Genomic DNA, 114,227 nt, shown 5'->3' with positions numbered 1-114,227 from the left:
CAGCACCGTCCACTCCCGCCACGCCCCAGAATGCCACACCACACCCCTTCCATGGCCCAGCCCCACCCCCTCTGCTGCTCCTCCCGGGGCATAGTGCCCCACCTGGCCCCATTGGCACTACGCCAATGGTCTCCTGTCCTCTAATACCAGCACTGGGGGGCATTTAATGCTTCAGATGGAGGGGGAAGCAACAAAGTTATACACCATGAGCAGAAATCTTTCCATCCAAGGAAATGCTTTAGTGTATCCAAGCCAGAATGTAGTGAAAATCAGTATTTAATGAAGTGGGCTTGAAAAGGATCATAGAATCATAGAGTCCCTGAGGGTCATCAAGTCCAACCCCCTGCAATGCAGGAACAAGCAATCAAAGCACTCCTGACAGATCGCCATCAAACCTCTCTTTAAAAACATCCAAAGAAGGAGACTCCACCACACTCCGAGGTACGGCATTCCACTTTGGAACAATCCTTACTGTCAAGAAGTTTTTCAGATGTTTAGGTGGAATCTCTTTTCCTTCACCTTGAACCCATGACTCCTGATCCTAGTGTTTGGAGCTGCAGAAAACAAGCTTGCTGCCTCACCAACATGACATCCCTTCAAATATCTAAACATGGCTACCATGTCACTTCTTAACCTTCTCTAGCTACAGAATATACGTAGGGCATGGATTCCAGACCTTTTACCCTTTTGGTAATCCTTCTCAATATCCTTCTTGAATTGTGATGCCCCCTGAACTGTATGCAATATTCCAGGAGAGAAGAAACATTCATGTGGGAAATGTCTATCATGGGCTTTATGCTTTAAATGGGTCATCTGTGTTCAGGGACATCACACATACCTCTAAATACAAAATACTGAGGCCCCACAACCACTGTCTTACTTGCAGTCTTCCCAGCTGCATATGCTTGACCGTAGTGGAAAACAAAATGCTGGGTCTAGATAGGCATTGGTGTGATCCAACGGGGTTCTTTCTAGGGTCTTATTAATAGAATCCCTAATCTTCTTATTGAGGATAGACTTAAAAGAAGCGATTGGGAGGATTGTAGAGATGGCAGAACTAGGGTATGGCAGAACTATTCCAGATTAATTAAACCAGAAGTTTTTTTTTTTAAGTATGTGGTTGTGACTGCACACTTTGCGTAAGAGCATTAAGATAAGGATTATTTCTACAGCTGGAGATCATGAACAGCCTCCTTTTTTGGTACATGGTGATTCCCACTGTTTAAAGAAATTGGCTCCTGTGCTTTTATCAACTTGCTCTGATGACACCAGCAGGTGACAAAAACTTTCTGGGACTTCTCCGTGTAGGAGGAAGTTTCACTTGCCACCTTTATAGCCTCCTGTTAAAAGCTCAGGAGCTGGCCAAGCAGGCATTTTTTATGATCAGCTGGCAATCCAATACTGAACTTGTTTTTGCACAGGACATTTTGAAGTGTTTTGAGCCTGACTATGGCTGTTTTGGTGACATGTCAAAGCAACAATCTTCGTGTGGGATGGAAACCAATTGTACGTTCTAAGTGAGCAACCGTGGCGTGTTAAAGGTTAAGAGCACAATTATTATCTAATCTGGAGGGCAGGTTTGGGATTCCATACACTCTGCCGCCATTTGAGCTGTGGAGGCTTATCTGGGGAAGTCGCGGGTAGCCTGTGTATGCTCCACACACACACACACCAGCTGGGTGACCTTGGCTGAAGCCGTCGCTCTCGGAGCTCTCTAGCCCCACTCTACCACTCACAGGGGGTAATTTGTTGTGAGGGGGGAAGGGCAAAGGAGATTGTAAGCCCCTTTGGAGTCTTCTGCAGGAGGAGAAAGGGGACATAAATCCAAACTCTTCTTCTTCTTCTTCTAAGCAAAGAAGCTTTTGTTATTGCACTGCACAAGGTAGGTGCATAAAAAGCACTTTAGTCTCTGATATGAAAACAGCAACGTTGGATCCCCAACAGCAATTTCCACAGGAGGAGAAAGCAGGTCAATCCTTTTGGGTAGTTTTGCTTAATAACTTCGTTCCGCAGTTAGAGTATTGAGCTTAGACCAGAAGCTGGTCTATGAAGATCAGTATTGCCTACTCTGACTGGCAGCAGCTAGCCTTAAGCAGAGGTCTTTCCCATCATTTATCGTTTGATTAATTGGAGATGCCAGGGATTGAACCAGTCACCTTCTGCATGCAAAGCAAATGATCTATCACTTTGCCATGGTCTCCATATGTTGTCAGGAAGCTTTGTCATTATTTTCCATCAGCTATACTAAAATGGGCAAAATTCAGCCTGCGACCAGGACTCATTAGCTGTTGATCTAGATCAGTGATGGCGAACCTATGGCATGGGTGCCAGAGGTGGCACTCAGAGCCCTCTCTGTGGGCACGTGCAAATAGAGTGCCTCCTCCACACATCCAGCGATGGCGAACCTTTTCAAGACCGAGTGCCCAAATTGCAACCCAAAACCCACTTATTTATCGCAAAGTGCCAACATGGTAATTTAACCTGAATATTGAGGTTTTTGTTTAGAAAAAACGGTTGGCTCCGAGGCGTGCATTACTCAGGAGTAAGAGTGGTAGTTGGTGGCTTTGCTTTGAAGCAACTGTGCAACTCTTCCAACAGGTGAATCACGACCCTAGGAGGGTTTACTCAGAAGCAAGCCCCATTGCCAGCAACCGAGCTTACTCCCAAGTAAAGGATTACGCTTTAGTTTAACATCGCTTAACAGGGTTACCTACACTACTTCCCCAAAAACAGGTCTTAGGTTTAATGCTAATAATCGAGCCCAGTGGCCCAGGCCAGCCTAGATGTGTGGAGGAGGCACTCTATTTGCACGTGCCCATAGAGAGGGCTCTGAGTGCCACCTCTGGCACCCGTGCCATAGGTTCGCCATCACTGATCTAGTCTTTCTAAAATAGATGGTATTTTTCGCTAGAAACAGAATTCCTACTTATGATTACTTGACAGAGCAAAAGTTTAGCACCATCTGCTGGATATTTCTTATAGTTTCAGCAAAAAAAAGGTCACTATTTTCAGTAGTATTTTACAGAATTCTCTGAAGCAATTCTGTCATTGTCCTAGTGGACACAAAGGATTAGAATTGCATACCAATGAAACAAAAATTCTACAATATATGACCAGCCAAGCAATGTCTTATACTACGGATCCTCCTACTTGTTGCAATGCTAGGAAAAAATTAAGGCAACAGGAAAAGAGGAAGACCCAACATACGATAGATTGACTCCATTAAAAAAGGCACAGACCTCAATTTACAAGATCTGAGGAAGGCTTTTAATGATAGGACATTTTGGAGATCATTAAGAACATAAGAACAAGCCAGCTGGATCAGACCAAAGTCCATCTAGTCCAGCTCTCTGCTACTCACAGTGGCCCACCAGGTGCCTTTGGGAGCTCGCATGTAGGATGTGAACGCAATGGCCTTCTGCTGCTGTTGCTCCCAAGCACCTGGTCTGTTAAGGCATTTGCAATCTCAGATCAAAGAGGATCAAGATTGGTAGCCATAAATCGACTTCTCCTCCATAAATCTGTCCAAGCCCCTTTTAAAGCTATCCAGGTTAGTGGCCATCACCATCTCCTGTGGCAGCATATTCCAAACACCAATCACATTAAAATGTGAGGCTGCCATAAACTGTACAGCATGTAGCATACACAATGGATGTCACCACTAAATCACTTCTACGAGAAGCAGAACCCAAATGACTGGTGGGGGCAATTGTAAAGTGTTGGGAAATTCCAAGTCAAGCATCCTCATATGATAGGGGCAGCTATTTACATGAAGGTGCTCCCAATAGACCCAGTAGTGATCTTTCCTGGGGTCTTCTGAAGTACCTCCTGGGCCAGTGAGGTGAAGGATAGTCTTTGCTTTGGGGAATATGGGTATTTTGGGAAGAAGCAAGTGGGTGTCAGGAAACCACTGATTATGGGAACCATGTGTTGGGAACCACTACTTCTATGAGTGGCCCCTTCCATGTATACGAATAACGCGACTTTCAAAATCCATTTGCAATAATTGTTTGCAAGTGGTTTTTGCTGTTCGAACAGTAAAACCAAGCTGCAAAGTGCATTGAAAGTGGATTGAAAAGTGCATTATTCTGCCATGTCGCGGAAGGAACCATATCCTTGCTATTGACCCCATTTATGGAAACTTTTTCCCCTTTTGACACTCAGAGCACTCAAACAGCTTTCACAGTAGCATAAAGGCAGGATAAAAAACTGCCGGAGTGCACTCCAATATCACTCTTCCATGACTGGGCAAGCTTTGCTATTTAACCATTACACTCTAACAGGGTCATGTGGTGCCCCAGAGTGAATTTTAAAAGTTAAAATGGATTTTTTTTCTATTTGTTTCCACCTTTTTTCTCTTACTTGAGTAGCTTCGAATGGGCTTTGCAGCCCGCTGCTAGCAAGGAAAAGGTGAGAGGGCATCTGCCTAACACCTACTATTTCCAAGCTCTAGGTGCAGAGAGTCCCTCCCCTTCCATATTTTGGGATGCAAGTATGGCATAGAGAAAGGAAAAGCCATCCATGAGGAAGTGTCTAAAGCTTGGCGATAATTTTAATCATGCGGCTTTTGGAACTGAGCCTCAGCTGAAAGAGGAAAGAGCTAATGTTTCCTCATTGCTCCGTGACCTTTGTGGTCCAGAAAATATCATGAGAAGGAAATGCAAATGGGAAAGCACAAAATTTAATTATTGGTGCACTGGCTAATTCCCAATTGGTCTATATAAAAGGAAAAAAGAAGCCGGTGAAAGGGGTGATTATTAATGCCCTATGCAAAAGTATTTGGTGAAGAAAGATTGCCTTGGCAGGGTCATTAACAATGTTTAGAGAACTTTTTCTCCATCGGGCTTCAGGGAAATAGCAATACAGAAGCCCATGTAGAAAACTTGTTAAATTTAATTGACAAGTTTGCAATTGCCTGGTAAAGTGCTAGAGGAAGATATAAGAACTGGACTGTTTTTTAGCTCTCTACCTGAACTTTACTTTGCATTCATGCCACACTTAATGGAAAAGATTCTGGGTTGGAGAAATTTTAGAACTCATTAGGAGCAGAGTACTGTAAATGAAAGAAGCTTGCTAATGAGCAGAACAAAAGCAAGAATGACTCAAGTTACATGATCTGAGAGGCCAGGTCAAAGAGTGAGGAACTAATGCAATTGACCACAGAAAGCTAGCCAACCCCAAAGACAAAAGGAATGTCCTTCTTTGTTTCAATTGGTAACAAGCCAGGTCGCACCACAAGTTAAGTTGTGGGTTTTCCAGGCTGTGTGGTGCAGCGGCTGGTGCAGGGAGAGTGCATCCTGTAAGAACTGAGAACAGATTGGGATCAGGGGGCCAGGGTTGGGAGAGGTTAGTGTGGCAGAAATGGCTGTATCCAAAAGATGCATGGGGGACATTAAAGCTTTGTAATATGCAAATTAGACCTCAGGCTAGATTAGTGTTAGTTAGTTTGAAATTGGCACAGATGGGGGCCGGGGGATTCCCCTTGATTTTAGGTTGAGCCTCTTTATTTTGCATGTTTTGGTGCTGCTTTCTAGGGTTGGTCAATACCAGCCAGATTAGTTCAATTCAGGATTCGGCCCAGATTCAGGATCATTGGTTCGGATGCGTTGAATTCCGAACTCCGCAGAGTTCGGACTGGAGGAGGCGTCACAGCTGGGAGAAAATCTGCCAGAATTTAGGGGTGTTTTATTATTTTGGGGTGTTTTTCCACGTTTCCATACCTGCAGGGGCGCATTTTTAGACATATTGGCACCAAAGCTTAAAATTTCCGGGGTATCATCAGGGAGACTGGCCTTATGCTACCCCCAGAAGTTTGATGCAGTTTGGATAAGGGGGCCAAAGTTATGGACCCCTCAAAGGGGTGCTCCATCCCCATTGCTCTAATGGGAGTTAATATAGAATGTGGGAGGGTCCATAACTTTGGCCCCTGAACCAAACTTCACTAAACTTGGGGTACCATAAGGGCTGTCTTGGATGACACTGTTGAAACTCTATTAATATTTCTAATATGTCACCTATTGGCAGGCACCCCCCAGAAAAGTGACCAAGATTAACTTTGTTCTTTAGTGACTTCTGTATTGCTGTCAATGAGGAGAATTTCTGGGGAGTGCCTGCAGAGAGCTTTTTATTTTTTAGAACATATCGAGCGCGCAACAGTCTTCAGGAACTATCATCAGGGGACTGTCCTGATAACACCCCCCCTAGTTTAGTACAGTTTGAAAGGATCCATCGAGGCCATGTGGACTTTCAAAGTGGTAGCGAAAACATATACTTAGCACCCGGTAGAACAATAATGGAATGGGCCAACCCCTTTTAGGGTCCATAACTTTAACTCCCCTGAATCAAACTGCACCGAAAACGCTTGGTGGGTATCATCGCCTGGATGACGTTCCTGAAATTTAGTGCCGCTAACTAGTTTAAAAGTCGTGTTTTATCGGGTGACAGCTGCTAGACATGAAGCTTGGTGGAATGAGTAAACAGCAAAGCACAAGCATTTTTTGAAGCTAATGGCGCCAGGCACAGAATTTCAGGGTATCAACAAAAGAATTGTCCTACGGCCAGTACCCCAAGTCTGATGCAATTTGGATCATCGGGGCCGAAGCTATGGACTTCGAAAGGGGTGTGGCCCACATCCTCCAGTACGTTTTACAATGGGAGCTTAAATGAAGTGGCTACCGCATCATCGGGGACAGTCTCCTGATGACACACCTGAAGTTTTGGTGCCGAGTATACACCTAAAAAAATGCACCCCCTGCAGGAACCCTCAGAAATTCCTCATTGGCAGCAATGGAGTGTGCAAAATGTAGAGGCAAAGAATCTCGCAGGCACAGCACACAGGCCAGAACACACACAACACTTGCAGGAGGCAGGCTTTCCTGGAGATGACACCACCAAGCACCTCTGAGGGTGCCATCCCAGCTATTGAGAGACAGACCCAAACAAGGGGAACAGCACGCACCAGACCCCGCAGACACACGGCCCAGAACAGCGCAAGGCAGTAAAGTGACAGTTACTTGCTGGCCCACACAGGAGCAGCAGGAAGGTGAGTGGCTAAGAGCAGGTGCACTCTGACCGTGGAGGGCTGGGTTTGATTCCCGCTCTGCCGGCCCTGAGGCTGTGGGAAGCTTATCTGGGGGGAATTCGAGGTTAGGCTTGCAGCTGCTCCAACACTGCGCCAGCTGGTGACCTTGGGCTGAAGGTCACGAGGTGCTTCTGAGGTTCTCCTGAGGCCTCGCCCACCTCACAGGGTGTTTAGTTGTGAGGGGAAGGCAAGGAGATTGCAAGCCTCCCTTGAGTCTCCTGCAAAAGGCTTGGGAAAGGGGATATAAATCCAAACCCTGCTCTCTCCTGCCTCCTCCTCCTCCTCCCTCTTCTTCTTCCTTTGCTTCTGCTTCCAGAAGTAGCAGTGGGGGGTCACCGCATATTGCCTTGGATTAAACTAACTATGGTTAATGTTACCACCATCTGAGCACTTAGGGATCCCATCATTGTTTATTATTTGTTTGTCGGGAGGCCCCTGGAGCGGCCTGCTGGGATAATCGGCTCAGGGAAACTGCATTAACCTTCCCGTGCCTTTTCACCTTTCCTCTCCTGAAGTGATCCCTGGCCCCATAGGCATGTATTTGTGTCTGCCTGTGAGAAAAGAAAGCTGCAAATACAAGGCTCTAGTCCAGAAAGTGAACCCCTATGTAGTTAACCCACCACAGGGGTGGCTGCTAAGGGAATAGGAAGATGCTGGGAGGAAGGAATTTCCTCTGGCGGGGCGTAAGCAGCAGGGATTTCGTAGATCTGGGGGATCCTGACAGCTCTCCCCTGTGTTGGTCCATTTCGACCTTTTGTTAGGGTTTCCTGTGGACTGCCGGGGAGGGAGGCGGGGCGGGAGATGAGCCAGGGAGACAGGGAACCTGGAGGCAAGCGGGTGGCGAATGATCTCACCTGGCTGCTACTCCCGTGGAGAGGAGCATAAAATGCCTGGGTCTGAACTCATTCATACCTGGGCAGGGGCCCATTGTCCCTGTGTCTGAGGCACCTAGTGACTGTGAAACCCAGATAGTTCATGACCATTGTTGACTCATATAGGGGATGAGAATTTGAGAGTGCAGTGCGACCAGAAGGCCGGCGGATAAAGTAGGTATTTGGCGGCAACGTTTCTACTACTGGAATGGCAGTCAACAGGGTCAGCGATTTGCGTACCTATCTCATCCTTACGCTTTAGAAGGAAGGCCGAAAATGCTAGGGGGGTGATTTAAGGGCGGCAATCCCCTCCGCTTGGTCAAACTGACCGAGAACTGCTTGTGCAACGATAGAACAGTTCGCTACAGGTAAGGAAAGTAGAGGGCTGCTTACATAGGTGCACAGGCAATATTAGATATGCATTGAACGCGAAACAAAGATCCTAGGGATAATGAGGTATACAATTAGAAGCCGTACAGAGCTGTACAATGGCATCTCTAACCATTACTCCCGACAGTAGCTCCAGGAGGGCTGGACCACCGGTGGGGCAAACTTGAAACATCATGGCATACAACTTCCGGGTGCAATACGGCATTGGCCTCTTCACTTATGAATCAATCTGGGAATTATCAGGAGAGGTTATTAAAGCAACACATATTAATACGTGCCGTTTCACAACCTTGGTGATGCAACAACAGCAAATCACGATATGCCCTTCTAAAGTGGGCGTAAATTTCAATAATCAATTAGTCCTTAGTACTCCAACAATGAATTCCATACAGGTGGTCGGCTCAGCCGGACTTGAGAACGAAGGAGCGTGAACGTACGTTGTACGGCAATATATACAAGACATGCATGTGAATGAAAGGCATGCTATAAATGAAAATAATAAACATAGCTAAAACGTTACTTCCTGGAATATTATGGAGTGAAGGCAACCGATGGTTGCATAATTGTCAATGCCGTATCTCTTGCGTTTGACTACCAAAGCTACTGAAGCGATGGCGTTAGAGTCCATGGGTTTCACCCTCAAAGGCGTGGGAGAGCTACTGATAGTCTTTAGCATTGCAGGTTCAGTGATATCCGACATGGAGTTGGCAGAGAAGGCGTGTTTGCTCATTATGCGGAAGTTCAAGGTTAACCTATCGAGGGTGTTCCGGCGCATTTGAAGTTTCCGTAAGAGGCGAAGAGGAGAATAAGCGGGTGAGGGTAGCGACACACGAAAGCGTCAACCTTTAGACGCAGCTGGTGGCTGCCATTCCCCTGGATTTCCGGAACCATTGGAAGAGGCCGGGTGCTACGGTTCCAGGGTCCGCCATCAGCTGGCTGGGGAATTGATGGACTCTCGGCAACAGAGCTGACGGTCCGGATCCTCAGGAGGCCCAGCTCCATCTCCGGATAAGGGCTGGCGCGGCGGCGAGCTTCTGGACTCCTGTAGCTAGCGGAGAAAAAACCAAGCGGCAGCGCTTTTCCCAGGGGTTTTCGTGCTGGCTGAGTTAGTTCTGCACCAAAGATGACCGTGGAAAGCCAGGCTTCAGGTGGGCGAACGGGCGCATTGAAGGCGAAAGAGTACTTTGGATATGGTCTGCTGGATGAGACAGTTGAGTTAAATAGAACTATACGCTGCGTTTGTTTTATTGAAGCTTTCCTTGGTGCCGAGTTGGCCCGTTCGATAACGATCGCACGGCTCGCAAAGTACGAGCAGCCCAGTGCCGAGCTTAAGGAGGGTCAGGTCGGCAGCAAGCAATTCGCAGTACCAGTCACATGCTCGTGAAACCGCGGCAGGAAAGATTTAGAAAGATGCAAAAGCAACGAAAGTTCCTGGAAAACTGAAGGTTTGATCACGACGACAGAGGGTTTGCAAAGAAAAACCTTTTGTCCAGATCGAATCTACCGCAGAGGGTGGGGCAAAAGTAAGCCCATGAGAAAGGAGATTACCCGAAGAAAGAAAAAGAAGAGCGGGGAAGGGTTTGATCAGCTACCTTCCTCCTGTAAAGGAGACTTTGGCGGTGAGCTGGCTACAGTAAGATAGGTGAAGAGACCCCCTTGGCACTGTGACCCAGCTAGCCAGGGCTCAGCAGAGAATGTCAGGAGCATGAAAATGATTTTGGCTTCATATGTAACTGCATGCGCCAATGTGGCAGTGTAGACGCCGAATGGATGAAAAAAGAGGTTTGCAAAAGGAAAGGTTTGAAGAAAAGTTTGAGGGTTTAAACTAAAGGGAATGGAGGCGGCTGACGGTTATCGGCCTCTATAGAACGCGATAAATTACTGTTTAAAGGTTGATACAGCAATGGGTGCCCGAAGCCTTTCAAGGCATTGGCACACATAATCAAAAGGAGAGAAACTTTAATTTAGGCAGGCAGCTTTGGAAACGTGGTTGATCACTACGATGAAGGAAAATTTTAGGGGTCTCTTGAAGGGGTAAGACATACAAATATATATAGGCGGTAAGTAATAGGGAGGATTGCGCTCCTCTGATTTGAGGTCTTTCTCCTGGATCTTTTAGAGGCGATTCCTTTGCAGGCTGTGATCCTGCTTTCCCTGAAGTACTGGCAGGCACCACTGGGAAGCGAGCTTAGGGCTTGCACAGGCTCAGAGAGCTCTGAGATCTGATTTGATCCTTACAGCTGCGCGTTCAGTGATTATTGGCTGCAGAATTTGAAATGCCCTCTGTGGCACTGGCGGGCATGAGCTTTGGAAATAGAAGGGTTAGAGCGAAGGCAGGCGGGGGGGGAACCGAAGCAGCGAGATTTAGATTAGCTGGGCGATAAGACTCGAGTGAAAGCATAGGGAACGCGGATGATCGGATGAACTTGGATTCCTGCGGGATGTTTGTCCCACACCACCTGGATGTGGATATGGCTCCCTGAAGATGCGTGGAGTCGATGACCCCTGGATGATGAACAATCCCTGTTACGGCAGAAGCTTTTGGCAGACCTAATGGCGATTTTCCGTGGGGATGGATCTTATACTGAGCTGGAGCAGCGAAGATCGTCAGAGACTCCGGAAAGAGGTTTGAGATCACGAAGACCTTGGTTCCGGGCTGGGGGAGATCACCGGGTCGCGGGCCTTCCCAGCAGGCTTTTAGGAACACGGTCTTGGAGACCTCCCTGAAGTCTTAAGCCGCCCTCTGGGGACCCCCCCTCCTTTCTGAGCTGTAAGGCCCCGCCCGAGGCAGTCGAGAGTCCCTTCCCGGAGATACCTGGCATTTACGAATTGAAACACTTCGTCTGGCGGGCTGTCTCAGAACTGTGGCGAGGAGCTGTAGCTAGAGAGCTGGCTTGATGGGCGAAAGAACCCGATGTCCCGGCAAGCTTTGAGCTTTATGTCGGCCAGTTCAGGGGTTCCACCTAAGCCTGTTGACACTTTCGCGGCGGCACTCAGCGGAGAGCCCGTTCTCTTTAGCGGGAGGAAGGTTCGCCCTGGGCCTCCCTCGTTGTCAACCACCTGCCTTTGAGAACTTCCTGGAGCCTGTTCACCAAGCCTTCGGCATAGGAGCTCGCAGGGTTTTGCGGGAGGATGGTGGAGAAACTCAGGGTTGGCTGGCCGGCATTAGAACCTTGTCGCGCCAGCAAGCGCCTCCAGAAGCGACCGTGGGGGGTGGCCTCAAGGCGAGAAGGTTTCATATCTGATCGTTAGGGTTGGTGAGGCATGAAGCCATTAAACTGCATGGCCCGGTGTAGAAGCTTCGCGCAGAGGTGGCACTGCCCTGTTGAAGCACTGCTTTGGCGGAACTTCGCTTTCCCAGAATACAAATTGTGCAGGGCTCCAGGAGCATCACGGAAGGTGAAGTTTTCAGTCGTCCGGAACCATTAGAAAGTGATTCACAGCGGTGCCTCCAGCATGCCTCTGGCGTGGGAGCTAGTGATTCCCTCGTCCCTTGTGGCACAGACTCAGTGAGGGATATTTATAGCTTAAGAGGCGGTGCCTGACAACCCGCCCGAACAATGCCATCCTCCCCTCACCGGTATCTGTGAAATGAAATGGGCCGGGGCACAATCGCGAGAAACTATGCGGCATGCGTCTTCCGTCCAGGGTTTCTTTCTTTGCAGATGTCGTGGCTAATCACGGCTCTGAGCGGTTTTGAAAACCAGCGCCATTACGATGGCGTAGCTGGAGGAGTCGCGATGACGCCCGGAAAAATGAAATGCCGGAACAAAAAGAGAGGCGGCTGAGCAGCGGAGGTGAAATAGGCGAGGAGGAGCAAGGGGGGCAGAAGGAGGGACGAAGGCGTCCAATTTAGTGGATAGAGAAAATTCCGGGGTTGAAATTGAAGATTGAAAGATGTCTGAAGGAGGGCTGGCCTACAGCAAAGGAGCCGTGGAGTCTGCAGGCTGATGGCGACATAACATTGTCTCCAAGTCCCAGTAGCAGTGACAGGCTGTAGCTCTCTGTGCTCACAATAGAAGTCGCCGAAAGGGGTCGCCCGATGTTTTCCAGTCGCTTAAGATTCCAATGTGTCCCCCTTCACTGGGTACCATGGACGGTGAGCTTCAAATCTCCTCAACCAATTTAGCGAAGCTCCCCTCTCTTCTGAGGAGACCCTGCAGCGTTTCGCTAGCAGCTTTCGAGTTGGATTAATGTGCTTGTCACTTAAGCCCTGCTTTTGCAAGCTCCCATACTCACCCGGTGTTCCGTCCGGACTGGCGAAGGGGTGTCCTAGGGCCTTCGAGTCTCTAGATCTGGTTAGCGATCCAGAAGGGACAGAAGCTGATACACGAAATGAAGTAGGTCCCCTGGATGCTCGCCGATCCAGCGGGACTTGGACATCGCTGACCCTGCTTTCCAAGCGACGGTGAGCAGGGTGGAAGGATTCGAGGATTCCGGGTTTCGAGCACCAGCTTGTAGTTATTACCCTGCAGGGTAGATGGAAATGTCGCTAAGAATAGGCGAGGCGAGGGCAGCGGAGGGAGGGTTTTCATCTGGCGAGCGTCAACCTTAACAGGCAATACACCGAGTTTAGGTGATCCCTGACAACTCTCTCTCCTGTTAATGCTGGTCTCTCGCGCACCTTTTATTAGAAGGTTTTCCTTGTGGGCGTGTAAAAGGAGGTGGGTAGGGGAGATGGCGGGGAGACCGGGGAGACCTGGAGATCATCACTGGCTGATGCATGATCTCACCTGGCTTTATAACTCGTCTGAGGAGAGGAGCATCAGCGTCTGGAGTCCCTGAAAATAATCCTCCACCACCTGGGGAGCAGGGGCCCCATTGTCGCCTTTGTCCTGAGACACCTAGTGACTGTGGGCAGAATGATTTCGCGACCATTGACTGACTCATAGGGGATGAGGAGTGGGTGGGGGAGTCGCGATGCGACCAGAAGGCCGTGAGTCCGCTGAATTATTACCAACGATTCTACCACGCGGTGCTGCTGGGTCCAGCAGTGCATTACCACACCCTAGAACCTACGAAATGCTTTGCGGTGTTGATGAAAGGAACTACGCGGGAAATGTGGCTGGAGAAGTCAGGCTTGGAGGGTTATAGCTGAGAAAACAAAAATCCCTTGTCGCGAAAAGGTGTGAGGCAGAAAAAATGGAGAAGGTGGAGTGTAACGAGATCAAAACATTGTGGTTCACTATGAAAGGTCTCATACTTTCAGATGAATAGCGCTCAGGAGAAAAATTACACAGATCTTTTAGAAGCTTTCCCCTGTGAGAAGCTGCTAGAGACTACAACATATGGCGGGTGATTAAGAGGGGTTGTAGAAGAAATTGTTGGGGAGAATTTGACCTTGTTTTTATCACTTTTCTGATAAGGGGAGATAATTATTAGGACCACTGTATTTTTTAAGCATTTTTTAGGTAAGTTGTCAGTCTAGGGAGGGAAGTGATTGTTTTGTTTATTTTGCGCTTGGACGTGGAGGAGGAATTTCTTGCCGGCACCCGAAGTGCTGCTTTGCTGGTTCCTTCAAGAAAAAACTGCAGAAGTGAGGAAGGAGGGTAATCATATAAATTCCTTACTCCGGTTTTCTTGAGCAACGGCTTCAGCATTCTGGCTTCGCCGAAATTCATAAAAGTTAGGCAGGAGGGCTAATCTCCGGGGAATTGCGGGGAGGGCGATTGTTTTATTTACTTTAGAATGGAAGGGAAGGAAGCCTTTTTTCCCGCACGCCGAGCACTGCTTTTGCTGGTTCGCTTCAAGAAAAATCCGCTTCTTTTACTTTTAAAAAAGGTTTTCTTGAACTAGGAACTATGAAAGCAGTGCTGGGAATTATCGGGCAGAGCTTCCCTTTCCCTTTCCATTCTAAAATTAAATAAAACAATAAAACTTCCCGCGCCCCTAGCCGCTAACGCCCCATGCCCTTGCGCCCCATGAGACAGCCCTTCTCCCTTGCTTTTTTATGAGATGATGGAAGGGAAGGGAGGAGACCTCTGTACCGGCACCCAAGCCAGCGTGCTTCGCTGTAGACTAGTTCCTTTTGCGAAAAACTTTTAAGGGTGAGGAAAGGAACACAAATTCCGGTGAGGACGCGGGTGGCAGCGACGTAACTTTGGAGGCTGGGAAACTGGGTCAGGTGTGGTTACGAGGCATGGGGGGAGGGGGGGGGGAGGGAGGGAGAAGTGGCATTATTATTAACTAGATGTGCGTCTCGAGGACGCTTCGGGGAGTGGCGTAGTGAATGGGGTTAGCGATTTTTTGCCAGCGAACTGTAGGTGGGAAGAGCCTGGGGGGGGACGGAGGGGAAGGTTTTGGTAGGAGCGAGGAGGACTCCTGACTTGGGAGGGCGGCAAGGTGAAGTGGGGAGCGTTTTGGGAGGGGCATGAGTTGAAGCAATGTGATCGCTTCTCACCGGTTGCTGTAAGGAGGAAAAACTCAGCTTCCAGCAACCCGAGAGAAGCTTGGCGGCTTGGCCAGGGGAGAAATCACGCGAGTTGAGCAATGTGATCCCTTCGGCTGCTGTAGGGGGGCTTTCCTTCCAGCGAGAAAGAAAACAGCGGCGGGGAAAATGCGAGATTGAAACAATGTGATCCTTCGGCTGCTGTAGGGGAAAAAGCCGAGAGAAGAGCGGCGGCATGGCGGGGAAGAAATGCTTTGAAGTTGGAACAATGTGATCGCTTCTCGGCTGCTGTAAGAAAAACTCCCTCCAGCAGCGAGAAGGAAGAAACTTGGCTGACATGTGGCAGGGAAGAAATACGAGTTGAGCAATGTGATCCCTTCACAAGCTGCTGTAAGGGGGAAAAACTCCTTCCAGCAGCCGGAAGGCGTGACGTGGGAGAATGCGGGTTGAGCAATGTGATCTTCTGGAAACGTTTAGGGGAAAAAACTCCTTCCAGCAGCCGAAGAGGCGGGTGGCGTTGCTCGGCTTGAGCAATGTGGATACTTCTCTCTGGAAGCTGTAAGGGAAAAACAGCCGAGAAGGGGTGACGTTCCTCCTTCCCTTCCCCGCTTTTTTTTTCCGGCTCGGAGGCGGAGCAGCAGCACCTCCGAAACCATGGGTTTCGGAGAGAGCGAGTTTCGGGAATCCTGGGGTCGGGAAAGCATGCCCGAAAATTTCCCGAAACTCGCTGAGCTCGGCAGGAACAAGGTTCCGGCGGCTCCGGATCTCCAAGCCTACTGCTTTCCCCCCATAATGAGCCAAAGTTGATTCCCAGTAACGTGTTTACATACACATAGCAACTGAACCCATAAAAACAATACAACAATTCCAGTGGAGAAAAACCAGTTCAGAATCTGCATTCATATTCCATACAAGGCAGCTATAAAATCTACTACAATTCTGTCTGAAGGCTTTTGGAATCCTGGCATGTTCTTACATGCTTTTTTGAATGCAAATTGTAACATAATTACCGCTGCCTGTAGCCTAATGTAGAGCATCAGTTACAGAAGAGAATGCTCCAAAAAGGGTCCCTGCAAAAATATCCAGAAAGAAGGCAGGAGCCAAAGGAGTGGAGTTTACACAGGCACATGGAGTTCATCCAGGTCATCAGGACAAGCTGCTGATTTCCTAAGTGACATATCTTTATTGTTGTTCTGAATGATATAGGATTTCCACTGTATGCTTTCGTTGCATATACTGGTTAAAATAGCATCCACTCAAATGTTGGCATAGCTCCTCAGTGGCACCCACTTCTGGGTTTGGCCAGCACAGAGCTCAGCGGTGGCCACATGCCTGCAGTTTTACTTTCCCTACTGGCATAGGTGCCTTTTATGCGGGGGGGGGGGGGATCTGCTAGCACAGGCCTCTGCTGCTCCCACCTACCATTTTGCACCCACCCCAATCTGTATTGGCCCGTTACTGTGATAGGTAGCAGTACTGTGATGTGGGTCACAATCCCTTTATCAATGCAACTTTCTGACCATTTCATTAAAGTACAGTTCTATTTATCTGTGCAAAGAATCCTTATAAATAATTCTGTTTTGCATAAGTTGCAGAGAGGCCATTCCATAAAGTGTGAACCACAACAGAGAATGCATGAGTATGAGTGGTGATCTTTTTTGCCCATTTGCAGGATGGTGCTGCAGAAGGCCCTTCTGGGGTGTGCAAAGTTGTTGCAGAGCATAGAGAGAAAGTTAATCCAGCTGATAAGAGGGACCAAGGCCATGAAGGGCTTTGTATGTGATAGACATGCATGGGGGAGAAGACTGAAGCATCTTTATAACATACCATGGCGTTGATCTAAATTAAGTCTTTGCATGTCTAGGAACAGAATTTCAGCATAGAATCCCCAGACCATGCCTAGGTAAAGGACTTAAGCAGACATATAGACTTGTCAGTCACAAGCCTTTATTGGCATAAAATAAACATACAAAATCAGCATACAAAATTTGCCCATTATTGCTCACAATTATAGACACTGGTACTAAAATACTAAATACTAAAATATATACATGGTCCTTCTGTAACTATAGGACATTCCTTCAGCTAAGTTAACTCACTTAAACGTCATCGGATACTGACAGAAGCTAGCAAAATTACTGCTGGCTATATGTGGTCATAATACATAGACATTGGTTGGTATTCATCTAGACTTACGTCTATTATTGTTAGCAGAAATTTTGCTACATTCTCACACACTGTGGGATCCATGTTGTTCAAAAGCATAGGTATCTTAAGAGCATCAGTTAGATTGTTATACAGAAATGGGATAAGTGCAGATTGTGACATTCTGATTTTTGCAAACCTTACACAATGAAAGAGGGTATGATCGAGTGTCTCCACCTGACCCATATTGCATGGACATAGCCTCCTCTGTTTATCAATTTGTTGATATCTGCCATAGAGCAGCATAGAAGGCATTAGTTGACATATAGACTTTGTAATTTATGAATTGGCCCTCAAGTCAACCCCATGTTCATTCTGTCCAGCAGAAATGGAATTCTTTCTTCTTATTCAGTAGTCCTGTCTCTGGTGTGATTATTAGGGTTACGAACGGTGGTGGGGTTCAAATAATTTAACAACCGGTTCCGGTGGTGGGATTCAAATAATTTAACAACTGGTTGTTTACAAGCACCAATTTAACAACCGGTTCTGCGTACCTGCTGAATCCCTCCACTGGTTACAAACCTCTAGGTCAATGGTTCTCAACCTGTGGGTCAGGACCCCTTTGGGGGTCGAACGACCCTTTCACAGGGGTCGCCTAAGACTCTCTGCATCAGTGTTCTCCATCTGTAAAATGGTTAAATGTTAGGATTGGGGGTCACCACAACATGAGGAACTGTATTAAAGGGTCGTGGCTTTAGGAAGGTTAAGAACCACTGCTCTAGGTGGTACCTGGAGATCTCCCGCTATTATAATTTATCTCCAGGTGACCGAGATCTATTCCCTGGGGCAAATGGCTGCTTTGGAGGGTGGACTTTATGGCGTTATACCCTCTGAGGTCCCTCCTCTTTCCAAACCCCACCCGCACCAAGGTCCATCCCTAAATCTCCAAGTATTTCCCAACCCAGAGCTGGCAATCCTAAGCATATTCTGCAATGCTTAACTTGGAGACAGGGCAACTGTTGTATGGCTTCGGAGGATATCCATCACAAACTTCCAAAGAAGCCAAAGAATGATATGGGGAAATATAGCCAAAAGCCAATCAATACCCATTTCAACTTGTCATTATTGTTGGATGCACGACAGCAATACTTAGTTGGTAATTCACTGCTTTCAAGAAAGCAATTCCAAGTGACAAGGATATTAACTTATTTGTGACTGAGAAGAGGCAATGAAGAATATCAGTATCGGGTGAAATAAAAATAACTAGCAAGCCAGTCGTTTTTACAGCAGGCAAAGCAATATAACATTTTTTTTAAATTCCAAAATGTTTGCAGCAGCTTAACATTTTCCCACTTGCTACAACATTATTTGCATAACTGAACATATATTATCTGACACTATAAAAAAAAAGATGGATTTTTAAAACTGCGTAGGCATTTTATTTGAAAGCCTGTGTAATGATATAATAATGCCATAAATTGAAAAGGTCTATTGCTTTTTCAGTCCTGGGCCAGTGGAATTTCATAACTTGGTAAATGTTAAGAATTCATCAGAAAAACTGAGTCAGCCTTTTCCCCATCCACCTCATACAAATCATGCATTACTACAAGAGCTTAGGATATGCCTTTTGGATGGATTAGCTAACAGTGGCCCTGCAGGCATCTTCAGGGTCAGCAGCCTTACCAGGTTCAATCCTCGCATGAAGTCAGATCCACCATTGTTCTACCCATTGGTGGGATTCAAGTAACTTAACAACCAGTTCTGGTTGAGCCGGCTGCTGCACCCCCCCCACCCAACCTTCATTGGAGGCAGCAGGGCCACTATTGATGGAGGTTGAGGAGGGGGTGGAAGCAGTCAGCGGTTTTGCCCCATGCCATGTGCCATTTCCTCCCCCATCCCATGCTTCTGGATCTCCCCCTCCGCAGGAGGGCCAACAGAGGTGGGGGGCTACCTGCTCGGCAAGGCATCTGCCCCAGCCCAGGAGCTTTCCCTCCCTCTCTGTGCTGGGCTGCTGCCTCCCTCAGTTTCTGCTGGCTGGCCTAGTGCCAGTCAGCCGATCCCCGACGGCTGGCCAGGCAAAGCTGCACCAGTGGCCCCTCCTTCTCCGAGCCAAAGGAGGGCTCGTCCAGCTGCAAAGTGCCAAGGAGGAGAGAGCCCTCCGCAATCAGCAGGCACATGGCTTGCCACCAACTGCTTCTGCTCCCCCCCCCCCCCACCTCCATCAGCGGTGGCAATGGAGATTGAGAGCCTGATGGAGGTTGAGGAGGGGGAGGAAGCAGTCGGCGGCAAGCTGCATGCCCAACTGGCTGTGAAGGGCTCCCTGCTCCTTGGCACTTTGCAGTCAGATGAGCCCTTCTTCAGGAGGAGGGGCTGCCCAGCAGCCAGGGCACGAGAGAAACTCCCGCCCCTGCTGCTGAGCACGTAAGAGGGGCTGCCCTCAGCTCCTCTTCCCACCCAGCAGCTGGGGCTGGAGCCTGACTCACGAGTAAGTGGGCTTTGTGCAAAGAAGCACCTGGAGGGGGTTTTGCCTACTGGCACCATTTGGCCCCCCTACGCCTCTGGGGCTGGGTGGTGTCAGCAGCCAGGCCATTCGGGGGAAGAAGGAAATGGCTTACCAACTGGTTTGGCAAACTAAAGGAATAATTTGGAAAGGGTTCTGGCGAACTGGTCTGAACCGGCTGAATCCTACCTCTGGTTCTATCAAAATAATTAATGTCTACCCATTAAGGAAAATTGGGAGATGTTTAAGGAACCCAGGATACCTGTCTAAAGAACTTTCAGCTGAGCTAAGATTTTTAAAAGGACATGTACAAGAAATGGAAAGGGGGGTGGGGGGTGGAATCACCAAACAGGAGTTCAAACAGATAACCAGGATGTGTAGGGAGTAAGTCAGAAAAGCTAAAGCTCACAACGAGCTGAGGCTTGCCATAGAGATTGAAAACAGCAAAAAAGATTTTTTTGGTTATATCCATAGCAAAAGGAAGAAAAGTGATAGGTACTGATGCCAGGCTGACAGTATGGTAATTATTAGGGTCTTCCTTTCCCCCCTTTTTGAAGATAGGGATAACATTAGCCCTCCTCCGGTCCACTGGGACTTCTCCTGTTCTCCAGGAGTTCTCAAAGATTATAGCAAGTGGTTCTGAGATTACTTCTGCCAGTTCTTTTAATATCTTGGTATGTAGTTCATCAGGGCCTGTAGATTTGAATTCATTTAGCCAGGAGTCCCTGCACTACCTCTTTATTTATTCTGTGCTGAATTTCTCCTACTGTATCTTCTGTTTCATTGTCTCCTGGATGAGCACCATTTCCTTTTTGGAAAAAGACTCAGGCAAAGAAGGTGGTGAGTAGTTCTGCATTTTCTCCATCCCCTGTTAGCATTTTGCCATCTTCTCCATGCAGTGATTTTGTCTCAGCCTAACCTATCTTATAAGGCAGGGATCAGCAACCTTTACCACCCAAAGAGCCATTTGGACCCACTTTCCATGGCTCCGAAGATATGCGGAGCTGCCTCCGATTCGGCCCTTCCACTCACCTTTCCTTCCAGCGCTGCTCTGGAGGGACATGCCCACACTACCCTCCGACCTCCAGGCCACGTGGAGCTGCAGTATAAGGCTGAAAGAGCTGCATGTGACTCTGGAGCCTCGGGTTGCCGAGGATAAAATGGATAAAATGGAGGAATAGAGAACAATATTGCCAGTTGTTTGGGGCATCCATTGAGGAGAATATAGGGGTATTGCTATCTCAATAAATTATGTTTTGGACCCAGATTTTGTTTTTGTATTTGCAGGTTTATTTCGAATTAAAATGCAGTTTTGATTGACATTCCATCTACAGCACTCTTTTGGCACAGCTTCCCTCATTTTGACATCAAACGCCAGGGTTGGCATTTGTCATCTGCCTTTTTTAAAATCTTAATTTCTTAACCCCCTTTCTATGTGAAAATAGAAGAATTGCAGAGACACAACAACGACAGGGAGAAGATCAGGAGACGGGATATGAAAGCATATCTAGATGTGTTTGGGAAGAGAGTGTTGAAAGCCAACTCAAAGTAAAGTTGAGATGAGATCTTCAAGAGGCGATTGAAAAGAAAATGTGGCAACAGAATTTGAGAGGGAACTTGATGCAAGAGAAGGGAGAAGGGAAGATTCAGCAGATAGTTTCCCTATTGTATTGTAGAGCATGGCACATTGTCATAGTCAGAAAAGTTTTATAACGCCAAAAAGTTACATTCTGCTCTCAGGCCCCTTCTGCACATGCAGAATAATGCACTTTCAATCCACTTTGCAGCTAAATTTTACTGTGCGGAATAGCAAAATCCACTTGCAAAAAATTGTGAAAGGGGATTAAAAGTGCATTATTCTGCATGTGTCCAAAGCTCACTTAATTGAAACTGTGCCATAATCAGCATATCCTGTGCTTTTGTTCTGAAACAAGAAGTGTAGAATTAAGAATGTTCCTATCCTTGAATCTCCTGGGAAGAATAAAATGTTAATGGATACAACACAGGATGGGCACAGAGGTGAAAAAGAGCGTTACACTGACACCAGACTTTAGGTTGACTTCTGATTAAATTTCTTCTGCCTCTCAAATATTCAGATAACCAGTGTTCTCCTGTCTGGGTGCCAGTAACAAAATAACCAGGCTTTTATGTAAGTGGAAACAGGCATGACTGCTTTACATGTATGAAACTTAGTGATGTCATAATTTAGGGAGAATACAAGGTGGGTTTGCAGGCAACTATAATATCACGTGATCGATTAGGGGTTCTTTTTCCCCAAATAACAGTGATAATAGTATTAAAAGATCTTCTTTTTGTGACTTAATGAGGATACGCTTCTTTGATTTATTCTGAGAGTCTGTAAAACATTTTCCTTTAGATTTACAGCGTAGAACAAATGTTGCTATTCAGATACAAATGTAATGTGTATTTAAGAACTCACCAGAAGTCTTCTCTGGAACATTACTATGCTCATTGGAACCACACCAGAAATTAATTTGTCCAGCTACAGTTCTAGTTTTAACTAGCTTGAAAATAGTCTCTGTCAGTAGTTTTAATGTTTTAATGAAGATCAAAGGCAATTCCTTTCTTCCAAAGTAGTAACCATGGGCAACTGTTCCAACAGGGCCTCCAGAAACCACACTCCTGTGTTTCTATGTGAGAAGAGGGAAACAGTCAATCTGTAATGTTCATGTTTGCAAAATAAACTAATCTCTCTGCCCACCATCTCCACCTCCATCAGTACACATGCTTTCTTGCAACCCACAGACAAGACAAAGATGCTCAATGTTCCATTTAATAAAGGAATATGAGTCAGTGTGATACTTAATAGATCTAGGTCTTCAAGTTTTTTCTCAATACCAGAACATCTGAAATGAAGAAAAGGGACACAGCAAGCATCATTCCGGTTTCTTAAGAGGTGACACTACAACAAGCAAGGAATCTCTAGTGCAGGAGAGTTTTTTAAAAGTGTTGTTACTATTATGTCTGCTTAACAGTGCAATGGGCTTGGCCTGGAGTCAAGGGGCTTAGACTGCAGTAAGTCGCCATAGGGTTGCACTGTAACCAGTGGTGTAGCTTCCATGGGGAGGGATGGGGATAGGTGCCCCGGGCAGCTGCCATTGGGGTAACATGGGGGATGGAAAATCTCCCCCCACCCCTCCTCCTGCCCCCCTCAACTTGCCCCACCAGGCCCAGTGGAGGCCATTGCCCCTCCAGGCCCCGCCATCAGCTAAAGTAAGTGGGGTGCGGGGGCGCTGTGCATGGGGGGGGGGTGCACAGGGGCCCATGGGGGGCAGAAAACTCAGAGTCTGCCCTGGGCTCTATTTTCCCTAGCTACGCCCTGACTGTAACAGATCTATAGTGCTATCTTAAGTAGGTCTACTCAGAGTCCTGTTCAGGTGTATTCAATAAAACTTCCACCCCAGCCAGAGTCTACTAAATTACTATATTCCCCACTCCTACCACAGCAAGCCTTTTTAGTCCAGCTTTTGCATGAAAAGGAGAGTAATATGTACAACTAAGATGCAGGTGAGGCCCAGATGGGCTGGGCTTGCAAGAAGCCATGTTCCTGCTGCCAGTTTGCTTGAGGAGCTGCCAGTGTGCTCTGAAGCAGCGTCACACCCTTCTAAGCCCATTCACTTCAGCACATTTAGAAGGGTGTCCATCTGCTTAGATGTTGCACTGTGTATACGAGGCATGAGAACAGTACACAAGGAGACACCCAATGGTTTGCTGCTTGCCTGGCCTTGGTTAACAGAACCCATGCTGAATTCCCTCAATTCCCACCCACACAGGTTTGAGCTGCAGTCCAGACATTTTGAGGACTGCAACAGATATACAGATTTCACTGTGGTTGGGAGACATTCTTACACCGCACTCCAGCTATGGTTTTGTGTTTAGGATACAACTGGTGTCAGTGACTCCATCCATCCAGGAGTAACCAGTCCCCTCCCCCCTCCCCAATTTCACTCCATCTCAGGCAACAATAACCGAGTTAGGAAATTTGGATGCTCACAGAATATGAGTTCTAGCATCTTGAGTAACGAAAGGTAACAACGTTATCCAGCGATTCGTAGCACGATCGGGTGCAGCGAGGTTTGACCCATCGCAAGGCCGATGGTCTGCAGAGCGTCTTCGGTGCAGGCATGTGAAGCCGCTGAGGCAGACCTTTCAAGCGGAGTGCCTGAGAGAGATCCAAAGACTGGGGCTCTGCAGGTGTCTCTGATGAAGGACCAGCCTCACTCCTCTGATCGACAGCATTCTCACCAGGCTCCGCAACAGGCCCATCAACCACTTCTGCATTAGGCATTAGAGGGCCCTCAGAGGTGATATTAGTCCTATCCCATTGAACAGGATGGAAGCATTAGTATGCCTTAGCCTTATGTTCGCCATATCTTATCACCATATGTAATGAAGCCACTAAATTCTAATCTCCTGAAATTGCCCATAGAAACAGAAGACGAAGGCGTGCTGTTCAGGTGAAACTGTCTCATGACAGCCTCAGCCATGGATGTTTTGGCAAGAGATGAGCAGAGATGGTTTGCCATTGCCTTCCTATGCATAGCAGCCCCAGTCTTCTTTGGTGGTTGCCCATCTACACATTCACCGGGCAACCCTACTAAGTTCCCAATAAGCTCGGGCCAAACTGGGCTATTCAGGCTGTCCCATTGCTCATTGCAAAACAGAAGCTGAGCAAAGCGCAAAGGTGAATATGAAAGCCCTATGAGGAATCCATTACTGGAGAGGGTTTTGCTCTGACAAAGCTATTCAGAGCAAAGTAGCTGTGTTCTAGCAAACTCCATTGTGTAAAGTGCAGACATATGTGGGTGACTTGCCGCCAGAGGCAGCTGTTACGTTAAACCACCTTATTGGTTTGGTAGGTGAAATAAAATAACCAACTTTCCTAGTGGGATGCCCACCAAAATAGTGAACATATTAGAAATCTGCAGCATAGCTCAGCTTGCCATTGTGAGGTCAGAATTTTAAACATGCAAATAGGGGAGGAGACAAAAGGTGTGGATTGGTCTAGGCAGTGCTGATGTCACAGCAACCCTTAACTCCCTTTCATTACTGCTGCTGTATGGGAAGGGATATTGGGAGGGTAGTCTCTTTCCCAGTGGAAAGATCACAGGTTTCCTATCTGTAAGCAGTTACCCTTCCATCTCTTTTTTCAGATAGTACCTTTCCTGCCTGCAAACAGGCATAATAAAAGCACCTTACCATTGACTACTCCTGTTCACACCCAGGCTTGAAAATAGCCACTTACTTAATCACCTATGGAGACTAAAGTTCACTTCCAGGCAACCAAGCAACTCCAGTGAACTGAAAGAATGGAGGTTCTTCTTTTCTTTTAGGCCACTGATATGGCATTGCCAGCCAGAACTTAAAGGAAATGTGTTGTTCGGCCTCATGTGTATACAGAAAAATAGGGTCTCTCTTCATAGTCATGTCTATGCCTTGAGAGAGCCCAGTTTACATTCTAATGCCCACCAAGAAATGGATTCCCATATATGGCAACTCACCCTGACACTGATGGGGCAGCCAAGCAGTCCAGAGGATCCCTGGATGAGAGTGTCTTCTGATATTTGTAGGCTAATGCATAAAGCAACTGGATTCTGCGATTGGGGCCCTTGAGCAGCTTGAGAATAACCAGCTGTTTGAGTATCTGCCCAAGCACAGAAAAAGAGAGTTAATCCATGGTCATACCCACACAAATATTCACACACAACATTCTGTTACTTATCACGAGTCAAGCCATTTGCTGGAATGTTGCTTTGGATCTGCAGTTATACATTGAAAAGGAATTTACATCTCCCAAAATTAGTTCTACCTAATTTAAGAATTGTGAGTGATTTTAAAGCACTTTGGGGGATAAGAAAAAAAACCGGTGCCTTACTCTGTTCAGGTGGCTTTTGACATGTATCATCGTGCTGGTCTGAGATTCTCCTCTATTCACAGTTATGACCTGAGAAAGATGCAGATGGAAAGCATTTTAAAATATTTAATCACTGGGAGGGGGGCATGTAGAGTGGAAGGTCCTACGTTCAATTGCTGGCCCGCCCAGTTAAAAGGATTAGACGTGAAATGATGTGAAAGATCTCTGAGACCCTGGAGAACTGGTGCCAAAGTCAACCATGATCCTGATTCAAAGGTCAGATTCAGCATAAGGGAGATGCATGAGTTCGATGTATTTCATTAACATTAGTGCAATTCTCGTCAGTGTGTCCAGACTCATCGTTGAATCTGATATACTTGGCCCACTGGGATGACCCCAAACCAATTAAAAAAGCAGAGGAGCTGAATATAAATTGTTGCTGCACTGCCTCTTTCTAATTAAGTCTAATCAATATGAAATTGTGCTGAGCAACACCTTAAAAACGCATTGCACTATGATAGAAAGCAGTCACCTGGTTCATCAGCCAGATGATATGTAACAGGCCTTTTCTTGCCTCACCTGTTTGTGATTCGGTTGGTCCACAACATCCTAGTTACAAGCAGAGCCCACTGACTGAACAGCCCAAGTTTGCAGCCAAAGGGTTGAAACCGCCCCAGGAAGCCTCCTCAGGTCATGAGCATCACAGTTTAACCCAATGCAAGATGAGAGGTTCCCCCCCCCCCCCCCCAGGCTTGCCATCAGAACAAGAGGGATCATCTTACATTCACATAAAAGTTACAGTTATATCCAGTAAAAAGAAAGGGAGAAGGTATATAGCTTCTTTTTAGGAAGGTTATGTGGCATTTAGGATCACCTATTTTTGAGTAAATACAGTATTTAGATGACAGGAGAAACAGCATTCTGTGCATCTGGCTGCTCAAACCTATACCTCATTATAGGATGGGCTATAAATAAAAGTACATGTGACAAAACCACATTTGTTTTTCTTATAGGATATCAAAAAGAATCTTCACATTTCCCTGGGTTTGTTGAATACTCTAAAGTCACAATCCTATAAACAATACTTTGGGACAAAGTCCCCTGGAACTCACATAAGGTCAGACTATACATTTCCTTATAAAGCATTTCCAGGGAAATAAAAACCTAAGAAAACAAAGGTACGCACAATCACTTGGATTTCTTTACTTATTTAGGAAACAGATCGGCCATTCCTCCACAGACTTGCTCAGAATGGCTTGCAAATTTAAAACAAAGCATTAAAATCATTAGAACAACATCAGAATTGTCAATATTTTTTAAAGCCAAGAAAACAAACCTACAGCATGATGCAGCATAAAACAACACTCAGCAGTTTCAAACAAAACCCATAAATGTATTGTCGAAGGTTTTCACGGCCGGAATCACTTGGGTGCTATGTGGTTTCCGGGCTGTATGGCCGTGTTCTAGCAGCATTCTCTCCTGACTCATTCTCTCAGATGCAGGCGAAACGTCAGGAGAGAATGCTGCTAGAACACGGCCATACAGTCCGGAACCCAAAACCCATAAAATAATCATCAAGCTAGAAGACCATTTTTTTTAAAAAAAAGCTTGGGTTAAAAATTATTTTTGTCTGACAGCTCAAAAACACAAGCTGTGGAGTCCAAAATAGGGTGGCCAAAACCACTGTGGATGCAGCATGACCCTGGTGCCTGTGTATGTTCCTTGTGCTGGCATATATGCTGGTGGTGGGGAGCAGTATGGGCACCAGTATAGCCACGGTGCAGCAGTGTACTCTGGCACAGGTGCTCGTGGTGGCACAAAGGCAGGAGTTCCTGGAGCAGGCTAGCATTAGTCAGTTCCCTGAGCCCTTTCACCAGAATGAAAAGCCAGAAAAAAGGAGTTTGGATTTATATCCCCCCTCTCCTGTAAGGAGACTCAAAAAGGGTTACAAACTCCTTTCCCTTCCTCTCCCCACAACAAACACCTTGTGAGGTAGGCAAGGCTGAGAGAGTTCCAAAGAACTGTGGCTAGTTCAAGGTCTCCCAGCAGGAATGTAGGAGTGGGGAAACAAAATCTACTTCACCAGATAAGACTCTGCCACTCATGTGGAGGAGTTGGGAACCAAACCCAGTTCTCCAGATTAGAATCCATCTGCTCTTAACCACTACACCATGCTGAAGTAACATCTCTGTCGACTTGCTGGCCATGGTGCAGAAAGCCACTTACGAGACAATTCAGCTGTGCCACAGCTTGGAAAGGTCTGAAGAAAGCTCTTGGTTCTCCCCATAAGCCTCCTCAGGCAACCCATCTTCCAATACAAGAAGTATCGCTTTAAACAATATTGCACACGCAACATTACTCCGTGAGATCCATGACTAGTGATCGAGCTGTATGAATACCAAACACAAATTATTTGGTGAGGGAAAGATGGAGAACTCATTACAATTTTTGGTCCTGTGCAGCTCTGTAAATATCCCTAAGCATCCTTCTGAGAATTTCAGTTGAGAGACAAATTCTCAATATTATGCTTTCCACCAATAATCCAGAGCAGACATGAGCATCTTAAAACTATGAAATACCATGAGGAGGTTTTTCTTTTTCTCTAAGGCCTTCATATGCACGCAGGTGGTTCTACAAGAGCTTCAACAGAAAAGTCTGTAGCACACAGGTGAGGCAACTGAGAGACGGGTGGCTTTCTCCCTTGGGCTCTGAAATGCTACTGGCCCTTTCAGGTTTTGGGAAAACATGTATGATGGTAAGACACATGGGAGCTATGACATCATATTTTTGTGACATCAAAAGCAAACCAAAACTCTGTCCAGACCAGTCCAGACTGACTATGTATTGACAGTTTCAAGCTACTCTTATTGAATCAGGTAAAATGTCTGGATGTGCCCCATGTCACAGAGTGGTAAGCAGCAGTAATGCAGTCAACGCCCTACTCACAACATGAGTTCAATCCTGGAGGAAGTCAGTTTCAGGTAGCTGGCTCAAGATTGACTCAACCTTCCATCCTTCCTTGCTGGGAGTAACGTGTAGACGGCTGGGAAAGGCAATGGCAAAATACACAAACAGGGAGTAGGACAATAGTGTAGGATTTTTTTTGAAAATCCATCCTAATGAAATAATTGATTCTATCCTGGCTATGAAAACTCTGTTGCATGGCACCTCAAAGGCACCACATGGTAACCACAAAATCATCAAGATGTCAGTAATCAAGAGGTCAGTGGGGTAAGTTGCCATCTGTATCAGAAGCCAAGGAAAAATGGAGAGAGTGAATAAGGGATAGCTATGCAACGAAGTGCAAATGAGAAACAAAAAGCAACCAGTCTCTAGACTGCTATGGATACTGGATTTCAAAAAGATCCAGCCATATAATGAAATCTAATTGTTGTGAAAGTTCAGGATAATTTTGATCCCACTCACTCTGAAAATCTGTGTCCTATATGTTTACAAAATAATACTCAGAATTTTAGATTGAGCAAAACGCATGGATCAGTTTGCAACAGGAAGACATGGGTTGACATTCATTATTTATTTATTTTTATCATGAGGTACCTTTTTAGATAGCAGACATTATGTTGCCGTTCAATACATATCTGGGATAAACTAAGCTGCATCTTATGGACATTATGTCAGCAGAAGCAGCTCTTTCCCTGTTATCTCTTTCCTTTAAGCACTGGGAACCCTCACAGTCAAAAAGCCATGCAGGCCAGAATGCTGCAGTGAGGAGAGGACTCAGGGATGATTGCCCCTCTTCTTTGTTTTATCATTGCACTATCGAAAGGATAGCAACTCAATCCACTGTGTCCCTAAGGAGAAACTGTTTGTATTCAAGGTTTAACTTGAGCAAGAGTTCAGCTCTGGTGCATTAGCACCTCTTTCCACGAACTCAGCAAGCAACTCCAACTCAAAATAAACACCAACACATTTCCCAGCCACATATATGGGAAGTTTGCTTCTGCTGAAGTGCCTAGAGGGAGTATCGCAATACAGCAGTCATATTATGAGGTGACTCATACCATTATTTGAGGGCCTACACACCAGAACTTGCTGGTAGGCCTGGGCAAATATTTCTAGACTCTTCGTCGCACAGCCTACATTACCCATACTGGCTGCAGGCAGCCACCTTGGTCCTAAGCAGAAGTTCAAAACAAAAACTTCATATAACTTTTTATTAGGACCAATCAAAATGACACAAAACACAGCAGAGCCTTCTCCAGGTAGTCTTTATCAAGCTGGAAGTTAAGGGAGAGCCAGAGAAAGATAATGTTCCAAGCCATAGCATTTAGGCCTCTTTATCAGCATCCTAAAAGTCATCTGTAGGATACTTAGCCAACTTCAGTGGGTAACAGGGTATGGCTACCTCATGTTAGATTGTCCCTCAGCACACTGGGAAGAACAAACAACAAATAGAAGCCTCCCACGGAAAATGCAAAAACCAGCCATGTCTCAAATGTCTTTGTAACACCAGATAAGATACATGGATCTCAGATCATTTCTGATGAATAGCTGTGTTGGTTTTGCAGTGGAAAGGTAAGACAATCTAGTAGAACCTTAGTGATCAATACAACTTCCAGCATTTAAGCTTTCATCAGTCAAAACTCCATTTTATCAGACACAGTCATCATATCTGAGGAAGGAAGCTTTGATTCTCAAAAGTCCTAGAACCCTGGAAATTTTGTTGACCTTTAAAGTAGTGGATTTGAATGAATCATAAAATACTGATAACAGAGGAAGAATGTGACCATTGGGGATCAATTTCAGTGGTTTTTCAGTATTTGTGGAAGTAGCACTCATACTATTCTATCCTACATAACAAGCCAACAGTGTGGATCTTTGGGGGGAAAGCACACCAAAGATGTTGAGGCTCATGCAGTGTGACCTCCACTATATGGTCCTCAATCTGCACCTCCCCTTCTTCCCCGCAACAGCTGCCAGTAAGTTGCTCCATTACTGCAAGCCGGCTGCAAAGCCAAGAAGGTGTTCACCCTGGAGTATAGGAGAATCCGCTGCCACCATATGACGACTGAGGCTGAGATTAAGCTTGGGAGAGCCACTCTTATCCCACCTCCGTCTCGGGTCCTTTTCCCTCCTAATGACTCCAGACCAGCTGATTGTTCAAGGATTTATTGTAAAAGTTCAAAACAAAGAAATAAAACATAAATGCAGTAAGAGATTGCTCAACTGGTTACATTCCTTTTGGTTCTTGGTCCCCATTCCGGGAACCCATGGCCCAGAGATGCTTCTCTGACCACGTCTCAAGATGGAATTCAAAAACCTTTGTTTTCCCCTTCTCAGGAAAACTCTGTTCAGGCCACGAGGTAACTTAGGCCTTTGAAGTTTCATCCTGGCACCTCTGCATAGTTTCCTGTCCTCCCTCCAGGAGATCAAAAGGCAAAGATGCTTTTCACAGTCATATGTGACTTCCCTTTACTGTAGCGATAGCATCTTCCATGACAGATGTTATAGTCCTGTGAGTTATATTTACCTATATTACATGAGGAAATTTGTCCCACTGTACTACTCACTGGTGAGAACTTTGTGGTATATGGTATTCAGTACTAGTTGCCACACTCCAAGGAAGACATAGAGGTGATGGAAGTACTCAGATGTGGAAGAGTGGCTGCACCATGACTGGCTGCACCAATTGGGCTCGGCTACAAGCACAGCACCTTTATTTGGGACAGAGTTGAACCTTCTTTTATGCTGTGTAGGAGCAACAATTCACCAGATTGGGTATTTTGCTGATTAAGTGACTTGTGCCAGTGGATTCCGAAGAAGTTTTAAGGTGGGGGTTATAAATTTCATTTAACGGAATGTTCTTGGATTAATCCTATTTCTATAGCAGCTTTAATGTATAGAATGCATTAGCATGGCTTTAATCAAGCTCTGCGTCACAAGTTTTTCCAGCCAGTCTAAGTCGCTGGAATACGAAGAGGTAGCTGAGAAATGCTTATGCGACTATTTTCCATGCAGGATATTTTAGTGGTGAGAAATTGGGAGAAGGGGCTTAATGAGGTTAGGAGGATTTATTTTGATCTATGCTCCTGTTGGCCTGTCCAAGGAGAGAAGCTGGTCAACATGAGACACAATTAAGAACACAGTATTAATCAGTGATTTTCTATATAGTTCTCAGTTTCAGCTTCAATCACTTACTTGTCTACCCCTCCTTTCCTGTTATTTTTCCTACTTTATTTTTCCTGTTGTCAATTTTAGACTGCATGTTCCTTGGAGGCAAGGTCCTCTCTGTATTTACCCATTCAGATCTCTAAAATACCACATACACATGTTGCTTTATGAATTACAGATAACATGGGTAGTGAGGGAAACACTTTGGACCGGCTCGGAGACACTTTTATCATTGCTGTTTCCTGTGTCTTAGGAGTTAATGCTGGTGTTCAAAACAAGATTTTAAGGATAAACCCGAGTTGTCTCAAATTATGGGCTATATATGAAGAACATTTTAAGTTGTGGTCATTTTAAAGAATCGGCTTTTACTGAGTTTCATTTCATTTTACTGCTTTTTGCTTTTGCCTCTTCTCAGGGCTTTGCCTGGATCACTTCCTAACACATTTAATGTTCACGGAAGGGGGGAGAAATAATTCAACTGAATGAGAAGTCTACAAAGATCAAGTCCGTCAGATCACATTTCATTCTCAGGATCAGAGCAAGAGGCAGCCGGCTACCATTGGGCTATTTATGCATCTAAGAGAAGCTCTGTGCTGATGAACAATATTTCCTCAGATTACAATAAAATTCTTCTGCATATCTAATACCACTCACTCCAATTGTTCCACCTAAATAAGGACAATTCAGAATGAAGGAGGGATTGGCTGTTGCACAGAAAAATGGAAAGGGACCAGACCAGACAAGGCCTTGTTATATAAATTGGTTGCGATGACTGACAGTGTTATTAAAATAGAAGTCTGAGGCCCTCAGCTACACCAGAAAATACTGCCCTATGTTTTGTCAGCAGGGGGCAGTGTTGTTCAGTTCTGCTCCAGACTAAAATCACCATGGAAACAAGGGATCCATGGTTGCTTTTAACAGTACTGTCTACCCTTGAAAAATTCTCAGCCCCATCAACTGTCTAGCTTTCAACTGATTAATTAATTCACTAATCAGTTAAAATAAATGCTGCAGTTTCAGCTCCTGTTTGGAAGCCATTTAAGGACATAGGAAGAACTCAGATGGATTGGACCAAGGGTCCGGCTCTTCTTGTAGCATTTTGTTTTTATCTGTAGTCAGACAGATGCTTCTACGAAGCACATAAGCAGGACATAAAGACATCCACTCTTGCCTGTTCATATTAGGGAGTATACTTCCTCTGCACATGGAGGTTTCATTTTAGCTATCATAACTGAATTTTCTACGAACTTCTCTTTTTAAAGTCATCCAAGCCAAGGTGGAGACCAATCCATCATCAAATGTTGTAGGACTAAATTCCAGATGCTATTGCATGACAAACATTTTCTCTCTATCATTGGAGAATCTCAGTAATAGTATTATGACAGAGGATGAAAAGTCTATACCATTCTCATAACTGTATAAACTTCTATCATGGACTGTCTTATTTTTCAAAACATGAATGATCCAAAAATTCTTTAGCCTTTCCCCATAAGGATACTCCCAATCCTCTGATCATTTTGATTGGCTTTTCCCTGGCTACAATAAACACTGGCAACCAGAACAGTACGTGATATTCCAAATATGGCCACATTTCAACACAGATGTTATGATGAGGATTGTTTTATTGTCATTCTTCGAAATCCCTAATATGAAACAGTATTTTGCATTGCTCTTATACACCACATTAACACTTTAGTTGAGCTAATGTTCCCAAAGAAGAGATCCTTAGAGGTTTCAGATAGTTTTTAGATTAAACTGAATTTAATAGCAATAACATGTAATGAAAATAATATCTCCTTCATTAATTAAAAAAAGCATATAGAGACACAGGGAGACTTGGTGTATGTCTTCTAGAAGCATCATCATACCACATGATGTTCTGTGCACTATCACCCCAAAATCAGTGCTCTGTGTCTGAGCCAAGCCATTAATTATGCTTCCCCCTCAAACTCAGCTGTTTCATCCTTCAGTCTATGGGAGCACTGGTCCAGCATCCAGACAGCTTAGGGAAGGGGGATGGAGGGTTGGAAGGGAACACTGCAGGAGTCAGTTCAGGTCTACCTCAGGGAAAGTGCAGTGATAGTTTGGGTCTGCCTCAGCAAGACAGCAGTTTGAAGGGTGGCTTTTTTCTGGTAGGATGGCAGAGTGATTTAACTCTACCTCTGGGAGAGGATGGAGTACCCAGTTGTTAGACCTGTTTCTGGTAATAAGCAGAGCTTGTACCATTTAGTCTGATTCTTGGGGAAGGGCAGGCTGGTGTGGGTGGAATCCTGTGTGGGTAAAAAGATCCACTGTAGTGGCTAGTCAGGGAAAACCTGTTTGCACCTGTAAGAATTCAAGAGAATTCAGACTACACCCTGAAGCCATAACTAGCCTCAGTCAGGTCTGTGACCACCTGGAGACCTTTGCAGCTGATCTGTTCTGTAAAACCAATCTGTCAATAAATAGATCTTTTATTTACATACTTCTGCCTCAGTGACCTGTGTTCTGCTTGTTAGTCACAAAACCTCATGCCAATAAACTCAAAACCTTTGCACTTGCTATCCTAAGAACATCATGTAACCAAAGGGAAGCTTTATAGTTCTAATCACAAGAGGCTGTCTAGGTCCCCTATCATAAGGAAATTATTATCACCATCTTCAGAGTATTTTTCAGCCATTCATCGTCATGTAGTCTGAACATTCTGTTAGTAAAATCAGTTTGTGCCAGGAATATAACATTTCACATGAAGAATCTGGGAAGGGATATGATCTGGCCAGACTTCAAAACAATTGCTTAAGGATTACTGAGTTGTCTGAAATTTCTGTTTTGCAGTCTACTCCTATATTGTTGACTGAATTTTTTTCCTCACCCAAAGCATTTCTACTGGGTTAAGATTCAGTCAAATCTTCAACAATATTCCAGGGTGGGTGCTCATGCTCATGTGCTTGGTGAACATCTTTTGTGCATTCTCAAAGTCGTGAGGTTTTGTACTACCCAGTTCAGTCAGTGGAGTGAAAACAAAAGTAATGTCAAGCTGTTCCACATAAATTGCCTTTCTGACAGCAGAATATGAGAGGGAGGAGCTGGAAACCACAGGAACAGCATCAGGCTAGTGGAGGAGGCTCCTTCAGCACATAGGCCCACTCTTTCCTATGACGCCATTGAACAAAAGTGTGCAAATCTTACCTTAGCAAGTTAGCAGTAAACAAAGTCTAGTCCTATTCATGTGGGTGTTTTGCTTTTTGGTGGTTCTTTCCTATAACTGTGGGTGGGATTATTTTGAATGCATAACAAACCTAACAATAATGACAAAGGTGCAATATGTGTATTAACATATGTGTTAATCCAAAATTTTATTCAGTATAGGTAAGGGATCTCTCACCACACACATACCGCCCCCATTTTTAAGAGGTTTAAATTGATCCAGTTGCTAAAGAGGACCACACTAAAGATGGAGCCAAAGAACAAAATAAATAAATAAAAATGGTGTAGTGAGGCAAATAATAGTTTTATTCCATACACCCTGAAGTAAGGCTGACTGCACTACTACCTGCAGATCAAGCCTTAGACAGCCAGGGTTGCTTTCTTGGACAATTCTTCCTTGCACCAATCATAGCAAACTTATGGAATAAAAACGTGTGTTCTGCAGATTATACATTGGCTTGGATCTCTCAGCAATTTCTATGGATGGAAGAGATTTCCATCTGTACAGCAAGACTTTCTCACTATCTCTTGCAGATGCAGCCCAAAAATACCCATAGGACAGAAAATAGGAACAGCTTAAGGGGGGAGGTCTGCAGCAACGTGTATATATGTGCGTGTGTGAATTGCATCCCCTTCTACCCATGGAAATCATCCATGAGATCCAAGCAATGGCCTCAATAAAAAGATGCAAATAGGTTTCTTACAAAAATGCTTATTTCAGCATGAAACTTTCTTTTATAGCTACATTTAAAACCCATCTTAAATCTGCTTTTCAAACATGCAGTGAATCATTTACTGCTGATTATCACTTTTTATATTGTAGGCAGGATTTCCAAAGAGGTCATTAGTCAGTAATGCAAGCAGATTCAATAAGAATGGAGTAGGCCCAGATTGGACATTTTCCTCCCATCCCTGCCTTTCTCTAAATCCTGCCTCCCCCCCCCACCCCCCCGGAGTTTTGGCTACCTTTACTGAAGGCATCTTCTTACAAAAAGCTTTCAGTTTATAAAGAGAATATAGTTGCAGTTTAATTGCTCATGAAAATTTTAGGCTATTTCTTCCCCTCTTTCTTCATATTGCATTGTTAATTGCATGTGCTATACTGGCTCTATCTCATTATTCTCAAATTGTGGAATCCATTTAGTTAGATTTTATTACACTGTGTGAAAGGCAGGCCAGTGAGGGGACCCACTTACCTGAGATACACTGTATGACGAAAGCCCTGAGGTGTTGCTTGAAGCGAAAGAGGAGACAAACCTCCTCTAGAAAGGCAAGGAAAGCCCCAGGCATGCTAAGGTAAGTCATAAAAGCCACGGCCAGAAGCTTGGCGGTTGAAGGAGTAGTGGGGGGAATTTGTGAGTCATACAGCAGGAAGGGTGCTGTTAACCACTTCTGTTTCTGTGCCCTCACCTTGAAAGGATGAGAGCCAGTGTGTTGTAGATGATTAAGGTGTCAGACCAAGACCTGAGAAGCCCAGATTTGAATCCACACATGTGCCATAGACACCTCCTGGGGGACCCTGAGATAGTCACACATTGACCTTAGATAGTATTTGGATGTGAGCCCTCCACAGAATACCAGGGTTATGATGCAGAGAGGCAGGCAATAGCAGACCACCTCCGAATGTCTCTTGCCTTATGGTGCCCTATGGTGGCTGACTAGATAGCAAAACAAAAACTTTGACAGGTGAGGCAAGTGGCATTTAGAGCACCTAGTTTCTCTTTTAGGTGCCAGACTAAAGCACATCTTAAATTATTTTATCTCATCAACTTTTAAATGGCATTATTCTGCTTTATGGATACTTTCCTATGCTGCTTTATGACCAGTGGCTTGTGTGTTTTTTAATGGCTTGTGTTTTATATTGTGGTTTTGAATTGTAAGGCACTGTGAGCAGAACTCTGAAGAGGCAGCATAGAAATGGGGCAAATAAATAAATACAAGAAAAAGCAAGGGGTGCAAGAAAACAGGCAGAGAAGCAGAAGAGCTTGTATGTTTTCTTTTAAAAATATGTTTATTGAAGATTGTTTAATGGTGCTGCTTCCATATTTTGTTAAGTTCCAGTGGGTGGGGCACTTCCACTCCCTGATACTTAGATAGGTGCAAATTTTCTCTACAGTATCTCATTTATATATAGTACTACAGACAAGCACAAAGCCACTTGGGCAGGTAAGGGGTGGGGTTGTTGGTCGTGGTGGGAGGAAACGCAGCTGCCATTCCATATGGTCTTCCAAACACACACAGAGAAACCAATTTTAATAACTGATGGAGATGGACTGTGTTTTGGAATGAGGAGGGGCCCACGCCCCCTGGCCTTCAGGTGCCTTCTCTCCTTGACGCCTTGGCCGGGAGAAGAGTCCTGCTTGGAGTGGTCCCATGGCTGGAATGGAGGTGATTTCACAGGGGCAAAGGAGACATAGCCAAGGATTGGGGCCCGGAGGACTGTCACTTGGCCTGGAGGAAATGTGAGAGAAAGTTTTAGGTGGTTTGGCACGTTTCAACGGCAGCTTCAAGGTTGGGGGACGACTGCTTTTTCAGGAGGAGAGCACCAGATGAAAAGGCAGAGAACTGGGACGTAAGAGAACAAGCCCGCCCCACATCCCACCCACCAGCCCAAAAACAGGGCCATTAACCTGGAAGGTCCACACTTGCCCTTGCTCACAAGGACTTGCCCTTCAAGCTGATGACGGCACTGATGCCCAATTTCTCCCCCAGGGTGCAGCGGTCCTTCACTTCATCAGAGCAATTTGCTTGCACCTGCGACCTGGTGCTTGATCCCTGAAAGTTTCTTCTTGATGGCATCCTTCAAACTGGCATAAATCATCTTGCTCTTGAGGGGGGCACACTCAGGCACCCAGAAGATGAAGACAAGGTCTTCTTTTTTACTTTCCTTGGTCTCATAGGTGGCATCATAGAGGATATAGTGGCAGTCCTGGCCAGGCAGCATTTGGACAAAATGCAGATACAGATCATCAATGGTGTCCCCAATATCCCCCACCAGAATCTCCTTTCCCACTTCTAGGAGTATGGTCATCTTGTCTTAATTCAGGCAGAACAGCACAGCCTTCTTGCACTTTTTGACCTCATCTAGGGTGGAATCCTTATGTACCCTCATGATGTCACTGAAGGTCTTGATGACACCATCAGAAACAGCTATGACAGATGCCATGGTGTTATGGGTGAGGGTGGGAAGGAGGAAGGGTGAGCAGGTGGTACTTCTAGAGCTGTTTCTTGTACTGGCGGCTTTCTCAGTGGAGACTTCAACTCAGTCTGCACATCAAGGGAGGCCTGAAAGAACTGCTGCCATGTTTGTTTTCTTGATATGTCAACTTTCCTCAAACCCAGAACTCAGCCTGCATTTGCAGGAGTTCTCCTGTCGAAGCAGTTTCCAGACTCAATCCCACTCAGCTTCCATAAGGTGGTTGTTGGATCCTAGAGGTGGTATCCCAAAGCTATTCATCTGTCCTGTCCAGGGCTTTATCAGCTACTCTGTCATAAAATTATGGGGAGGTAGCAATTGGGCAACATGGTATGAAAAGTCTGCCAAAGCCATTTACCCTCCACTACCAGAAGATAAATGGGATAGCTTTTCAGGCAAGCGGAGAGCATTAGCGGCTCCCAAAGGACACCACATTTTGTGGTCACCTTAGATATTAAATGCAGCCATGCATATCATTTTTCATTCCAGTTAACTGTTGCTAGAATGGATTCTTCATCTTGTCAAAGGGGAAGCACCGCCATGGGTGTGGGGAAAACATCAGCTTCTCTTTCTTTCCGTCTCTCCTCTTCCCAGATCATACACTACAGGCACTTTTGGAGGTCAGAAAGAAGATGGACAGAAGCACCAGCGATCACTTGGTGTTGGTGACTTTCACCCCCCACTTCACCAGCAAAGGGTAGCAAACTACTGACATGAACAGCAGAAGTGGAAGTGATACAGATGGGCTTTTACTGTAGGAGAAGTGATTCTGTTTATACTGGGGAACTGCATCAGGGTAGCAAGGACCTTCAGAAGCTCCTACCTCTCTAATCCCGGGATATGGAAGTGACAGAGGTGGTAAACAGAATAGCATTTTCCGTACCAGTTGCACAGGGGCTTAGCTACAGAAAATGGTGCCCAGGAGTCCATTGCCCCAGCACTGCCTCTGTGATGGATTCAGCTGATGCACACAGAACCTTCAGCATAGTAAAGGTTAAGTCTTCTGACAGCTGATTGGAATGCAGAGGAGGGAAAAGGAGTTGTGTGTTAGAAGGGAGTTGGCCGCCACAGGGCTGGGTTGTAAGGAGGAATTTAGTTGTGACAAAAGGGAACATATTAGAGTGTTTTAGACATCAGTTATGGGAAGAAAATACTGAAAAGGAGCCAGGGTCCAGGAGGGCAGAGGGTAGAGAAGAGGGTTTTGATCAGGAGTAGGACATCAAAATGTCTCAGTGAAAGCCCATGATTTGAGGTACTTCCAAGGGGAAGCTATTCTCTAGGAACCGGGGTTTCAGAATTGCCTTTTTGAACTGTTCTCTCAGAAGTACAGATTTTAGCAGGAATGAAAACCCTCCATACCTAAGGGGTCAGGCAGAGAGTCTCAGACACTCCTGTCCTCTGCTGAACCCCTTGCTAACATAAACAAGATAAAACAAGCTGCAATGAATCTGTAAACAGTTACTTGTGTTATACATTCCCTAAATGTTAAATGTAACTAAAAGAAAAAACACACTACTAAGTATAATGTCTGTAGAATAAACTTCTAAGTTTTAATTAGTTTATGTTTGTCTCTGAATCCTCCAAGAAGGAAATCAGGAGACTTTAATACTCCTCTCCTACTCATAGGAGGGAGAAGGGGAACTTGTTACAGCCACCAACCTAGTTGTGTTAGCGGAAGGAAGGAAGGAAGGAAGGAAGGAAGGAAGGAAGGAAGGAAGGAAGGAAGGAAGGAAGGAAGGAAGGAAGGAAGGAAGGAAGGAAGGAAGGAAGGAAGGAAGGAAGGAAGGAAGGAAGGAAGGAAGGAAGGAAGAGAAAGAAGTAAAATAAAAATTGGCTGCTGCAATGGTAACATAGCACAGCCAATTCTGTTGTCTTAAAAGGCACTAAAAATTAATGTCCACCCTCTCCTGTACCCTCCCTCCATTACATTAAAAAATATCAACTGACAATTAGCCAAAAAGGGGGCAATCTGGTCAAGCCACTGGAAAACCAGCCAGCTGGTAACTCTCATGAAGCAGAACTCTCAACCCTTGGCCTTTCAAGCTAGATTCATTTTCCTGGCCACATTCATGAGGCCAAGTGCCAGCACAAACCAGCAGGGAAAAACTGAAATGAAATCTCTGCTCAGCATCTCCCACTGCACATGGATGGCCTCACCCAGCCCTGTTCCTAAACAAGCTGAGCGGTATCTTGGCCTACCTGTTGCACTAATGGCTTCTGCTTGCTGTTGGGGCAGAGGACACTGTTACCCTAGTGGGGGCAGCCCCAACTCCTTGCCTTGCTCCTGGTGTGCCCCCCATCTGGGTCCAATGCTGAACTCCTGCACAGTGGACCAGAGGGCAGGTAGCTGGCAGTGGGGGCACCATAGGTGGACAGATAGGTACCGTGGGAGGAAGCCTGCATGTAAGGCCGGCACGTACTCGTCTCCCCAGCCTCTGCTGTGCCCTCTGCCCTCACCAATGATAGCAACCCGCACAATATTGACATAAGAAATGTCAATATTACATATAAGGGTTCAAAAAAACCCCTGTCAATCTTCAATCTTGCATTGGACAGGAGAGCGAGTAAGAAGGAGCAAAACTTCAAAGCAAAGGGGAAGCATCAGTGGTTCCCCACTCTCGCTAACTGTGGGGCATCTGGGATCTCGGGGGCCACAAGTGGGATCACATCAGTACAGAAATCTCTACCCTGGAGGAAACTTGCCCTCACGGCAAGGGAGAGCACCAGTGAATAATTGTCCAGTGCTCCCATGACAGAGACATGATTTGAACCAAATGAGGCAGAGCCAAACAGAATTCTTCCCTCCTCACACCTCCAGAGATGAAGAAAAGCCTGAAAGGGGTATGGAGCCACACATTGATTAAGGAAAGTCAAGGTGCTTACCAGTCCTTTCCAATCCTCCAGTGAATAAAAATTTGTTTGAATGAGGGCAGCCAACAAGCCCCGCTTGACAATAGTCTCATCCACTTTCCAAAAAGCTCGGCAAGAAGAAGAAGAAGAGTTTGGATTTATATCCCCCCTTTCTCTCCTGTAGGAGACTCAAAGGGGCTTACAATCTCCTTGCCCTTCCCCCCTCACAACAAACACCCTGTGAGGTAGGTGGGGCTGAGAGAGCTCCGAGAAACTGTGATTAATAAGGTCACCCAGCTGGCATGTGTGGGAGTGTACAGGCTAATCTGAATTCCCCAGATCAGCCTCCACAGCTCAGGCGGCAGAGTGGAGAATCAAACCTGGTTCCTCCAGATTAGATACATGAGCTCTTAACCTCCTACACCACTGCAACACCAAGGGAAGGACTGGCAGACCCCACAGGGCCCACGGTCACCATGTTGGAGAACCCCTTGCTAACCGCTACACTGGCTCACTGTCATTCTCAAACAGTAGAACCCAGAAAAGCTAGGAGAGCAGCAGAGTTTGCCTCATTGTGTCCGAAGAGTACCACTGAAATGCAAAGAGATCTGTGCTCGGCTAGGAATGGCAGTCTGTGAGATGGAAGCATGGGTGGGGCAGTGGGTGCGTACGTGAAAGTCCAGTTCGGCCTGCCTGACTAGGGGGAAACAGTAGCGAATAATAGGGAGAGGCAAACTCTTCTCTTGCCCTACCCCCTTTCCCCTAATGTGGTTGTGATGGAGGCTGATTCCAGAGACCTGGAAGTTGGTCACCTAGAAAGTTGCACCAAGTAAATGAGAAAGGAGAGGGGGCTTTGTCACATTGCAAGTCCTGGTGTCATTTATCTGTCATACATTTGTATTTAATTCGTTCTCCAAGGAACTCAGGGTACTGTGCCAGGTGTTATCTGATTTCATCTTCAGGACAGCCTGAAGGGATAGGTTAGGTGGACCTGACAAAAAGCTGACTGATAACACTCCTCTAAGGCTGCCTCTTGTGTGTTCATGTTCTTTGGGGATGGGGCGTTTAATAAGCAGAGCCCACCTTGAACGTCCTATGGAGAAATCAGATTTGTTAGTGGAGAAAGCACAGGATTTCTAGCATAAGCCGTCAGGTTAGGCGCAATGTACTCAGAAACTTCCACTCCACCTTTTGACTATTAACTGCTTAGAATCAATAATCTTAAAAAGATCTACAACCGTGTCTTCAGGCCTTCTAAGAACCACCGGGCATTGATCATCAAAATCATCCTCATGGAGGCATGGAGACCTTGATTTCCCATACATAATACTGACACACATGCCCTACACACCTGAATGCCATCTGCAGTGAGGTATGAAGAGGAACCGTCCCCCTATAAATAAAGGCAAGACAACCACAAAAGACCAGGAGTATAGCTTTTCTCCATTTGGTGCACCCTCTCACCAGAAACAGGTGAGAGAAAGCAGGTGAAAAGAGCAGAATTACTACCCTCTCAGCCATCTTCCTAGTAGACACCCCCCCACCCCCTACTCTGGTGCATCTGGGATTGCATTTTGAAAAGGAAAGTGGACTAGTGTCTAGAATGGCTGAGTAGGGTCTGGGAGACCATAGATGGAATCTCGATTCTGTCACAGAAGGCCACTGGGTGCCTGTCCTTGGACCAGTCACACTTTCTCAGCCCAACCTACCTCAGAGGGTTGTTGTAAGGATAAAAACAGAAGGCAGAGAAAATGGTGTTGTAAGCCATTTTGTGTTCCTATTGGTTGTTGGATTTTAGACCTTAGGTTATATAGATGAGTGCCATCATGTGGGCATTTATGTTTGTTTAATTTACAATTGTTAATTTATAATGTATTTATTATTTATTTATTATTTATAATCAGTTTATAATTAGGGTGTTGTGGGGTTTCCGGGTTGTATGGCCGTGTTCCAGTAGCATTTTTCTCCTGACGTTTGTTTCGCCTGCATCAGATGGCATCTGCATCCAGTAGCATTACAACCCAGCCATACAACCCGGAAAAACCCACAATACCCTAGTGATCCCGGCCGTGAAAGCCTTCGACAATACAATTTATAATTATTTATAATTTGGGTGCTGTGTGGTTTCCGGGCTGTATGGCCGTGTTCTAGCAGCATTCTCTCCTGACGTTTACAGTTAGAACGCGCTACATGTCTCAGGAAACCACATACAGGTTTATAATTATTTATAATTTATTTATTTACAATTTATAATTATTTATAATTTATTTACAATTTATAAATTATTTACAATTTATAATTATTTATAATTTGGGTGCTGTGTGGTTTCCGGGCTGTATGGCCGTGTTCTAGCAGCATTCTCTCCTGACGTTTCGCCTGCATCTGTGGCTGGCATCGATTCAAGTGATTCCGGCCGTGAAAGCCTTCGACAATACATTATTTATAATTGTTATTGTTATAATAATAATAATAATAATAATAATAATAATAATAATAATAATAATAATAATAATTTGAACCTGTTTTTTCCCCCACGGGGTGCCCCTTACAGTCCATCTCACTCTGCCAAACCCACAGCTGCAGTGTGTGCCCCCGGGGTATGGAAAGCAGGAGCTGAAAGTTAATGGACCCCTCCCTCGGTCCCACTTCCTTGACGCTTCTGGTTCGGCCTCACCCCTCTCCCTTCTTTTCCATTAATCAGACTTTGGTCTTCAACGCCTGCCGTCCTGCTCCGCCACTCAGCCTTTTGCAGGGGGTGCGGGGGCGCTGGGGTTTCTTAGGGGATTTCGGCGGCACGCTCAGCCCGCCGTATTGAAACCGAAGCCACGGCGGCCCCCGCCCCGGTCCCGATCTTGGCAGTGGCACAAGCAGCGTAAAGATCGGACCGGCCCCTTTGGCCGGCGGCTCCTCCCACCCCTTGGGCTGCTCATCTACTTGGTACGGTCTGCCTGAGCCTCCGCCAGCCCTGACAGGCAGACAGTCAGCCTCAGTTGCACTCTCTGCCGGAGGAGTCCCTCGGCTGGACCGGACCACTCCCTGGAAAGGGGATGGTAGGGAACCGCCGCCTCTGACCTGGCGCAGCGCGGGTTCCCGGGTGGTCCTGGGGCTCAAGGCGGACCCCTGAAGAGCTGCCGTCGGGAGGCGATGTCTGACGCTCACAGCCAGAACAGGAGGCTACCCTGTAAGTCTGATCTGGGCATCGGAGAGGCAAGAACGAGGGCCGGGGCGGGGGAGGGAGAACCAGAGCCAGGGACCCCCAGATTCCCTGGGCAGAACTTCTGATGGGTGCAACCTCCTGCAATAGCTTTTGGGCATGCACGGCACCGGAGCAGTGCCACCCCAGCTCAGGATTTTCCACATCTGTGGACCTGAAGGACAGGCAACATTTGCCACCCCCGGTCCCAAATTCAGCCTGCCTGAAGAGTTTACCCGGAGCACTCATGCTGGCCTTCTCCATTAAGTTCAATGCTAGCCAATTGCCACGGACTTAGGAGCCAGAAGGTTTTGCTTTTACAGACAGCATGGTGCAGTGGTTAGAGTTTCAGCCTAGATTTGGCAGACCCAAATCTAGTCTTTGCTCTGCCATGGAAGCTGCTTAGCATTGGGACCAGGTAGTCGCTTTTTCTCAACCTAACCTACCTCACAGGGTTGTTGTGAGAATAAAATGAAGCACAGGAGAATGATGCTGTCCATCACTTTGGGTTGCCATTGGGAAAGAAATAGGTGCGTTAACAGCTTCCCGACAGGAGCAACTCCAAGAATCTTACGTTTTTTGCTTTGGGAAACCAAACTGTATATGGCTTGAATAGATATCATTCCAAACACTGTGAGTGTGTTCTGGCCACCAGCCCTGAGGCTTCACACCTCTCTGTAATGCTCAACAGCTGGGAACCCTCCCAGCCACTGTATTGTGATTGCCGGTCCCCATTAGTATTATATGACAGGCAAACAGCCTCCCTTCTCCAGCGGAGCTGACTCACATTTTTGCATTGTATCTTTTATAGCTTGCTCTCTCATTCTCTTCCTCTCTCACACGCGCGCCACACACACAAACACGGAGCGTTTTATCTGGCTTTATCTTCCAAACACGCACACACCTGCCTCCCTTGGACTTTGCACCTCCATCCCACCCATTTCCTTGTTGACATTCTGCAAATGCACCCGGAGAGATTTGAGTACCTGTGTACATCCATGCAACTTGCTCTGCGTTTAGGGATATAATGGGCGCGTCTGGTCATTCTTTTCCCACACATATACAGAGACTGTCTCTCTTCCTTTCTGTGCAATGAGCAGGAAAAAGGATGAGCTGGAAAGGATTTTGTTCCAAGAGGGAGAGCTTGCATCTCTGATGAGAACAGGGAGCAGGGCTTCATCTGTGTGGACATTTAAAAAAATTAGCTGTGGCACACTCAGCAGGGGCTGCTGCTAGGTGCTAATTTAGAGGTTCCCCAATCAAACTATTGCCTCCCCTGTGAAGAAATACCAGGCAGAGGGGCTCTTCCACACTTGCCCCTGGTGATATACATTGTCCAACATCCCCATGTGGGCTCTGTGTGTAGCCCACTCATTAACTGAGATGTCTCCTCCTGCCTCCCCCACAATTCCCACACAGCGCATGTTGCCACCTTCCCTTGCTGCCCAAGAACTGAAGTCACACCCATCGTCACATCCCTTCACAACGGATTCAAAAGCAGGCGTGCTGTACTCCCAACCGTCCCACTCTCTGCAGAGCATCCCCCCCCCCCCGCCCATATACACCCACACACACCATTCCTCCTGCCCTGCTTTGCAATCTCGATACAGCAGGTCCCGCACCCAAATCATCCACTAACTGTGAATCCAGCTTCACCATGGCAACCAATCCCAGGTTTTAATTTGCGGCTCTCGTTCACAGACTCCCGACCTAATTAGATAGGCAAAGCACCTTTCTTCGAAACCAGAGGTGACCATCAGGCTTTTTCTCTGATGCAGGGAAATATCATGGCTGGTTCTATCTGAAACAGCAAAGATAGGTCTAATGATGTATTTATCTGGAGTGCATTCCAAAGCCCTTCATGCGTATTATCTCAGTAATCCTTAGGACAAGTATAAGGTACTTTTATCCTCTCTTTGCATATGAGGATGTGGGTTCGGCCACTTTGGCTTGCCCTGAGATCACTTCTTGGTGACTTTTTCTTGGCTGAGTTGTGGTTTGAACTGCGGGTTTTCTGACTCAGACTCTTATTCCTTCCCGGGCAGCCTGAGCTCAGGCTAGGAGACTTCCAGAGACGTGGGAGCGACAAATCCATAACTCTGCAGACTCCATTGTTTTTAGTAGATTTAGTAACTCAAATTCAGGCATCCAGAAAAGCTGAATTCTGCAACAGAGGAATTGGGCACATTTGTTGTTTTTGTAAGATACACGTGTGCCTCTTTTCCTGTGCTTCCAGCAAAGAGCAATAATTTGAACAGCACGTTAAAAACCATATCACAATGCATTCTTTTTTTAAAAAAAAAGTTGTGCTTTGCATCTTTTTCCTAAAGAGCGGCAGAGATGGCATGGCCCTTATGCCAATGGCAGTCTGTTTTCTAGCAGTAGGGGCCCCACAGAAAATATCTTCATTTGAGCCACCACAGATCTCATCTCCCTCACTGAAGGGACAGCTCATAAGACCTGCTGGGAGAAGCTGAGGGCTTGGGAAGGCCTTTTATGTGGTGGCTCCACTGCTACATATGGATTCTAGACCCTGTAGGACAAAACTGGCATTTAGTTATTGTACTTCCGCTAGTCCATATAACTACATATCCATGGTGGATTCTATACAGGGCAAATATAACAGGTATAGGGTGCAATACAAACTGTTTTGGGGGGGGGATTGGCACAGGTCCCATCCCCAAAACGAGTTTGGCCTGTTTTGTTTCGCTCAAGATTTTAAAAAAATTGCTAAACCAGCAATCCTTTCGCAAATGTGGTTCCTTTTTGAAACTGAACACTGAGAGTTCTGAACGGATGAACACTCTGCTCCTTTACCACTCTGACATAGTATTATCATAGAATCGAAGTGTAAAATGAAGATAGTCCAGATGTGTCTAAAAGAGGATACCCAGCTCTCAGTTCCTGGTAATCCTTTCCCCAAATATTGCTGTTTCATTTCCTATGTTATGTAGAATTATACTGAAAAAATTCCAGGATTGAGATCTGGAGAGAACAGGAATTGAAAGCACCCCCAGAAGAGGAACTCCTCTGAAACCTTGCTGTTCTGGAGCCAAGCAAACAGTGTTTCCTATAAATAGTTCTGAGGTAAAGAAAAGAGCTCCGGGACTGACCAAGGCAGATGATGACTTTACTGTGTGTGTGGATAAAACACGGCCCCAGGGTGGCCAGAATTTGTTGTCCTTGGTGTGTCAAGAGCCCGTCATCCTTTTTAATACACTTCATGGGTTTATCCTGCTCGCCATTCTATATAAAGCTATTCCTGAGCCTGTAAATAGCAGGGTCTTATGATGCTGTCTCGGCTGGGGAGAGAGCTTTGGAGGGAAGGGATATTTTTAGCGTCGAGACTCAAGGGATTTGGAGATTGGTTAGTCTGGCTTTTGTTATGAATTGGTGTCAGAAAGAAGAGTCACGGGAGACCACTTCTTCCTCACCTCTTTCTCTCACCAACGGCCTCTTTGCCAAAACCACAACCTCTCTTGCATTCTCCCCAGCTCCATGCATCCTTTTGCGGCCGCCGTTCAGATTGGCTTATTCTTTTTGCTGCAGTATCATATCCCAAAGGAAGGATGTGGGCAGAGCTTGTGTGGGCATGTTTGATGGATTCTGAGTTGCCTCTTTCAGTCCATGCCATCCTTGAAAGAAGCCTTCGATCTAGGTTGTCCTCAGGTTATCCCCAGAGAGAAGAAGGGTTTTGGGGGGGCTGCAGTCGGTCTCGTTTGGCAATGTTCCACCCTGAGAACAACACGGGCTTCCCCAGAGCCAGTAGTGCTCTTTTCATCCCATTCTTTAGTAAGAAGACTGCATGCCTAGTCCACAAGATCACTAATTCTAGGCCACCTAGCTAAAACACTCCTCTTGGAATGTGGATCAGTGCAGGTGAGCTAAGAGGTGTACCCAACCTGATTGGTTGGGGAAGTTGCTGGGTCCTGGGAGCATGTCCAAATAAGAGGAAAACTCTCTGAGCGCGGATGCTGAAGACTGCCTTAGGACCAAGCTAGACATTATGGCAGATGGGTTCAACCCATGGCTGCTACCACCACTTTAGGGAAGAATGTGACCATTTTAAAAAATGTTGCAAGGGCCTAATCCTGAATGGGCCCATCCCCTGCCTTTCAAATACTGAAATAACTCGGAAGAGGTGCACTGGGAGGGGACAAACAAGATATCGTGGCAGTGGCCACATGTCAAACCCATAGCCACTGTAATGTCCAGTTTAGCCCTTAGTTGAGCTGGAAGGGATGACAGGAAATTCTACAATCCAAGTTAGATCACTCTAAGAATTGTTTAACAGGGAATGTTAATTTGTGCTTCATTTCTTTCTAATGCTCGATTGCTAAAGTCAAAAGCTACTTCACCCTAAAGTACTGCTGATTAATTACTGATGGTTCCTGATTAGTAGTCTTAGGCCTAGGTGGATTCCGCACAGTAAATGTATAATGGGTTGCAGTTGTTATAAAGGAATCTGTTTTGCCCAGGCAGCGGTTGGAGTCCACGGAAACAATCCAGGTTACTTTTGCGCCTTTGCAAGGAAACACTTCTTTTAAAAAATTATTTCCTGTAACACATGCATCGCCATACAGGTGTGCAGAAATGAAACCCTTCTGCCACACCAATCGTCCCACAATATGATCGGCTGCACCTGCAAAGCTGTGCATGTGCAACACGCAAAATTTTAAAAGGAAAAAGGGACCTCCTCGCAACAGTAAGGTAATAATGAATGCATTGCTGTGGCAGGTGGATTCTCCCTGACTGTGGAAGGTACGGTGGAAGCGAGAGAAATAAAGCACCTCCTGCCTGACCATTTGTACGGGAGCAGCTCCAATCTGGAATTTTGCAAAAGAATTGCTGGTTTAGTGATTTTCAAAAATCCCGGGTTGAGGGAAATAAAATCAGCCAAACTCATTTTGGGGACGGGACCTGTGGTGGAGCTCCCGCAGTTTGTATTGGTGCGCCCTTACACCTTATATTTGCAGTTCTAAAAGTGCAGAACCTGCCCTAGTTGCAGGAAGAACCTAGCATTTGCCACCAGTAAACATGATGAGACCAAGGCTTTGGTGGTGCCTGATCCTGTTTTCTTTCTCTTCTGGCTCTCAATCCTTACCTTGGAGACAGACCAGTACTTCTTTCTGGACTGGCAGAACAAAGCTGGTCTTATTTATCTGGATGGAATAGGGGGAAAAGAGAAAGAGCATCAGCATGGAAGCAGGGCCCAGGAAACTGTGCTGTATAGTAGTAACAACATTTGTGTTCTAAATTTGAGTTGGGGGAGGGAGAAGGGAGTTTTTGTCTTGGGGTATGGGCAACAGCCTTGAAAATGGCTGTTCATCTCTCTGAAAGCTATTCTGACAATGGTAGTCTAAACTTGTTTCAAGAGGAGCATCTTGGGAGGTTGATATCCATTAGGAATCTTTGGCCAATCTGTGTTGCAGATTGCTGCCCATCATTGGGGAAACTGGCTGGAATCTGAGGAAGGAGGAGCAGGAGACTGAAAAATTGGTTGGGTAGAACTTGTGCATGAAGCCACAGCAGTTCTGCCTGGAGCCTGCTTGAAAGGTTCAGCGTTTGAACTGGAAATGACAATCTCATTTCTTGATGGTTCAAAGCGCTGTGGCAGCAGTCACAGTGAATCTAGGAAACTAGTTGCTTTCTGGGTAGGCATAAGAACATAAGAAAAGCCCTGGATCAAACCAGAGGTCCTTCTGGTCCAACACTCTTATTTTACACAGTGGCCAACCATGTGCCCCGAAGGATAACAAACAAGGCCTAGAGTCCCAGGCCTTCTGTTGTCACTGCCTCCTGGCACTGGTATTCAGAGATTTCCTGCCTCTGGACACAAAGCTTCCCTTTAGTCATGATAGCCAGCAGCCACGGATGGGCCTGTCCTAGGTGAATCTGGCTAATCTTCTTTCAAAGCCATCTGTGCTCATATCCGTCACCACGTCTACTAGTAATGAATTCCATTCTTGATTATACTGAGTAAATAAATAGTTCTTTTTATCTGTCCTGATGCTGTTGCATACAAAATTGACTGGTTACGCTGAATTCGGTTATTAGTTTTCCACCTCATCCTGACAACTTAGAAATAGGATCATTGGGCGTGGGGGGAGTGGGGGAGTTGTTAGGCTTAAGGGTCTATTGCAGTGATGGTGAACCTTTTCGAGACCGAGTGCCCAAACTGCAACCCAAAACCCACTTATTTATCGCAAAGTGCCAACACGGCAATTTAACCTGAATAGTGAGGTTTTAGTTTAGAAAAAACGGTTGGCTCCAAGGCACGCATTACTTGGGAGTAAGCTTGGTGGTAGTCGGTGGCTTTGGTTTGAAGCAATCGTGCAACGCTTCGAATGGGTGAATCACGACCCTAGGAGGGTTTAGAAGCAAGCCCCATTGCCAGCAACCGAGCTTACTCCCAGGTAAAGGATTGTGCTTTAGTTCTTCCCATGAAAATCAGTGGGGTTTAACAGCACTTAACAGGGTTACCTACATGTCGTGCCCAGTGGCCCAGGCCAGCCTAGATGTGTGTGGGGGGGAGCAATTTTCACCCCCCCATGACGAACTCTGTGCATGCGTGCCCACAGAGAGGGCTCTGAGTGCCACCTCTGGCACCCATGCCATAGGTTTGCCACCACTGGTCTATTGGATACTGACATATTGTTATTGCCATCTGTTATTGTTAGGTTTTAATGTTGGTTTTAACTAAAGGATAAGATTTTTTGAATGTTTAAATTGATATGTGTAAGCTCCTTGGAACCTGGCCTTGGTACAAATATAATAATAAATGAATAAAAGTATGCCTTCTCCTGGATTGATGTCTGTATTAACAAGTCTCCTCCCCTGAACCCATTCATTCATTCATTCATTCATTCATTCATTCATTCATTCATTCACTCACTCACTCACTCACTCACTCACTCACTCACTCACTCACTCACTCACTCACTCACTCACTCACTCACTCACTCACTCACTCACTCACTCACTCACTCACTCACTCACTCACTCACTCACTCACTCACTCACTCACTCACTCACTCACTCACTCACTCACTCACTCACTCACTCATATGTACTGCTTGATACACAAACTGCATTTGTATTAGAGACCCAGCAGGACCAGGAATTGTGATAAATGTCATAACTCCCAGTGGAAATGCAAGCATTTAATCCTTTTAGCTCTTGACTAGAGTAAGACATTGCTTACTAGTCTTTGAAAAAGAGCCAAGTAGTCTTCAGAGTTCTTGTATAATTTTATTTTTCATTCACAATAGTGTTTTCCAGACAGGGACAGGCATGTGTAGTTTCCCCATAGCAGTGGGGCTTCTACTTGACAGGCTTCCCTGTAATTTCCTGTGCCATCATCCAGCTGTTTTATCCTCCTCTGAGCCTCAGGCTTTCCCTGTTATTTTTAAAATGGGCTATTTAATATCATTATATTAATATATAATGGTATAGTAATATGTGTAGCAGGTTCTCTGAATTCCCAGCTTTAGAAAAAATGTCTCTAGTTCCTTTCATTGTAGAGATATGCCTTTCCCCTTAATTCTATGCAGTGAAATGAGCTAGAGGCATGCTGTAAAAAATGCTAAGAATCTCTTATGCATATAGCTATAACATTATATCAATATAATAATGTTCAGTTGCCAATAAAAAAAAGTCCTCCATTGGTGAGGGGGGAAGGAAATGATCACTGTGGGAAGAGGGACAGGAAGAAATTTATTTTATTTATTTTTATTTATTTTATTAAATTTCTATACCGCTCTTCCCCGAAGGGCTCAGGGCGGTGTCCATCATACATATAAACAATTAAAATCCAATTCACCCCCAATCCCAGTTAAAACCATATACAAATTATAAATGTGGTCATGTGGGCAAGAAAATACAAACTTTCCCACATACATGGTGACCATCCAGGGTTTACTGCGATTGTTCAAAAACCTTTCAGCAAAGCAGTTTTAACAAAGGTCAAAGAAAAATTGGGAACCCTGGGAGAAGCTTGGGTGCAGCACCATGCTATGCGGAAGCAGGCAGGGACTGTATTTCCCAACAGTATTGAATCCCGGGCAAATAACCTGTGTGGAAATTTCTGCACAATTTCTGCCGAATGTGTTTGGTAGTATTTTCTGCAGTCATTCTTCTCAGAAACAAGATAGAACAGGGGAGTTGAGATTAAGTTTGCCCAGGACTACCGAGTGTGTTTCTTGAATAAAGAATTTGGTGACTCCTGTGCTAGGTCAAAGCGTCGTGATATGACATCATCCCATAGGTCAGTAATGACCTGGTGCTTACACAGGGGCTAGGCTACCTTTTATGTTATGTTAATACTTGGATCGGAGACCACCAAGGAGTGCTAGGGTTATTGTGCAGGGGAAGGCAATGGCAAACCAACTCTGTTAGTTGGTTGCTGTGGGCTTTCTGGGCTGTGTGGCCGTGGTCTGATAGATCTTGTTCCTAATATTTCGCTTGCATCTGTGGCTGGCATCTTCAGAGGTGTATCACAGAGAGAAGTGTAATAGAAGATGCCAGCCACAGATAGAGGCAAAACGTTAGGAACAAGATCTACCAGACCACGGCCACACAGCCTGGAAAGCCCACATCAACCAGTTGAGTCCGGCTGTGAAAGCCTTTGACAATACATTCAACTCTGTTAGATTCTTGCCTTGAAAACCCTATGGGGTTGCTATAAGTTGACAGTAACTTGACGACACTTTACACACACGCATGCTACATCCGCTTCCGTTGCTTATCGAGTGCTGCGCAGGGAAGTCATGACTTAAACGACTAAATTAATACCAACACTTAGCTATCTTGCCATCAGACCGCACAGATTGTAGCAGAATTGCTTGCTGGTCACAGTTTTTCCCCTTCGCATTTCTAAACAGTCAGCAATTACCTCCGCCTGTTTATGTCTAACTGGGAAGCATGCCATGTAGGGGAAAGAAGGAACAATTTGGGATGTCTTACTACTAACAGCAACATCTGTATCATACCTTTCATTAAAACCAACCAAACTGGTCCTAATAAAAGGCATGACATAGATTTTGTTCTTGTTTCTCTGGATTTTGCATAGACCAGCATGTTTACAGCTTTCATTAACCATATGTCTATGAACTTTTGAGCTTCAGGGGGTTTACCAAAGTGTCAGTACCCACTGGGGTGGCTGAAAGGGTGGTCTGGGGTCAGGAGGCCGTGATAGATGTAGGCCTAATTGTCTACGACTACAGTTGACAGAGAGTGTGGACGGCACAAACAGAAGATAGTGTACAGGACCTGAGACAGCAGACTCTGGTCCCTTTTTTTAATTTTATTTATTTATTTATTTATTTATTTATTTATTTATTTATTTATCGGGTTTTTTATACCGCCCCATCCCCTAAGAGCTCTGGACGGTGTACAACACAATAACCATCGTGTACAAATAAAAACAGCTAAGACCTTTAAAAGCAGCGGTAAAATGAGAGACTAAATATAATGATTAAAATTAATTTGTAAAATGGCGTCCGACAATTTCCTTTTCAAACCCTCTTTCAAGGAGGGAAGGACAGCAAATCCCAAGATAACAAAGGCACAGATGTAAAGGCCATGGGAGGGGGGGCACCATCAACGGCTGGTACCTCCAAAGGCCCGGCGGAACAACTCCGTCTTACAGGCCCTGCGGAATTCCGTAAAGTCCCGCAGGGCCCGGACAGCTGGTGGAAGAGCGTTCCACCAGGCTGGGGCCAGGGCTGTAAAGGCCCTGGCCCGCGTGGAGGCCAGGGACCTTCTGCACATGCAGAATAATGCACTTTCAATCAATTTTCACAATTCTTTGCAAATGGATTTTGCTATTCCGCACAGCTGCAAAGTGCATTGAAAGTGGATTGAAAGTGCATTATTCTGCATGTGCGGAAGGGGTCTCTGGGTCAGGACATTTCTGGAGATTTGGGAGTGGAAATCAGGAAAGGTGGGTGTTGGGGAGATTCCTAAGTGGAATATAGTGTCATAGAGTCCACTTTCTAAAGCAGTCATTTTGTCCAGGGGAATTGATCTTTGTGGTCCAGAGAGTATCTGTAATTCTTGGACATCTCCAGGCCAAACCTGGAGGTTGGCAACCATGATAGCACCCCAGAGGCCGAATCAGCAGATGGTGACAGAAGCTGAGCTCCTGGCTCTTGAAGTAGTCAGGGCACCTGCTTCCAGCTTCGCTAGCATTCGTTCACACCATGAAATTAGAAGAAAATCCCCAGATCTTGTTCTTGGCTTTGTTTCTTCCTTACGGTTCTTGCACTTGCATTCAGGGCCAGGCTTCAGTCCGTAATGAGCACCGCTGTACAAACCGGAAGGATTAGGGTGGCGGTGGGGAGCCTGGTGCCCATTTGATGCTCTTGGAAGCCAGCAAGCAGGCGTGTTGGGAGGTCAGCATTCCAGGGGAAAGCAGCACAGCCACGTCCCCCCAGCTGTGAATGCACAGAGGCCTTCATTGGTTGGCTGCCATGGGAAAGAAAAACCCACCAGCAGTGACAGGTATTTCCCCCTCTCTTTAAAAATGGATTGAAATGCCTGGTAGTTCACAGCATTGTACATGAGAGCATAACAGTCGTGGGGAACATACCATCCTGATGAGACAATCTTCATGTGTGAGTCTGTGACCATCAGCCACACGGAGAAAGGGAATGGTGCGTCTCTTTCTGATGCTGTCTGAGCAAAGACAAATGGGGGGACATGCATGCAGATCATCCTGCTGAAGATGAATGGAAGGCGTTTTTTTAGGAAAAGATGAAGGCACTGTCTTTGACCCTCACAGTACTCATGGGATGGTCAGGATGCGTCACCAGCTGTTCATCTCTCCTGCTGGCAATGGGACTTACATAATGGGTGTTCAGAGCATGTGGCTGGCTGCCCAGATGGCTAATGAAATCTCATCAGGGCATTTATCAGCAGGTTTGTTAATTTACGCAGGGGATAAATCCTAACACTGCTTTTCTGATTCGGGCTCTAGCATAAAGACATGTTGTGTGAGGAAAGCCCTGGCATCCACTGGCACGGTACTAATTCGTCCCATCTCCCTTTGTGTGGTTCCCCTTCTGCTGCCCAGCTTCCTGGTGCATTTCCTCCATTATGAGAACCGCCCTGGCTGGGAGAAGGAAGAGGAAGAGATCTGTGGCAGGGCAGACCTCCTGGGTTGGAAGCAGACCAGGAATACATTTCAGGGGCACAGGTTTGAGCTTCCTGGAAGCCACACCTTCTAAACCTCCAGTCTGTTGCTGTGCATTCTTGGCGATTGAGGATCAACGCTCTGTGCATGTCATCTCCAGCGATGAGCTTGGGCCTCCTGTAGGTTTTGGAGAGCATTGACAAAATGCCTTTGGGTTCTCCCTTCCCATTAAGAGCTTTGCCACTGTCACTCCTGCCCTCTTCCCACCCCATGCCTCCCCTCTAGGCAGAGTCTTGCCGTCGCTTGCCCAACAAGTGAGCAGCAGAGAGAAGGTGTAGGGCAGCTCCTCTTCCTTTACTTCTAGTTGTCACCTCTCCTCTCTCACCAGGATGATCCAGGGTCCAGTTCTTTCACAGGTTGGGCCTGTAGTCTCCAACATACATAACCTTCAGACATGAGTTGCAGGTTCCTCTCCATTACATGAGTTCTATTACAGGTTCCTTTCACATACATGATTCCCAGTTCAAAACAGAACTGTGGTAAGCATTGGGAAGCACCTTCAGCCTTCCTGCCCACATTGTTTTCCTGACCAGAAGTGGCTCCAGCAGCATTATTTGGCCCATCTGGGAAGTCCATAGGGATCCCAGGCCCACATCCAACCTATGTCCTCCATAATGTGTGACTTTTGGGGGCAGGCAGTAGGTCCCCTCAAAACTCATGGGCCTCAGTAGTTGCCTGGTTATACAGGCACCTTAAGCCAATACAGGGGTGAATTCTGGCATTCAAAGTATGTTCTGGGGCTCCTTTCAGCCTCAAATGAAACACAGAGTCACGGGGAAGCTATGGAGGGGTGTCCAGGCAGCTGCTGGATTAAGGAAGCACCAAGGACTGCAGGCAGAGTGGCTGTGGAGCTGAAACATGGTGGCACTGGCAGGCAGTGGGTGAACAAAGAACGATATTCTCGTGGTGTGTCCCATTGGCAAAAAACTTAATTTCAGAACAGAATACGCCCTTCATGGAATGGAGACACAGGGATGGCCTTCAGGGATGGACACACAGCTTTAATTGTTGTCTGGCTGGAAGGGGAAACTGTAAGCACAACCATGCCAAGACTTGTTTTTGCTGATCTTCTCAACCAGAATGGAAGCCATTTGAATGTTCTTTGTCTGCATTAAGGCTGGAAGGTCAAAACCTGAGCTTGATGCAGTCATGAGAGAGCAGTTGCCTGTCAAAAATGAATGACCAATTTGACCCTCACTGTTAGGTGGACGTGTTGAAAGTCCTGTGACTCTCCATGGAGATCTTCCATTCCACATCCAGACATTATTTCCACACAGACCAGGAGCCTCCAGTCACTTGTAGATCCTCTTGATATGCACAGTCGCCATGTTGGCTGAACAAGAATGGGGCCCATAGTTTACAGTTTTTACATCACTGGATGTAAAAACTGCACATGCATGCAAAATACACATAATTCTATTTCAGTCAACATTGTGGCTACGTGCATTGAAACACTGAAGGTTGTATGTCCTCTCAATGTTTGTAGTTGCCAGGTTTCTGGCGCATGTGGATGTAATGTCTACAAAGAGCTTCCACACTCTGTAATTCTGAGTAAATGCAGAAAACACATATTGTAAAATATGGGGCTTAGAATTCCTGAGAATATTGATTGCTATCTTCTTCTTTTTTTGAAAAGTCAAGTTTCCAGCTCCTTCATGTTACGAAAGTAATCTTAAAAGTGTTTGGGTTCTCATAGTGAGCTGGGGTCAGAGGGAGCTAAATTAAGACACCTTCCTGAATTGCTCCTGTGTATCCAGGGGACCAGAAAAAGTAGAGCCAGTTACATAAAGTGAGAAATATAAACATATTTACATAATTAATAAATTGCTGAATTCAGTTGTTCTTGGCATGGAGGTTTGATTTTTTTTAGAGCACAGTACATCTAGCCGAGCACCTGTGTTGGAATCCTTTCCGTTATTTCAGTCCAAGTGGATAAACTTCTCCGGAACTGTATTCTTGGAAGTGAAGGGATCTTCCTGTCTTGCTTGGACATAGTTTTAGAATTAAAGTCTCAGTGACAATAAACAGAAGCCACTGCAAGAGTTAGTACATATTATCAAAGGCTTTCACGGCCAGATTCAACTGGTTGTTGTGGGTTTTCCAGGCTGTGTGGCCGTGGTCTGGTAGGTCTTGTTCCTAACGTTTCGCCTGCATCTGTGGCTGACATCTGCAGAGGTGTATCACAGAGGGAAGTCTGTTACACTGGACACAGTGTGTAACAGATTTCCCTCTGTGATATACCTCTGAAGATGCCAGCCACAGATACAGGCAAAATGTTAGGAACAAGATGCACCAGACCATGGCCACACAGCCCGGAAAACCCACAACAACCAGTTAGTACATAGTTTGTAAACCAATACATTAGACATCACTGGCATTGCTTCCAGATAGAACTTAATGCTTTCTTTTCTCCCTTTCTTCCTTATTCATTTCACCTGAGTTATGTTTGTATCCAGGTGTGCAAATCTCTATGTGGTTTGTATTTTGGTTTTTTGATATGGTACCTGTTTTCTCTTTGAAATCAATATGTTTCTCTTGTGAAGAAAAATAAGATTGGGGAAATGGCTGTTTATTTCTTTAGGGAAGTTATATTCCATTCCTACAGAACGGCTCAAGTTGGCTCACAACTTAAAAAAAAACTAAACAAGACAATAAAACAAGTCAATAAAAACAAATCATGCCAATAAAACCATTAATCAAACAAAGGGGTGGGTAGCGTGGTGGCCAAGTTTGCAGATGATACCAAATTATGTAGGGTGGTGAGAACCACAAAGGATTGCGAAGAGCTCCAAGCGGACCTTGATAAATTAGGTGAGTGGGCTCAGAAATGGCAAATGCAGTTCAATGTAGCAAAATGCAAAGTGATGCACATAGGGGCAAAAAATTTAAACTTCACATACACGCTACAGGGGTCAGTGCTATCAGTCACAGACCAGGAAAGGGATTTAGGCGTCTTAGTTGATAGTTCCATGGGAATGTCAACTCAATGCATGGCAGCTGTAAAAAAGGCAAACTCTATGCTGGGGATAATTAGGAAAGGAATTGAGAATAAAACTGCAAAGATTGTCATGCCCTTATATAAAGCAGTGGTGTGACCGCACTTGGAGTACTGTGTCCAGTTCTGGTCGTAATGCACATCTCAAAAGGATATTGAGGAGATAGAAAAAGTGCAGAGAAGGGCAACAAGGATGATTGAGGGACTGGAGCACCTTCCCTATGAGGAGAGGCTGCAGTGTTTGGGACTCTTTAGTTTACTTGGAGAGGAGGCGGCTGAGGGGGGATATGATTGAAGTCTATAAAATTATGCATGGGGTAGAAAATGTTGACAGAGAGAATTTTTCTCTCTTTCTCACAATACTAGAACCAGGGGCATTCATTAGCTTGAAAAAATGCTGGGGGGAAGAATTAGGACTAATAAAAGGGAAACACTTCTTCACGCTATAGCGTGTGATTGGTGTTTGGGAATATGCTGCTCACAGAGGAGGTGGTGATGGCCACTAACCTGGATAGCTTTAAAAGGGGCTTGGACAGATTTATGGAGGAGAAGTCGATTTATGGCTACCAATCTTGATCCTCCTTGATCTGAGATTGCAAATGCCTTAACAGACCAGGTGATCGGGAACAACAGCCGCAGAAGGCCATTGCGTTCACATCCTACATGTGAGCTCCCAAAGGCACCTGGTGGGCCACTGCGAGTAGCAGAGTGCTGGACTAGATGGACTTTGGTCTGATCCAGCTGGCTTGTTCTTATGTTCTTATGTTCTTAAAGGCTATAAAATAAAGGATAAATGAATGAGAACATGCTACCAAAAACAGGCTAGTGGGGGAGAGTTTACGCCCAGAAGTATCCTGCCCCGATTTGAATTCCCCATCCACAGCGGCTTCATTTAGTTTTTCTTTTAAAGGGGGAATAAGATCCAGGATCTTTCAGGTCATATCTAACTTGGCTCACGCCAAGTCATCAAGAGTCCTGATGGGGCAGTCAGAAAATTAGCAAACATACAATTCTTGTGTGGCTGTGCAAGTCTCACAAAATATTCAAAAGTAGAGATAATTTACTCATCGTAGCATTGCTTGAAGTGTTTCAACACTGCTCAGTTTCCCACTAGAATCCGTGTGTTTCTGTTCCAGTGTTACAAAATAGTCAAGAATGCAAGGAGCACATCATACAAATGAAATGTCAGGAATGTGAATCAACATTACACCCAACAGAGAGGAAACAGTATGGCTTACCTTATGCTATCTTGAAGTTTTCCTGTTCTTCTGCATCAAGCTATCTAAATTCTTTTCCAGGAAAAGCCAGTTTTAAGTGATTTACATAATCTTTGAATGCGTTATTATACATTTTATATATTATTTATAGAATGTATGCTCCTTTGGTCAGTCAAGGGGAGGACAATGAGATTTCATCCCTGATCATTAGAAAAAATTTCAGCCACCTGAGATTTTGGCAGGCATTGTACACATTTTTGAGTAGATCTTTTACTGCCATGAGTATTAGAAACTTGGCTCAAATGAAAGCCAGTATTCTCAGAAGTCCATATTCTGTGCTCAGTGTCACACTCCACACTTTCCTTGCACTCTCATGGCACTGACCACAACTGAGTTGGTTTATTTCCCATGCTATCATGGCTTTGCAGTCTAGAAAGGTAACTAGGTTCATATTCTATGCGCGCGCACGCACACACACACACACACACACACACACACACACACACAAGATTCATAAAATTAACCAGTTTAATTTCCCTCTACCCCAGGGTCAAACCTTGCAGGGAGAGTTATCAGGGCAATCTATGAACCATCCTTCCCGGGCCTTTCATCACTTATTTGCTTTGGTTTTAATTGCTGGCCACTTTCCCTGGGAAAACTAGAATAAAACAGCTGACTGGTCTAACCAGTTAGTAATGGATTCCACTTTTGACACAGTTGGTCTTGCATAGAAAAGAAGGAAACTGCTGTTCCTTTTTTAAAAAAAGAGTGTATTAGCCCCACTCTGTAAACTAAGAATCGCCTCTGAATGCATGGGCATACATTCTTGTCCCTGCTAGGTTTTGTAGGCATTGTTGGCTGGGGACTGAGCTGTTCTGCCAAGCTTATGGTTTAGGAGCAATAAGGGTATCCACCTAGCTGGCCTCTTTCCCCGCCCCGCCTCTTCCCTGTTCCCTTCCCTTGTTTTCTTTCCCTTCACATTGATGCGAATGTTGATTTTTTAGTTCAAATTTTAATTATTATCCTCTTAGTGGACTGTGCTGGGGTAGTTATGAAATGTTGGCCCTTTCCCCACCTACCGTTTGCTGCGCGGTACTGCCCCCAAATAGCGCGTGGTCCAGCGGTGCTCCCCACGAGTCCGGGCGGCGACAATGCAGCTGCCCCGACTCTGCGCTCTAACGTCTCTTCAGCGCGCGTCATTTCTGAAGCTGAAGAAACGGCACCTTCTGTCGGGGCAGTGGGGAACACGACCCAGGGGCGGAAATCCCTCGCGCTCAGAGTAGCGCGCTGCAAAACGTAAGTGGGGAAAGGCCCGTTGTTGATTTTACTGTTGTCAATCAACGCTGTATGCCCTCATGGGGAAGGGCAGTCTATAAACTGAATTTTTAAAAAATGTTTGCTAGCTGATATGATGTGACTGGCAGGAGCAGCATAGTGATGTATTCCCAGAGAATCTGGGGTGCAGTACTTTCCCCCTGCAGCCACGTTCCCTTTGGATGAGACTGTGGCTCAGTGGCAAAACATCTGCTTTGCATGCAGAAGGTTTCAGGTTCGGTCCCCAGCTCCTCCAGTTAAACAAATCAAGTAACAAGCGACATGAATAATGAAAGCTCTGTGTCCAAACTCCTGGAGAGCTGCTGCCACTTTGCATAGAGACAATACTGATCTTGAGAGGGTTATGATTTGCTTTATCATGCCTATATCTGTTATCTGTGATTTTAATGGCTCGGTTTCCATCAGCTGGATTGCCTAAATCTGTTTTTCTGTTCTTAAATCTGGGGTTTCAGTATCTTGGCCCCAGTGGAGAAATGCTACCTTGACTTGTCCCTTTCACCCTCTTGCATGAAGTTCATCAGTTCTTGCTGTCTGGCTGAAATTTCTCCTGAAGCAACTGACAAGTCTGCTTGGACTGAGACAGAAACAATTAAAAATGCCCCTGTTTGTTTGGTTTCCTTGGTTATGACACAGCCCAGCTCAGTAATCACAGTTTCCTTATACCAGTCTGGCCAGTTTTAGCATCAAGAGTCATTGAACGGAGGAGCGGAGAGGTTTTCGATGCCTGCCTGGAGGCATCTCATAAAATCTGCTTTGGAAAAATCCACCAATCAGGTCCGAGAACTCTACAGTGCTGATTCTCTGGGTCCCCAAACTAAGATGTTCATAACAGACCACTATCATTCTTGCTCCTTGGCAAAAATATGGTACCTTCTCTCTTTCTGCCTCCCCCTTGCATCATAGGGGGGGGGGGGAATAAAAAGAATGGATTTTTTTTCATGCAGGCAGGAATCAGGCAATCTATGCAAGTGTAAAAGGATATCCTAGGGCAGGGGTAGGGAACCTGCGGCTCTCCAGATGTTCAGGAACTACAATTCCCATCAGCCTCTGTCAGCATGGCTAATTGGCCATGCTGGTAGGGGCTGATGGGAATTGTAGTTCCTGAACATCTGGAGAGCCGCAGGTTCCCTACCCCTGTCCTAGGGAATGGTGACATTGAAAGAGGTAGAAAATGTGAACAGACATCTTGGCATGAAAGAATTTGGGAACAAGAGGGGCCTGGCATCTTTCCTACTCAAGCAGAAGGTATCCAAGCGCCAATCTCCTGCCTCCCCTTTGAAATCAGATGCCTTCGCTTTGCTTTGATGCCCATCAGTTTCCTATCTATTATTGCTGGCACTTAATTGTCCAGTGCTAAATGAGAGCGAAACCCTTTGCGACCACACTCGGCTCTTGTGCGAGTCCAATTAGCTTGAAAAGGGAATCCAAGGGATGCTGCCAAGATCTTTGTTTTGGTCTGCTAGCTTCCTGGAATGGAATAAACCAGACAGAATCTGAGCTGCTGGTTCTATTCCAAGCAGAATCCTTCAAAAGATCTCAGCAACGTTACAAATTAATGAGGATTGGCTAAATCTGAGTTTATAAGTTCTTTCAAGCAGTTCTTGCCAGATAAGCTTAGTTCAGGGTTTATAAACATCACGGAATAAACCTTCTCTTCAGCTTTTAATAGAAACAATTTCAGCATTTCCACATTTCTACCACAGGTTTGCTGTGGTGATGGGGGGGGGGGGGGTTGCCTTTCTTAAGCAGTCAGGTAAAGGAAAGAGAACATAAGCACATAAGAGCCCTTCTGGATCAGACTGGGCAATGAGAGGCAGCATCGGTTGTTAGATTTCCCAGGATTTCTTTTTTAAAAATTATAAAATAGGTGCAGTCAAATCTATGCAAATGTAAAATTTGATTAGTAAAATATTACTGAAGGAAGGGTGTCTAATCCTTTCTCTCTGTACCACTTCTTCATTGGTCATTCCGTCTCAGCTACGGTCAGTACCTGTATTTTCTCTTGCCAAACTGAGGCTTGTTTAGAATGGGACTGGTTAAGAATGTGGAAGTGTTGCACATGAAAGAACAAAAAACTCCACCCCTTACCCAGCACTGCTACTGAACAAAGCTTGCTGAACCTTCTTTAAAGTTTGGGGTGTGTGGGCGGGGGGGTTGAAGCTGGGAGATCTGATCTTGGATCACAGGTGGTTTGGCTTTGAGTAAAAGGAATAAGTCACCTCTGCTTCCTTGTGACTCAACTTCTCTTCTTTTGCAGCCGAGGCAGACAATGGGCAGCGAGGGCTGGACTCAGAGCAGTTGCAGCAACAGCAGCTCAAGCTGCGTGAAAGGCAGAGATTCTTTGAGGAGGTTTTCCAGCATGATGTCGATTTCTTCTTCCCGGTATCTCATCTGCAGATTGAACACAGGAGGCGTAAGTCCCACTTGGGGAAGCACAGATATTTATTTGATACCGCCTTTCAGTACAGATTATGCACAAGGCAGGACGTAGATCGTGGGACTGCTTGTGTAAGAAATGTAAATGGCTTTGCACTGTTTCCTTTAGCATAGGAAATGGACACATCCTAAGCAAATTTACACCCTTGTAAGGCCATTGAACTGGTGTAGCAGTTAAGAGCAGCAGCCTCTGCTCTTGGAGAACTTGGTTCAATTCCCTACTTCTCCACTCAAAGCCTTCTGGGTGACTTTGGGCCAGTCACAGTGCTTTCAGAACTCTCTCAGCCCACATGGAGGCAAGCAGTGGCAAATCCCTCTGAACATTTCTTTTCTTTAAAACCCTACAGGATTGCCAAAAATCAGCTGTGACTTGATGGCACTTAAAACGTCCAAGGCTATTGATGTCAATGGATTTAGAAGGGTGAAATTGTATTTAGTATTGCACTGTGAAAACTGAGTTCAGTGGTAGTCCCACTAGGTGTAAAAATGCACACTGTATGTGTTTTATATATCAGGGTGGTGTTATGGATTTTTCTGGGTAGTCAGGATCCATGATGTGGCTCCTTTGTTTTTGGAAGCTCCCCTTGGTAGCATTTCCTCCATGGAGGTGAACGTGGACATGCTGGAGCAGATGGACATGATGGACCTCTCTGACCAAGACACTGTGGATGTGTTTCTCAGCTGCGGGACAGAGGACAACAACAACGTTGCCACTCTCCTTCCAGGTATATGTTAACTTCCAACACTATGCCATTACTCACTCTCTCTCTCTGTATGTATGTATACACAGGGAGCAGCAGTGGCGTAGTGGCTAAGAGCAGTGGCTAAGAGCAGGTGCACTCTGATCTGGAGGAACCAGGTTTGATTCCCAGCTCTGCCGTTTGAGTTGTAGAGGCTTATCTGGGGAAATTCAGATTAGCCTGTGCACTCCCACACACGCCAGCTGGGTGACTTTGGGCTAGTCACAGCTTTTCGGTGCTCTCTCAGCCCCACCTACCTCACAGGGTGTTTGTTGTGAGGGGGGAAGGGCAAGGAGATTGTAAGCCCCTTTGAGTCTCCTACAGGAGAGAAAGGGGGGATATAAATCCAAACTATTCTTCTTCTTCTCTCTCTCTGTGTGTGTGTGTGTGTGTGTGGGGGGGGGGGGGTTATACTGTCCATGTCCCAGGGTGGGGAACCAATCAGTAAGCGTTTGGGTGGAACTTGCTATGCAAAGGTGTGGTTGAGTACTACATTGCGGGTGAGGTTATCAGTCCATTTTTTAAGTACTGGGAGCCAAGCTTTGTTAATTTTCAGAGTCTCTCCTTCCTTGTTGAAGTTGTCTTGGTGTTTGTGAATTTCAATGGCCTCCCTGTGCAGTCTGACGTAGTAGCCTTCTGAATTGTCCAGAATTTCAGCGCTCTCAAATAAAATGTTACGTCCAGTTTTAACACATGTTCGGCAACGGCAGATTTTTCAGGATGGTTTGTCTTTGTCTTTCTCCACAAGGTCTTCCTTGGTGGTCTCCCTTCCAAGTACCAACCCTGCTTACCTTCTAAAATCTAATGAGATTGGGCTATACCCATTCCACCTTCCCCTCTATATCATTAATAGAATAGAATCTTTATTGAATAGAATACAATAGAATAGAATCTTTATTGGCCAAGTGTGATTGGACACACAAGGAATTTGTCTCCGGTGCATATGCTCTCAGTGTACATAAAAGTAAATACATTTGTCAAGAATCATAAGGTACAGCACTTAATGATTGTCATATAGGTCTAGTAAGCAATCAGGAAACAATCAATAGTAATAAAAACATAAAATGTAAAATCATAAAATAAAATGAAATGTCAGCACAGGCTATAGTCATACAGTCATAATTGGGAGGAGATGGGTAATAGGAATGATGAAAAAAGTAGTGCAGTAATTATATAATAAATATATAATAAATAGTTTGACATTATCGAGGGAATTATTTGTTTAACAGAGTGATGGCATTCGGGAAAAACCTGTTCTTATGTCTAGTTGTCTTGGTGTGCAGTGCTCTGTAGCTTAACGTTTAGAGGGTAAGAGCTTGAAAGGCAGTTTATGTCTGCAGGGATGCGAGGGGTCAGTAAAATATTTTCTCACACAGCCCTTTTTTTGACCCTTGCAGTATACAAGGTCCCTCTCAATGGAAGGCAGGTTAGCAGCAATTGTTTTTTTCTGCAGTTCTGATTATTCTCTGAAGTCTCAGTGCTCGATCTTGTTGGGGTTGGGCAGAACCAAACTTCACACAGTTATAGAGGTGCCAGGAATAACAGACTCAATGAATTCCCTCTTGTGGTGAACTGTATCAGCAGCTCCTTGAGGCAGTTTGAGCTTCCTGAGTTGTGCGCAGAAAGAACATTCTTTGTTGTGCTTTTTTAATGACATTTTTTGATATTAGGTGTCCATTTTAGGTCATGAGATATGATGGAGCCTCTAGAAATTTAAAGGTCTCTACTGTTGATACTGTGTTGTCTAGTATTGTGAGAGGAGGTAGGATGGGAGGGTTTCTCCTGAAATCTACCACCATTTCTACGGTTTTAAGTGTGTTCAGTTCTAGATTGTTCCAGTGGCACCACGAGGCTAGTTGTTCAACCTCCCGTCTGTATGCGGTTTCATCGTTGTCTCGAATGAGACCAATCACTGTTGTATCATCTGCAAATTTCAGTATTTTAACAGATGGATCATTTGAGATGCAGTCATTGGTATACAGAGAGAAGTAATAAAAGATAAGGAGAGTAATAAAAGATAAGGGGGCCAACAAATCCAGTAAAGGCCTAGAGATACATGATGTACTGTTCAATTGATTAGCCCAGTTCTGCCACTGACACCAATAGAGGAAGTTACTGTAAAAAAAAAGACACAGGTATTTTTGTGGCTGTGATATCTGGACCATTTGAAGTATGGCCAGCTGATATACCTCCTGATGCAACCCACATAGAATTTTGTTTCTAGGTGTCACTGGCAAAGTAGGGAAGGGGGAAATCAGCAGAAATCACCTCTACTGGAGAATTGCTCCTGACTGGAGTAGATGGTAGGGTTTTTGATAGACCAATGCTCAGATTCAGTTTTAAGGCAGTTCCATGTGTTCACAGCCCTTCCCAGACACGAAAGAAAGACTCAGAGAGACAAATGGTAAACTATTTAGCTTTATTGAGTTATACTTACAGAGGTAGCCCTAAAACACCCACATGTTCTCATTTGGGCTTAACTACACAGGAAGTGGTTTCCAGGTCTGCCCTAGGTCCTGTGGAGCGCAAGGACCCAAGACAAACCTGGAAAGGGTGTCCTGTGTAGGCAAGTCCTGAGTTACCAATAAAGGCAGTGCAGAGAAGGCAAAAAACCTGCATCCACAGGGGCCAATCTGGGGACACAGGGAAAAATTCCTTCTCGGCTCCAATTCAGGCAACCAGCTATAAGCCTGCACTGTCAGGTAAGCATGGTGGGTATATCAATTTTGTGCCTCTTAAAGCCAGGTCTTCTTCAAGGTCCCTCGAAGTCCGTCAAAGTCCGCGCTGTCCAATGGACCAAATCTGCCCCTACTGGAAAAGATAGGAATGGAGGGGGGAGGGGGAGAGTAAATTAGTGGACAGATTTGGAGGATCCTAAGGGGATCCCATCTCCCCAAGGTAGACAGCACACAGGACTGCAGCCTCATAGCTAGAACACTCGCCCCTAAAAAAACCTGGTTGTGCTCCCTCTCTTTTATGAAGGCTTTGGGCAGAGACCCCAAAGAGTAAAACATACACAGCCATTAACATCACAGGAGAAGAACCTCAGTCAGAAAACACTTAGCACCATAGCAGAATGGTACAGGATGCAGCTGTGAGCTGGTTTGGATACTTACTACTGTTGGTTGGATCCGTAACTGGCTCCCATAGTTCCTCAGCCTCTTGGAATGACGAACAGAGAGATTCCTCTTCTTAGCTTCCTGCAGATGTGAGCTGGTTTGGTTGCTCACTATTGTTGATTGATCCCCTGGTTCTTGGCCTCTTGGAGAGGAGTGACAAGCAGGGAGATTCCTCTTCTTATCTTCCTGCAAATGTGAGCTGGTTTGGATACTTATTACTGTTGGTTGGATCCGTAACTGGTTCCCCTGGTTCCTCAGCCTCTTGGAGAGGAGTGAGTAGCAGGGAGATTCCTCTTCTAATCTTCCTGCAAACGTGAGCTGGTTTGGCTGCTCACTACTGTTGGTTAGATCCATAACTGGATCCCCTGGTTCTTTGGCCTCGTGGAGAGGAGTGACAAGTGCATCAGGAAACACTCCCCCTGTCCCCTGGCCACTACGCCTCCAGTGACAAGCGAAGAGATTCCTCTTCTTCTCTTGATGCAGATTTGAGCTGGTTTGGATACTTACCACTGTTGGTTGGATCCGTAACTGGCTCCCATAGTTCCTCAGCCTCTTGGAATGACGAACAGAGAGATTCCTCTTCTTAGCTTCCTGCAGATGTGAGCTGGTTTGGTTGCTCACTATTGTTGGTTGATCTCCTGGTTCTTGGCCTCTTGGAGAGGAGTGACAAGCAGGGAGATTCCTCTTCTTATCTTCCTGCAAATGTGATCTGGTTTGGATACTTATTGCTGTTGGTTGGATCCGTAACTGGTTCCCCCTGGTTCCTCAGCCTCTTGGAGAGGAGTGAGTAGCAGGGAGATTCCTCTTCTAATCTTCCTGCAAACGTGAGCTGGTTTGGCTGCTCACTACTGTTGGTTAGATCCATAACTGGATCCCCTGGTTCTTTGGGCTTGTGGAGAGGAGTGACAAGTGCATCAGGAAACACTCCCCCTGTCCCCTGGCCACTACGCCTCCAGTGACAAGCGAAGAGATTCCTCTTCTTCTCTTGATGCAGATTTGAGCTGGTTTGGATACTTACCACTGTTGGTTGTATCCATAACTGGCTCCCCTGGTTCCTCAGCCTCTTGGAGGGGAGTGACAAGCGGAGAGATTCCTCTTCTTCTCTTGTTGCAGATGTAAGCTGTTTTGGATACTTACCGCGGTTGGTTGGATCCATAAGTGGCTCCCCTGATTCCTCAGCCTCTTGGAGGGGAGTGACAGGCAGGGAGATTTCTCTTCTTAGCTTCCTGCAGATGTGAGCTGGTTTGGATACTTACCACTGTTGGTTGGATCCGTAACTGGCTCCCCTGGGTCCTCAGCCTCTTGGAGGGCAGTGACAAGCGGAGTGATTCCTCTTCTTGTCTGCTTGCAGATATGAGCTGTTTTGGGTACTTACTGCTGTTGGTAGGACCCGTAACTGGCTCCCCTGGGTCCTCAGCCTCTTGGAGGGCAGTGACAAGCGGAGTGATTCCTCTTCTTGTCTGCTTGCAGATATGAGCTGTTTTGGATACTTACTGCTGTTGGTAGGACCCGTAACTGTCTCCCCTGGGTCCTCAGCCTCTTGGAGGGCAGTGACAAGTGGAGAGATCCCTCTTCTTTTTTTCTTGGATGGAGAAGGGGGAAAGATAGGAATGGACAGAGATCGGAGGAAAGGGTCAGATTTGGCAGAATAAAAATAATGGAGGTAAGGGACATAGGGATGAAAAAGGAAGGGGGGATAAAGGAAGCAGGAGATTTTGGGGACACAGAGAGGTACCCTAAGAGGGGGTACCATCTCCCCAAGAAGGGAGGCAGCACATAGATGCTTCCTCTCTGGGAAAGGTACTGAAAAATGCTACATCTTTGAGAGAGGCATCTGCTTCATGAGAGAGGCCAGAAATGGTGGTCATATAACCTAGGAGATCATTGTGAGGTCGGAGCTGGGCTTCATTGTGACTGGACAAAGAGGTGTGGCAGACCTCTGGCCTCATTTGCATAGGCAGGTTTCCTGCCTGTTGATGACCATATATGGTAATACATAGAATACATTATCAGATGTGGTAATACATCTAATACATTAATGACCATATATGATAATACATTTAATACATTTCCCAGTCTACAGCCTGCAACCCATGTTCAACACACAGGCATGACCTGGGTGAGGTTTAATTAATAACATGGGCCTTTGGTAAAATGTAAACAGCTAAGAACAACTGGACTGAAGCCTACTGCGAAATAAGACCTTTTTTGGAAATAATATTCTGCCATATGACATAAAGACTGTTATATCAGTCCTTAATATTGTACCCTCCATTTAATCCTTTTACAATCTGGACAGTACAACTTGAAAGAGACTATAAGCACATCAATTTGATGGGTGGCTTATGTCACAATCCCCATGAAATAATTATTGATGTTGAAGCACCAAAGCTACTAAATATCTTATTCAATAATCGGTTTTGGATTGCCTTCACATCTGGTTCTCCCTGGGCAATGCACAATGTCAAAGAGTTGACCAGAAGGTGAATTCCTATCGTGAGATTCTCGTGGTAAAAATTGAGTGCAAACATTTTTCCAGTGTAGGGGATAAACCTAATCAGTCCAGAAGCAACCACCATTTTAGTCGTTCTGACTTCCAGAAAAACCATGAATACAAACCAAATTCCAATTGAGTTGTATACGTCAATAATTCAGACTTCACAATACCATTCGCTGTCTTTACACACATCAGAAGCCTCGAATAAACATATAATGAAGATAGATCCCAAGCAAGAAAGATTCATTTGGCATAACTTCTGAGACCTCATAGTTACTTTCTGTGTCTCTACATTTTTCTCAAATTTTCTTTTTATTTATTGCACACAATGTCGGGAATAAAAATGTTCAGTTGGTTGATTGGGGGATGTACTGGTAAATTAATTCCCTATAGAAACTTCATCATATGGCCTGACTGACTGGTTTGCCAAACAGAGCAGCCATTGTATTTTAGTCAAAAATGTCATCAGCCATGGCCACAGCCCATGCTCTCAGATAAAAAGGACAGAGGTGGTCCCAGCAGCCATAGGCTGTGGCACTTATAGAATCTATTTCTTGGAATGGCCACAATAAACTCATATGGCCACTGCTTTTGCAAAGCCCACAAAGTACCTTTGGGACAGACACTTGCCCTCTTGGCCTGATCTACCTCACAAGATTGTTGTGAACAGGGCAGAGAAATATCTATGCTGCCCTGAAGTTTTCAATGGAAGGATAATATATACCTGTCATTAAACCTTTTTTTTCATTTCACAGCAATGTCCTTCTGAGCTGCCACTATACACACATTTTGTTGGTCAAGAGTTTCATGAGGATTCTATTATTTTTTTAAATTGTCCTCTGCTTAAAGTACGCTGGTGACTTGGATGAGTTGTGAGGGGGGCCATGGAAACACTTTTTAAAAACTTTTTTGTATGGAGTGCCTTTCTCACTGTGACTCAAGGCATATTCCATAGTGTAAAATAATGTAATCAAATAGCATGAGAAATCCAATGAGCAATACAACAGTGCAGGACTAGAAAATTTAGTGCAAAAAAGTATCATACATGCTATGCCAAAAATGGACTTATGAAAATAGAAAACAATGCAGAAGGGACAGGTAGAGGTATGGGGTAGGCCTTGCCAGGCAGAAGCCAGCTCCCCCCCCCTCCCCGGCCAGCTCCAAGAGCCATCCTGCAGGAGGGGGGGCAAAATCATGCCTCCATGCCCCCCCACCGGCTCCCCCCCAGGCTGGCTCTGAGACTCAGAACGGGCCTGGGGGGGGGGAGGCGGGGAGCCAGGTGGAGGAGGTGCCAGGGCAAGATGTTGCCCTGGATGCATTTTGGGGGTGGTATGCCCCTGCTAAAAGGCCTTGTCTCTGGTGGCTAAAATTCTGAATGTAGTCAGTAAAATTGAACTGGCCAGGCACCACCACAGAGAAAGCCTCTACTTGAGAGGCTACCTGTCCCACTTCTGAAAGTGGGAATAAACAGAGCATGTACTCTGATTATGACCTCAGCAACTAGGTAGGTATGTATAGTTCCCCTCAGCCTATGACTTGACATTACAAGACATGATGTAGCCACGTGGATGTCAGCTTGTTCCTGAGCAACAGCTTGGTGGAGAAGCAAAGGACTTATGAGGCAAGATTGAGTTAGGCCAAAGTTTCTCAAACAAGGGTCTCCAGAAGGGCTTTATGAGGCACTCTCATGCCAGCTGACATGGAAATGAAGTTTTCTAGGAACAAGGGGCAGAGACTTTTCACCTCAGAGTAGAAGCTGCCACCACCACCCATGTTCACCTAGCTTCCAGATCATCTTGGAGCACTAATCAGAAAACTTGCTAATTATTCTATTTCTTAGAATGGTTGCCAGTATCCTATAACTTAGCCTTAGCAACTCGAACTGGCATATTGAATATGCTTGGTCTTGTTTTTTGGAGTGATTTCAGCTATGCGGGAGCATTCTGTGGGGCATTCCCCAAAGCACGAGTGAAAAGACACACTGAGAATTTTTTCCACTTACCCATTTGGAGCCTAATTCTTGAATTCTCTCAGATCTGAATAAAATACATATTCTGTGTCACAATGAATTCTAATGGCTCCCTTGTACTATACTTAGGTCTAACTCATTACCCAAAGAAATTGCTAGATTTAGAAATATATGTTCTATTTATAGGCATTTTCCTCTGAAGTGAGATATTTATGGAATTCTAGTAGGGTGTTTTATTTAAAAGGCAAAATAATTTCACTTATCAGACACCCAGAGGAGCAGATGGAGGTTTGTTCAGTAGTGTGCCAAATTTTTTAATTGATTTGCCTTTGGTACATACGTTCCCCTCCTTTGATTTGAGAAATTCAAACAACTGAGATCACATCACATGCCACCATTTAATTAAAAAAGCAGCGCATGATCCATCCCATGCTCAGCTATTTGCATAAACTGTTGTTTTCCTCCCTGCTATTTTTTTCCACACAAACACACATCTAGGCCTTGTTTTACGCATTGTGGACCATTCCTTCCTCCTATTAGTATTCCTACAACTTCTTTTTAAAAACATTTTCCATTATAAGGGGCGGTGGGGGGGCTATAATGTCCATTTCTGGCCACTGCATGCTCCTTGGAGCCTATCCCAACAAGGAAGAATGAGGGATTGGCAGCCCAGTACAGAGACGGTGGGGGCTGAATCCACCTATGGAGGTGGTGCGGGGCTGTGCTGGCAGATTTGCTCACCCCGGAACACTTACCCTGAAGAGGGGCAAACAGACTGGAGGGCAGCCAGTGCAGCCCTCCACAGCAGGCAGAGATGGTGCAGAGTGCCAAATCAGCAATCCTGCCCTTACCACCCCCCCACCCAAGGTGTTGCAGGGGCATTCTGGAGGCATGGCTGGGGATGGTGTTGACATTAGTAGGCTTCCAGCTGGCTTTTGCCTTCTGTAGCACCAGCACTAGAGGTTTGAACTTAGAGCCCAATGGAGGGCTTTTCAGCAGCAGCAGGGAGCCTTTTTTGGTTTTTTACTTGCCCGTGCTGCTGAGAAGCATTCTTGGAGGCAGTGACGCAGCACCGTCACCAAGGGCTCTGCATTGGGCTGTCAGCACTGAATACAGTGGATCTACTACTCTGGCACATTATTCAAATTTGCAGTGTTGTAGATGTTTTCACCACAAAGGGTTAAGCTAACCAATTGCCGTCCTTGTACCACTGCCAGTATTTTGGATGTCTGTGTACCTTTTGGAGCCTCAGCAGTGGGAATCTTCATGAAAAGGCTTCAAAGGCAGAAGAGATAAAATGATATCTGAGTAAAGGAACAGTTGGGCCTGAACAGCTAATGCTGCCTGCATCCTAAATCCAATAGGGGAAAGGCTATCAATGCTATCCTGACCAGAGATACTCCCTTCTAAGTCCATTCACTTTTAAGACATCACTGAACTTGCTATTTATAGCATTGTGTGTTATTTATGACACTTTATTTCTTGTTTTGTGAAACCTGCCTATTTCCATTGTGCCAGTGGTAGACCTTGTTACCATATTTTGTATGCCTCTATGCCTCGGTTTTGGTTTTATTAGATATGTTACATTATTCTGGGACCCTGTATATTTGATTTTGTTATTATTTCACTGAGAGTGAGTGCTGGAACATTACAGTTTGATTCAAGTTTATGGAGTGTTTGTACTATTATTACCATTATGTTGTGGTCGCTTTAAGACATTTTGTTTCTATTGTAAGCCTTTTGGTGCAATTTGTGGTTGAGTTATGGGAAAGTTTGTTGCACCTATCCCATTTTAGGACTCCCACAGCTGGCCTACCTTGGAACCTCCAAGGTGCATGATACTTGACTAAACCCACTCCCAAGTGCTTTGTCCTGCCCTGATTGATCCTATCACCTGAGCTCTCAGAAGGTATGTAGGCTCAGCCCAGGTTAGTAGATGGGAGACCATCAAGAAGAACCAGCGTTGCTATATAAAGCTGGCAATAGCAGACTGCCTCTGAATGGGGTCGACATAAGTCAACTGTAATTTGACAGCATTTTCTACTACATTGCAAATGCTTTAGTAGTTCGACTTCTAGTTGCTCAAAACAACCGATTACCATTGAAACAGGTGACAGAAGAGACATACTTCTTCGAAGCATCAGTTGCCATTAGCTAGCACATGAATCACCAGTAACCGGTTTTCTCTATAATCATGGCATAGAAGCATTGGGTGCCATTTTCTTTACCTCAATCCGCCCCCGCCCCCCCAGTTATCCTTCCTCCCCTTTACCCCACCTAGGCACAATTGGAAAACATTTTTAAGCCTTTAAAACTAGTATTTTCTATATCACTATGGCAGACTAGAGATACAGCTGATACTTCTAAATAAAAAGCTCCCTCTAAACCAGTGGTTCTTAACCTTCCTAATGCCGCTTTAATACAGTTCCTCATGTTGTGGTGACCCCCAACCCTAACATTTATCCATTTTACCGGTGGAGAACAGTGATGCAGAGAGTCTTAGGCGACTCCTGTGAAAGGGTCGTTCGACTCCCAAAGCAGTCCCGACCCCCAGGTACTGCTCTAAACTCTCCAGTGATGGTGGGTAGGGAGAATGGCAGGTGTAAAGCGCAGAGGTAAAGCAAGTGTAGGGAAAATGGTTGTAGGGACACTCTTGGATAAATTACACCATACATTTGACCAAATACAACATTACTGATGCCCTGCAAGGCCGGATTCCTGTGCTGGGGAAGGAGGGCTCCAGTCTTTCCCCCAGTACTGTTTACACTAGCCAAAAAGTGCCACTTTTTGCCCTGTTGTGGGATGCTCCAACTCATTGCATGTTAAAATGAACTGTAAAATTTGGTTATCTGTGACCACTGAACCCCCTCCCTTCCCCCGAGTATTCACAATGATAATGACAGCAACCCAGAGAAACCTTGTCTGTGGAAGTAATTTCCCCAACCAAACTCTAAACAGTGTTTATTAATCTGTAAATCATTGTTCATTGTTTTTTTCTCCCCCCCCCCCAAAAAAAGATGACAAACTATATGCAGAGATAGCCAACCCCACAAGCTCCAGACTAGATTGGGGTTGTGATTATTGCGGGATTTTAAAAATGGCAACAAACCCCCGAGCCATTTATCTCCATTACATCCCCCCTTCCCTCCCAAGTATTTACTCTCTGGCTTGGTGCAACAGGAGGCACTGAGAAAGGAAATGAGACCTTACTATTCTGTAGTGATTCATCCTAAGAGAGTCAAACATTTTTACCAGCAAAGCATTCCAGAGAAATGGGCTCCCTGATGAGGTCTCCAAGTTGTGTTATTCACAGGCCAAGAACAAAAGCTCTTGTTGCCAAACATGGAGAAAGAATGCAAGGCACGTGACCGTACAATGACAAGGCCGGAGATTCATGAAAGATTGGCAGCCAAGAGCTTGAAGGAAGGGTTACAAGGTCATTGGATCAGCCTGCCCCACTGTCAGCAGGTCACTGTGTCAGGCATTCAGCTGTGAGTTCCCCCTCCTTTAAAGTAATTCATTAGCAGATAGGATCACAACAATAATGTGCAGCCACTGGAGCCCTTGAACCATTAGGCACCTCAAGGGACCAATCAATATACCAACACAATCCTTCTTCAGGGCTCAGAATACATTAAATGAAATTCCATATATTATGTTGCAGAATTCAGCCTATTTCTAGAATGCAAGCTTATAAATAAAGTGCTTTTTTTCTTGGTGAGGAAAAGAAGGAAGGGAGAGAACTGAGATTTGTGCTGTTTGTACAGGTAGGCATGGACTATAGTAACCATGAAGCAAAGGATAAAACAATGCAGCTGTCAAAAATTGCCAAAGATGTGCATCTTTGTAATTTACTTCCAGAGGGGTAACCATATTACATCGCTGCAGCAATAACTTGAGGTACACTTTATGAATCAAATCAACTTATCTGTTTTTAAGATTTTATGGGCCCAGCCTCACTTTGTTGGATGCATTAAATGTCCACCACACTTGATTGTATTTTATCCCACTCTGTCCATCAAGTTGGAAATGGAGTGGTCATTAGTTTCTTTAATTGGTTCTTGCTATACCTTGGCCTCTTCTTGTAATTTTTCTCTACTTCCTCCTGACTATCTTCTGCAGCTTTACTTATAAAGCCTAGAATTAGTTGCTTTGGGTGGACACAGCATTCCACCTAGTGGGCCTCTCTCTTCCCCATCCATTTTGTTTCATTCTCTTTCCTCCTCTATATTTATTTTTATTTATTGGATTTCTATCCTGCTCTGTCCCCGTAGGACTCATTCAGCAGCATGAATGATCAGCATGGGGTAATTTATCTGTTTTGATCCCTGTTAGAGATATTAACGCCATCTTGGATGAGTTTGCTAAAGATTGCTATAGAAGAAGAAGAGTTTGGATTTATATCCCCCCTTTCTGTCCTATAGGAGACTCACAACAAACACCCTGTGAGGTAGGTGGGGCTGAGAGAGCTCCGAAAAGCTGTGACTAGCCAAGGTCACCCAGCTGGCGTGTGTGGGAGTGCGCAGGCTAATCTGAATTCCCCAGATAAGCCTCCACAACTCAAGCAGCAGAGCTGGGAATCAAACCCGGTTCCTCCAGATAAGAGTGCACCTGCTCTTAGCCACTACGTCACTGCTGCTCCCACTACGCCTATATGCTGTATTGTTGTTAATTTTTATTGCTATTTATTTTATTGCTATTATTTAATGTTGGAAGCTGCCCTGAGCCCACAAGAGGAAGGGTAGCTTATAAGTCAAAATAAAATAAAGTAAAATGTTTGCAGTCCCTTGCATTCGGACAATTTAGGAATATAATTGTCTGTCTGAAAGAAAGTTAGGTACATGTGTTTCTGTTGTCATAACCAACTATGCCTATTATAGCCAACTGGTTGAGGGTAGTGTGTTTTGCATTCATATCTTTGTATGTACAGGGCACCAGCCAAGTTTGCCTGTCCAAAAATCTTGATAGAGACAGCACAGGGTGGGATAGGGACAACCAGATGCCATCTCATCAGCTGCTTGTTCTATTTTCACTTTTTCCCCCTATGGTCAGATTCCAACCACTACCAGGAAGAAATCTCTCTGCAAGTGCCCAACGCAACTGAGATCAAATCCCGGATCTCGTCCACCTCTTCTGCCTCCACAGACCTGAACAGCCTGGACACCAGCGATGAAGGGCCTGAGACACCCGTGGTGCAGTCTGATGAAGAAGAGCTCCAGCAAGACAACCCTAAAGAGGAGGAGACCGGAAGTTAGTGTGTGGAGGAGGGTCTGCCTCTCTCCACGTATACCCTGCGGCATGGGGCTTTCCAGCATGAGATGATGAAGGGACTTTACCGTCTGACTGGCTCTTGGACTCCCCCGGAATAAACTCCACAGAGGTGCTTTATGCCAGTCACTGTACTTGGAGAGCCCTTCCTCCTGGAAGATGGTCAGTGGGTGGTCAGCAGAGGAGCCAAAGGGGAATTGGGGTGAGGTGTGAGGGTGCTGTAGAACATCAGAAACTAATTCTCCAGGCTTTTTCTGCTAACGTTCCTGCTTCACTTCACCCTGAGTTACTTGTGGCAACAACCACAGTTATTTCAGGCAAGGCCTTGGTGTACGCAGCATTTGCTGTCTCCTTAATCTCAGTACACACACACACTAAATGTTTAACTATAAAATAGTAGAAATTATATTCCTTTCAAATAAACAACAGGGCTTGCGTGTGTTATTGGGAGAGGGCCAGTGAAGCATTTTGGATAGTAAAGGATGACAAACCGATGACTGAACTATAAAAAGACTAAGCCTTACTGGTAACGGGCTGGGATTTTCCATCAAAGGCTGTATTTCCACACATCTGTTAGAAATCAAGAAGCAGAGTTCCAGCCCACCAGAAGAAATTGGGCTTCAGGAAATGGATGCAGCCTTAATCAGGAATCTGCCTGTGACAGGCTTAAAGAACTTGTAATCCACCAGGCTGGATGATAGAGGGGTGGCGGCGGCTCAGATTCCGGCCATGTCCTTAGCATGCTGGAGGTCCCAGGAGATAGGTAATGTGAAAGCCCTTAACTTGAGACCCTGGAGAGCCAAAACCCATCTGAGTAGACACTATTGACCTTGATGAATCAAGTGTCTGACTCAGTATAAGGCGACTTCATGTGTTCAATGACTTCATGTGTTCATGTGAATGCAGTCCACTGGCTGTGAATGATACCACAGCTTGCAAAACTATCTGTTTGGGGCATCTGCCATAGAATCCAAAACAGGTAGGCCATCAAGGTCCTTGAAGAAGCTCTAATACAAGGCTGATATTCAGCTTACTGGTCTGAAGAGTTACTTAGCCTTGGTTTAGACTCCATACCTTATTGACAAAAGAACCTTGAATAGCCAATTTTTAAGTGACAGAACAGGGTCTCTTGGTGTAATGACACAAACATTGGTCTGAGTGTCAGGAAATCCCTGGTTCAGATGTACACACAAGGCGCCTAGAGGCAAACCACCAACTCTTAGCTTCAGCCTCCACCTTACAGGTATATTGTACAGATTACCAAGGTAATATGTGCAAGTTGCTTTGGACATTCAGTGTTAAATACACTTATCCCTGGATGTTGATAAACAGCCAATCCCAGCACTAATTAGCGGGGAATATTAAATCTGCATACCATATTTACACAAATTGCATAGCTCAGTGGTGGGCTGCAGAAGGTTCCAGGAATGATTCCAGCCAAAAGCATCTCAAGAATCAGGTCTAGAAAAGATCTCTGCCCAGGACTCTGCAGATCTTCTGCCAGAATAGACATTACTGGATTAGATGGAGAAACAATCTGAGAGTTTTGTATGTGTGTGTTAACACTAGTCTGTACCTCTAGACACAGCTGAGGTCACTCTGTCATTCACACATAACATCATGCAACAGGAGGGGAGTGGCTCAGAGGCAGAGCACATCATGTTTTGCATACTGAAAGTCCCAGGTTCCTCCTCTGGCAGCTCTAGTTTAAAAGGACCTCAGAATAGCAAGCATTAGGAAAGAATGTTCTCTGCCTGAGGCCTTGAGAGCTGCTGCTAGTCAGAATAGATGATGATGGTGCCAGATCCAGCTCTGTGTAAGACAATCTCATACACTCTTCTCCTCTGAACACATAAGACCAAAGATGAATAGGGACAAACCATGCAAAGAGAACAGAAACCATGCAAAGAGGCAGAAACATATGGGAAGAATCTAACAGTGGGTACAGAAGGGGTCTAAACAAAGTTACTTTTACATGTTAGGGCCTGACTGTGTTTCTCTGGATCTTCCCCAGGTCCACATGATCCACAGGTGCATGCAAATTCCCCACTGAAAACTCACTTCCCAGGTGCATTCAGCATGTGGACTGTAGCACTCAAGAAGAGGGTTCAGCCTCTCCTTTCCACACCATTTTACTGCTCAGGAGCTGTAGTTGTCCCAGTGGGTGTTCCAGTGATGAGGTACAGTTTCCCAAGTGGGACAAACTGCCCTCTTCCAGGGCCATTTTGGTTCTCCTCCTGTGATACATTCACAATCTGAATTGTGCCCTGATGTATATGAATTGAGTTCCATCCATTACGTCAGAACCAGACCAGAGGACTGCTGTCATAGTTAGACCTTTAGTTATTCACTAATGCTTCCAGTTAATAGCCTCAATGTGTGAAACTGAGGCAATCATTACTGAACCAACAGTTATCACATCAGGCACTCACTTGATAGCAAAATCTTATTGTGTTATTTAATACTGTGAACTCCCCCAAGAGCATTTCTTGGTCACAGGGTTGCCATCTTCCACCGTATACCATCCAGCTACCTACAAAGCCCTGGGGAGCCAAAGGATTTCTGCTTCCTCCTCCATGCTCCTTCCTGATCCTGTTGTTTACCTTCCTTCTTTGTGTACCAAGGATGCAGTTCGGCTTCCCACAGCAGACTGGAGGGGAAGTGGGAGAGGGGGAACAGGGAGGAGGAGCCACAACTTCCTCATCTCATATTTTGAAAATTGTTTGTATGAATCTGGTAGGAGCATCTCCTGGGCATATGCTGCAACACCTAAATGTGGGATCTTAACGTGGATGAGAAAATGCACAGTAAAAAGCAACAATTGATCCAGGGGAGGGGGGATTGAAAAAAAACCCTTTTACAAGGTCCCATTAGAACAATGAAATGTTAACTGCTTTTGTGGCCTTACGGGCTTGCTTTGCCTGGCAGGCCCTATTCTGCTCCCAAGCCCCGCCCAGAGGTTGCCAACTTTTCCTGGGGAGGGCTTGTTTTCTCGCTGGGTAAACCGCTGCCACCACCGGACCTTTTTGAGGAACTGCCTGCTGGGGAACATCAGGGTTCCCCAGCTTCCTTTCCAACTGTGAGGCCTCTGCCTCAGTTTCCCTTGGTTTCCTGGGTTCCACAGGGCAGATTGGAGGAAAAGCTGCTTGTTTGCTGCCAGCCTTCCTCTCCCCTCCTAGTTAGATAATGCATCCAAGACAGTGGGGCATTCATGGTACAGAAAACTGTTCTCCACATCTAAGGTTTAAAAGTATTTATTAAAGTTAAAATGGCTGCAAGTATATTTTAGCACTGCACCAGACTGAGCAAGGGTTTCCAAAGCAAAGGAGATGTAAACGCAAATCCCCTGTCCCTCTTGCTAAACATACCCTAGCAGTTGTTGAAAATAGGGTAGGCCCTTAAAGTTTAGAAGGTTGCAATTCTCAAAGAGTTCCCATTACCTGGCAGGCTGAGTGTGCTCCCTGGATGAGCACATGGTTCAAAAATGACTGTTCCCCTTCCAGCCCTGGCAAGAGATCTTCTGCCTTCAGTGGCCCAGCAGAAAGAGAAGAGGCCTCGCCCCTCTCCTCCCAGCAATTTATCAAATCCCAGATCCCACCCTCTTTTGACCTGGTCAGGCTGGGTCAAGATACCTTTTTCCCCTAGGTCAGGTAGGTCTTCCTGATGTTCACCTGGAATTTCTAAGTCCTTGAAATCTATGGTACCTGGTTGGAGAAGGGGAGGAGGAAAAAAAGGGGGAGGAGCCATTTCTCCACAGTTTCACCAGTGTTTATCATGGAACGTATGCTGTTCATCTTCAATTTAACGTTCAGAAAGAGAACTGGGGTTTACAGAAGTTCAGGTGAAGTTAAGAAGTTGTATTAATGGTAGAACATCCGCTTTGCCTGGTCCCAGGTTCTATTCCTTGCATCTCCAACTGACAGGGACGGGAAAGTGGCTGATGTGAAAAACCTCCTTCTGCCATAGTGTAGCTCCCAGGTTAAATAGATAAACCTTCCAAAAACCACTCATCATTTTCCTTGCTGCAGTTCCTAACTTGTCAAAAACTACCTTCTGAAACTCTCATGTAAATTCATCCCATTACATGTAAGCAAGTTTCAAATAACCTGTGGCTGTCTCAAACAATACACATGTTTTAGGGAGAAAACAAACTATATGTCACATGTGATTATTATAGACATGTACCTGTTTTGCTGCATTGGTATGTGGTGGAGAGGTACCAGTACAACATCACAGCATGCATGCAAGCTGCAAAAATAAAATGCATAAGTAGCTGTCACGCATAATAACAATGCAGCTTCCTTTTAACAGAAATAATTGGTAATGTTTGAGGCAGTTTTCTGGTAGTCTGAAGACCTCAGGTATGGTTTAGTCAGGCAGGTGGCAACTGTAATTCAAAGAGAAAAAGCAAAAAAAACACCCTTTTAGTGAAAGTGTAAAATTCTTGAAATAGAAAGGGTATATAAATAAACCAGGGTCAGCTGAGTTCTTGGGGAGCTCCCCGCAATTGCCTGGCAAAGATACTGACAACACATCAGCCAACCCCTATGGGTCGAAGATGCAAGGCCTGCCATTAGAGCTTCTATCCAGGTGCAAATGAGTCATTATTTCTACAAATACAGCCCACTTAATTGCTTTTCAGAGAGCTGAATAGAGAGGGAAAATCTGGAAAGAGGAAGTGACTCAGAGGACTATATCAGGTGGGGGGAAAGGAGTCCTGCAAGAGTTCTGGCAGCTGTAGACAAACCACCCAAAGCAGCAAAGAAACCAGTGGAAAAATACAGGCAGTTACAGGGTCAACTCATAAACTCAAGCCAGTTCTTAACAGCTTTGTCAAAAACACATGCCAATAACTTTTTCTGAACATTTGATGTTCATTTTTTCAGGGCTGAGGCTGAATAGATCCACGGATCCCCAGCTCCAATGTCTTCAAGAGGCTCCATAAGTTATCAACTATAATTAAGTCAGCATTTCCCTTTGCTAACAAAAGCCTTGTGGTCATTTCTAGATGCCGGTCAGAAGTTTAATGACTTGGTGTTTCAGAAGTACAAGGCGATGTGGTGTAGTGGTTTAGAGTGGTGGGGCTCTAATCTGGAGAATTGGGTTCAGTTCCTGACTCCTGCACATGAAGCCTGGGGGGTGGCCTTGGGCCTGTGACTGTTCTCTCGGAGTTTTCTCAGCCCACACTGAGGCAGGCAGTGGTGAAACCACCTCTGAATATTGCCTTGAAAACCCTATGGGACCATCATCATAAGTCAGCTGTGATTTGATGGCAAAATCACACATACACATTTGACTATCAAGGCACAGCTGACTTATGGTGACGCTGTAGGGTCTTCAAGATGAGGGACACTCAGAGGTGGTTTGCCAGGTGCCTCTGCACAGCAACCCTGGACTTCCTTGGTGGTCTCCCATTCAAGCACTAACCAGGACTGACCCTGCTTGCTTCTAAAATGCGCTCAGGATAGCCTGGACCATCCAGCCTTGACTATCTGCACATTATATGAGAGCACCTGGTCTGAATGGGTTTATCTCTTTAAATTACAGTTCTTACCGCACCATTAGGCTGGCAGGGGCTGATGGGAATTGTAGGGCCAGGGTTGGACACCCCTGCTGTAGAGTTTGGAAATTCTACCAAAAAATTAAAGCATATTCAAAAATTATTTCTTCCAGAGCTTTCAGTGATATAAAATTCAGTGGATATTTTTCAGTATTTAGGGTTCCTTTACAGTCAGTTGTGTACTCTGGCCACGTCTCCAACCAACTGTGCTGTCTCCACATCATGTCAGTTGTATTCCTGCAAAAATATTACAGCTTCTGTGCTCCCATGCTTTTCTACTAACAGACCACGTCTCTGCAAAGAGCAATTAATGTAAACCAGTGGTCCTGCTTGGGCACTTCAAGTAAAATTTGTGGAACTCCATGTACTAGACAAATTGATTGTCAAGTAGATACATGCTGGGAGTTCCGTGCTGGGAACTTAACTTCTAAGCATGCACAGGCCTGATTTGGCTTGGTGCCATGGCACATGAGGAAATGGGGCTTTAAACTTCCCTCCACCATTCTCCTGTCATGAAATGGCCCTGAAGGGGGCTGCTATTTGAACCACCAAGGTAGCTTACATATAGTCTTCAGTACATGTAAGTTACTCCATCGCCCAAACCACTTCCTAAGGCTGTCTCAAGTCAGGGGAAAAAAGGGATAGAAAGGATGAAGAACTCTTTCCCCCCATGGTCTGATTCAAATAGGTTCCCTACATGGGACTCCTAGACTATTGACAATCTGCATGTCCACCACATGGACTTTGTAAAATGTGAGTTAGCTGTGAACTGTGTACACTACAGTCTGAGTTTAGCAGACAGTGGGGTTGAATGTTCATTGCTTAGCACCACATGGTTACGAAACTGGAAGACTGAATTTTAAAAGGTTCATGGCTGCCCTCTAGTGGGAGATGGATTTAATCCTTAGAGAATAAATTCCAAACATACATTCTCAGGCTTCCTCGTTGATTCCTCTTGACTTTGTACTCTTTTCAACACTGATTTTCAACTTCACTGAAATAAAAACTTATTTTTTGCTCCTCTCCCTGCTTTCCAAGAGACCTTCAAGAGATCTAAAAATACAAGTCTGCAACTGGTTTTTATATTTTCAAAGACACTATGCTTCATTACATCCTTGTCCCAGGCGACCTTTGTCTGACTTCAATGCGTAGCTCAGCATTCTCCTAATTAAGACTGAAAAGCTATGCACAGCCAGTTGAAAACAAGTCCTACTGAAATAAATAGAACTGATTAAATAAGGATGTTTCTATTTGGAGCATACAATCTCTTCCTCTTTCCCAAGTTAAGACTGAACAAATCTTTAGAGAAGTAAATCATTAGAGAAGTACAAGACTGAACATGACACATTCATAGAAATATTTTGTTTAAATTGTTTTGAACCATTTAGCCTGAGGAGGCAGTCTGTGTAATTTGCATATTGCATTTTGAACATATCACATACAGTCTAATAAAAGCTATTATTTCACTAACAATCTGATATTTTCTGCTCTGCTGGAGCAATACGAGTAACTGATTTAGATCTTCAACTCTCCAGGTCACCTATACCTCCACTTTTCGTGCTTTACTCCATTTTTTATTTCCATTGCCCTCATTCGTACATTCACCAGGCTGGATCTATCATGGAGATTTATTCAACTCACCATGAAAAATAATTACAAACATATTGCCTGCCTGGAAATACTTTATAAGCCTGTGCAAGAGTCGCACCACCTGTCCTCAAGGCAATCAGGCCACGCTGGGCTAAATGCATTTCCTGGATAGTCTTGCTGAGATGCAATTTCATGTTGGGCACAGAAATGCAATTGACACAGAGGAACAGAAAAGTGCTGATAAAGAAGAACATTCGTTCAGCCCGAACCACTTAAACTCCACGGGAATCTAAACAGAGGCCAAGGTCTGCAAAACCTTCCCTTCAAAGCCAAGAAAAGCTGACCAAGGTCAGGATGTGCATCACAGCAGCAGCTGTGAATTTTAAAGCAAAACAATCCAGCTTTTCTTTAACACTGCATGGTTGACATCTCCATGAGAATATCATTAGGGGCTTAACAGGATGTTATTTGTCAGTTAATGTTATTTATCTCCATGCCATGAAAAGTTTCAGCTGTCCATTTCCACAAATAAGTCTGTATTAAAGGGACAGACCATTTTTATCCAGGCTTGTTAGTGACTCTAAATGAATATTATAATTATCATGAGACCATCTTCAAAAAGAAGGGCCAGGACTAAGTAGCAGAGCATTTGATTTGCATGCAGAAGGTCCCACACTTAGCTACCAGCATTTCCAGTTGAAATGACCAGGCAGTAAGTGGCCTAGAAGACCTCTGCTTGAGACCCTGGAAAGTCACTGCCACACATAGTAAACAATGACTTGAGAGGCCTGTGGCCCAATAATTCAGCTTCATGTGTATTCAAACCTTAGAAGCATTGTAATAGGTTTGCTGAGATGCAATTTCATGTTTTCCAGATTAGAGTGCACCTGCTCTTAACCACTACACTACACTGGCTCTCAGCAGTATATATTGAAATTGGGCCCGCTTTGAAAATGACCCTTGGCTTCCAAGGTATTACATCATCTGATACTCCAGATCTCTCCATCACTCATACTTTGAAGTCACCCCATATTACTTCCACCTCCCTCTACTGTACCCTCATTTGCCAGAAAGATCTTTTTTCTTCACCATAAAAATTGATTACAAGGTTTATGGCTTTTTAAGCATGGCAAGACTGGACAAATCTATGCAGGAGTCACACAGTCTATGAGTGTGTTTAGATAGCTGCACATATTCTGCTGTTGCATGCAAGAACCAGTGAATTGTGATGAAGCAATAGTAAGATGAGTCCCCTTCCTCCTGTCCCAAATATCTCTCTTCCTTAGATTCAAACATTATGAAGTACACAGGTTGGATCCAGGTCTTTATGCTGTGTGCCCTGTCTAACAGTCCAAAAGACTTGTAGGCTCCCATGTGCACTGTGCCCAATTTGGATGGCTGCAATATGCATGGGAAAAAGGCCCTTTTCACCCACACTTTAATGATCACTTTATTCTGCCATTGATTTTGAGTTTAAAATTCTGGTTTAGGCTGAATTGTACTTTATTGTTAAAACTCTGTTCAACATTTGTCTTGTCTAGCAGGCTACAAGCTCAATAAACAAATCTGTTCACAAATGGAATTGTAATTTGACTTGATATGGGGTGGCATTACAATAGAGTTGTTCAGGAATATTTGAGGTTCCAGGTATCCAAGTCAGGTTCCATCTTCAGCCCACTTTCAGGGCAGGGAGATGCATCTCTCATTCCACTCTTATTTCTGTGATAACAGAAGGGGCAGAGCAATCAGCATATAGCTCAACTTACTTAAGCATTGGCTCAAAATCAAATGCTTACGTTTCAACAAATCTGTCTTTAACCCACCATACATCCTTGCTTCATTTCTGCTGAAACTCTGTAAGACTTATTTTAGAGAAAACATACATGTTTAGGATGACATTGTAAAATCTGACAGTCTTTACAATACCACCAGGCTTATTTTTTAAAGAAACAAACCCAAACTTTTCTCCCTGTTGCCCTATCGCTTAGCTCCTTGCCCACAGTTGTCACTGAGACCCTCCATGCTGTGCCAAAAAAGAGCACTTCCAAAAACCCTGTCTCAATTTTTCCTTTTAAAAATCTAGTAGGCTGTTAATCAAATAAGAACAAATTGCATTTGGAAGGAGTCACTCTTTACATTGCAATTTAAATAACAGCTGATCATTAAAAACAACAACACGGCTTTGCTTACGTAACTCCTTTTCAAATAAGGTCTCTATTTTATCTATACCACTGGCATAAGAATACATTGCAATTTGTAAGCTTGTTATCAGTGCTCTGTTTGGGATCATCTGCAGCTTCCTCCCTCAACAACCTCATATTGCAAATGATGGACAGAACATGGGGGAGGGGGAAGGTGCACATTTTTCCCGACAGCCTTTGCACGCGTCAGTGGCTCAACCCGAACCCCACCTTCATGTCAGAACAAAGTTCGCTATTGGTCAAAGGGAGAACGGAGGCGGGAGCACGGGAACGCTCTCCCATTTCCCATTGGTTGGAGTAAAACAGGGGCGAAAGGAATGGAGCAGGCCCGAGCGCTACTGGGGCTCTTGCTCCTGGTGCCGGCGTTGGCGGACAGAGCGGCCGAGCCCCTCCGCGATTCCTTGCGAGAGGAGTTATTGCTCAGCCCCCTCCCTTCCGGCGACCTGGCGGCTACTTTCCACTTCCGCACGCGCTGGGACTCCGACCTGCAGCGGGAGGGCGGTAAGGGGCGTGGCCACCCGGAGGGGCGTGGCTTGGAAGGGGGCTGCACGGCCATTGGATCGTTTCTTCCAACTACAGCAATATGTTGGGCGGGGCGAGCTATCTGCGGGGGCGGGGTTATTGGGTGGGGTAGGTTAATGCGCTTTAACGTTGTGTTTTATGCACCTGTGCAAGGCTATGCTGAAAAGTACACCAGATCGAGGGTGCAATCTCGTACTTCTAAGGAAAATTAAACAAAAGTGATAGACAAGTGAGCTTTGACTCGCAAAAAGCTTGTGCTACTTAATTTTAAATCTAGTTAATTTTGCTGCAACAGACTGACACAATTACCCGTATGGAATTATTGCTAAGGAGTAGACTACATTAAGTTCCATGGGGTTTATTGTTAAGCGAATTTGCTGAAATTTGCCCGTATAGTGGTGCTGGGATCTTTGCTTTTGTTTACTGCTGTCGTTATGGATGTGGACCTTTACACAGAGTGGGACACACCTAAGAAATATGTGGCTTGAGCAGTAACACGGTTACCCTTCTGAGTTCCTATGGAGCTGAGAGACAGATAAGCACATAGGAGAGCATTGCAGTCATAAAGACAATTCAGCCTCTTTTCACCCCAAGTGCTTGTCTACACATGTGAAGAGTAGGTCAGTTGGAATGTGCTTCTGCCTGGTTTATGAGGGATGATGGCTGAACAGGAAGGTTGAGTTACAGTGTGTGCAGGTTTTGTTGCACTGGTGCAAAGGTGCATACTTCATATTGCTGTAGTTGGAAGGTCTGTGCTTATACAAGCGCAACAAACTTATGCATGCTAGCCATGCGTTGATTCTGAGTTAGCGTAGGCAGAGCATGTTTTAGGTGAGATGTTTGATGGTGGGCTTCCTATCCAGTATGCAAGCATCAGGACCTTGTCTTGCATCTGTGCGAGGCAATGCTTTAAAACATGTCAGATTACAGCCCTGTGCGCTCTTACTTAAGGGTGATGAACTCAGTAAGATTTACTCCTGAATAAATATACACAGGGTGTTAGAAGGTGCAGCTAATTCTCCATGCCCAGCACTCAAATTATAAGAATACCCGAAAGAGTTAAGTGCAGAAAGTGCACCCTTGCTTTACTTGTGGGCAACTCTCTAAGACCGGTTTGCTTGTTTATTATCTCATTTGTAACCTGCCTTTTCCCGGTGGGGATCCAAAGAGGCTTACAACGTATCTTCAGACAGCAGTAACACAAGCAAGAGCCACTGGAGCAGGAAATGGGTTAGCAACCCAAATGTGAAATTAGTACAAAGCAACCATTTGCAGAGTAAAAAAGAGGTTGGTGCCTAGGCAGGCTTGGGGCTGGGAGAGCAACTGGCTTACATGGGCATCCCTAGATATGTTCTGACTTTAGCTGAATTACTTTAGCATTGGGCTGCAGTATGAGGTTGAAAGGGAGGAGAGCTTTTTCTTCTAGAATTGTCTCAATGCTCCTATTTCCTGCCGCCCCTTCCAGTTTCTCACTACAGGCTATTCCCTAAAGTTCTGGGACAGCTCATCTCTAAGTATTCAGTGCGCGAGCTCCATCTCTCCCTCACTCAGGGCTTCTGGCGAACACGTAGTTGGGGGCAACCGTACTTGCAAGCTCCTGCTGGAGCCGAACTCTGGGTCTGGTTTCAGGACTCTGTTGCTGAGTAAGTGCTGGAGATGATGCTTTATAGTTGGTTGATCAATTCCATCTCAGTAATTCAGGGGGAATACATGAGGACTGTTAATATTTGTTTTTGACATTTGCTTGACACCTTGAGCCCAGTTGGGAAAGGCAGGGTTAGAGGTTGAATAGATAAATTGCATGTGAAGTGACTGTAGTGAATAATTTTCTGAATGTTAGTACAGACAGATGCAGTTTTGTATAAATTACCCGTTACATACTTAGAATATCCCAGTGAATAATGTTGAGCTTCTTTCCTGACATTAAACCTGAAGGTTGTAGGTGTTGGATGTGTACCCCAAACTTGAGTTTGCAATGCAAACGCTTCATCGATCCTGAAACAACAGTTTATTTCACAGCAAAAAAATTATTTGTTTTATTGACTTTGGTTAATATGTCCTATTTTCTTGCTTTTATTACACTATAAGCCAAGGTTCAGAAGTTTCTGCCTTCATTAAAAAAGGCTTAAAACTGTTTCTCTCATCACAACACATACTACTCTGGTATAGCGGGAGGAGATCCAGGTATTCAGTCAATATATTTATTTTCCTTTCATCCAGCGTTGACAAGGCTTGGAAAGATCTCAGTAACATCCTCTCAGGGATATTCTGTGCCTCTTTGAACTTCATTGATTCTACCAACACAGTCATTCCAACGGCATCCTTCAAACCTCTGGGATTGGCTAATGGTGAGTGTTATGCTAGCATGGAGGGCTTGTTTTGCACTACATAGTGGCTCTAATTTGCTGTGTGAGTTCATTCCATGATATACTGCTAGCAAGCAGACTTGGAGGGTAATGGGAGCATGTGAATTGCAGGTGATGCTGCCCAAGGGTGGAGGGTTGGTATTTTGGGGGGTTATAATTGGGGTGATAGTTTTTAGGATCCTTCTTGGAAGTATATGGATTATTTTGACTGGCTGTAGGGGAGAGAGATAACTCAGGCTGGTAGAAGTTTTTACCTCTTACTGTTTATGTGCTTATTTGTTTTGTTTTCATGAGCAACAACTATATAAATCTTTGTATGTATTACAGTGCAGTTTTAAGCAGTTACAGCCTAATTCACTGGACTTAAAAGAATATAACTCTACTTACAACGGTACAATGAACCACCTAGTTATTGCATGCTTTTGTTTGCCTTTTTTAGGGATCCCCAATATAGTGCCCCGGGGCACCAATGTGCCTGCCAGAACTTTTCCTGGCATTCAACAAGTAGTTTTAGAAAGTGGCCAAAGCCGTATAGGCCTTTTGTCCAGCAGAGCTTCTCTTTAGTCTTTGGAAATTCAATTGGTTGTGCCTATTTTTTTAATAATGTTGTTTTGGCAGCAGCTGCCACTATTCCACAATAATCTTCACTGGGTGAATTAAGGTAAACTATGACAACCATTTTGTACATGAGACACAGCCATTTTATGGGCACTATTTTGTGGCTGTGCTCAAAAAGGTTGGGACCCCAGGTCTATCCCATTTTATTCCTCTCTTCCTTCAAGGAGCTCAGGGCACTCCTTTGTTTTCTATTCTTACAATAAACTTTGAAATAGGTTAAACTATGAGAGAGAAAAAATGAGGATAAAACAGGGAATGGAGGACAATGTCTGCCCCAGGGGCCAAACCGTAGTATGATTTTGATGTGTTGTATTTTAGTTCTCCAACCTAGCTCTGAATTGGTGATTCACATTTTAGCTGTGCGGAACTAAGTTCTAAGTGCAGGTGATCCTGATTCAAATGGGACCCTGGTGTGTGAGAAGAAGGGGTTTCAGCCTTCTACTCCTGCACTTTTTTCCTCCTGAAACTGCCCAGAAGGGCACTTTTTCCCCCCTTGGGAGACTGCATGTGTCCTGATGGAAAACCAAGAATCCCCCAGGTGTTATCTGCTCACCAGCACCCTCGCGTGGCCCTGGCCCAATATACTGAGAGTTAAGCTTCCCTGCTCACATGTCACAGTGAATGCACATACAAACTGTATACCCCTATTTCTACCAAAAAGCCAATGTGCATTCACTTGACATTGGAAACTGGGGACCAGTACCAGGATGTGCATGGGGTTTCAGTCACATGTTCAGCTATACATGTGTGAACACAGCATAATAATTACTCAGTTTGGCTATAGAGAAATATCCAGTGTACACTGTACCAATATTATGCATATGCTTCCTGTAACTTGTCAACAGGGCTACTGTCCAAGGTCAGCGCTTCAACAACCACAGCACTGCAGATCAGGACTGGCTTAGTTAAAAATTCAAATATACATAATATGTTGCACTATCATTATGAGAATAATACTTGGCACCCATATAGCCCTTCATTGAGTGCTGGGAACGCTTCACAGACATTATCCAAATAATCGTTATAAAGGCATGCCTTGTATTATTCCCATGCTGTAAAATAGATGGTAGCCTAAGCACAAGAGTAGCTTGTGGGTCTGGAATGATTTTGTTTAAGGCCACCCAGAGTACCTTTTCTCATTCTTTTTGGAGAATTTACCTGTGGTTGCATAGATTAACTTTGAAATAACAATTAGAGCTTAGAAACCTAGAGAATTACTGAAAGGGCTTCTTCTAGTCTAGTGGTCCAGAAAAGAGACTTTTTGCAGCTGTCTGCCCTTCAGCTCCGCCCCCACAGCTCCAGCTCTTGTTCCATTTCTTTAAGATAAGTTTATCATAATTATGCAATTGTCTTTTGGATGTTTTTAAAATATGTTTTTTTAAAAAAACAGTGGCAAGATGTTTTGTCAAGAACTGCTTTCGGGCCGTCTAGGACATTGGGTTGGGCTCTGTGTGACACACTGCTGGTCTAGGACTTTTGGGATGATCCTCGGCTGTTATACCTACTGAGCAACATTGGGCTATATGATCTAACACCACTCCCTTCCTTTTATGCCAAGGAATGGAGGGAGGTGGCCATGACTTTGCTAAAAGCCTGGCAGGTTTCACCTTCATGTGATGTGTGGTCAGCATAATGCACACTTGAGTGCTTCTGTGCATATCTCTGGCTGCAAGTTTCTGACCCTCCATTCCTTCATTCAGTTACAGATCATCGCTTCCTAAGATACGCTGTCCTGCCTCGTGAAGTTGTCTGCACTGAGAATCTCACACCCTGGAAGAAGCTTTTGCCCTGCAGTTCAAAGGTGAACTTGGAGCAAGTGGATCCTGTAATACTGTGTGCTTTGCACCTTGGGTCACCATCACCTCATGCTATCACTCAGAATTCCCTTGTCCTACTGGGAAGGGTCCACTGTTCACTGGCAGAGCATCTGTTTTGCATGCAGAAAATTCCAAGTTCGATTCTTGGCATCTCCGCTTTTAAAAAATCAGAATACCAACCTTTTATAGCCTAATGGTTTGGTTCAGTCTGAGGCAACTTCATGTGGTCAGATGTTTTTGGATGTTTGGTACTGGTGTTGTGGGGGTTCTGATTCCTCTCCCGTTAAGACAAGTAGTCGTGGGGAGAGAGTTTCTTTTCCCATAGTATACATGGTTGCATACCCACTGATCTGTTTGGAACAATTATTTGAGGTAAATTTTAGTCATATTTTACCCACATTTTCTCCTCTATCCCCAACCCAGGCTGGTCTGGCTGTTTTGTTGAAGGCCGAGCGCCTGTTCCACAGCAGCTATCATTCCCAAGCGGTGCACATCCGCCCCATCTGCAGGGTGAGTCTGACTGATATTGTGTCATCTTAGGTCTGCATATCAGAGAAAAAGAAGGAATTAATGTATAATTTGGAAATCTGCATCACTCATAAGAATGCACCTGACTAGCTGCCATTAATATAAATGTCTTTCTTCAGCTGACCACCAGACTATGTTCTGACTTCATTTTGGTGATGGCAAAACACATGAGATACATCAATGTGGTCTAGATGTTCCTAGCAGATGTTCCAAGTGCCATGCAGGGAATGAAAAAAATCAAAGCGCTTTGCTCATTTCAAGATCGTGCAAGTCTGTGGTTCGATGAAACCAGGTTTCCCCTTTGAGCCCCCAAAAGGCAATGGTGGGGGATCAAAGGGCTTTTTCTTTTTGCCCATTTGCTTAAGATTGGGCCCTTTATTGGGGACGTGATGGTTAAAAAAATCCAAAACATGTGAAAAATCTACTCCTTGTTTTAGAATGGTTAAGAAAAATAGCTTTTGTAACTGATTTGTGTTTTGATGTTGTTTGAATGGAAATTACGATGGCTTGCCTCTGAAGGTTTACATTGGTTAAATAAAACAGAGTGTGTGAACACTTCCATTTTAGAAGGATATCTGTTTTGCATTTGCTCAGTTTAATACTTTGGTTCATGTAATTTTCGAATGGTTAATTCAGTTGTGAAATTCATTGCCATGGATGTGGTGGTGGTGGTGGCCAAAAGTGGCTTTAAGAGGAGACAGAATATATTCGTGGAGTGAAGGTCCATCAGTGGCCACTTACCATGAAGTTGCCTGCTGGTCCATCAGTGGCCACTTACCAGCAGGCAACTTCAAATGGAAGCTTTGATATCATTTTCCTGTTCATTGGCTCTCCGGAGCAACTGGTTGAAACAGGAACTTGTCTTCTCCAGCAAGGCACCTCATTGTGTCCTTGATTTTTCTGTTCCTTCTGGCCTTCTTTCTTAGGATGCTGCTTGCCTGAGCACTTCATGGGAACTCAGACAGACCCTCACAGTTGTCTTCGACAGCTTTGCCACAAGTCAAGGGAAGAAAGGTAACCTGCTCTATAGAGAATTCCGTCTCTTGTGTGGTTGCTCCCCTTTTGGTGACCTCTTGTGTCATCAACCTCTTGTGTCAATTTTCCAACACAGACTGGTCCCTTTTCAAGATTTTCTCTCGCACTCTTACTGAAGCGTGTCCCCTGGCATCTCAAAGCAAGATCTATGTTGACATTTCAAGCAAAAGCCAGGTAAGCTGTTTCCATTCAGTCATCTTCTGATAATGATGGAATAGCATGCTGTTAAGTAATAGTCAGGCACAAATTCCCTTGATTATCTACTCTGTGATATGTCCACATTCTGAAATGGCCTTGTTCTCAACTCTGTCTGGGTCAAGGATCTTTAATGGAAGCTACAGATGTAACTTAGCTGAATGTATGTTGTGGATGCCCTGATCTTGTCAGGTATCAGAAGCAAAGGATGGTCAGCCCTGGTTAGTAGTTAGGTGGGTAGTACAGGATTGCTCCAAGGAAATGTAGGATTGCTACACAGAGACAGGCAATGGCAAACCACTTCTGAATATCTCCTACCTTGTAAACCCTACAAGGTCACCACCATAAGTCAATTGTGCACTTTCACAATAATCTGTGGATCTAGAGCAGTGATGGCGAACCTTTTCGAGACTGAGTGCCCAAACTGCAACTCAAAACCCACTTATGTGTCGCCGAGTGCCAATACAGCATTTTACACAGTATCTCCCCTAAGCCTTCAAAGGGAAAATAAAACCCTAAAACAAATATGGCTGGTGTGGTGATGAGACACTGGGCACATCGCTCTTTCCTGCCTCCACAAAGTGCACACACAAGCATCTGCAGAAATGCCTGCATACAGTTTTCAAACATTCTTCATCTACACGAGAAAGTTCATCTTACAGCAGACACCCACCATCACCAACTTATAAACTGTATCATCAACCAATACCGGCCTAAGATATCCAAGAATGACTGGAAATAATTATCTTAAACATGCCAGAGTTAACTACAGCAGATCTGGTGTAACAGACAAAGGAATATTCAAATTGGGCAATTATAAAGGTTCAGCACTGAAATGTTTCCCCTTCCCAATCATTTAAGGATGAATACATCAGCCCTGTATGGATATCAGCAATAGAGCACCCACCTGCAGGGCCAAGAGAAAAATCTATACTTCTATACCATTTTCCTGGAGTTTTTCTGTAAGATAGAATCCCAGTTTAAAAAAAAAAAATAAAATTCTAAAGTATCCTCAGCCCACTCATTTCGTTTCAATCCACTCCAGAAGCAAACGTGAGGTCTTTTAATATGCTAAAACATCCTCACCTCCTTACAGACCCACACACACACAATCCCTAAAAGTGTCCCTGGTACTGCTACTGCTTGTTGTGTGTATAGAATTTTTTGTAATGGCATGCAAACTCCTCTCATCCAGATCCTGGAGCTTAACAGCTTCCCATCTCCTATCCAGCAAGGAGATAACGGAACTCTCGCCCTCCTCTTTTATAACCTATCAAGGAGGATGCATTGCAGAAAGGGAGAGAGTCAGGGCGACTAAGAGGTATGGGAGCAAGCACAGAAGAGAGGGGAAGAGTCACAGTAAACTTATCAAACCGAAATGACAAAGTTCAATCAACCTCCAATCCACAAGAAGCAGTGGTGGCGGCTCCTCCCCTCCCCAGCCTCCCTTTGCAAAATTTTCAGCATCACCAGCTCGGCTGCTGCTCTATTCTGCTCCCTGCAACGAGATGCTTTTGCCTGTTGCACAACCATTTCATAGTTGCAAGTTTAACCTCCACGAGCTAAGAGATGGATGCAGAAGAGAACCATGTTTTACTGCCATCGGCACTTCCAGCTCGCAGCAAAGTTAAGGGCTGCTGGAGCGATAGGTCCAAAGAGTAAGGAGGAACTGTCGCAGCTTCCCGCAACCCCCCCCCCACACACACCAGCCCCGGGATGTTGTTGTTATTTTACACTGGGGGGACCGGATTGATATTTTACTGCACAAACTCCCAAAGGGCGCACCGCCCTTCTTTTGCAGTTGCATTCACATTTTAAAGCCCCCCTCCCGAAATATCTCTATGACGAGGATGGGCTAAGGTATGGGGAGAGGGAAACCCTGCCCTGCTTCTTAGCAGCGAGTAACGACAAGGTCGCAGTTTCCTAAGAGACTAGTCCCGACTAGTCTACATCAACACGTTGGAGGGTGGGGGGCGGGGGAGACAGAGAGAGGCTCTTTTACAAGAAAGTTTCCGAGGGAGCAATTGGGGGAGAATGGTGATAATCACACGGAATGGTGATTATTATTGCAATCCTGGAAATAATTAGTTTAACACAGTACCGAAAAGTAAAGAGATCTCGATTAGCAAGATGAGGATTAGCCACAGGGCCGTTGGAACTGCTTCTCTCCCACCTGCAGCTAGGAGCCCCATCCCAGCACGGCCCCCATTCAAGACCCCTCCGATCCTCACCGGCCCAGGGAAGGGCAGGCCACTCACCCCAGCTAGAGAGAACTTCCTGGACCGGCAGGGCTGGGCCAACTGGCAGGAGATCCCCGCAGCTGCTTGGGAATGACCCCAGGAGCGGCATGGGCAGAGAAGCGGCCGCAGCAGCAGAAGGAAGATTCCGGCAAGGGCTAAATCCCTGGATGGGGCGCAGAAGCCCCTGGCAAAGGAGGCTTCGCTTTGCTGCAGTGGCGGTGGCTGGGCCAGGCGCAAGAGGTGCACTGAGCTGCCGGTGCACTCCCACCGGTTCATGGCCATGTATCTCTCGCCAGCCAGCCTGCGGCTCCAGCTGCGCCGTCACGCTGGCCATAGCCACCTCCACATGCCTCGGAGTGACCTTTTGCAAGATCATTGCCTGCCTTTATCTTTATTCTCTGTTCTCCACCGGGCCCAGCAAGGTGCAAAAGGCATTCAACGCCCGATACAACTTTCCCCCTTTTTTGCAAGACCCTAGGAATGACTTTGGTGTACTGTACAAAAATAAAAGTGGGTCTTCCTTTCTCACCCTCCCTCATCCCCCCCCTTGCCCCATACCTCTTATTTACACATCTCTGAGTTTGGGATCATAGGAGGAGGAAACTCTCAGGCATCGTCATGAATACAGGAAGGACTAGGTAAGTCAGGGAAAAGGCAAGCGGTGTAGACTTTATGCGTTGCTAAGGTCTCTTTGCAAAATAATAATTATCATGGCTTCGAAGGAGGAGCGAAGCCCGGGTCAAGAGGGTTGCCCCGGACTGCAGTAACGCGGTGCTCGGGCAAGCCTCAATGGGAGAAGTTGTTATTATTTGCTGTTGCATGGCGAGCCAGGGATTTCTAGCCTTGGAAATAAAGTGATAAAACTACTTTCTCTGTGAAACAAACCGCAACAACCCCTCGCCAGCCAGCCAGCCAGCTCCATCCCCTTAATTTGCAGGCACTGAGAGAAGGATTTCCAGTGAAACTTCACAGTGCGGAAGCCAGAAATGGCAGAGACCTCCTTTGTTCGGCGCAGCCCCCCTCCCCATAAAAGGCTTCCAAGATAAAACGGCTCACCTCCCATTCCTTTAGAGCCCCCTCCTCCTCCTCCTCCTCCTCCTCCTCCTCCTCCTGCTCTGGGCCTCCTGGCATACAGTGGAAAGAGCATAGATGCTGGGAATGAGGGAACGCTTCAAGGCAGTCTGCAAGGGGAACGCCCTGCATGCACTGGGGTTCTCTTGGTGCCCCAGTGCTCTCTAGCTCTCCCCGAGCACTGCCCTTCTCAGGAGGCTCTTCTGAAGCTTCTTGATGACCTGCCTGGGAACCACAGACACTCTCTGTCAGGCTGCAGGGGAAGGGGAGGGAGATTCAGCACTTCAGCGTGCCTAAGGAGAGGCTCCTCCAGCGTGCCTGCACCTCCTGGCAGCAGCGTGCCATAGGTTCGCCATCACGGATCTAGAGTGAGGGGTCACCAAGATGTCAGTGATACCCAGCTCCATTTTTCCGAGTCAGGTGAGACTGTACACACCTGAACACGTTCCTGGAGAAGGTACTGGGATCAATGAGCACCAGTCAACAGTCTTTTAACTGGGAGATTCCATTATTAAGCTTCGTTGTAGTAGTTCTCTTTCTTACTTTTGTTTTTATTAATTTGTGGCATTCTTTAAGCCACCTTCAGTAGGTCACTAGGCAGGTGACATATACATTCACTCAATAAGATATATCTGTGTTATAGTATCAGCTATTGAGACTGGGCATTCATAGTGAGGAAGGGAGTGGAAACTGCCCAGGGCATGAACTGCCCGCCCCCGACACACCTTGCCCCAGCCCAACACATGACTGCAGTGGTGGTATCTGGGGCGAGCAGCCCCAGATGTCCCCATTGCAGTTACACTTCTGGGCATTCATGAATTTTGCATGAGTGGCATATGAAGGGATTGACTGTTTTTCTGACAGCTGATGAATATGGCACTGTTGTGTTTTCAGGAGAGCGAATTACTCGAGGTTTCTCCAGCTCCACAATCTGTACATGAAGCCTCTGTCCTAGGAAACAGAAGAACCTACGCAGTCTATGACCTCCTGGACCCAGAACTCTTTAATGTGTCTCGCAGCCTCAATGTTCAGCTGAAATGGAAGCGACCACAAGATGGCTGTGAGTGATCCTTGGCTTTTATGTGGACTTCTTCTTCAATTCTTTGCCAATGGGTACCATTGGTATAGTACCTCCCTCTTTTTCCCCGCTGGAGCTGTCTTTGAAAGCATCCTTCTTGTTCAGAACTCAGATCACTCCCATTGTGGTCCAGTGTGTTAAATCTGGTTTGATTATCAATAAAAGACCAAGGGATCTTAGGAGAAACTACATTAGGCAGGTAACATAAACAGTTTAGAAATTCAGAGTTGCTTCTGCTGTCTTCTCAAACAGGAGGAGCTGGCTGGAGTATCCATATTAGCAAATGGTGCTCTGAATACTTGCTGCCAGTGTAGACAGGGAGAATCTAGTACAACTGAGGAAGCGCTGGGGGACCTTTTCTTGTACAGTAGGATCTGGAGCTTCAGCCTGCATTTTAATAGGGGAGAAAGGTGACTGGTTCCTCCCCCCCCTCCCCCCCATGTTGTGTGCTGTAATGGAGTAGAAGCAATATATTTGCATCCAGGCCTGTCGTTGAACTTGTTACCTAACTCCTGTGTTTCTTCCTGCAGTGGATCTGGCCACACCTGTGCTCCACGCTCAACGCTATGTGAGTGGTTACGGCCTTCAGACTGGAGAGATAAGCACTGTTATCAGTAATACACACCCATATCGGGCTTTCCCTGTGCTGTTGCTGGAGACAGTTCCATGGTACCTACGACTCTACGTTCATACACTGACCATTATCACAAAGGGGAAGGAAAACAAACCAAGTAAGGATGAGCCTCTCACAATCCAAAATGGAAACTATCAATCATTTATCAAAATGCAAAATACCATTTTCATTTATTTATATATAATTTGATGATTTCTAGACCACCCTTCCCTTTAGCGGGCTCAACGCAGCTGATAATGGTAAAAGCACCAGATTAAAATGAGCAACAATACATTACAAAAGCACCATAATCTTTCACTGAACTAAGGGGAATGAATTAAAGAAAAGGAGGAGAAAAAGGTCGGAGGAAACCAAGGGAAAGACAGGGCATGGAAAAGGAGAGAAAGGGAGGCCAGCTATGATGGAGTTTACAGTGGCAATGCATTTTTTCCTGTTTAATACTTTTTGTATTAATCTGAATGCAAGGCAGTAACAAGGTGGAAGGTTTTGTGTAATGTGTGTGCTCAGAACTTACTTGTGCACAACCCAGTGTTTGCAGTCATATTATCAGAACCTGCACGCATGCAATTGGCATATATGTTTGCTTTGTTCTGATCTGGAGCATAACATGATCATTCTTCCCTCAGTATGCAGATTGTCTATATATGTGCGCTCTATATGTTCAGGACCAGTTAGGCCATCGTATTTTGTTTCTTCTTTTTGCTTGCTGTGAGTGCTTCTGGAGTGGCATTCCCTGCTAGTTTGATAAGGAACAGTGAATATATTTTTTTCTGCAGGATGAAAATGGTACCTGCTGTTGTGAAGTTCTGTGAATTTAGGTAGATGATGCAAGGGAAGGCAGGAAGGGATAAATCAGTGCTTGACTCTCTTGGCCCAGAGTAATGCGTGTCGCCACTTGGGGTCAGGAAGGAATTTTTCTCCAGGCCAGATTGACCAATATTGCTGGAGGTTTTTTGCCCTCCTCTGGGCATAGACTCACCATGGTGGTGAACCTATGGCACTCCAGATGTTCATGGACTACAATTCCCATCAGCCCCTGCCAGCATGGCCAATTTGCTGGCAGGGGCTGATGGGAATTGTAGTTCCTAAACATCTGGAGTGCCATAGGTTCGCCACCACTGGCCCGGTAGCAACTCAAGAAAGGACTTGTTGGTCATGGTACCAGAACTTTCGAACTCCCTCCCCAAGAAGATTTGTCTGGCTCTTTTTATTGTTGACGTCTACCGGCATGTGAAAGCATTTTTGTTTTGATGTGGCATGCCCCAGCAACTGTTGTTGACCTCCTCCCTGGTTGTGACGTTTGCATGTTTATATGTTTTAATTGAATTATTGCATACATACATTAAGTATTTTTAATGTTGAGAAATGTTTTATGGTTTGATGTTTGCTACCTTGGAGACCCTATTTGGGTGGAAAGGCAGCATGCATGTAGAATTGGTTTAAATAAAATAAATAAAACCCAATTAAATTAAATAACTAAAACCCAATTCTTCCAACTCTACTAAGGATGGCCCTACTTGTGCAATAGATAATAATAGATTGGGGAGGGGATGTCCCATTTGATTCAATTGCACTTAGTTCCACGTAGATGTGCATAAGGGTTGTAGCTTTAATACCTCTGCTGATCATTGTCTGTGCTCAGCTGTCTTCCGAAACAGTCTGAAACAGGGACAGTATCTTGAACAGTGCAGACCATCTTGAACAGGGAGACACTGGAAACTGTTGCAGGAATGCATTAGGGCCTGTGTTTTCTAAGCTGCTACAAATGTAGTGGGGGAGAAGGCTGTCACCAGGTTCCAAGAAGGGCAGTTATGTGGCCATCAAATTAGAAGATTGGCAAAGGATTGTACCATGATCACATATCTTTTTGGCACCAGGTTATATCCACTATCAGCCCGCTCAGGACCGCCGGCGTCCTCATCTCCTGGAGATGCTGATTCAGCTGCCGGCAAACTCTGTCACAAAGATCACCATCCAGTTTGAAAGAGCCTTGCTGAAGTGGACAGAATACACTCCTGACCCCAACCATGGCTTTTATGTGAGGTAAGGCTGTTGCAGTCTTGGGTGAGTCAGCCTCCGTATTTGTCTGCCTTGGCATCATGTCCCTCCACTTATTTCCCCAGCAGGGCTAAAACGTATGTAATGCCACTGCTTTGTTTTTCTGCCTGCAGTCCATCTGTCCTGAGTGCCCTGGTGCCAAGCGTTATTACCATGAAAGAGGAAGACGTCGAACTGAGTCCCCTCTTTGCTTCGCTGTGAGTGCATTGAGGCATCCGGTCCAAACAGAGAGAAGGGGAGGGTGGAAGTTGCTTGATTGGAATTAGTTTTTGTTAGCTCTGCAGTTGTTTTCTGTTATTTCTGGAGCAAGATCATTCTCTGCATGATGTATCATAAAACATCTCCCTACGGGTAAGAATTGCTGGTAGGTATACATAGAATATTGTCTGACAAGTAAATAAATTGTTAGCAGAATCCTGTTGTAAGCCATCCTGAGCTTGTTTGCAGGAAAGGGTGGCCTATAAGCCTATGCATAATAAATAAATAAAATTAAAACGGTTTGCAGAGCTTGAGAGGACATAAAGATTCTGGCAGGTTATTTCTCTGCCTACTAGTGTCTGAAGCATTTCCACCTAAAATTATCAGTAGGTTTACAAGAATGGAGAGGGAATGTGGTTTCAACTCAAGAGATACAGTGTGGTGTAGTGGTTATAGTGTATCTGGGAGATCCAGGATCATATGCACATTTGTGCCATGGAAAGTCGGTGGTACCTTTGTTTGGTATACTCTTCCAGCCAAATCTACCTTACATGGTTGTTGTGAGGCAAAAGACAGAAGAGTTCTGTAAACCACCTTGGGTTCCCACTGGGAAGAAAGGTAGGTATAACTGAATAAACAAGTTACTGGTTTTAGTGGCTAGAGTACTAGGAAGTAGCGTCAGGCTGATCTTTGCTTCATTCTTACTCTCTATCAACTTACCCATGCCATGAAGCGCTTTCTTCATGGGAGCGATAAAGGTGGGGTGGTCAGCAGGTGTTAGTTGAGCAGGTGTCAGTTGGCCTGGCATCAAGCCCTGCCCGTATTTCATATGGTTTTATCATGATGAGAGTCAGAGATTTTTGTTGAAGCATACTCTTGGCCAGATCTAACATTGTCCTGTTTTGTCATGCTACCTTGCAGGTGAGTAGTAGAACTGCATTTCCTGACCTCTGTGTCTTTTGAACAAGGGCTGCAAGTTTTCAAGCCACTCCTCCATGGTTATCAGAGGGAGAAAATGAAAGCTAAGACTCTTGGAAATCCAAGTTGTGGGTCAGATTCTAGATATGGCATGGGGTCCTACATGGATGGGATTGCAGAGAACGTAGGTTCAGTTGCTGACATATTACACTCCTGTCATGGGAGTGTACCACCTCTCTGTATGTGAGATGGGAGGGGATTATTGTTTCTTTAAAAGTGTCTGCAATGTCAACATTTTCCATGTGGAATTTGAGATTTTAATATGGGTTTTACCTTTAACCCAAACCCGGTGCCCGTAATTAGAAGAGGTCCAGTTTTTTGAGGGGAATGTGCCATATAATTCACAGAAATGAGCCCTACCCCATCAGCTCATCCTTCCCTCTCCTCCCTCCCCAGTTTCCCTTCCTTAGATGGCTCCAGCTATTTCGTACGCCTCTACACAGAGCCGTTGCTGGTGAACCTGCCGACACCAGATTTCAGCATGCCGTATAATGTCATCTGCCTGACCTGTACCGTGGTGGCCGTGTGCTTTGGTTCTTTTTATAACCTCCTCACCAGAACGTTCCATGTGGAAGAACCCAGCAGAGGAGGACTAGCCAAGCGACTGGCAAACGTAATACGTAAATTAAGGGGTGTGCCTCTTCTTTGAAGGTGGCTAGAACAGCCAATTTTTGAGAATTCTGCAGCAAGGACTTGTGGGAGATGAGACTGTGAGAGAACAAGCACATCCTCAGACAGCATCAAGTTCGCTGTCGATCCATCCCCATCATTTGCGAATCCCTGAACAGTCAACAGACTATCTGTCGTTTTCATTATTGATGGACTGGATCTTGTGAATAGTCATTCATCTTGGGACTACAAATGCAAAGCAGTCAGGAACGAAACTGGCTAATTTTGCTTCTTTTTTTCCTTAGGAGAGGGGTAACTTAAATTTTGTGGAAAGATTCTGGAAATAAACCTGACCTGTGTCTGAACTTTTGTCCCTTTGGCTTTACTGCTCTACAGACATTCCATTTCATTGCCAATCTGTCCTGGTTTCCTGAACAACCAGTGTCAATACGTCACTCATACCTTTTTAGCAGGATTACGTCCTGGCACAGTAAATGTGTTACAGTCGAGCCCATTTAGCTGTTTTGCTGGACTGAGGTGTGTGTGTGTGATGGCTGGGTTGATATTGGTCACCCTCAACCCTGCTCTTAAAGAATACCACCTGCCCTGATTTTTGACAAACTAATGGGCCAAGCTGTAGGAAGACCCTGTTGGTGGGGTGGGAATAGTAGAATAGAGTATTTAAAATACCATCGAAGCAGGGAGGGCACAAGATGGTGGTGATGCAGGGAGTGGGCAACAGTCCCAGCCACCAAATAAGGATAGAATTTCTGGCCCGTATGAATTGCTTAGTCTGTTCTAGGTATTGAATATGTTGCCTGCTGTGTTTCTAATGCTCACAATCCAAGTTGCTTTTTGTCCTTCCCATTTATAGTTGATCCAGGCTAATGGAAATTATTCTTTATACCATTGTTAAGTTAAAACAGGTGTTTTTGCATAACAGCCAAGCTAACATTTTGGAAATAAGAGACAAGGCCCATTCTGTGAAACTTGGGAATTATTAAATATTTTATGTACCGCTATTATCTTGTTTAGGGAATAAGGAATTTTCCATTCTTACATTTCTGCAGCAGGAAATATCTGTTGATCTCTTTCTCATTCTCCTTCAGCTATAGGCAATGCCTTTTCCTAGCCACAAGGTGTTCCCAAAACACTAACACAGTATAACCATTTCCTTTCTTTGTTTCCACAACAAAGAGATCTTCTTTAGGGAGTGTGTTACTGCTTCAACAAGAGCATTTTAAGACCTTTCTCTTAAATTATCATGTGTGAAAATGTTACTTAAGATTGCATGGATTTCCTGTAAGTATGAGAATCCAACAAAATCTTTAAATCTTTCAAAATGAGAGATTATTTGCCTGAAGAGCAAACTGGCATGGGTGTTCCCAGTTGGTTCAATGTTGCAAATATTAAAAGTGTGAGAAGTTGTCACTGGAAAAAGGTTCTGGTGTATTGGCAAAGGTTTCTGCCATAGATGCAGGTGAAACATTAGGAACAAAAACTAGCAGACCACAGCCACACAGCCCAGGAAACCGTCAACAGCCAGTTGATTCTGACTGATAGTCTTCAACATGCCCCTGAAGATGCCAGCCATAGATGCAGGTGAAATGTAAGGAGAAAAAAAGACTAGATCATGGCCACATAGCCCAGAATACCCACAAGGAGGTACCAGTTTGTGTGCTATTGAGCATATTTTTTGTACTTATTTTATTATATTTATACCCCACCCATCCCTGACAATAGCCAGGCATGGGACAGTTTCTACTATCCTCTCTTTGACAATATGCTATTATCAGGAGGATCAGAGCTGCGTAAATTCTTTATGCTTGGTCTGGTGCACTGACACAAGGTCTTGAGCTTCCACACAGGAATTTGTTAAGGACCTCTCCTTAGTTAAACTACCTCCTCCTGAGGCATAGTTTTATTCTTAGGTGAAAACTGTCACTTCCACTTCTTTTAGCAAAGGCAGCAATAGAAAAAAGTTAACTTTCCTCCGGTGTGATACAGGAGAGAGAGTACAAGGTCTATCTGCTATTCAGGGAGAAAGGGAGTAGCAGTATCCTCAAATGTGGCAGATACTTAAGTTACTTAAGATTACTGATTTGCTCTGCCTGGAGCAAACTAGAGTGACCAGAGCCCCCCGGGGATTGGGCGGTATAAAAATCCAAATAATAAATAAATAAATAAAACCCTCAATCCCAGTGGATCACTGAGGTGCCTGCCGCTCACATTTGGAGGGACTCTCCTCCCGAGTCATGGAGCCATCCTACATGGCAGACTGGCAGTCCACTTCCTAGCAGAGCCTGCTGAGGCAACTGAATCCTCCTGAAAAATTTCCCAGCAAGCCATAGAAACGGTGAATATTCATTCTTCACCCCACCCTGCTCAGTGTAATGGGCATGGACAGATGTCCTAGAGTTGTATCCTATGAAGGATCCCACAGAGAATGAACAAATGGTGCTCTTATCATATGAAGACTGGAGGTTGCCAGAGCAGTGAATATTGGCCATTCTCTCATTTCTTCTACTTTACATAATGAGTCACAGAAAGGCAAACTTACCAGCCAAATGCCTAATAGTTTGCAAAGAAGGGTCAGTTGCTGCTGTCCAACTGAGATCTTGTTTTTATGTTCCTGTCCTCCCAAGTGCATGTGGAGTTCCTCTTTTTATTCAGCCAGTTAGAGGAAGAATGTGTTTAAAGGAGACCAAGGAATATTCTAATCCAACATCTGAATTTCAGCTAAATTAGACTAGTTTGTCCTAATCAAAATGTATTGCATGGCTTCTGCTTTAGAACTTTTGTTTGAGAATCAGCATGGCTTTTATCTATGTAATCCTGTGAGCTTGGTCCTGTGAAGTTTGGGGAAAGAAGGTATTTTGTCTGTGAGGGAGTCATAGGAGGTATCTGAGAGGAGAGGGTTTTTTGAGTAAAGAGAGATTTGTGAAGACAAGATGTGTGATGAGAAGAAGTATCCTCCACTGAGAACATAGCCTGATGAGGAGCCTAAAACAGAGCTGCAGTTTCTGGTAGCAAAACCACTGAGAGACAGCCAATTGACAGGAAAAGTTGAGAGAAACCAGGAGAAGGCCTCAGGGAGGAACATCAGAGGAGGTCATCTAATTTTAAATTGTGTTGCCTATTGGTTCTGGTGGGTTTTCCGGGCTGTGTGGCCGTGGTCTGGTGGATCTTGTCCCTAACGTTTTGCCTGCATCTGTGGCTGGCATCTTCAGAGGTGTATCACAGAGGGAAGTCTGTTACACACAAAGCCTTCGACAATACATTGTGTTGCCTATGTTTTGTTTTTTATAAATGGGTCCTACTTTAATTATGCATCCCTCCTTGTTTAACAAACCTTGTTTGTATTTTATTCTTGTGACTGGTAAATGGTAATTATTTGGTCTGGGAGTCGCTTCAAAATTGTATTTTGCCAACTGGTAATTTCCTCTGGATTTGGAGCAGTGGAGGTCACTGTGTTGGAGATACAGCTGCTTTCTCTCTTTCTCATATAAACTTTCAGCCATTAACCAAGCCAGGTCCCATATAATGTGTACGGTAATACCCATTTCAATCATTAAATGTTATAAAGTTCAGCGATGTAGTAGTGCACTGCCGACCCAGCAGTGCCGTAGTAGAACGTTGATTATTCTTTCATACTACTGTTAAGTTAAAACAGGTGTTTTTGCACAATGTGCCAAGCCAACATTTTGGAAATAAGAGATAAAGGCCCATTCTGTGAAACTCCGGGAATTATTAAATATTTTGGCGTACCGCCATTATCTTGTTTAGGAATAAGGAATTTTCCATTCTTACATTTCTGCAGCAGGAAATATCTGTTGATCTCTTTCTCATTCTCCTTCAGCTATAGGCAATGCCTTTTCCTAGCCACAAGGTGTTCCCAAAACACTAACACAGTATAACCATTCATTCTTTCGTTTCCACACAACAAAGAGATCTTCCTTTAGGAGTGTGTTACTGCTTCAACAAGAGTATTTTTAAGACCTTTCTCTTAAATTATCGTGTGTGAAAATGTTACTTAAGATTGCATGGATTTCCCGTAAGTATGAGAATCCAACAAAAATCTTTAAATCTTTCAAAATGAGAGATTATTTGCCTGAAGAGCAAACTGGCATGGGTGTTCCCAGTTGGTTCAATGTTGCAAATATTAAAAGTGTGAGAAGTTGTCACTGGAAAAGGTTCTGGTGTATTGGCAAAGGTTTCTGCCATAGATGCAGGTGAAACACAGGAAACAAAAAAATCCAGCAGATTCACAGCCACATTGCTCAGGAAACTGTCCGTCAACAGCCAGTTGATTCTCCTGATTCGATAGTCTTCAACATGCCCCTCCGAAGATGCCTGTTACAGATGCAGGTGAAATGTATGAGAAAAAAAAAGATCTAGATCATGGCCATTACAGCCCGGTAGAATACCCACAAGGAGGTACCAGTTTGTGCTATTGGAGCATATTTTCGTACTTTTTATTTTATTATTATTTAGTTTCACCCATCTCTGACAATAGCTGGTATAGATAGTTTCTACTTCATCTCTCGATGACAATATGCTATTATCAGGAGGATCAGAGCTGCGAAATTCCTTTACGCTTGGTCTGGTGCACTGACACAAAGGTCTTGAGTTTCCATTATGGAATTTGTTAAGGATCTTCTCCTTAGTTAAACTACCTCCTCCTGAGGTATATAAGCGATATTCTTAGGTGAAAAACTGTCACTTCCACTTCTTTTGTGCAAAAGGCAGCAATAGAAAAGCAACTTCCTCCGTGTGATACAGAGAGAGAGCATAAGGTCTATCTGCTATCTGCGGGAGAAAGCAGCAGCAAAATCCTCAAATGTGGCAGATACTTAAGTTACTTAAGATTACTGGATTTGCTCTTGCCCGGAGCAAACTAGAGGACCAGAGCCCCCTCGGGATTGGGTGGCATAAAATCCAAATAATAAATAAAATGAATAAAACCCTCAATCCTGGTGGATCACTGAGGTGCTCTGCCGCCACATTTTGGAGGGATTCTCCTCCCCGAAGTCAAGTGGAGCCATCCTACATGGCGACTGGCAGTCCACTTCCCTAAAGGGTGAGCCTGCTGAGGAAACTGAATCCACCTGAAAAATTTCCCAGAAAGCCATAGAAACGGTGAATATTCATTCTTCACACCACCCTGCTAAGTGTAATGGGCATGGACAGATGTCCTAGAGTTGTGTATCTCATGAGTTGATCCTACAGAGAATGAAACAAATGGTGCTCTTAATTACATGAACATTCGGAGGTTGCCAGATAAGTGAATATTGGCCATTCTTCGCTTTCTTCCACTTTATGTAATGAGTCACAGAAAGGCAAACTTACCAGCCAAATGCCTAATAGTTTGCAAAGAAGGGTCAGTTGCTGCTGTCCAACTGAGATCTTGTTTTTATGTTCCTGTCCTCCCAAGTGCATGTGGAGTTCCTCTTTTTATTCAGCCAGTTAGAGGAAAGAATGTGCTTCTAAAGGATGACTAAAGGAAATAATTTAATCCAACATCTGAATTTCAGCTAAATTCGACTAGTTTGTCCTAATCAAAATGTATTGCATGGCTTCTGCTTTAGAACTTTTGTCTGAGAATCAGCATGGCTTTTATCTATGTAATCCTGTGAGCTTGGTCCTGTGAAGTTTGGGGAAAGAAGGTATTTTGTCTGTGAGGGAGTCACAGGAGGTAATTCTGAGAGGAGGAGGGTTTTTTGAGTAAAGAGAGATTTGTGAAGACAAGATGTGTGATGAGAAGAAGTATCCTCCACTGAGAACATAGCCTGATGAGGAGCCTAAAACAGAGCTGCAGTTTCTGGTAGCAAAACCACTGAGAGACAGCCAATTGACAGGAAAAGTTGAGAGAAACCAGGAGAAGGCCTCAGGGAGGAACATCAGAGGAGGTCATCTAATTTTAAATTGTGTTGCCTATTGGTTATGGTGGGTTTTCCGGGCTGTGTGGTCAGTGGTCTGGTGGATCTTGTCCCTAACAACGCCTGCCTGCATCTGTGGCATGGTACTTCAGAGGTGTATCACAGAGGGAAGTCTCGTTACACACAAAAGCTCTCTCGACAATACATTGTGCTGCCTATGCTCTGTTTTTTTTTTTTACAAATGGGTCCTACTTTAATTATGCATCCCTCCTTGTTTAACAAACCTTGTTTGTATTTTATTCTTGTGACTGGTAAATGGTAATTATTTGGTCTGGGAGTCGCTTCAAAATTGTATTTTGCCAACTGGTAATTTCCTCTGGATTTGGAGCAGTGGAGGTCACTGTGTTGGAGATACAGCTGCTTTCTCTCTTTCTCATATAAACTTTCAGCCATTAACCAAGCCAGGTCCCATATAATGTGTACGGTAATACCCATTTCAATCATTAAATGTTATAAAGTTCAGCGCACCCAAAGTTTCTACAAGCCTTATTTTGAAAGTATGACATGGTGTCTGTCCATATAACATATTACTTCCCTTTACAACAAAATCTGTATTTTCTATTTTCACTTTTTTTTCCTGCCTCTCAAATTGCGAAAATTAAGACACATGTGTTGAGGTCACAAACCAAAGTTTAGTAATTCATTCAGTCTTAAACTAAGGTGCTTTCTTTTAGATTCCACAGATATGCCGAATAATACAATTTTATAAGCTATAAGTCTTGTACATTTTATTTCCTTAGACACAGTGACTAGCGTGGTTTATAAAATGAGAAACAAAAGACAGAGTATAGTTGTAGAGAAGTTCATATTGATCATGTGTAATAAATTCAGTTGGGTAATAGGAGTTCTTCCTTCTTCCACAGTAGCAGGAAAAGATGTGTGTCTTTGTCCCCTGAAAGTGTTTGGGCCACCCTACACAAACCCCCTGGAGACTGGCAATGCAATCGTAGGCACAGATGTTCCAGTCTAAAACAATTAATCTCAGTCATATGCAGAGTTACTGAAGTAGCTCTGCATATGTCTCCATTGTAGGAGATGCCTTGTCTAAGCTAAAGCTTCTTATTTCTTTTTTAACACCAGATGCTCTGAAATGTGAGGTCCACATGCCAACAGTGTATATTTTCTATTTGTAGAGCACAGATTATGGATTGTGACTATGGCTACTCCCTCTTAGTTCCTTATTTGTGGGTATATTTAGTGAGTGATAATACAATTTGTGGGAAGGCTTTTAGCTTTTTTATCCTTGGTTTTTGCATAGCAGGTGCTTCCTCACAGGGACGAGTCACTCAGGAGGTCCACACCCTTGGAGTCCTGTACCCAGTGACATAGGTATAGATTTTTTATGGAGTGGGTTTGGTGACTGAGGGCTTTCCAGCTGTTCCATTCCATGCATTGTTTCAAGCAAGCCAGACATGTAATGGGAGGGGTTTGAACCTGAGAAACAAAACCCCTTACCTACGTCCCTGCCTGTAGCACTGATATACTGAGCAAGGGTCACTTGGTCCTGTCTTATTAAAGAGTTACGGTTAGACACATCTTTCATAGAAATAATAGGCTAACTAAGCCCTAGAAAGCCTGAAATCCCCCCCTCCCATCATCTCACTAACCCTGTGAGGTAGGATAGGTTGATGCAGCATCAACCTTGAAGCATGAAGTTCTGTTAGTCATAAATGGAATAATTCCAAAGGGCATTTTAAAAAGGAACAGGGTTGTAGTTTTAATGTGTGTGTGTGGTGATGGGGATAGGCATTTTTTAGACAATTGCATTATTTAATGGATGTATCCTACTGTTTTTAGTTGTTGCTTACTTTTGTACTCCGCTTTTGTTGTATTATTTCTGTATATAATGTATATATTTACATTATAGTTTGCCTTTCTCACAGGGTTTCAATGCGGATTACTCAAAGGGAGTCAGTACAGTCAACAAAATGGGACATTCAAAAACCAATGCATTAGGAGTTTAGAAGTCTCCAATCACTGGAAAGAACTGAAAACACAGCATAAATATCCACAGTGATATCATCATCAATCAGTGTTTATTAGCCTTAGGCCATATACACATAAAAAGGTACTTCAGCCGAAGCCATCCACAGTGATATTTATGCATTTCATTCAGTTACTTGTCTCCCCAACTGGGGACCTAAAGTGTCTTACATCAGTCTCCTTTCCATTCTCACAACAACCCTGTGACGTAGGTTAAGAGAGTATCACTGAACCAAGGTCAGCCAGTGAGCTTCCATAACACCAGCAGGGATTCGGACCTGGGTCTCCTATATGCTACTCTGACACTCTTAACTATTACACCAAGCTCGCTGCAGACGTTACACAATCGGATTCTACTGACAATAAGCTAAATACAGCAGTATACTGGTCTCTTTCACGCTGTTTTCTACTTCTGTAATTGCATTGTGAGAGATAGACTATAAATAAGCTGGCTGCTTAAGCCTTTAAAGAGACCAGCGTTTTGGCTCGCACAATACTGGAGCTAACCTAATTCGGCACGGTTTCCTAGTGGCAAGGGCTCGCTGGGGTGGGTGAGTGTATACATACACACACATATACACATACATACATACATATACATACTAATATTAATACACATATTATTACATATACATACATATACATACATACATATATATATTATACATACATACATATATACATATATATATATATATATATATATATATATATACACACATAGCATACATATATATACACATACATTATTAGTATACGATATACACATTAGCATACATACATACATATATGTGTGTGTGTGTGTGTGTGTGTGTGTGTGTGTGTGTGTGTGTGTGTGTGTATATATACTGGGTAACCTCACATTTATTTTGGGTAACAAGTGCGCAAGCCAAGTCCGCGACCGCAACCATTTGGGCAACTCATTCCAGCCTGGCGTGATTTAAAAAAAAAAGAGACTGTGAATAGGTGCCTTTTTTAACCAACGCGTGCGCACAACGGCACTTATGACTGTCACCAGCCAGTTTCTCTCCCCGCCTACCTGTTGCATATGCATAACCTCAGACTCCTCCTCCTTTTCCCCTTAGGGCCCCCTCTCTGACTAATCGGGGAATCTCTATTTAGGCCGTCCACAGCAATGCCTGATTACACACGTCTCGTTTCTTGAGAATCCGCCCGGTGTATCCGGGAGGGCGGAAATGTGGACAGGCTCTTTGTGTCAAGGCCCGGACAGACCCTTTGGGGAAATGGTAGCGTTTGGGAAATCTTGAAATCAGGCAGTGTCGGGGCGGTCCTCCTCGGGTCTTGAGGGAGCCGTTGGAGGGTCCTCGTGAGAGTGACAGGCAGAAGGAGGCCGTCACGGAGTGCGGCCCGCAGGCGAGGCGGTGCTATGGCGAGGAGCTCAGGTAAGGCGGCCGAGGGAGTGGGGGGGAATTCATTAATGAGGCACGGGCTTATCTGGCCTTTCTTACAGGGAGGGCTCAGTCCCCCGGATCTGAAGGGAAATGGAGGCTCCTCTTTCCCCCCTCGGGGAAAGTCTCTGGGCATGGGAAGCTGGAAGAAAGAGCCGAGATCTAAACCTAGGTCTCCCCAATCTAATATGGAGCTGCCTGGGCGACCCTTTCTTAGCCCGGCATACCCTGTAGGGTTGTTGTGAAGGTTAAATGGAGTGTGTGTGTGTGGGGGGGAGACCATTCATGTTTCTCCTTAAGCTAAAGCGAATTGTAGAAGGCAATAAATATAGAGAAGCTTAGAACCTCTTTATTTCTCCGCAGTAAAGTTTTTCTCCTTAAAAAGTAACCTTGAAGGACCGTGGCTCAATTGGTAGGACATCTGCAGCATCTTCTTTGCACCCAGAAGGTCCTTGTTCAGTCATCAGTTAGAAGGTGACGTGAAAAACCAGCACCTTAGACCCTGGATGACCCCTGACAATCAGAGCGTGCAGTGCATGCAGCCATGGTCTGACTCGGTATAAGGCAGCTTAGTTTGTTCACGTGATGGTAACTGTTGCTGCCTCTTTTGTCTGTTGTGGGTTTTCCGGGCTGTGTGGCTGTGGTCTGGTCGTTTTTGCTCCTAACATTTTGCCTGACAGTCAGAAATGCAGGCAAAACGTTGGGAGCAGAACACTACCTGACCACGGCCACACAGCCCAGAAAACCTCACAACAGCCAGTTGATCATGACCATGAAAGCAATACTCTGTCTCTTTTCCTCATTCCTAATGATGGAAAGTTTTCTCCTCAAAATAAATTTGGTGTACCAGCTGATGTTAACTTGCAGTGTAGGTTCAGGATGGACAAAAGAAACACAAAATTGCAAATGGTTTTTTGGCACTGTAAGATCTGAAGATGACTTTTTAAAAGAGCTAGGCAGATACATGGAAGAGAGATCTGAAAGCGATCATTTACCATAATATCTGCATAGATACTTGATGTACTAGGTACCTGTTACCGCTGGAGTTATTTAAAAGATCACTACTGGCAACTGAGTGTTAGAGTAGCTGAACATTGGGATTGATCCTATAAGACAGTATTCTATAAAAATTCCATGGTACCACATTTTTTTCTAATTCTCTGCTTCCACCATGCTGCCCTTAACCATTTTTCATTAGCTGAAGTTGTTCCCTTTGCATTTGTTCTTCCTTCAGAACCCTATATGCCTTTGACATCAAATATTTAAAAAGCAGTACGAATGATATTGTGTAACCAATTCGATCTGTAAAAGTGGTAGAGGCCATTTGGTTGTTCTGAAGTCAGGTATATATGCGAGTAACCAAACAGCAGATTTCAGCAGGCTTTAGTTTTGCTTCTACCTATTTGTCTCCTCATTAGGATTGCTACTACATCTCTTTTGAGATGCTTGTGCAGTTCAGTGTAGTTCTGGTTTTATAAAACATAAGGAATTATAATAACTTGAGGTGACTGTAAAGACTAAGAGTCAAGACAAAAGGATTATCTTCCACCAACTGTAAAGGGAAGACACCACAGCATTTTGCAGCTAAGTATATAGAGGTATGTGTATGTGCTAGCACTTGTGCTTTTCTTACCAGAAAGCCCAGGTGTTTTTCTTTGCTTGGAATGTGTGGAAAGAGTGATAGTTATCCCTGTTGCCATATCTTTACCCTTGTCTGACTCATTTTGTAGTGGCCATATTTGAGATTACCTCTCTCAGCCCCACCTACCTCACAGGGTGTTTGTTGTGAGGGGGGAAGGGAAAGGAGATTGTAAACCCCTTTGAGTCTCCTGCAGGAGGGAAAGGGGGATATAAATCCAAATAATAATAATAATAATTATTATTATTATTATTGTTATTGTTATTGTTATTGTTATTATTATTATTGATCACTATGAAGATCGTTTTAAAGTCTGTTGAGTGTAGATGAGCAGACTGAAGCCATAGCAGGAGTTGTATACTGAAAGTCAGATTTGAATATTGCTGTTATGAGCTAACCAGTAGTAAATACTAGATGCCCTAGTCTCTTGAATCCAGTTCTGGCAGAACTGAATTCAAGTCATTCTTCTTCCTTGGATTCACTTGATGGCCTTCTCTCACTCTCCGTTCTGTAAGACCAGCAGCACACGTTTTTCTGAGTATGGAAATATATCACAGTGCATTTTATGAAGTAGGGATGCTTTAGTTTGATAAGCTGTAATAGTGATTTATAAAGCAACTTGATTTGGAAAGCTGTTTGACTTTTCTTCTGGGTTTGTTCATTTCCTGTTCAGTTTTGGTCATTTCTTTTCATCTGCATTCACTCTGTATATTTCCTTAGCCAGCCAAACACACATGCACAGCCTTTCCTTTTTCTATGAAATGACCTTGTTTGGTACAGAAGTTTGTCTGCATGTGTATAATCCTTTTCTTGGGCCCTAATCAGAACTACAGATATTCTCTGTTTCTCCTGCTGAAGCAAGGCACAATCCTTGTCATTTCTTCTTTTTTTCCCTCTTTCTTTTTTTGCTGAACCACGACTGGATATCTTGACAGTTCCAGTAATTTCTCAAAGAAAGTCTTGACAACACAGTTCTCTTGCTAGTGTTAGGTCTATTTTCTGTCATCTTCTAGTAGAACAAACTGTGGAAATTGATGTAATTTAGCTATGTTGGCCTAATGAAATGGATGGCTTATTTGCCCCCTCTCCCCAGCACACCCTTCTCATTCTGTGCTGGGTAGAAATAGTTGCTGCCAGACCCTATTTCACCACCAAGGTTTTGGAAGTCCCCCCCTCCCCCCCCCCCCGGAGAATATGTCTTTTAAATTGGTCTCCATCTACTGTTTTAAAAAGAGAGTTATAGTTTAGTAGCAGGGCCCTTTGAAATAATGCTGAATAAGAGGTTTGTATCGTCATATAGGTGACCATTTTTTGAGCTATGGCTTTGATTTCAGCACTGTGGGGGCTTGAGAGCTCATCCCGTATCAATAGTATGTCAAAT

The 114,227-nt window shown here is 44.8% G+C and overlaps 4 protein-coding genes and 1 pseudogene across 4 annotated transcripts in view; 3 read left to right on the top strand and 2 right to left on the bottom strand.

The window, feature by feature from the left end:
- Positions 1-23,403: 23,403 nt before the first annotated feature.
- Positions 23,404-35,784, bottom strand: TP53TG5 (TP53 target 5). Its single transcript, XM_048497892.1, has 4 exons — positions 35,766-35,784; positions 25,273-25,341; positions 24,899-25,041; positions 23,404-23,713 (listed from the first exon to the last, which is right to left on the bottom strand). Exons 2-4 carry the CDS (start codon positions 25,300-25,302, stop codon positions 23,404-23,406), a joined length of 483 nt encoding a protein of 160 aa, XP_048353849.1. The 5' UTR covers positions 25,303-25,341; positions 35,766-35,784.
- Positions 35,785-37,224: 1,440 nt separating this feature from the next.
- Positions 37,225-37,930, bottom strand: LOC125433672 (annotated as a pseudogene).
- A 5,606-nt stretch (positions 37,931-43,536) lies between these two features.
- DBNDD2 (dysbindin domain containing 2) lies at positions 43,537-77,001 on the top strand. Its single transcript, XM_048498381.1, has 4 exons — positions 43,537-43,796; positions 62,807-62,962; positions 63,564-63,710; positions 76,363-77,001. The coding sequence occupies exons 1-4, from the start codon at positions 43,760-43,762 to the stop codon at positions 76,563-76,565; spliced, it is 543 nt and encodes a 180-aa protein (XP_048354338.1). The 5' UTR covers positions 43,537-43,759; the 3' UTR covers positions 76,566-77,001.
- A 9,205-nt stretch (positions 77,002-86,206) lies between these two features.
- Positions 86,207-102,241, top strand: PIGT (phosphatidylinositol glycan anchor biosynthesis class T). Its single transcript, XM_048498304.1, has 12 exons — positions 86,207-86,430; positions 87,917-88,094; positions 88,672-88,799; positions 91,136-91,236; positions 91,676-91,762; positions 92,707-92,794; positions 92,892-92,989; positions 97,216-97,381; positions 97,930-98,130; positions 99,911-100,076; positions 100,205-100,288; positions 101,664-102,241. The coding sequence occupies exons 1-12, from the start codon at positions 86,247-86,249 to the stop codon at positions 101,914-101,916; spliced, it is 1,734 nt and encodes a 577-aa protein (XP_048354261.1). The 5' UTR covers positions 86,207-86,246; the 3' UTR covers positions 101,917-102,241.
- Positions 102,242-110,953: 8,712 nt separating this feature from the next.
- LOC125433228 (BLCAP apoptosis inducing factor) overlaps positions 110,954-114,227 on the top strand; it is a 12,610-nt gene continuing 9,336 nt past the window's right edge. Inside the window, exon 1 of the mRNA XM_048497703.1 lies at positions 110,954-111,201. The gene's annotated coding sequence lies outside the window, so the exon portion shown is untranslated. The remainder of the gene's footprint in view (positions 111,202-114,227) is intronic.

This window comes from Sphaerodactylus townsendi, linkage group LG05 (assembly GCF_021028975.2).
Source record: "Sphaerodactylus townsendi isolate TG3544 linkage group LG05, MPM_Stown_v2.3, whole genome shotgun sequence".
Classification (NCBI taxonomy): domain Eukaryota; kingdom Metazoa; phylum Chordata; class Lepidosauria; order Squamata; family Sphaerodactylidae; genus Sphaerodactylus; species Sphaerodactylus townsendi.
This window is presented reverse-complemented; position numbering and strand designations above follow the sequence as displayed.

Coding starts and splice junctions, on each gene's coding strand:
- TP53TG5 (XM_048497892.1), bottom strand. CDS start 25,302: ATGATACATGTCAAAAGCCACCTGAACAGA. Junction 25,042..25,272: donor TCAAAAGCCACCTGAACAGA/GTAAGGCACCGG, acceptor GTGCTTGGGCAG/ATACTCAAACAGCTGGTTAT. Junction 23,714..24,898: donor GCTGCCCCATCAGTGTCAGG/GTGAGTTGCCAT, acceptor TCAATGGGATAG/GACTAATATCACCTCTGAGG.
- DBNDD2 (XM_048498381.1), top strand. CDS start 43,760: ATGTCTGACGCTCACAGCCAGAACAGGAGGCTACCCT. Junction 43,797..62,806: donor CCAGAACAGGAGGCTACCCT/GTAAGTCTGATC, acceptor CTTCTTTTGCAG/CCGAGGCAGACAATGGGCAG. Junction 62,963..63,563: donor GCAGATTGAACACAGGAGGC/GTAAGTCCCACT, acceptor TGTTTTTGGAAG/CTCCCCTTGGTAGCATTTCC.
- PIGT (XM_048498304.1), top strand. CDS start 86,247: ATGGAGCAGGCCCGAGCGCTACTGGGGCTCTTGCTCCTGGTGCCGGCG. Junction 97,382..97,929: donor GAAGCGACCACAAGATGGCT/GTGAGTGATCCT, acceptor TTCTTCCTGCAG/TGGATCTGGCCACACCTGTG. Junction 98,131..99,910: donor GGGGAAGGAAAACAAACCAA/GTAAGGATGAGC, acceptor TTTTGGCACCAG/GTTATATCCACTATCAGCCC.